The sequence below is a fragment of the Argiope bruennichi genome, chromosome 10 (genome assembly GCF_947563725.1).
Source record: "Argiope bruennichi chromosome 10, qqArgBrue1.1, whole genome shotgun sequence".
NCBI lineage: Eukaryota > Metazoa > Arthropoda > Arachnida > Araneae > Araneidae > Argiope > Argiope bruennichi.
The window spans coordinates 68,877,000-69,021,178 of NC_079160.1; the positions used below are offsets into that span (position 1 = coordinate 68,877,000).

The 144,179-nt window shown below is 29.2% G+C and overlaps 2 protein-coding genes across 3 annotated transcripts in view; both read left to right on the forward strand.

Moving 5' to 3' along the window:
* The first annotated feature begins 2,054 nt into the window (after nucleotides 1-2,054).
* Nucleotides 2,055-105,124, forward strand: LOC129988606 (patched domain-containing protein 3-like). The gene is made up of 3 exons (XM_056096866.1): nucleotides 2,055-3,426; nucleotides 71,603-71,935; nucleotides 102,719-105,124. Exons 1-3 carry the CDS (start codon nucleotides 2,421-2,423, stop codon nucleotides 104,764-104,766), a joined length of 3,387 nt encoding a protein of 1,128 aa, XP_055952841.1. The 5' UTR covers nucleotides 2,055-2,420; the 3' UTR covers nucleotides 104,767-105,124.
* A 29,712-nt stretch (nucleotides 105,125-134,836) lies between these two features.
* Nucleotides 134,837-144,179, forward strand: part of LOC129988079 (TGF-beta receptor type-1-like) — a 23,570-nt gene continuing 14,227 nt past the window's right edge. Inside the window, exons 1-4 of one of the 2 annotated variants that reach the window (XM_056096199.1) lie at nucleotides 134,837-135,132; nucleotides 137,381-137,498; nucleotides 140,884-141,047; nucleotides 141,791-142,033. In XM_056096199.1, the coding sequence (XP_055952174.1) occupies nucleotides 135,072-135,132; nucleotides 137,381-137,498; nucleotides 140,884-141,047; nucleotides 141,791-142,033 (586 nt within the window). In that variant the 5' untranslated portion in view covers nucleotides 134,837-135,071. Of the gene's footprint in view, nucleotides 135,133-137,380; nucleotides 137,499-140,883; nucleotides 141,048-141,790; nucleotides 142,040-144,179 lie in introns of both variants that reach the window. The other variant, XM_056096198.1, reaches the window with a different exon arrangement.

A 144,179-nucleotide genomic window follows, 5' to 3' on the forward strand; every position in this document is an offset into this window, starting at 1 on the left:
CATGCATGACTACCAGTAAACGTTTCAGAATATTACTTTGCTCATTTATGTATCTTACTCAAGCAATTACCGATTTACCTATAGTACACAATTATAGTCTAATGATAATAGAATTAAACATTTCAACCTTCGAAAAAATACTTCGCAGTTTTTTAATGATAAAGGGACTAATTTTTTCAAGATCTCAAGGAGGTTTGTGATGTTGAAAGAGTAAGACAATTTTGCGTTATCGTGTTGAAAATAATGTGAAGAACGGAACAGATTTTATTATACTAAACACATCTCTTGCACAAAACCTATTGTGGATCAATAAATAAAGAGTTCAGTATACTTTATAATTCCATTTACTGTTAAATGAATATAAGTAAAACACAGAATACGATTGATCACTAAGTGTTAGTGATTGCTATTATGTAACTAGTCTTAGTGCCTCACTTATTATGGCCTCTAAATAAACATAAATATTTTTTTACTTATGTTTCAATATTGAATATTCTTTTCAATCACAATTATAAAAACTAATGAGATACTTGTGAGCAATTTGATTTTAGAATTGATTGAAACTCTTAAATTCAAAATGCTCATTTTATTTATTTGAATAAATTCTACTTTAATATTCATGAATAAAAAAATTGGCGATTATCAACCAACTGAAAGCTTATAAAACCTATTAAAAAATCCGAAATGATGAGAGTATTAAAAAATTAATTCCTCTATGCTTTTAAATTCGGAAGAGATTCGGATGTGAATCTCTTTCTAATTTAGTTTGTATTATTCTCAGATTTTCCAATCCCATTTCGGTATTAATTTTAATCTTGGATATCAATGCTATGATTTCTTACATGGAATTCCATTTCAGCTTTTAATGAGAAAGGAGAATTTTTTAACTTTATCAGATACTGAGAAAGAAATATTTATCAACGCTTCAAGCTACGTCAGTTTAAGAACGTTCTTTATGAGAGTTAGGATTTAGAGTGAAAATCTTTTTCAGGAATGGGCTTGAATCCTTTAATTTTTAAAGATAATTGTCGTTTAGGTTTCAAATACCTTCTCACTTCCATTAGATAAAATATTAATTGAATATTTTCTAAAATGGATAATAAAAATGATTTAGTTGTTAAGAAATATCAACGCGATTTGGAATTTTGAAGAAGAACCCGACAAAATTATATCCCAGCTTCCTTTAAACCTTCAAACAGTATTTTTTTTCTACACTGAGGAATTTCAATTACCATAACTGTTGGTTCATTCTCCATGAATTTCAATTTTTCACATAAATTAGAAATAATAATAATGTGAAATTTAATTATATATACAATTGCAGTCAAAATGATACAAGCCTTTGAATTATATAGAACCGTTTTTAAAGGCTTAATTTTAAATATTAAAATGATTTAATGCTTGGCGATGGTTTGAAATTTTAAATATCAAAATGGTTTAATGCTTGGCGTTTGTTTGAAATTTTAAGTATTTCCTACATAACCAAAAAAGCTTTAACAATTATTGGACAAAAGCTATAGTTGGACTTCTGGTTTAATAAGCGAATATTTTTTCAAATATTTCTTTTTATAGAAGAAATCGAAAATTTATGAGAATTTTTATTTGAGAATAAAAAAAATAACAGTTTATCGTTTCATAATATAATATTTAAAACTGACTTTATCGTTTCACATTATAACATTTAAAACTGAACATTTAAATGACATATTTTAGATTGAACTTTACAGAATATATTGAATTCGAAAGTGATTACCCTCAATAAAACACAATAAAATTTCGAATAAACTACTAGTGATTCCCTCTCCCTCCGTCTTTTTTTTTCCAACTCATCGCCTCCAATAACCCCCGTTGTGGATAGTAAATAATTACCTTAACGACGTTGTCGAAACAAATTCGCGCAACCGGAACACGGAGGGAAAAGAATCAAATGCAGAAAAAAAGAGCGAAAACTCCAGTGGCCTGCTAACTCATTGGTCGTTTTTCAAGATGACGTCACCCTTCTCACCTGCGGCAGACGATCCGAAAATGCTTGAGATCATTCAGTGTTTCTCTGTGGTTGTGGGCTGAGCTTTTGCACTAACCTCCGTTGACACGATGGATATATGGATTACAAGAGAATGACGTTAATATCGAAATAACAACTCAACGTCTCTTTTTTATGGTCTTTTATAAGTATACTACATTGTTAATAGTTTGTTTCATGAAAGTGGCTTTTGGATACGGTGTTAGTGCGTGTTTGAAGAATTAGGTTGTAGATATTGTTTTTATTCTGCTTGCAATTTGAAATAGGAAAAGAAAAAAAGATGGTGCAGTGAATTGACTCCGAGAAATATTTAACTTTGATATCTGTTTGAATTTGTTTGTGAGTAACTGGAGTTGTTAATTTGGGAAAAAAGGATTGTGAAAAGTGTTTAATCAAAATGGTTGCTTGCAACGTTGTGGACAGATTGGTATCCACTCTTTTTAGAAAATTAGGACGTGAAATAGCAGACAAACCGGGGTACTTTGTAATCGTTCCCATACTTGTTGCAGCTCTATTCGGGTCTGGTTGGCAAAGAATAAGATACGAAGATGACCCGGAGTACTTGTTTACACCAACGAATGGACGTTCGAAGGTAGAACGAAGGATTGTAGAGACCCTGTTTCCCATGAATTCATCGCAAAATTTTGACTTGGGACGTATAACACGGCCTGGCCACTTCGGTCGTGTTATTGTAGTTCCACGTGATGGAGAAACAGTCCTTAGAGGGGAGATTTTCGACGAAATAGACGAACTTAACATGATAGTCCAGAACCTTACCATCGACTACGAAGATAGGCTGTGGCGTTATGAAGATATATGTGCCAGGAAATTAGGAGGGCATTGTTTCCAAAATGATGTCTTAGACTTCAAGTCCCGAATTCGAAGAATGGAATACGATCCAAATGTGACCATGACCTTTCCCTTGATGGAGACCCCAAACAGAGTCTACTTCTTGGGTGGTGCATTAGGTGGTGTGGTGACTGACGAAAACGGTGTAATCGTCAATTGTAGTGCAGCAAATCTTATGTATTACCTTGACTGGAGTACACCCAGGGCGAAGAAAATGGCGCGAATTTGGGAAGCTCTGTTCTTGGAGACAGTGGAAGCTTTGAACGACCAATTTGATACAATCTCTCTGGCTATGTTTGTTTCAAACACCTTGACAAAGGAATTGCAGAAAAACACACAAAGTGTTGTACCTTTTCTTAGCCTAACTTTATTCATCATGTTGGCCTTCTCGATTGTTACCTGTATGATGGCCGACTGGGTGACCAGCAAACCATGGTTGGGTGTTATAGGATGCATTTCTTCTATCATGGGTGTAGGAGCGGCCTTTGGTCTTATAATGTACTTTAACTTGGAATTCATCGGAATAAACCTAGCAGCACCATTTCTCATGCTGGGTAAGTTTCTTTTTCTCATTACTATACTTAAAACTTGCTATAAAATGAAGAATTGGAAAAATAAGTTACAGATTTTCCCAGAAAATTTCTATATTATTTAGACTTTGATTCTATAACTGAGAAATATTTTAACTTTTAAAAATACATTTAAGTAGCTAAAATCGTAAAAAAAAAACCCTAAAGAAAATTTATTCACTCTGGATATTGTGTACCTTGTTACCAAAAATAACAAAACTAGTTTAAAAAAAACTTGAATGAATTAATCAAAATAACTATTAAATAACATCCGAAATATCTTGGAGTGTTGAATTGCAAATACTTCGATACCGATATTCAATTTTGATTTCTTCTCTACTAAGGAAACTTTTCCTCCGAGTTGCATCGATAAGAACAATTTTGATTTCTGCACTATTTTGCCACTCGTATCAAAAGAATTTTCAGGAAATTAACTATGAAAGAATCTCAATTGTAAGAATTAATTGAATGTTCCTATCATATAAAACTAGATTCCTTTTTAATAAATTTTGAGTTTTCGAAAAAATTATTATTTTGAGTTCTAAAATCGTTGATGTAGCAATTAAAAACGCTTGTTAAATTCCTAATTTTTATCGAGTAGAATAATTTTAAAGTGTGCAAGCGTAATCAATTGCACGTTAAATAAACTTTTTTTCTCTTGTATGTAATGCAATTAATTCTGCGAAAGGAATAAAATTTCATAAAAACAAATACAAGAATTTTTAATGATTGAAATAATATGCAAATGTTCCTTTTTTCAATCAAGCTTCGATTTCGCATATTTTATGTTATTATTATCAAAACGAATGTTTCAAGAGTGATGTAGAATTTTTTTCTCTTGTAAAAATAGCTTTTATCCTTGGATGTTTGACTTACTTCTTGTTTTTTTTTTCATAACAAAATAAATTTTGTAATCTAACTAAACTTTTACGCCTGGTTTGATGGCTCATTTTTTCTTGTTCAATATGTCGATGAATATGTTTACTAATAGCAAACGAACGAATGAATGAATTACACATTTTAGAAATTTATTTTTTTCACATGCGTTAGAAGTTACTTTCAATATTGAAGTTAGTGTCTTAACTTTTACCCCCATTTTAAGCATAAATTGACTCACAATAGGAAAACTAATGTAAAAGGAACCATGTACTATTTTGTGAAGTTGAAAGTAATATATAAAAATTTCTATCATAAAATAAGGTTTCACTTTTATTCAAAAACTGAAGTTAAAAAATTAGAAATAGCCTTTTATTTAGATGTATTTATTTTCTACTTTTTAAAGACGTTTAAATGTTGGATATTTTAAAATGTTTATTTCAATCGATGAGCTTTTCAGTATAAAGTCACTCTACGAAAAATAATTTAAAATTTTCAATAATTAATAAAAACTAAAACATACGTTGAACATGATATTTTCTTTCAATCAGTTTCAAATTCACAAAATATACAACATTAATCCATGTTTTTAAAGTAAATGCTACAGTTTTAGGCATAAACGTTTTAAAATTTTGAAAATATATATATTTATTTATTGATCACTTTAAATCATTTAAGGATTGATCTATAGCCTAGTAAGATTTATAATCAAGCATTTCGTGTTTTAATTTACTATTTATTCCGATCAGAATTGATTTGTTTTTTTATTTATCGACTTTGATTTGCATCTTATTAAGTAGTATTAAAAGCCGAATTTATTCCCAATATGGACTCTTCTTGTATTTTACATCCTTCTTGCAGATATCTATTATAAAACGATCTTGTTCAAAACTAAATTTTTAAATTTTCTCTAAAAAGTAGTATTAAAATATTTTTAATCTATCTAAATCGACTGGTATTTAAGGGATTTGAAATTTATTTCGTTTAATTTTCTGAGCAATTTGAAACTGTTTTTGACAATTCATGGTGGTTAGAGATTTAGAAGGGGAAATGAAATTAGAAAATGCGTTATGCCAAACGAGGCGACTTCCTTTTACACATTCAAATCACGTTTTATGATTCTGCAAATTTAGTTACTTCAGATGAATGACCTTAGAATAAGGTCTATGTGTTGTCGCAAATAAGGCTGGGAATATTTGAAAGAATTATTTTTGATTAAAAGATGGAATATTTTCCAAAAGAATCCTTGGACGATGTTCAAAACTATTGTTGCAAATGCTTTTGTAAAATCAAATGAATTTTTTTTATTTGTACTTTCATTGCAAAACTGTTATTCCGTTTGTGTTTATTACCCCCCTTTGAATGATTATGGCAAAATTTTAGGTTTATTGTTTTAAGCCATTATTTTAGCTGTTAGATTGTGGCAACTGTAAGATATTATTCTAAATGGATATTTTTACTTTGCAACAAATGTTTTATTGCATAAATTCAAATATTTTCAGTTTAATATTTTAGTTTTCAATTTATTTATTCATCTTAATGTTTTCAAATATTTATAAAACTTTCATGCTGAGTTCCTTTTTGTTATCGTATTATATGTGACCCTTCAACAATGGAAGTTATACTGTAATAAATTCGTCCCCACTTGATAAGTCACATGAATATGTGACAGTTTTGAAATCCGTAACACAAAGCATTAAGATAGTGTGCGATTTATGCAAGATGACGGGTATTTACATCTGGTTTGTGCAATTACCTGAACTGAGTTCCTTGTTGTTACCATATTATATGCGAATTACGGGTGTGTAGTATGCAATATACGTGGCATGGTGGTTTTGCATATCTGACTGCAAAAGGATAGGGAATCGAATTGTTGCTTTTTTTATTTATGAAAACATCCCATGCGGAAGTAAAGGCTGGACGAATATGCAGAAATTCGATTTCTACTCGACAGTGAAATAAACAATCCGTTAGGTTGTTAGGTCAATGCCTGAGGACTAAGAAAAAAGAAATATCCACCCAGTCGTGTCGTCGAGCTAGTTCCTACTGGTTCCAAAATATTTTTTTCTTTGAAAATTTAATCAAGATTCTGGTAAATGTAAAAATGATAGAAAAAGAAGAAAAAAGAAAAGGTGCCCTTAAAAAAACACTTTACCTCGATTCATGCTAAGTGATTGTTAGCATTAGGAGTCCAGATAAATTTTATTAGTGTTTCAAATAAAAATAATTCACAATAAGTGGATTACTGGAATTTACATAAGAAAAGCCATTATTTAAAATACGAGTTTGTTATATTTGTATAAAGTTGACTATTTTAAAATGGAAGCAAAAGGGAAACAGTTTAAAACAATCAATCATTGGATTTTTTTTTATTAAACATTACAATTTTAGTTTGCCTGTACAAACGAAAAGTAGAAATCAATTTGAAAGATTATGAATTTTCTTCATGTGGTAAAGGAATGTCTCGAAATTCCTTAGCAATAGGATTTGGTATTGCTGAATAAATGGGAAAATTCTGTTTCATCAAATATTCATCTTAATCGCTTAAATCTCATTCTCAATTATTTGTAATTTCAAAATATGTCAATTTTTAAAAATGTATTAATTTTGGCTAAAGTAAGTTATTTTTAGCATTAAAAACATTTGAAACTTCTTAAAATCTTATCAAAATTAAGGAAAAAAATTACAAGGAAATAAAATGTATATCTCCTGAAAGCGTTTTAAAAAGATTAATATGTTATATGTTGTAATGTACTTTTATGTAATGACATGCTTAAAAAATAGTAAAAACAAGTTAATATTTTAATTAATATTAAAAATTCTATTCAATTTTAAAAATTCTATTCAATTTTAAAAATTCTTCTTTATTGAACTATTATTATCTAAGAAAACAAATTACCACTTGATCCTACACGTGACCTTGGAGAATTTTGAATGATTTCTCCATATGCACCCTACATCATGTCAGTTATAGATATTGTGCCTTTTTGTATTCTTTTTTAAAGAAAGTTTCTTTAAACTTGTTAAAGTAAGTTAGAAAGTTAAGAAGAAAGTTAAAGAAAGTTAGTTGAAACTTGTTTCTTTTTTAAAGAAACCTTGTTTTAAAAAATCTATTTTAATTAGTGCTTTAAAATCTTGATGAACTTCTCAATATTATTTTAATTTTCTCTTCTTATTAACAGACGATTCAATAAAAATTGCTATACTCTAAAATATTTTCAAAATTCATTTAAAGTATGTTCCAATTAAAAAAAAAAGAAATAGCAACTATTTAAAAATGAGCCTTTTGAGTCATACTGGACGCTGCTCTTTCATAATAAGTTAGATAACATATGCATAAGAGAAACGAATTTTGTATTCAAACAAAACATAAAGGTCTTTTAGAAAAACCTATAAACATTTCACTAAATTCTTCCTCACCGTGTCATCTGGTGAACATGTATCTAAATCCTGCTTCACAACTTGGACAAAGGGAATATAATTCAAATCCCTAGCCGCTTTGTATTCCCGCACTCTTAATAAGTTCCTCTGAAGGTAACGAAGAGGAGGTATTATCAAACCTATTTTAGAGAAAAATGACAGCAAAAACAATACTATCACGTTTTACGCGAAATTTTCTTTATTTCTTGTGTAAAGCTACTGTTTACGGAAACATTAAACAACGGAAGATAAAGCAGAGGATCTCTTGGATTGGAGGACAAATCATCTCCCTTCATGTTGCCATAGCTACCAAACAATTTACTTTCCGACGTTTGTATTCTTAGCATATGAATGACCACTGGCGATTCGGACAATACAGAGAGCTACAATTACGCGTAACTTGTAATAATACAAAGTGGATTGCACATATATTTTTTTTCTGCAGAGTTGGAAAAATTATTGAAAGCATTGTTGAGGTAGAAAAAGTATTTTTTTGATGAAAACTGGGCTTTAAATGACCTTATAATTTTCTTAATGAAAATTTAAAATGGTGATACTCTGTATGATACTATTCTTAAAAACATTTTAAATTTTCAAGTAATTAAGTTACGACAGTGGCCAATTTGAATTGCGCTGATATATTTTACCGATTTTTTTATTCACTTATTTTTCAATGAGTGAAATATGTTAAAGGAAAATTCGTGTATTCATATGTAATTAATCTTTTTTTTCCCAACTCGTATTTGAGAAAAGTATTAAATTATGCAATCCGATGTAATTTGATCTAAAAAAATGTGAAATGAGAAACTTAGATTGTGAGATACTTAAATCAGATTCTCTGTCAATAATTTGGCCATTGTGTTTTCAATATAATGCATTTTTCATTTTTCTTTTAAAATAGAATTGAAATCTATTTTCAGTGAACATATTATAGTTGGCATACGCGTTGCTACAAATATCACTTAACATTTATAATCAGTTGCCTTTGTTCTCCGATACTGGGCGCGAGTTCCGAAATATGTGTAGAAGTACATTTGAAGTGCATCACTTAGCATAAAATGATTTTAGTAAAATTTCTTTATCGTGAATTATAAAAGCCGCCATCAACTATTTGCCCACATTATTAATGATATTTAGTCGTGCCAACTAATTTTTATGAACTACATTTTTTCGTAATTACCATTTTAAATTATAAATGCGTAATCGATATAGATTCATTCTATTTTATCTATTGTACATGCAAAGTGGTGAATAAAATTGGCAAAATAGTTGGAGGTTTAATTTTGAGGCTTGGTTCAATATCGGGATCGTATAAGATCTCTGGAAAATGAAGGATGGAATGTAGCAAGCGATCGTTGATTTCTTATCTAACGTTATATATTTTCAAATAAAATGAAAATTGACGAAATAAATACACTGCTTAGAGTTGGGGATACCTTGTCATAGGTTTTGTTTTCCGCGAGGATTTTGCAGAATCAAAAGTTTTCTATGAACTTTTCATGAAAATGGGAGGTGAATGAATGCAAGAAGGCTCTCACTTATAATAACCTGCATATGAAATTGAACAGTGACTGAGGATGGAGAACAGGTTCTTAAGTAACCCTAATTTTTAATATAAATATACGTGACATTCTTTTAACTTGGCGGAAAATTTCAATTTTTCTGAAACAATATTCTTGTCGAAATGCTTGCAGTTACAGCAAGTAATTTCTTTCCATTCCTTATACACTGGCATTGAAAATTAGACTTTTTATACACAATCTAGTTATATGCTTCATAAATAATCTATCCATTATAAAACATATTTAAACATAATAAAACAAACTATTATCAAAATTAATAAGATTTCAAGCTGATCAATTCCTTGACATTAATAGAGCCATCACATGTGTCATCATTCGCATTGTATAAACGCATTGAAATAGACGTCTTGTCTTTGCCATGACCTTCTATAAGATAGCAATAAATTCCAAATTTAAACTAGAGCGGCACACCTTAGATCCTTTGTGAGCATGATTTATTGCTGATCATCAAGTGTGGTCCATAAATAACAAACTCAAAATAAATGGTCTCAAAAATCATCTTGACGAAATCTTTGTTCAGTTAGGAAATTTCCAGTTCCAGTTGAAATTCTCATTCTTCCGGTAACTGCCATTTCTTTTGTTTAAAACCAACATTAAGTTGCCTACTGTTTCACGAGATATTGACCTGAAAATATCGACTTTTCATTTCCCTCCTATAAGCCGGCGCAAAAAGTTGCGTGAGAATGGTAAATTGGAGCGAATACACACGTGTTCAATAGCGTAAATATCGGTGCGCACACCTGGAACCACAACAGGAGGATTTCATTCTATCGCGCATTCATTCATCCATTAAGCATGATTCGAGTTGTTTAGCAACGGTTCTTTCATGCAAAGTGGAGTGATATCGATTGAACCGGAATTGCAATTACATTAATTGAGCACTCCTACAGGGTTTTCCTCTTCAAAGAATCGCCAATAGCTTTTAAAGTTTTCATCTAAAATGATCATGGTTCAAATTTTTTTTGGTTGGAACTTGAATATCAAAATTCATCGCAGAATTGAAACGAGTATCTATTGCATTTCTTGTAAATGGAATTGAATAAAATGCACAGCAGGATTTTCCATCCTTTCTACTTTCTTGTATACGAAGTGCACCAAGAGAAAGCTTTGTCATTATCAAAAAATTCGAATTCGAGATTTTAATAAATCTCTACGTTTCAAACCTAAATGAATCCGAAGCACAACTTTTCGGAATTACCTTTTGGTCTGTTTGTGAAAACATTTACACAAAAACTGGAAAGAAAAAAAAGCAATGAAATGGGATATATAGTCTATCTCAAATTTGTACATTTCTATCAAATTTTGAGCAAAATCTGTTCAAATGAAGTCTGACTGTCTGAATAAAAAGTGAACACGGTATCTACAAAATGTAAAGAGCTAGGTAAATAAAATTTGTCGACTAAAGTTTAGCGTCTGAAGTGTAGTATGTATCAAATTTGAAAGTAAATCCGTCAAAGGGTTGATTATCAGTCTGTGTTTTCGCAAGCATGCAAATGCGACAGCTCTAAAATGCAATGACTTTAAATATGTGAAATATGTAATTTTGTGATTGCAGTTGTAGTGTGTATAAAATTTTGATTTGTAATCGATCGGGGAAAAAAAACAAGTTTTCTAGGTTTTGTGTCTTTTTAGCAATTAATCACCAAAGATTAAGCAATTAATCGCTCTAATAGGCTCTTGTGTAACAGTATTGCCCTTACTAATTCAATAATACTTTTTAATACCGTATTATAAAGTACGCAAAGTTTAGGAAGGACCACTTCAGCAGGTTAAATTTTGTATTATATAAATTAGAATCAAAAGAATATACCATCGAGAAACTATTTTCTAATGAAGCATTAATGAATCCCAAATAAAGTGTTTATAATTTAAAAAATCTTAAAATTATCTTATTCGATTCGATTCTATTCCAAAAGAGAACTTCTACGGTATAAAGTAGTGTACTAAATAATTGAAAATATTACATAATTGCTCTTTCGATTTATTTTTGGAGGAAATATTCGACAACTGAACCCGTTTCGTTGTAATCAGTTTCGATACGTCGGCTATATTGTTCATTTACTTTGAACATTAGTGCAAATTGCAGCTGTGTTATTGAAAATCCAGTTCGTAAAGATTTTTAGAAAGGCATCAAGAGTTTTATTATTTTATCAAAAATATATTCATATCTTTATCCCTAGTTACTTCTATTTATAACCCAGGCAGGCACTGAAGCTATAGCCGCCTTCAGAGAAAAATTTGATTAAACGTAATGCAATACATGACTTTAATAATGCTTTTCTTAATAATACATATATTACATTTTAAAATGCAATAGAAAAAGAATTCAAATTACACAAGTTGAATTTTTGATCATTTTAACCTTAATGGCAATTCTCTATTCCTTTATTACTGTGTTTATAACCTTAAATAAGTGCAAATAGTATTACAAATCTTGCTAGAAATGTCTCAAATTTGCATTTAATTGATTTTCTTTCATATTTTTAGAATTTAATTATTTTTTAGTTAATTTTGGGAATTTTCAAATTCTCGATTAACGTTAATATAAATTTCTCATAAATACTCAAATTGTTGTGCCTTTCTTTTTTTTTTTTTTTTTTTTTTTTTGCTTAGAAACTGAAAAATGCACTGAAAGAAACTATCATGTTTACATGTGAAAATGTTTCTTTGAGGTCATGTCATGATATTTTTTTTCCCAACTTTAAGTGAGAGTTTAAAACTTTCTTTCAAAAATACTGTAGTATATACAAAAAGTTCAGAAAAATAGATTCTCCGAAATACATTATAATGACATGTCAAACACGTGCACTGAATTATTAAATTTTCAGTATTTAAATTTGGTGAAAGTATGTCATTTAAAATGCTAAAATCACTTAATGAAGCCTCAGTATCTCAAATGTCCTTTATATTGTTATATGAAGGAGACTCACAATTCTCAAATAGAGGATGTGTCATCCAATTAGAAGATTAAACAAATTAGTAGACGAAGAGCTTAAGCAGATAAAACTATATTGCACTTTTTACCTCCAAAAATTATTGAAATAAGAAAATATTTCTGCATTTTTAATCAACATGTAGCTCTTTTGACCTTCAAAACTTTTATCTAATCTTTAAAAATTTCTATTGTTTATGTCATGATTTTATACTTTGAGCGTAATAGAAATTTCATTGTATCAGAAAATTTTAACAGCATAAGAGAGGTACGCAACTTAGACGTAAGTTCTGTCCTTTTGAATGGAATCTAAAGGCTTTCCTCAAGGTCTTTGCTATGGACAACGATATAATACCTAACAGCCAATGCAACTAATTATCATTTATAGTTGCCACAAGTCCTGGATAACAATTTTATTGTTATCACGAGTCCACCAATATGTGACATTGACGTTTTTATGTCCTTGGAAAATTCAAATATTGGATGGTCAGCTTCCGTCTTTTAGGAAGAAACTTACTTGCATTTTTCTAGGTAAAGTTTGAAGAGCCGGAAATGAAAGAATGAATCATTAAAAAAATATGCAATTCATAATACAATGAGAAATGACGTCTGAAACTTTCTTTAATTATTAATGAAGGTTGAAAACTAAAACGTGATGTAATTTATTAGTATATACAATAAATGTAGTCGGAACAGTAAGTTCAATGTGAATATTTTATTAAAAATGATTTTTAGGAAAATAATTAAATGCATTTTTATTTTGTGCGAAAAAAGTAAATGAAGTAGAGTTTTTCTTAAATAGTTTATTCCTTGAATAAGTATTTTTTTAATTTAGCTTACAATGTTTGTTGTATCGTAACATGCATAAAATCGTGTAATTAAATACGCTTGTTTTGTCTCAATTTAAGTATGGATTAAATGATAACCATACTTTTAATAGCTTACACTTTTGAGCCATTAATCCTCTGCAATCTGAAAAGTAATGAGAAGCATTACTATGCATTTGCGAGTGTAAGTATTCCTTTTAATGCTAGATATCTAATAGTTGTATGATTATAATTCTTTAAAATTTATATGAAAATTATTATAATAATCATTGTCTAATACGAATATAAACACGATGCATCCAGAAACAATGCCCAATTAGAATGGACATAGGCGTACGAAGGGTTAATCCATTTTCGCGAACAAATTGTGATAAAGCGATAGCAATGCATTTTTTTTTTTTTTTACATATATAGTTATAAAATATTTTTAATTTTTAAAATTTATGTTTCGAAGATTTCAAATCTTACTTCCTCTATTCTTATTCTATCCATGTATAATCTTGCGATAAACTTTTCTATCCGTTACGATATCTATGCATAAAAATTCTATCATAATCTATATTATTTATCTGCTAACGAGCGATAAAGAGTATATGCGCAAATACATTAATGGTTAATTTCAAAAAGGAAAGATTTTCATGAAAGAAACATTTTAAGAATGTCGGAGACCTATTTTGGCTGTAATATTAAAAAAAGCAATAAATACTAATTAACTTATCAGCTCATAAGTTGCAAATATGACAGATGTATACTGGAATTCTCATTGCATTATTAAAATGCCAATATCCCAAATTTTAAAGTTTTTAATTGTTGGCTTTTTAAAAAAAACTGTATTTGATATACAGATGTATATAAATGAGAGGTAATCGATTCTCGATTTACCACCTTCATGTGGCATTTAATTGCCTTTTTATATTTGATAGAAGCAAATTTATTCTATGAATGGAATCAAGTTAGCAAGTTGCATTCTTCAAAAAGTAAATATTAATTCATTTTTTTATTGACATAAAACAAATTTGTCACAAGACTGGTTGTCGTGACGTCAAAGCCGCATAACTATTGCTATTATTCATCTAATTTGTGATATTGCCTGCCGGGGACTCACCTGAGATTCACTTTAATTTGAACCAATCTAATTAGATGATTCCTCCCATTACATTTAAGAGATAATTAAGAAGACGCAATCTGATTAGATAAATGATCTTAATCACAAACATAATCAATTGCAACGAACATGCTGTAGTCTTCAGCTGCGCTGTGATATTTTATACAGCTAGATATCCAACGAATGTCAAGCTTGTCTTGTTTTTTAAGTTAGCATTCATCGATTCCATTAATCGAATCGCTTAAAATGTGTATCCAAATGGCAGGACATATTTCAATTAACTCATTTGATACAAGTGAAGTGTATTTTTTAATAGGATGCTATGGAAGGCTCTAATATTGTCTGTAAATTGCGATATGCACAATTGGAAAATCATTCAAAATGTTTTATATGAGGAATCCTTGGACCTGAAACTACCAAATTTGGTTCATAATTTTTTTTTTTTTGTATTAGGTGTTTGTTAAAAATGTTTAATTATTTAGATTTTTTTTTTTAATGAAATTTTTATGAAACTTAGTTTTTTCTTATAAAAACGAAATTTTAAAGGATAATAATCAATAACTTCAATAACCTCGAAACGTCTAACTGCCCAAAAAAGTCTTTAACACTTAAAATTGGCAATTTTTAATTTATTTCCGTACGATTTCTTTATATAACTTTCATAAGTTTTTAGAAATATTTTAAGCATACTGTACAAAAGTTTTTGTTTTAATTACTGAATTTATACTCTCGTTGCTATTAAAAATATTTTTTGAATGTGATATACCGCTGCTATATAATTAAGAATAAATATTTTTTTAAAAATAAACTAATCAAGCCTAAAATATCCTGTTACGATATTTCGAATAAAGTTTTTCTCATTAAATGTTTCAAAAAATTATTGAAATGCTTCGAATTTTTTATTTCATTTGGGAATGGAATTTTATGAAAGCTGATCCGTCAAGTCTGACGCATGTTACTGAAATGGAACAACTCTACGGGAGGAATACACATGGTTGATTGATTCTGAAACCACCTACTTTAATGTGTGCCGGAACTCGAATATCGGAATCAATCGGCTTTTTTTCTGCTATTTAACTGCAGTTGTAAGGAGTTTCTTGTACTGATTCAAAGGTATGCGAGTCGCCATTCTTTTGATTACGAACTTTTATATCATGGACGAATGGCCTCGAAGACAATTTTCATCGATTGCAGATTTTAGTTCCTTTTAAATAATAGGTTTTCGCAAGCAGAAAACCTAAATGAAATTAATTCATTTGCAATTTGTCTTACAGTTGTAAATCGTTATTCTAGAATAATCGCATTTCGTTGCTGTTTCATAGAGGTCTGCAACCCTAAATTGCTTCAACGATTTTTGTCGATACATTGTACCTGTTAAAATTGGTTTAAGCTCTTTATTAACAAATTTTTAAATAAAAATCAGTGATTTTTTTAAAGAAATTATTTATGTATTTTGTAGTGTTAGCAATAGGACAAGCCAGAAAAACCGAATTACTAAGTTTGATTTTTTTTTTTTTAATTTCATTAAAATTTGTTAAAGAGAAAATGTACACTTACTTGCCCCTGAAGAGATTGAATTTTTCTAATTCCTATCAATGGATTTATTGCATTGTTTCATATCTTCCACTTTTTTCGTAATACAATAGGTTTTAGCAAGAAAATATATATTTTTAATTTTTTTAAATTAAATTTAGGTCGTTTGATTGTAAAGGCAATCTTCATGTCATTGATTATCATGAAATTAAATTTTGGTAATCTTTTTCATATTGAATTCTCAACTCTTGATTATATGCGATAAATAACCAGTTGGAAAAAAAAAACTTTTGACTTCAGCTAGAAAAAATTCGAGATTTGAGATGTCATCCATATTTAACAGAATTTGAGAACAGATCTAGTACTGTAATTCTTCATAATTTTGCATGTGTGCCATTTGCGAATTTGTGTTTACAGTGGTTTCGAATTCATTCTTAGTATTGTTTATGGATTTTACAAGCTGATTGTTGGCAAATGAGCTAAAAAAAATTAATTCCTAAGATATTTTAACAATAGAAGGGACAAGGCGAATTAGAAAAACAATTGTTTTGGAAACTTGAAAACAAAAAATATCAATTGTTTAGTATCTATAACCCTTATATATGGCTCTTATAATTAATAAAAAAAGTCAACCCATAAATTTAATCTTAAATGCCTTGAAACGGGCTGACTTCTCAGAAGAAAATAACAATAAAATCACTGAAGTGCTATTGTAAACGGAATTGAACCTGTAGAATTGTCAAGTCAATCTTGTGAGGAATGTTTACATTCCACTTCCTCCGTGAGAGTTAACTTTCCTGCCCGTTATTGCTGTGCAATCTGCCGTCGCTGGGTCATTCAGGCGATTTTTACCCGCCGGCGGGTCACGGGATTTTTTTTTTTTTTTTTTTTTCCTTTCCAAACTAGTTTCTTAACCTACTGTCTGTCCACGACAAGAATACTGCTAGACATTCGTCTATGTTTACGGCGGGCGTTATAGAAACAGGTTACTGTAGGAAGAGTTCATTTCGCAGAGGTAGAAATTCATTCAAGTTTCTTACATTGGCACGTTAAGCGCCAAAGTGGCGATATTTGGTATTATTGCATTTAATTCTTGAAAACAAATTTAAAAAAATAATTCACTCAGCTGAAAATCATTTGCATACTCGGAATATTGAAAATATCCGGCATTCCTGTCATATGTATACAAAGAACAAAACAAATCAAATAGAAAAACTGAATAAATATTTGTATGTCTAACGACTACACAAGAAGAAAAAAAAAAAAAAAATTAAGAAGTAAAATCATGCATGACAAAACATTAATCGTCTTCATTTCATTTGCTCTAAATTTATATAAGTTATTAATATCAAATTCTCCGCAGCAAACGCGAGGTAATCTAATTTAACATAATTAATCGTACTTATTTCATAAATTTTATAAAAGTGCTTTTATTTTGTTTTAAAGTAAAATGCTCATTGTTAAATAGGTTTGAAACCTTTCCAAATTTATATTTATTTTTCTGATGTATATACTATTTCCCGAAACACAAAATTAACGATTACCACACTATCAATTTTCAGATTTTTAAAAATCAAACTGTGATTTGTAACTTATTTTCAATATGCACAAGCTTTTTACAGCATAATTAATTTCGCAAAGTTTATATGTAAAAGTATTCTGAATTTGAAGATAATTCAAGTGTTCATTCATGCACGTGCCAGATGTCCCAGATTTAAAGGAACCCAACTAAATAAGCCCAATATCGCTTTACATTATTCTACGAAAAACGCGGTAAAAGTTTGTTTTTGTATTCCAGATTACCATTTATTCATTTCCCCCGGCTTGAAAAAGAAATACAATTATTTCAAAGAAAAAATTTTCTCACGAGCTGTCAATTCAAGTAAGAGTGATAAATGAGCTTTTCCTTTCAATGTATCCTCGAAGCAATAAAGGATCCAAATTCCTGCATGCATTTTATCATTTCGGGGTTGAAAATTCTTCACTCCTAATGTTCTTCACATTTCTATTCAAAGCCTATCAATACCGTTTGAGAATACATATCTGCTACCGTTTTACTATCACAATCAGTGCACCTGAGTAGAAAGGAATCTCGTTAAATACTTTAATCCTTCTAACTCACATTAACGTGCATACAATTTTTAGATTCTTGGAATCCTAGTTAAGAAGGAAAGCTATTGAAACTACAGAGGCGAGACAACAAGTCTCAATAAATGACTATTTTTCTTTATTTTATTGAAAAAAAAGTAATGCGCTACCTATAATATAATATTTTTTCATACCATTATATAGTTGAATAATATTTAGCGATAAAAATTTAATAGAATTACTTCTTAATAATTGCATATACTCATTCAATTCCAGAAAAGAAATTAAATCGTTTTAATCTCTAAATATTTTCATATAGCATAATAGAATCACTATTTTGAATTTCAAAGTAATTCTTTTTTTTTAAACTATAAATACTCTCTCATAATTATTATTTAACACTAAGAGCAAAAGGTTAAAACAACGGGTTTTTTTTCCCCTCCTCATTTTTTTTTTATCTTGACAATGATTGTGATAGTAGATAACTAAATTAATTATACCTGTAGATTTAAGGAAATTACTCAATAATTTCGATGAAAATAAAATACTGAATTATGAAATATACTTGTTTAAAAAATAATGGAATTCAAAGTTCCCTGCAAGAACTTTTTTTTAATAAATTTTCAATACACTTTTCAAATAAAAAATTCAAAATGAATGATCAATTAATTTTACTTATACAAACAGCTGAGTATAATTTGCTTTAAAAGTTTGAACTGTGCATTTTTTTTATAAATATAATCTGAAATGGATTTCTATATTTTCCGTGCTTGTGATTTTAAAGTCTCTCCTTTCTTAAATCGAAAAGGCATTTTAAAGGATGTCAAAATTTACGAGACAAAGAAAATATTAAATAATAAAATGCAGTTAATATTAACCAAAGAAAAGATTAATAAAATATAAAAGAAATAAGTTAAGCGAATATAAAGATACGTGCAACTGCGATTAAAGCGAGAAGACGAATGAGCAATAGATTTTCTGTTATCGCTTCACATTGACGCCAAGAAAAAGAATACCCCCCCCCCCAGACTTCTTTCCGATTCCACCCATTGAAAATGGATCATCCCTACCGCAACCTGTTTCTATAGCGCCCGCCGTAAACATAGACGAATGTCTAGCAGTATTCTTGTCGTGGACAGACAGTAATGCTGTCTTTACCTTTACAGTCTTATCGGCAGAAGTTTTTGTTTCCTTTTTGTTTGGATGCCGATCACGTCTATACTCACCGGTCTGTTAGTGAGCTTTGGGCTGTGGCTGCGTTTAGCGAAGCGATATTCCACTATGCTCAACAGAAATAATATCCAGGTCGTACAATTTTCCCGATTCGAATGTATGTAAATTATGAGCAGTTTTTAATTTCGGCTGGTCTCTGCTTGGCCATTTGTCATAAAACCGGTGCATTATTGAGCGACACGAAAAACAGAGCAACACATGTTTATTAATTGCTGGGATATTGGTTCTTAAGGGCATGGAAATTGGGAAAAAAATATGTTGCTTATCTGCACTTCATAAACAGTTTTTTTTCTACTTATCAGAAATCTAAGAATAAAAATTAATGTAAGCTGTTCTTATCTGATATCAGATGAACGCTTTTCTGTTTTATTCACTGCATTTTTATTTTTATTTTTTAACGTTCACAACTGCTATGGAACTCTATGGTGTGGCTCGAAGAAATAAAATGATAAATTAGCTTAAAAGACTAATATTCTAAGGTGGCAGAATGTTTAGGTTTTAAATTTCTATTTTAATAGCAAATTGCGAATTTTTTAAAGAAGTCTTTCCTTTTATTAATCCGAAGAAAAAGATATTTAAGGTGTAAGAGGTTTATGGAAAATTCTCATCCTTGATTTCTTATATCAAATAGAAATGTTAATTGTTTCGAATGTAAAAATGAAGATCCAAGAGATGCATTTATTTTTCAAGTTGTACCTCAGTTATAAAATTCAGAATTAAATTTGGTCCAACTTAAATAGTGTTTCTTATCGTGGGTATGCCAAGTTGAAACATAAAAGGCAGCCGTGAATTTTCATCTTGTTTCATATAAATTTATTCTAAAAAGTATTAGATTATTAAAAATAAAAAGATATTGCTATATTTTCTCAGATGGGAGGGGGGGGGGGAGGTTCTTGAAATATACTTGGCATAGTCCTAATAGCCTAAAACTAGTCGTGAGATATGAATTTCATAGATTTGTTAAACATGATAGATTAGCCAAACCTCAAGTGCTTTCCCGATTGTAAGTGTTTAGCGTAAATTTTAAACGTGGTTCAATGTTTTATAAACGCACTTACTCTTTTGTGTAAATCTATATATTATTATTTTTAAAATGATTTCGCGCTTCAAAGAAAGCAGTAATGATTCATCAAAACAATATTTTAGCTCACCCATTTCAAATCATCAATATTTTTTTAGAATTTTGTTTTACTAAATCAATTATTTTAAAGATTGAGAATCGCTTAAAAGTTTGAAATGAAATCGTAAATCTTTTTTTTATAGAACTAATTTCTGATCTCTCAGAGTGATATGGACAAAGAAATTTAAATAGTGTAAATTTTATTATTTTTGAAAAATATAAATTTCATTCAAACGGTTCATAATTTCATAAAACAATGATAAATCGCAGCAAAAAAAGTACTTGATACTTGCAAACCGTTTTTCGAATATTATGTATTTTAACCAAGTAAATGGCAACAGAAAATCTATCTTAAAAACATTCTTAGATGAACGTTTCTAAATGGCATAGTTTTCCCAACATCATTCTTAATTCCATGTGTACAGAAAAGTTCACTTCAAAACTACATCTGTAAAATATAGTCCGTATTTGTTAATAGCGGCTCTTACTTGGCGTCCTAAAAACCCTTTGTTCTCACTCCTTAAAACGATAGCACAGATGTGTTCCCAATGTTCAAGAAAGGTTCTTTTTCTTAAAGCAAAAAACAAGGATCTTCCATGTCCTTTTATTATTTTTTATATCTTCAAACCTGTGCTTTTAGTTTTCACGTCTGGCTTCTCAACAGCGATGGTTGCGATTCTCTTTTTAACCGGAAGCGCAAGGCTCTTCATGCTTCAATGCATGCGCGAACGTTGAATGCTTCCATAACACCCTTGGATTCTTCGTGTTCCATATATCCAGGGAAATGTGGGACACTGTTTTTAATTTCAACTTTAGGAAGAATTTCATTCACTTCTTTTATGCGCAGTCGGTGCTGTATTAGATTGTTTGTCGGAATGTTTATCTATATAGAAAGATTTGCTTATCTTATGACTGGTCTTTAAAATTAGGAAATGAATGTTTGGAAAAGAAGTCGTCTTAAATAATGCCTGCTATAAGAAACAAATTCATTAGAATTTTTAATGTCATGTAAAAAAAAATGTAGAACAAAATAATGCATATCTCAAATGAATTTGAAAGCTATCGTAGATTATTTTTTTTTTTTTTAAAAACTAATTTTGAGTGGAATATGATTTCGAGAAAAAGTGAAATTCTGAAAACAGACGAAGCAAATTTCTGCCTTGCCACTGAAAGTAAGGATTTTAGACTATTCTCCTTCGGCTATCAGTCGCATCCCAGGATATTAATAGCATTTAGTCATGTTAACTGGCTCTGATTATCTACATATTATCGTATCAAGTGAAAAAAAAACTATCTTAAATTATATTTGCACAATAAACGTGGAACATTCTGATTAGTTTTCTATGTACTCAAAATGAAAAATTGAAAAAAAATTCATCTAGTTGTTGAGGTTGGAGGCTTCATCAGTATTTTTATTTTATCATTTCTCGAAACAGGAAAGTTCAGGGAACATTGATCACATGCCATGGAGTTTCTAATTTTCATTAAAAAATTATCGAAATCCAGACTTAGTTTGGACTCAGGAATTGGTTCTTCGTTAGCGTAGTTGGTTGTAATATAATAAATGTGCAAATTATATCGCTTTTTCCTATTCCGTAACTTGCATTCTAACCTTTGCTTACAATCCGGTCCTTAGCACTTTCGCGTCGTTTAGAACATTTTTTTTATAAGTTACATTAAATTTTAAATTTGACGAACCGGCTAATCCCCAAAGGCAACTAATTATTAACTATTATTAGCATGGACTACAATATGAATTTAAGATGGAATTGAATTATTATATTTTAATGGAAAATGTAACCTTGCATCCTCGTCATAGAAAGAAATCGTGTTGGAAACGCATTAACAGATCTTATTAACTCGGACAAGAGGATTCCTCTAATTTTTGTTCATGCCGAGGCTACATAATATATCGTACTACGCGAGTGAAATGATTCGTCACTGCAGAACCAAGTATTTCTGCTACACAGTATGGTAAATGCTTGATCCGACGTTTTATGATTTACGTGGCCCAGTTGATGGTGGAAGAGGTTGTATATATTTCTGCCACGATGGTGGCGTCGTGTGTTATTCCAGTTTAATTGTTTTAAAAACGGGAGTAAATATAACACTGGGATTATTTTGAGTGGACCTCTTAATTTTGAATCGCGGTCAGATGACGAGGACGACACCTGAGGTAGCAACTCCTCTCTAAACTTTAGCACTACACCGAGAAGACACGCGCTAGACCCTTTTATGCAGTGGTTCTTAGTTGGGAGCTATCTGGAGTCTGGAACCATCCAGTCACCAACCAGAGACCTTATTATTAGTCCATCTCAGCTGCGCTTCCAATTTATTAGTTTCAAAATGAACTGTAAAGAACATTTATCCAATTGACGGTAGCCGAATTAAGCGTGCTGAGTATTCGTATATCCTCACAGACGAATGGTTTCTACAATCGAAACTTTCTTCGACTCTGATATAAAAAAAAGGCGGGGTGGTGGAGGTCAGCAAACGAAAAAATACTACATAATGCCCATCGTTGAGTGGCGTTCACGACAATTTTATCTTTAATTTCTAATAGTTTTATATCGGCAATTTTATGGGACTGATAAATTTTATGTATCTCTAGGTAATGAAAACTGATCATCAGAAATTAAAGTCGATTCGTAAATAGAAGTAGATTTGTTGAAGTAGCTTTTTAATGAAGCAAAAATTATGAGAATGAATTTAGTTTAAAGAGGAAAAATTGTATTTGTTATATATATGTCAAAATTATTTATTTTGCACACCTCTTCTAGATTTAAATGAATGCATGTCCATATGGCACTAAAAATTAAATAGTTTTATAGTGACATACGGTCATGTATTTCATGCAAAGTATTAAAGTATCCACAAGAATCATTTCAGAAGTTCTTTGAAAGTGCTATAATATTTTGAAAGGGAATTCTTTTATTCATATACCAGTTAAATTTTCTATGCACTTATTCCACCCTGCAATCAAAATAATCTTAAATTTCACTATTAACACAATTCAACGAGTTTTGAATTGAAACTAAAATCGGGAGAACTAGGTTGGGTTGGAAAATCCATTTCTGTTTGAACTGATTTTTCCTCTTGTTTTTGTAAGTTTGCTTATCGCTTATCGTTAAGGACTCATTTTGACGAATGAAAAATAAGGACTCCATGCTTTTTATTTTATAGAAGATTTTTTAACTAAATGTGTATTTAATTAATATCTTGAGTGACTTAGCACAGTTTTAATTTGCTTAGTAGCTTATTGTTTGAAACTGGAACTAAACATTTTCTACATGTTGATTGTTATTCCTAATCTTTTGCTCTTTTCTATTATTTGATAAACAATGCACTTATATTCCATTATCATATATAGAAGTAGACTGATAACAAGTAAACTTTTATATTTAATCTTGACATCTGTTTATTAATACTGTACTTGTTTATGCACCAATAATTATCTAGTTAAATTACTGCTATACATGCATAATTCTTTAGTTTGTCTATTTTCCATTTTAATTTCATGAAATCCAATAATCTTATCATCCGTTGCTTTTTATAGTTCATTGATTATTTGTTAAATAATTGGATGGACAGTTGAGAGAGATATGTTATCACTGCTATTCATGATTCATCTCCTTGTTATTTTGAAATTTTTTATATTTTCATAAAAATAAAAAAAATGGCTTTTTTTTTTTTTTTTTTTTGTAAAAATGTCAAGCATTAATATAATAAATGAAACAGTTTTTACTTTCCGGTATAGAGAAAATATTCCAATCGTTAAAAAAAATGTCGTACTTGAAATTTTGACGAATCCGAAGTTCGAGTTTGAAAAGCACATTCTTGGCTTGACAATAAAACTTGATACATGGATTTCATACCACATTTGTTGATTTCTGTCAAATTTTAAACGTAATACATTCATAAATTTGAGTAGATGGCTATTCGAATACAAGTGAACTCAATAACTACAAAATATAAAAAGTTAAATAAGTAAAATTGGGTATACAAGCTTAACATTTAAAATACAGATTCTCACTGAGTTTTGAATCGAATCTGCCTGAAGATTGACCATTTATCGGTCTGAACTTTCACGTGCATGTAAACACAATGGCTGAAATCATTGAAATTCGTCGTATCTTATGATTCAAACTGAAAATATGTGTCAAATTTTGATTTTAAACCCGGTAAGAATACAAGTGACCAAAATACTTGTTCACGCGATAGATTCAATAAAAATGCTAGATTCTCGTTAAAGATCTATATTTCGTACTATTGTTCACCACTGACATGCAAGGAATTCAGCGTTTTAACCAAGAAGTAGAATTTTGTGCGAAGGGAGAGGAATAAGACCTTAATCGGAGATAATGCAAGACATTTTCGGGAAGAACCCTCTTGCTGTTTTGTTTTTAGTGCTTCTCATTAAGAACAAAAACACAAAAGGGCTTGGCTAAAGATAGCCAAAGATAATAATTTTGGATTTAATAACCACACTTTATTCGAATAGTTTAACATTCAAATTACATTAGAGAAAGCTGATGTTTTTTGCCGGATGATAAAATTTAATACGAGCTCCATTATTTTGACTTTCCTCATTACAAATGATAATCAAGCTCGTGCCGAGACTTGAACAACATTTGCAGTAATATTAAATCTGTAATAGAGGCAAACTGTTTTGAACGGAACGCACATTTTAATGAAAAGCAGCCAGAAAATAAAAACTCATCGAATTCGAAGATTTAGGAGACCAGGCAATAATATTCAAATCCCATTTGCCAACGGCGTGTGATTGCTACGAAAAGAAGTTAAAACATTTGCTGATATTGAACATGTGCGAATCTAGTAATTTCTGATTTAATGTTTTAACAAAAGTTCTTATTGACAGTTCAGTCCTTTCCCCCCCCCCTCTTCTGTTTGAACCTTTATTTCTGAGCACTTTTGATCTGGCTATCTAGTACTTTAAAGAAAAATTCAAACGTTTAATCTCCATCTTGGTTCTTAATAAAATATTTTATTAAGAATATTAATCACTATTTTTTTCATTCGTTTAATGCTTATAACACTAATTATGGGCAATTATAGGTAAAGCAAAAAGAGAATGTAATGCAACTTTTAAAATTAAAAAGATAATCAAACGAATCCGTTAATCAAAAGCTGAAAGGAAATTCAGTTGAACTTTAAAATAAAGCCTTCGGTCTAATAACCTGACAACATTAAAGTCCTCCGGATATATTTAATACTAAATTGTAATTAATGGAAGTGCAAGACTATCATTCTTCAAATCTCTGAATTTTAACGATGCGAAATCTTTAGAAGGCCCAGACGCATAGTTAGACGCAAAATCACCCTTCCGATCTGGATCGATTGTTTTGGCACTTGCTGCTGCTACTCATGTTCAAGCAGCGCGTCGTCACTTGGACACCTACGTCAATAGGAAGTGTTGCCGCCTGACCTTGAATTCCAGTCTCTGCAGGTCAACACTCGCCATGCACGCAGGTATTTTCTCAGGGGGAACACCTTTCACCCACTTCCGACGCTGCCAAGGTCGTTGCTGTCGAACGGTGAACTTTGGTGGGAGGGGATGGGCAGAGGTGCTTCATAATAAGGTTACCGGGATTCAAATCTTGAGAGGCACGATTTCATGCAAATATATAGGAAACATAATGTAATAAAGTGAGACCAGAAGGGAAGTTGACTTTTAAACTAGAAGCACTTTGTCAAGTTATTTTACATTATACAGTACAATCGATTACTGGGATCATTTCAAATCTGTAAATTGGACTCGAAAACAGTTCGCTAATGAAAACAATTTTTTGCATTAGAAAAGTAATTAACCACATAATTATGCATGCATGAGTGAACTCTTCTGTTTAGTGCTTCCGGAAGTAAGACATTTTTGATTATTCAATACAACTTCTTTGCTAGTTTTTGCTATGCTATTGGAATGTTTTAATCACCCCTTTAAAAACGATATCGAAACTATATATCTTATGGAATTTCTTATTAATCTGCATAGTGACCTAAGAATTCAATAATGTTTTAGGTAATTACTGGAGAGTTCTTATATTATTCTTATTTTCTTATATTCTTATATTATGCAATTACAACATGCTTTTTGTAGCTACCAAAATTCATTTGGTTGGAGCTCTTTTTGAAATTCTGTAAACTATAAAGTTAAAATTTTTGATTATGATCGCATAAGTTTGTTGAATTCCTATTTCCATGAACGAAAACCTTAAAAATTATATTCTTTACTGAAATACTTGTACAGCTACTTTATATTACCAATTCATTTATAGTAAATTCACGATTATTTTCTCATTTTAATAATGGCTCATTTTAGAATACATTTGATTGAATATATGTCAAATTGAGAATGTTTTTGTGCTGTTTTAAGGGTTAGTTTCACAATAAAGATTTCGAATTCTAAGTTGTATTTTTTATTTAGAACTTCCTCAATATAGAATGAATATCGATATCTATATTGTCCGTCTTAATCGGTATTCGGTAAAACAGTTTGATTCTCCCCAGTGATAATCGGATACAAGATAGCTATCGCACACAGAGGTCCGACTCCATCTCGGTTTTCGCATTCAATTTATCTCTGCTCCCAAAAGTACCGCGCAAGCCGCCTGGGCTCGTTACCCTCACGTCAGCCATCTATTGGCATGAAAAAATGTAGCCAAATTCAGCACTACCGATTCACTTAATGTGCATTCCTGAAATATTAAAGCTTTCTTCCTTATTGAATACATTTTGTATTTAAAAGCATTTCTTCTCTAAATATTATTTTTTTCACTGATTTGAAATTTTTGAGAATTGAGAAACAAAAAACCCATAAAGTTTAAAATTCTTACCATAAAATTCTATTTTAAAACTCAGCATTGAAAACTGTAGTCTGAATAAAGCTATATATAATATAAGACAAGCTTTTGTTTTATAATATAGAAATGGTATAAGGTAAAAACCAATAACCTAAATATAAAATGTATCTAAAAATATAAATAATTTAAATCGATATATCTGATAAAACGTTTCTCAAAAAATAATGTAGGACATATTATGAGAATGAAATTAGATATTAGTTTTCATCTTAAAAATCTTAACTGTTTTGCAATAAAAAAAAATTTTGCAAAGAAATCAGAATGGAAAAAATAAACTGTTTGAATTAATATGGACTTAATTCATATGATTAAATCTTCAACAAATTTTAAAAATAGTAATATTTTTTGTATTTTGTTTTCTTAAAGTTCCTCTATCGAGAGAAAGTTTTGCATATTGAATTCACATTGTGATTATTTTAAATAATCAAGATAAAATATCTGGAATTTTTCTTAACATTCATAACTCCTTTAATATAATTCCTACATATGTGTATGAATAATTTAAAATAATATTCCATAAAGAGACTGCATCCATATGGTTGAAAATCTTGAGGATTTTACTTTTGTTTGAAAAATTCAGAACATACATTTGATATTCAGAATAAACCTTTCATTTGTATTTCGCATCTGAACAGGGCACTCTTAATTGTTGCTTCATTAATAAATATACAAGGTGCTTTTGATTTTAATAAATTTCAGTGTTCATGAAATTCTAAGATTTTTTAAAAGATCTTGGAATTGTTTACTGAAGATTAATTTTTTCGAATAAAATCGTTTGGAAATAATTTATTCCCAAGCGTATTAAAATAAGCCATTATCCTTGATTAGATAAATACTTTAATAAGTGTGGAGATTTTTAAAATTATTATTTTAACTTCAGAACTGCTAATATTGATTAAAAATAAAAGAACCAAATTGAACTGCAATTCGAGCTGTGAAAATATTTCATATACAGAGGCAATATACGTTGTTTTGTTGTAATATTAATGTCGATGATAGTAAAAAGCTTTTTAGAAAAATTTCTGTAAGGGTAAAACCTAAGCATTCGTTCTTTTAAGATTTAAAAGCAATTCTAAGAATAATGTGAGGTATTAGAAAATCGAAGAATTATTGAAATTCCTTAATGTTATTTAGAATATTTTTAGTAATAAATGAAAAATCAAAAATCCAATAAAACTTTTAACAAGTTTTTTTTAAATACTTTGTATTGCATAATTTGGAACTATTTTAGATTTACAGAAGCTTAGAATGGTGGTTGCAGTTTTGGTGTAATCATCCTCGTCTAACCACAAATGAAATTTTGAGTTTAATCTGTAAAACAGCGCTTCTTTTGTTTCAAAAATAGAACACTGCATACACAAAATTATACTTAATCATTGCTAAATTTCCAAATATATTGAGTATCTTTAATTTTTTAAATAAATTTAAAATATTCTTTTAACTGAAAGTTGAAACTTTGTTACAATTTGACATGTCATAAGATAATACAGGAAGATTATCACATTGCGTTTAAAGCAGGTAATGAAATTTAGATTGACAAACAATTTCTCTATGAATTTTAAAAAAATAATTTCTCATATACACAAAATTTTCTGACTTTAATTTTGAAGTTCTTTCCATTGCCTTTGTTTTATTAATTTTTCTAATGAAACTAAGAGGTTTAAGAGCCTTTTATCCTGATATGTATTTACGTTATTGGTTACAAATGGAAACAAAACAATTTTAATTCTTCTCTGGTTATTGTAGAAGTCGCATTTCAATTATTCAAAGTAATTTGTCAAATTATATCACGCTATTCCAACATTTCATATAATTGCAGCTCTCTTAGCTTCTGACGTATTTGAACTAATTCGTATGTATTGCATATAAATGATTAAATGAAAACCTAACAGGAAAAAGTAGAGTTCATTCTGAATTTACAAGGTGAATAACTTTTCAATTAGAGAGGAAAATAAACATTGCAGGTCAGCATGGTTAACAGAAATTTCATTAGTAATGAGGATCTTCAGTACTTCCGCTTTCAAATATGTATGCTAACATTAAAATTTCATCTAGTAACTGAAATCCCATTAGCTAAACGAAATTCGTTTTAAAAGAAATAGTTCACTCGTCAAATAAGACTCGCATAAAAAATATTTTCAAGTCATGAATATTATGTTTAGTTTTTGCTGATTCTTTATTTTTCAATTTTGTTACTTATAAATATCTTAAGTAACTACAATCTTTAAACACGGTTCTTTGAAACAGAACTCGTAGAACTTCTATTTTGAGTTCGAAATGGAGTTTTGAGCATATTAAAATACAAAAGCGGTGTTAATTTTATAAAAATCGTTCAGACTTTTAACTTTAAAAGAAAATAAGCATCGTTTTGTAAAAGAAAGTTTAAGACTTTTTTTTAATTACCAAATGAGCTATTTAGAAAAATGAGAAAAAAAAAGGAAAAAAAAGAATTCAAACGGCTTCTTTTTTGATGAAATATTTTGGACAAAAATATGCCATTCTCAACTAAATTACTGATTATTTAATTGAATTATGCAGGACCTGAACCTCGTGCATGTCGCAAATTCTCCAGTCTGTTCCACTTTGTGACTGACAGACATATTTTTTCTTCATTAAATACTCAATGTCCAATAACGATTTGCTTCACTGCCTTATCATTGTAATGATTGTTACAAGTTAACTCTTTTAGCCATTCAGAAGAGATGAAATAATTAAAAAATGGAAGTTAGTTTTCAATCATTAAACATAGTTATGTTACGCTTATTTTAATATGTAACTTCATTTTGTTGACAAAAGGAATTTTATTGTTTCTTCAACGCTAATGAGAAAATTGTTTCTCTTTGGGTTTCGAGCTTGTCAAAGCATAACTAACAATTAAGTGAATTTAAATGGAAAAAAAGGAAATCTAATTGGAATGAATCGTTTCATTCGTTAAAAATATCTTGTAGTGTGTCTTTTATCGATTAAAAAATACATTTAAGAAAATACAAAATGCGATTGCAACTCCGTGTGATTATAATTATTTTATTAATTTTACTATATTTCTTTAGAACTTTTATCCTGAAAACAGGAAATAAAAAATATATTGCTTCTCATGACTAAACATGCCAATAAATGAAACAACTTTTAAATGTAAAGCAATTTGTAATGTAAAATGTTATACATAATTTAAATGATTTTCTATATTCAAATGATTTTTCTTAATATATTTTTATTTTATAATACAAACTGATGATAATCATATCTCAATATTGTAAGCCGTTAAAGTTTTACGCTAGAAAGCCGGGGATTTATTTTATTATTTTGTAAACAGTCTTTGTAGAATATTTTTATGGATATACAGGGATTTATATTTAGGTTTATGTAAGAATTCATAAGTCAGATATACGGAGTGTCCCCTTTTATCATTGCGCAGTAGTTAATTCCTAAACCATTAGAAATAAGCTTACAGTTTTAGTTTGAAAATTGATTTAAATAATAGGAAGAATTATATTTTACATTAATTCAATAAACGAATTTCTGAAAAAGTTAAATTCTTTTTATACGGTCTCCCAGTCCTATCGATCATATTTAAGAAAAACTTGTCAGTACTCTAAAAAATGTGATGACTAAAAATGACTTTTTATGACTAAAAATTAATCGAATTCATAAATGCTCAACCTAAATGAGATTCGCGTACAGATTTTCCGAAACAATTTGAAAAGTACATAATTTCAATTTGCAAACAACCCCTTTAGGTCTCTACCACAAATTGTACAGTAAATCTAAAATAGTTTTTTTAAATGTTTCTTAATTCGATCAGGTAATTGCAGTAATATAACTAATATATATTTTAAACGTTGCCGTGCCAAGAATATTTTACTAGAAAAGATAGGATTGAGGGATTATATGGATTGTATAACTTTTTGAGAAATACACTAACTCAAACAGGATTTAAAGGATTTTAGGATTTAAAGGATTTTCCAATTGGAATTAGGTATATATTTAGCAATTCAGAATTTAATTGGCAAGGCCAAGATAATTCTGTATTTTACATTTCATAAAACCTCGATTAATAACCAGAACAGGGAGAAAATTTGCATTCCTCTTTAAATCCAACTGCCACATATATATAAATCAAACATTTTTCGGAGCATTGGAATTTCATTGGGAAAGAGTTTGTGTATTTCGAGTGAAATTTTCATTTATCAAATAAAAATTTTGCTTCAAATATTATGTAATTAATATAAAATTTATGAATTTCTTTCACAAGAAAGTATATAAATTTAATGAATCTGTTTCTGCAATTTTTACTATAATAGAAATCTACAAATGGTAGGAAAATTGTTCATGATAAAACATTTAGCACTTGCTAATGAAACTTAAACATTCTCATCTTATGTTCAATGAATCCTAATCTGAAAAGGCATTTTAAATTCCGGGTAGTTCTAGATTTATTAGGGAGCGTATCCTTAAACAGATAATATTTAAAAGTAAAATAAACTCATCTTATATTTCACATTTATTTTTACGACTTTTATATGTTCAAAAATAAAAATATATTATTTTATATATAAGAAAAAAATAGACAATTTTTTAGTGTATTGTAAGCAAATTTCTAAATTATTTGCATATTGGTACATTTTTCAAAATTTCTTTAATTTTTAGTCTTTTATAATACTAAAAATATTAACTATGAATGGTTGTCTTTAGTAAGAAGATTATTATGCATTTCTATATCTAATATTTACATATCGAATTTTTCTCAAGTATTTTAAATTGGGGTTTGTTAAAGTTCAACTGCATTAATTTTGTAAGACTTTCCAGGATTATTATTCTTACATGGAAAATGCCAATTCTGGTATTATCTCGCCACATCTAACCACAGATTAAAATTAAAAGGCCTGCCCCCATAAAAATGTGTATTCCTTACTTAAAAATGGGACGTAAATATGTTTTTAATATTCTTAATTCGGTCGAATTAATTTACAACAAAATTGTTTTTCCCATTTATTTTAAAATTTAAATTCAAATTTGTATATTTTAAGGAAAATAATATTTAAAGAATAAATGTAACTCTCATGAAGAGATGAAATGCGACTTTCATTAAAATTGGAAATCGCATTTCTTGAGGTTTTTCCCTCTTTACCTATTAAAAAAAAACCCTCATGAAAATTCTAAGTGAAAATAATCGCATATTTCTTTAATTGTAGCATTTATGTAATTAAGTTTTTCAGTGTGTCAGAAAAAATGAAGCTAAAGATTAACAGGCCTTAATTACATTATTTCCCTCTTAATATTTAGATTATGGATTTTTTTTTTTTTGCTATTTGTTAAATACCTGTTTTAAATTGTTTCTTAAGAAGAATCCAATCAATTTATTTCATCAATTCGCTGCCTGAGGAAATCCAATAAAAACTCAAACTAATCGTAGCAATTGAAAAAAAAATGAGATTAATGAAATGCGCTTTTTATTTCCTTGAAAATCGAATTAAAGTTTTAATCTAAAAACCTGAATCAGATTATATGGTATTTTCATTACATATACTAATACGCAAGTTTATTGTTAATTTTAGCATATTTCACAATGCCTTATAATCATTCATAAGCAATGAAAACTGCTTTTAAATAGTTATTCACTCGTAAAAAAAGTATTAAAATTTTTAGATCAATTTAAAGGAATATTATTAAATTTGCCTAGTGCAAATTGTATTTTGTTTTACCTGATCCAATTACCAGCGGATTTGCACTTCATGTAAATGATGTCAATTTACTTTAGTGTTCATTTTTTCACTTTTTGGTAAAATTAAAGAATTTATTGCTACAAGTCAAGGAATTAAAATGGAAAATAAAAATATTTTTCAGGAAATATTTTAGTGTTTAGAGTAAATTTTGTTGTATAAGCAGAATGAAATTCAACATATTTCGTATCTGATATTTTATATCTAACATGCATTTACATTTAACTTTTCAAAGTTAAAACGAAATATTTTTCTAAAAATTTAATTTCTGAAAATTATTTTGGTCGAGTACAATTAAACTCATTATTTTTTGGGGTTTTTTTTCAATTTATACACAATTTCTTTGCTTGTAAGAATCATCATCGAAATAGATTATTGTAAAACGATCGACATGCTTCCTTTTACACGAAGTTTTGAAGACTTCAGTAAATCATTTGTGAGGTGGTTAAGCTGTCATCATAATGCCGTTCAGAAGATACAGTAAGAAGTCTATAAAGAAATAACTACACTGTATTTCGCATAGAAACTTTGAATGCAGGCAGAGATCACAGCCTAATTATTCACAAATGAAATAATTGCAGATATCAGCAACACACTAGTAGAGAGAAATTCGCTAATTAAATAGGAGTGCAACACAACAGCACTTAGGTTAAAATAATTGGAGAACTCGCTTCTTTATCTGCATTCCAAAGACAGTATTAATTACAGACTCGTCTTAGTTTCTCCAATTTATATAGTCTCCGGAAGAAATTGTGAATTCTCAAAGAGTATCCTGGACCTTAATTCCTAATAGAGAATATCTCAGGATATCTATACCTTCTATTATATATTCTATAACCCTTATTTTTATCGTTCGGGTCACAAAATTCATCACTAAGACACTAAATGGTCAGCAAGTTTGCCCTCAAAAGCTGGATTATTCACTTGTTCTTTATTAAGCATCCTTTTCATCATCTGAAAAAAACCTATTTGTATTGTTACCAGCTGTACATTTTTTTTACAAGCAAGGAAATAAAATTTTAATGAAAGTTTGTTGTAACCAATTAAGCAGTTAATTTTTTTAAAGAACATGAAAATAATTTCATTCCGAGCAGAGCTGAATATATTAGACAGTACTTCGAATAAAACACAAGTTTGTCTCCAATTTTTAAGAATTGAGATATTACTTGGGAAAGTATTATTTTATAAGAAATTTTTCTTTATTTCAAAAAATAAATACGAGATTTTAATTAGTCTTAAATTATTTCAAGAGTAATTAAATATCCTAACCAAATGAAATTTAACTAGCTTTATTTCCTTTTAAGTCTATAGGGAAAATTATTCAGGACTTAGTTGAAATATGGTTTTTCCACTTCCAATTAGAAAAATGGCATATCGTGAAGTTTGCTGAGCGTGTATTAAATTGTTTTGTTGAAAACACATTCTGTAAAATTTGATTATATTCTGATATAAATCTCATAGAAAATGCGTTTAATTTTTAATCAACTTTTAGAAATTCTACTTAGAAAAGCGTCAAAACGTTCATCATTAAATACTTAACAGCAAAATGAAAACTTAACCCTGAAGGTCACCATAACTACTGCATATTCAAATATTTGTCGGCGGGTCAAAATGACAGAACAATGTCACAAAATGCCTTCCACTTGTGTCCTACATAACTCTGGATCGGGACACCTGAAAACATTTACGATTGTTCCGTTTTTCTAGAAACCGCATGTCGCAATGTGCTTGTGTTGCAATCAACGCTGCAACTAAAAAAAGAAGACACCTTTATTGTTGCTTTTACTGACGCATTTAGTGATCCAGAAGTGGAATATCGCGAAACTAAGCACCCATTGAAAAGTGGTTTTGTTTTCTAACGTTCCGATTTTTTAGGATTTAGAATTCTGGAATTCTTATTCAAGCAAAGAATATGCAGAGGCAATTGTTCGCAGACGTACGACAAATTTTGCTTCTGTTTTAGGATTGTTTCAACATTTTTATAAACCAATAGCTGCAATTAACTGCTAATATAAAGTGAAGAACACTCAAACTATAAATAAGATTGCATTAAAAACATAAAGCGAAATTTCTTATGAATTCGAAATGCTATCCAGTCAGCAAATCAGTATGAATTGGACAGTATATAAAAAAATTGCTAGTGTGAGATTCGCTATTTCTTCTCGTTTTTTTTTTCTATTAATAATGAGATTCGCTAGAAAATTGCGGATTTCAGATTAAAAAAATAACCTTTTATGATTTTTTTCAAATTTTTATTTATCTCAAAGCAAAAGAAGGATACAAGCTGGAATCATAACGCTGTTTTAGTTCATACTCCTTTTTTTTTTACTTTTAAATACCGTAACACAATAAGGATCGTTTTGTAATGATGGTCTCGTATGCATTTTTGGTGTATTTATTTCGCCAGACTGAAGCTAAAATGTGACATGGGTCTTGTTTAGTTTAGTTAGAAGAATGCCCAGTTTTAAAGCAACAACCGCGGATCGATGTCGGGTAATTCCTCAATGTTTTCAGAATCGGATTTCGAGGTACTTGGCAGTAGGCGTATGTTGTTGTATGTATTTTGAATTTTACTTTTGTATCCAATTTCTCCAGACAAGTCAGAATCCGAAGACAATTGCATATCATCGCAGTTCATATTCGTCGTCCATTTGTCCATGGATTGAGGCAAAATTTGTAGATAATTATATCGGATTATGTAAAATAATCTCTGCACAAAACGCGTGTGCTGTTGGGGCGTCGAAAACAAACGACTTAATCGACATTATTAGGCAGTTACTGATAACAAATTGTGGTATCCTCGCAAATAGATGGTGGTAATTTATCATTGTTTTGGTTTATTAGTTTTTTTCATTTAATTCTTTATTTTCGTTTTTCATACAAAAAATACAAATAAAACAAATAGTTACCCCCATGAAAAGAATCTAGAACAAGTGAATGAACACCGCAGTACAGAAGAACGGAATAAAACAATTACCTATAAAAACATTTTAGAAACCTACTTCTGGGTAGGATATGTCACAAATGAACGGCGCCAAAACGCGCTGTTCGTTCGAAGAGAGCAACTCTGCCTGAGCGCTTAAAGGTGCTGTTCGCCGCGAAAGAGTTAAAATTGTTTTGTTTCTTTGTATATAAAACTTACAAAGAGAAAATATTATAATCAGAGAAGAAAACTTCGCTTTGGGATTTCGATAAATTTCAACGCTTAAGAATTATCGGATTTCGTAAAGCCCAATTTTGTTAAGTTTACTTATTGCCAGGATAAAACTTGAGGAGCCTACTTTGCACAGAAATTTTAGATCTTTTGGAATCCGAATTCGTTGAAAGAGTTTGTGACATAAGGTATATTCGAGTAAGGTATATTCTTTTTAGTGCGTGAAGCTCAAGAGAACGTTTGTCGTATGAGCGAGTGGAGGCGTTAAACTCTCGGTTTTTTTGCATCTTTTATTTTAAAAAGAAAATAAACAAAAAATAGAAGAAATTATAATTCAATTATAATTAATACAATTATAATTCCCTTTTACTTAAAATAAAAAATAAAATTAATTTTTAAGAAATTGCGTTGAATATTAATGTTTGGTATTGATGGCAAATAGGGGACACTTTCTTACATTATAAAATACAGGATGGTTATAATTAAAGTTCCATTTTGAAATGGTCATAAAAGGGAAAACTACTGGACCAAAAGTTATCAAACTTGGTAATGGTTTAAAAAAAGTCATAGAAATTTCTCTTCCGCCACAAAAAAAAAAGTTCAAAAACTCACCATTAGGGAAGAAATGGTGCTGTATGCAATATTGTTAAACAAAATAGGACATGAAGACGTCTGTTTAAAATGTGTTGAATCGTTTCTGAAACGTGTTATAAAGCATGTTCCAATGTGGCGTCCACCATTTTCTGAAAGCAAGCTAAATTGAATTACTGCATTCTCAACAGTAGCTCTTAGCATATCAGGAGGAATATTACGCACGTCGATGTAGTACATTTTAAGTTTCGCCAAATTGTTTAGATTATCACCATAAACGGTGCTTTTGAGATAACACAAATTGGACATGCTTTGTAACACGTTTCAGAAGCGATTAAACACATTTTAAACAGACATCTTCATGTCCTATTTTGCTTAACAATATTGCATACAGCGGCATTTCTCCCCTAATAGCAAGTTTTTGAACTCTTTTGGCGGAAAAGAAATTTCCACGACCTTCTTTCAATTATTACCAAGTTTGATAACACTTGGTTGAGTAGTTTTCCTTTTATGACCATTTTAAAATATAACCACCCTATACATCACTGCAATTTCAAAAAATGGAATTCAATACATATTTCATCCTTTTTATTTATTTATTTTTGCTTTTAAAACTATACAACGAAGCAAAGTTTAATCGTGTTTAATAATAGAGAAAAACGTGTAAGCTTATCTGGGTTTCTAGTTTAGTTGTGCACAGATGGGAAAAAGTTTTAGGGATTTAAATTTGGAATTAGGCATTGATAAAAAAATACTAAGATGATTAAGATCTGAACAAATATTCCACAATCACATTAAACTCATTTACATTAGTACAGAAAACTGAGTCGTATTTAATGTAATAAAAAGGATTTATTATATTCAGGTCTTTGCGACATCTTCCAAATGATTTATACAAAGTGATATGAAAATAATCCTTTAATGCCTTTAACGGTGTTCACTCTAGAGAATCGACTTAGCTGAATAAAATTCAACTAAGTACGCAAAGCATTTAATGTTTTCGATTCGACTGGTAAGTTTTTGAACAGTAGAACTTCAACTATCCGTACTTCAGTTATCCGTATCGCATTAAGGGGTATAAAATTATAAGTGCTAATAAAATCGTCCCGAGTGAGGGCAGCGAAATAATTGACCGATAATTCAAGAAATGATATTTTAATATTGCATATGCTTATACAAATATTTAAAAAAAATGGTGCAGTTATTAAATCAATGCAATATATGTTAGATTATCTCCAGCTGTTAGTAATTAAATGTTAAAAAAAATAAACAATCCAAATAAAATGTTTTAACACTAAAAAGCAATAAACAAAATACGGTTTATTTTTTATAAATTATTTGTAAACTTCTAAAAAGAAATATTATTAAAACATTAAGTCCTATATAGATTTTCTACAGACAGCCTTGGTGGCCTGGAAGGTCCCTTCTTCGGAACCTGAGGGTTTCAGGTTGGAGACCCGATTCCACTGAAGAACCGTCGTGTAAGCGGATCTGGTCCACGTTAAATCCACCGGGGCCAAACGTCTTCCTGATGGTGTGGTGTGGTGTGGTGTGGAAGTTCAGGTGTCGTCCTCGTCATCTGACCGCGGTTCAAAATTACGAGATCCGTCTCAAATTAGCCCAAATGTTGCTTTAAAACGGGAAGTTAATATAACTGAACTGAACAGTAAATTTCCTACTATACATAAAAATCATTAAAAAGCATTTTCGTCGAATTTGTGTTCTTTTTCAAATTATCCATAGAATTTGCTTATTCGCTGTTGCTGCGCCATTTACTACCGCGGATAGCCTTGAATTTTATTAATTTTTTTTTCAGTTAATGAATTACACCGATATTCGATTATCCGAATCTGTTTTTTACCGGATACCTTGCACATCGAGTTTTAATGGATTGTTTTACGGAATAATTGGCGTACTGCTACACTACCATTTTATTAATACCTTTTGATTGGTGAAATATTTTATAGCGCATTTATTAATGAAATACTGAAATGATTGCACTAGATCCAGTGTATTTCATGCACTAACAGAAATCTCAAAAACCAATAATTCATAAGGAATGTATAAAAATATTACATGGGAAAGATAGAATCTGCACTCAATTTTTTTTTTTTTTTTATACATAGCATAGTTTACAATTTAAATCACCAGTGTAATCTGCATTTGAAAAACCAATATGTTGCATTAGGATAATGATTGATAGCTTGCATATATTCAACGAGTCCTCCTTTCAAAAGCATAGATATCAGGCGGGAAAAAAAATCGCGGCCTAGAAGCAGCAAGCATCATTTTTGGCGGTATGATCGATCATTACCTGCGTAAATGTTGCTTAATGTTGTGAAAATGTCGGACAGCTGAGTTATAAAATGAAAAACGACACGCTGAACGTTTGTTAGGAATCATAATGTCCATTTTTGTATCGGAATGGTGTGTTAAATAGGATAGCTGCAGCCATCTATCTGATATCTTATTTAATCTTAAACTGTGCTACAAATAGATTCTGGTTTCGTAGTTTAAGAAACTGTTTTTTCTTTTTTTTTCTTTTCGGTGCAAGCGGTTATATTTATTTGCAACTTTTTTTAAAGTTTTTTCCTACTAACCTCTAAAATTACCTGTGCATTGCATTTTTGTTCATGAATGAGGGGGGGGGGCTTTAAAGGTCAAACAATTAACTTTATGAAACTTTTTGTTTCTCGAATTTGCTAGCTGCTAACAGCCCTTATATTTTTAAAACTGTTTTTTCCCCTACTTTCTCTAATATGAAGTATAGAAAGAGAAAAATATTGTTATCATAAATTTCGAATTTGAAATTTTGACGAATCTCCGTATTTTACACCTTCCCTAGAATGAAAAACAACTTTTTTTAAAAATATCTGTTTGTCTGTAAATATGATTACTCAAAATCTCTTTGAACTAGATGGATGAAAATATATAATCTGTATACCAGATTTCGAAATTCTTATCAGCTTTTGAATGAAAGTCATTTTGAGGAATATGGTCTGTCCGGCTGTCCCAACACTACCTAACACGATAGTTACAAAAAAAAGAGTTAACTAAATAATATTTAATATACATATTTAACATCTAAAATGTACATCGGTATCAAATTTGGAATTGAAATCCCTCAAAAAGTGAATCGTCTATTGGGTCATACGTTCGCAAGCATGTAAACGTAAAAGTTAAATAAAAGAAATTGGCATGCCAGTTTGCGTTTACCAGTACTTCCGATAAGAAAAAAAATACTTCGGGTTTTACCTTTTGTATTGATTGTTTTAATAGACCTTTTCACAACTATTGTTCACCAGTGGCAAAAATGAACAAGTATTGGTTTCCTGTATTATTTTTAAAATAAATACCGAAATAATAACGAAAAAATAAACACACCTGAATACTCTAGATAAAAAAAATGATATCGCTTGAAAATAAAGATCACTCATGTGCACCCAAGGGCGATAATTTGTTGCAAGGATTGATAAGGGATAACACCTTTATTAGAGAATATGCAAGAAAGTTTCGGAGACACTACTCTCCTTGTTTTAACAAGTACATATCAAAAATGTTAGTGTCATATATTATAACTGAAAATGAGAAATAATCGAAATAACTTTTTTTAATGAATTCTCTTGACTTTATCTCGCTCGTCAACATGTGATCGTCTTCAGTGATTATTCCAATATTGTATGAATAATTATGATGTATATTAATAATGTGTGAATAATTATGATGTGGAGGTTTTATTCCAGTAACTATTTGTGATAATTTCAGAGTAACAGAAAAATATTTATAAAAGTGGATACTACATAAAATTACTAATTAACGCGTTAATTATTTTGACGCCTGCTGGAAACTACTCATTTCGAAAGCAAATATCACTCAAACTAAATAATATTTAAAAAAATTTGTTTGCGTGTTGTGAAATAAATTTTCAACTTTAATAAAAGTATATCGCTTTTTGTTTTATTTTGATATTGGTCCCTTTCGACGACCGGTTGGATCGTTTGGGGATATTGGTTGTATTTAAATTCAGTTATGATTCGGATTTAATTTCTTGTCCGCGATTCAAATTGCACGATATTAAAGAGCTCTGTTATTTTAATTGTTTTACATATTTTCTGTTTATCGTGTGCATGACTCCTTCAAATGAAACATTCTCTTCATAACATAATGCTATTAAAAACTATTTTGCGATTTAAATACCATTTTAAATTTCGCGGAATTGCAAATTATTTTTTAATTCGTTTTTAAATTATTCATTTTCAATGGAATCATTTTTTTTTAGATTTCAATAATGGAAAAAAAACAGCGCCATTTAAAAATTTGAAATAATTAAAATATATTGAATATTAGGACAATATAGTCTAATTTTGTAAATTATTCAAAAACAATTTTTAAAAATTTCCAAAATTTAAAAGAAAATTGCACGAATATTAACATATTGTCATTGAAAAGATAAATTTTAAGATGGCGTAAAAATAACTTTTGAGCCATATATTCAAAAAATATGGTGGTAAAACTCAAATTCCTTTAATTAGAATTTTAATTAATTACAAATTAGAATTTCTAAAAATTGAAATAGTCTACAATTATTTTTGTGTACTAATGTTTTCGGATTTTAGGATTTTATTGCGGAAAAAACGTTCCAATTCGTGTAATTTTTATTTAAAATTCTATAAATTTTTTTATTAATCTCTGGTATGCGCATTTCCAGTCTCTAAATTACATATATATCAAGTTTGCTTACACTGTCCTCCTTGAAGAGCACCCACACTCAAACACTGGAAAAAAGATTCATTTTTCCGAATTCATAAAAACATGTTTACTAATAAATTGCAAAAATTCTTACTCGCAGAATGTACCGTCTGATAGAATGAAGTCTAAAATAATATTGTGTCGCAATATTTGGTATTTTAGAAAAGAATTTATTTTTCTTTAACATATAAAAAGGAAAATGGCATTCTTTAAATTCAGCACTGCAACAAACTCGCTTCAAGTTCAAATAATTTTTTTGAAGCTTTTTATGATTATTTTCGGGAGTTAAAACGTACGTTTTAGTTTTAAAAAAACCTCAAATCGACAAACGAGTTTCAAAGCTCATAAAACAAGTTACAATCGAAGAATGTATTTAGGTTTCCACTATTTTTTTTTTTTTCTTTTTTTAGAGAAAAGAGTAGCATTTTCTTCAAATTCTTTCTCGGGATTAATTATCAATAAATATCTATTTTAATTATTAATTATATGCACATGAAAGCAGTTATCCGAAACTTTCAAAACTTCTAAAAAATCTTGAGTAATGTCACAAGACTGTTCCTTATTGCCCCAACCGTTACCCCGGCATATTAAGAAATTAAAATTTTATATAAAAATTTATTATAATTTACTTCTATGTTTGCAGAGTTTTAACATGATTTTGCTTATAGATTACTATGTTATCCGCAAATCTTGACATGTTTTCTATAAAAATCGTATGAAACGCTCTACAGAGCAGACCGTTCGACCTATATTTACCATATTCTGATACGATCACTGAAGATCTTGTCAACGACAAGGGATGCCAATAAGAAAGATGGCTGATAATGTAAACAAACTACATGCCTTATGAGCTTAGAATTACTGTGAATTTCACCTGCATTACGAATTATTGATTGAATTGTCAGTTGAAAGAGTGGAGAGGAGCAAATAAATAAAAAGAAAGTAATTATAATTCTAGAATATAGTGTAATATTATTAAAGAAAATGTTTATTTAAAATCTTTAATAAAATAATCATCAAATAAACATCGAAATTTATCAAACTGATAAAAACTGATTTATCCATGGATTATAATCCGACTATCATATGGCACTGTTCAATCGGATTTTCACAAAAGAATTTGGTCTGTAATTCTCTTGATATATTTTTAATTAAATATCAAAAATTGAAAAGCTGTTCTTTATACAATAACTCTTTAAGAGAAGTATTAAATTATATGTGAAATAGGAACAGTTCAATGGTTGTTTTGACCAAATGTTTATTTATCAAGACTAATTTGCTTTAATTAAGCAAACATTTTAAGTTTAACGAGGCACATATTTCCATTTTAATTCTAGGACTTCTTGTATTTCTTCTGAAATTAGAAAATATTATTTTACTTAATACGGCTAATAACAGCCAAATTGTGATTAGCTTAAAAGCTTTTAAAAATATTTAACTCTTTCACTCACCAGACATTTTTTATTGCTTAAAATCAATTTTAACTTCCCGCTATAAAAATGAATTAATAATTTACATATAGTTTACTCAAGTATCCATAATAATCTAGTGAGATTAAAAAATATTTTGAAATAGTGAGAATGTAAAATAAGTTAATACTAAAAAATTTCTTTAAAGTATAATAAGAAAAATTATATCCTACCTATTTTGAATTTTTAATTACCCGATTTCTTAATACCTCATTATATTGAATATTGTTTAAATTGTTAAATTTTTTCTAACAAAATTACTTTTAGCTAATTATTAAATTTTAGTAACGAAATATTGAAATGTAGCAAATATTAAATTATATTTCATGGTCATTTTTTTTATCCCTTAAAGATCAAATTCTAAATTTCAAATTCCTGGTTTTCTTAAAGGTTTAATTAACCCCTTTAATAAGAAGATCATTTTAAAGATATCCATTTTAATGTGTGTGATGAAACTAAAACGAGAGAAAAAAAAAATGCTTGAACTTTCGCGTCAATTGAAATCTTGTTTCTCTTAGCCTGTCGCCCGTCCTTGACCATACTCCTCTAAGTTCACTTCGATTACAATTACGATTCTTATGAAATGTGTTACATGATCCTTAAATCATCGCGACCTCGGTCAAGGTAGAAGTCGCAGTGTTTGTGATCGGTTTTGTAATGGAATACGTAAGGATTAAGTAAGAGTTTAACTTGTTTCGAGTACGATTTCGCATGCATAGTAATGCTGTAATTTTAAGTAGGCTATAAGTTAAACTTCTCATACATGAGCATAAGTAATCAGCTAAGAGCTCGCAAACATTATCACGTTTTGAACTTTCAAATGTACTTGACATGGTTTTTATCCTCGACGTTTTAAATTTGGTGTTACACTTTGAAGTAAACAAAAATGATTAACATGTCGATATAATATACAGCATTGTAGATATAATATACAGCATTCTTTAAAAGAACATTTGACTTAAAGCTCTAATGATTGCAACATTAGTAAATAAGAAATCTGTGGGGAGTTAATTTTGTTTAGAACAATTTACATCTTTAAAACTAGATTTTCAAAATTTGAATTGGTATCTTTTAATACATCTAAAATTATAAAGTAAAGAAAAAATATATCTATTTACTTTCGTGTTAAATGTATACATTTTTGCTGTTATGTTTTTATTTTAAATTGAGAAACTAAGAGCAAGAAAATTTTCAAAATGTAAATTCTCTTTGCATAAATTTAACCCTTTGCAATCGGAGGGTGTATTTATTTTTAATTGTTCAAAATACCTATAGAGCGGTAATACGATGTAGAATAATTTTTCGGTTTAACTGAATTTAAAGAATTATAAATATGTTTATTTTTCGGAGCAATAAACAAGTCCTTGTATTAGATGAATAATTATGCAATTAATTACTTTTCCGAGTGCAAAGGGTTAAAAAATTTATAATTGAGTAGTATTTTAAAATATATTGCATGAGGCATACAAATAAATCTTCGGTTATCAAATCGAACCTCAGATTGCTTTTACAAGTGCATATCAGTTGTTGTTTCACATGACATGACATTTTTATGATTCGCATGTGATGAAGAATTGCTTAATACTTCCGTATATTATCACTAAACGGGAAAAAAAAAAAAAAACAGGGATAAGTAGTCTCTCAAATTTTTTGCATACTCTCTGGTACAGGTGTTTATACTGCCATCATTCCTGCATATAATTGTGGACCTTTGGAGAAAAGTCATGAAAACCGTAAATCCTCAGATATTTATTTTCAGTTCCGCGCATGAGTGTTTTATACTTCGTAGCAGAGAAAAGGTAAATCGATATTCGTGTATTAAGCGCATTCCATTGGCGAACAATAGTTACGAAAGCACCTATTAGCCTGCGATCTTTGCCGATATATTTTGTGATTAAACGCTGATTAATGCTTATGTAACAGAAAATCAAATTTGCACTTTGGAACCCTTTTTTTGGTCCGATTGAAACTAATATTTGACACCAAACTACAAATATAGTTGCAAGAACACATACTAAATTTCATTAAGTCATTGTGTTTTTATGTTATCACGTTTAAATATATGTAAAATTGCAGACCTAGACTATAGTTCAACGCCCTGATGAATTTAATTTGTATGCGATATCGATCTACCATTTAGAGGCTAAATTTGTTTACTAAATTTTATCTTTCTAGATCTTTTTAGTTCTCTAGCTATTATATTAACTTGCATTTTCTCTGAACGGATTTCGGTTGAAATTTGATAGAAATCTACATATTTTGTGTGTAGGTCATATACCAAATTCCATTCACCGAGCTCGGGATTTTTGAATAATCTTGTTTATGGATGGACAGGAAGGCAGACGTAACTCAAAAATGTTATTTTCTTAATTTAATGTTATTTTGTTTCGATTTCCAATTTAAGATGTTTGTGGAATGAGTTTTCAAGAACTTTCTTTTTTAGGCATGAATTAACATTTAAGAAAATTTTAAGTAACAAAAGAAAAGATAAAAAAAAATTTATTACAGATTATTTTAATTCTTCAAAACACGATGAAATGCATATATTAGATCGTATAATTTATTTTATTAATATGAATAGAATATTTTGAACGTCGCTCATATTTTATTTCAGCGTTTAGAATAATTTTTTGAACTTTGATTTTTTCCCCCTTTTGTTCTATAGAAAAGTATATAATTAACAGTAACAGTAATAGTTTAATTAACAGTAACAGTATTGAACCGATAATCGGTAAGTGATTACTCATTTCATTACATAGAATAGTTAATAATTAGCCGCCTTTGAAGACAAGTTCGTTCACCCAGATTGTTTGCTGAGATTTTAAATTAAATATTGTATGTACGTTTGTCGCTAAATAGTTTCTTCAGAAAAATATATTCAAGCTTCAAATTTTGAGCCATGTAACTCTAATTTTCTGTCAGCTCATATAAAATTTGAATTTTAAATTAAAGCAGGAGTGATTTAAATTTCAGTAAAAGCAAAAACAATTTTTGCGAAAACCAAGCATGTTTTTTTTTTTTAAATATGAATACATAAAACAGAATCAATCGGCATTGAAATCCTGTCTGTACTACGGAATAATCTTCATAGTTTGTGCAATCTATCTTGCAATCTATTCATCTATCATCTAGATTCGTGATATATTGTAACTTAATGTTTTTTGCATTTCTTAAATTGTACTGATATTTTATAAAAACCTTATTCTTTATTTTTTAAGAGGTGGGAGGGGGACATTCGATCGCATGTAGTTTATGAAACAATGAAAAAGGGGTTTGAACTTCAACTATGCAATTCATTGCTGGAAATTCGCCAAAAAAGAATTTAAAAATTGGAAAATTTAGCAGATTCTCTCGACTAATAAATTAGTATAAAAAAGCGGCAAAATTCAATTCAATTCAATTAAATTTTTAATTAGTAAAAAATTCTACTTAAAGTTTTAAAATCTCTCCGAGATGCGCATTCTTGATCTCCAAGGTATGCACTCATCAAATGTGGTAGCTGTAAGTCAAACAGCTTGGCCTGGAGCGCCACACACACACACACACACACACACACACACACACACACACACACACACACACACACACACACACACACACACTAATCTTTATTACTAGTGTAGATAACATCTCTTATTATTAATAGGCGGTTAATTATATCGATTGTAAAATAATATTTTTGTATCGTGTACGCATATAAAATTTAAGTACCAACTTTGTAATTTGGGAAGCTGTTCTGAATTCACTGTTGATAAAGATGAATCAATTATGATATAAAGTTATAAGATACATTTAATATAAATAAAGGACACAGCCTTGTTTTAATCATTGTAACTATGATATGTTTTTAAATTTATTCGGTGTCAAATGAAAATATGCATAGCATTAAAGAGACTGAAATTTTCAGAGGCTGTTCAGCTTGTTTAATCCATCTCTAAAAACAGTAGATAACAAATCTAATACAAAAGAAAGTATACAGCTTTACATGTTTTGTCACCTGTACCTGTACATGATTCGATAGGTAATCGAAACCTTATTTTAGTACAATCATATCATCACATCCGAGATGCGCCCTTTTAGCTACTGTCTGATGACAATGACACCCAGGCCATCCTTCACGCCTCCACCTGACAGGCGTGAAGCGTAAACCATTTTGATGACAGCGGCCTTTTAGTGCCAAGGCCACTGGATCCTACTTCTATTGTTTGGGCACCCGAATGAATGAGGAAGGCATCGGAAAAATTGCAGTTTTTGGAAATGGACGCCAAAGAAAAGGGATAGCGTGTGCTCTCCCAATTGGAAGAGGATGTCTCGTCGGAAATTGGAACTCGTTCCACATTTCTAGAAAACACTTTCGGTTTTGCTGGAGGATACAGTGTTTGCTCAACGTGTGCCGGATGTTGAATATTAAGAACGTTTAAAGGCTGCCATTTGTTCCTTTCTACTAAGTTTCTTTTTTTTTTATGTGGGACGAGAAAGAAAAAAAAAAACAGAAAATAAATCTGGAAACAAATCCCTTTTCAGTTTATTTACAAACATTTTATGTATGAATTGTAATATTTTATTGATAATAATAAACGACAACATTCTATTCATAGCAATAATTCAATAGAAATGTATTTTTAATGTTGTTTTAAGCAAACAAGCTATAATTGAAAAGGAAAGACATAAATCAAATCTAATTTGGTAAATTATCTGGTTTAGTTCTTATAGAACCTAACCAATATCTTCAGTCATTTGAAATATGTTACTAATTTGCAGTTATTTCGCAGAAAATCTTTAAAGGATAGCACAAATTAAATTTTTTGAAACTACTCTATTTGACTGATTTTAATTAAAAGAAATATTAAAAAAAACAGAAAGATAAATTAGATTTCTATGGGTGAAGAAATTAACAAATTTTGAGTAGTAATATGTAATTTATCAATCCGAGTATACAAGGTAGTCATAAAATAAAATTCTTTGTTTGGAGGCTCTTGCAACTATAACTATTGGGCAGATTTAAACCAAATTTCATATACAGATTGTAACAGACACTGGGAGATGAATTTCTAGATAAAAAATTACAAATTACAAAATTACGTTGTAATATCTTATCAGGGAATCCAGCACACTGAAAATATTGAATGTGGTCAAGGGACTCTCATGTAAACTAATAAAAAAAAATCTTATTTATCTTTAATTCCTCTATACTATATAACATTTCTTTCTGTGTAAGTGATTAATTTATCATTCGACTATCAATGAAATTTTGCATAATCTTTATTCCATATGATCACTCGTAATTATTGACTCGTTTTCGGTCTTGACAAAGTCAAAAATGTCTTGTCGGCAACTTTTGTTATTAATTTTTTATCGATACTTATCTCCCCTATTTTATGGTCAACGTGTATCTTCAAAATAAGATTTTACAAATTTTTTTTCTCTTGTGAATTCTTTCCCTATTCTTAAACATTAATTATTGTTCAGAAATTAATTTATGTTCAGCAGAAAGAAATTAAAATGATAGCTCAGCAAAGTTTAATGTGTCCATTGATATTTTTTTTCTGTCGGCTATTGTTGATGAATCTTGTTAAGCACTTTTTCATTTCCGTTAATATGCACGCTCCTAATTATGAATCTTGTTGCAATAATGTTAAATAAGATTCTTTTAACTTAAGATCCAAAAGCAAATAGTCGCCGATTACAATTCGCACATTATTAAACCAGCAGGAGAGGTCTCTTCTTTCCCGTATACTTTCCAATAAAGGTGTTATTGCCCCAGAGAACGCCTTGCATGGTAATGGCATATAATAGTTACGAAATATTAACTTTTGCCATGAATTTGGCATTTTTACTGAATCTCTCATCTAAGAGTCTCCTGAGAGAGATGTTTAGTAGTAGTTAATCCCTGGTATATAGTTCAAACAGTGGTGTTTAAAATCGAATTTGTGTTTTAGAATAATTTTTCCCAACCAATTGAAACAAAAATTTACCGCAGAACTACAATTATAATAGCAAAATCGCATAATAAATTTGATATTTAAATCACTGTTTTTTTATGTTAACATGTATACATGTTTCTGAAAGTACAGACCGACATATGATCAATCCCTCTTTGAACATTACTCAAAATTGAATAGGTGTCTACACTATAGATACGAAATATGTATGTCGTAGCTGGTTCGTGAGTGCTTTGAAAAAATTAGGCAAATAGAAAACTTAACAAATGTATTGCAGATTCGTTCGAGTTACTCTGTTCAGTAACTCCTTCTCCTCCAAGAGCAAACACTCGAATGACATCACTCTTTTAATTACACTCGCGCTAGTGGTCTAGCGCCATCTATGAACGTTTATTTCCTAACGCTTCAAAATCCAATCACTACAATGTATACCAAATTTTATCCATTTAGCTGTCATCTTTTTTTTGTAGTTATCGTGTTAGCTTATATTCGTACAACCGGATAGACTGACTTTCTCTGAACGGATTTTGCTTAAAATTTGATATAAAGATACAAATTTGATGTAAAGATCGTATGCCAAATTTCATCTATCTAGCTTAAAGAGTTTCTGAATTATCTCTGTCATAGACAGACATTTTTCGAACTCAAGGAAGTACAAAAAAATAGATTCATCAATCTCGAGTTCCAATTTCTTGACTATTATAGTATTTTCTCTATACTTGCGAACTAAAAATGAATAGCATTTGTTGTGTTTTACTTACAACTTTTTATCAATGTGTGTGTCAGATATTTTGGCTGTTTGGAATACATAGGTATAAAATGTTTCAATTTTATGCGTTTTTTTTTTTTTTTTTTTTTTTTTTTGTACAAAATTCGGAATCAAGTTCATTGAAAACGTATTACTTTAATTGATTTACTGACTGATTAAAGCAATATGCGTGATTCATTGGCTTATGTTTTTATAGTATTGAAATGTTTACTGTAATATCAACGAATTTCTTCTCTTTTTGAAATTTGTTTTTGGGTTTCATAATAATTGTCTAATTTTTTACTTTGAGGAATAGTTTAATTAAAATAATTAATATTAATTATACTTTATATATTTACTATATGTATTTTTTATAATTATTTTGTTATTTTAAGATAACAATAGTCCAATTCTGCGTATTTAATACGTCAATTCAAATTTTGTATTCATTTCACATCTCACAATTGCTCCTCTTCAAAGCATAGAACACTTGTTTTGCTTTTTCAAAAATTTTATTGCATTTTTTTTTATAAGTCAAAATTTAAATTTTTATGTTTTATTAGTTTTAAAATTTCAAAATTTATTTATATTTTTAAAATGAATAATGGAGGAAGAGGGCATCACTTCCGTAAACAATTCTAAGTTAATATTCCATGTGGATGTTTAGAAATATACTAACGAAAAACGGATGTAACCAATGGCCTTGCTTCACTGTACATTTAAATTCATTAATTTAAAAAATACAAATAAAACTGTTATATAATAATCTAAAACTTTAAAGATCACTTGTTATTCTAAGCTGGTGATTTATATTTTTTTTAAATTGGGTTGTTTGGCCAAAATTACTGAAATTATTATCGCCACAATGTTTATTTTGGAGCTCAAAATATTATCTATTTCATGTTTAAATTCGTTTTTACTGATTATCCCATAATAATATATACAATAAAAGTGCTATGATTGTGTTGTGCATAATTCCAATGATTGGACATACCTCATACCTTGCATGGGCCAGCGACATCCGGTTTGTAGCTGATTACAGTAACCGTACTATGTCAGTGATCTAGATGCCAAGTTTGTAGGGCTCTAGGTTTGAAACAAGATTCCACGAAGATACTGTCGTATGGGTGGAGCTGTTTTATGTTAAATTCATCCGAGATCGACTTTTCACCCTCTCTTGTGGCATGATTGTTGACCCTCTCTTTCACCTTTTCTTGTGGCATGAAGGAATCAACAGATGCTACTCTCGTAATTTTATCACTGTTCGGAATTGCGATTAAAATAGCTGTTGGGTTGCTTCATAACTGGGTACAAGTGTAACATTTCTGAATCAAGATAAGGTCGAAGTTTATGTGTATCAGCTGAAATAACAAAATTGCAGTGGGAAGTCTTTTCTTGAAGGGAAAATGAAATATGAAATTTATTCATTGTGCCGAATTTTTTATTTTAACAGGAACAATAAAATATTTTTGGATCATTCGTTTGTAGCTGTTCCAAAGCTTTAATGCAATTTAAGCTCAGTTTTAAATCTCGAAAAACCTTTCTGAACTATTTTTATGGGAGAATATGAATACTTCAAACTAGTTATAATCAAGTCTAATTATTCTTGTTGTTATAAAGTTAACTGATGTTGATAATTGTGGCCCCATTTAAAAATTCTGAATCATTATTGTAGAGAAAATGCTCGACATAATTTTTACTAATTTTCTGTTTTCATAATTCTGTTAATTTTAATTTAAAAATAGTGAGATATCCTTTTAAAGCTTACCCATATAGGAACAGCTTAAACTCCTTCGCTAATTACAAACTTATTGAAGTTTACAAAATTGTTCTACTTTGATCCAAGTTTTTTTTTTTTTTTTTTTTTTGTATATTATAAATACCGTAATAGAATTTATAAAAAGACCAAATGTTATATTAAGTCAATACAATCACCCTCTTCAGTATATCAAGGCGATGTTCTAGTTCTAGTCATGTTTTTAACATTTATTGGGGGACAGCATTTATCTTTAATTTAACCTTAGATTACGGATCTTTAATGGACGGATTTAAATCTATTATAGGTTCAAAATACGAGAGGAATATACGAGACGCCTTAATAGACAAAGAATTAAATATTTTAAAATCGCATCATCGTGTTGCAAAATCCTGTTTCTGATTTAACCGTAAAAAGAGGAATATCGAGATAATCTATAGTTCACGATGTAGTTTACTCCTTTCAATTCATCTGCCAAGCATTTTTTTTTCTAGAAGCTGACGAATGTAATTTTATTTTGACAATATTGAAGCCTTTTCCGATGTTTTTCCTTATTGTTGATATATTTTATTATTTTTTTCACTTAATACCAAGACATATTTCGTTTAAGATTATTTTTTTATTCACTGCATACATTTATAGAATAGTTTACCATCTTTTTGAAGATAAAAAAATGTTACATTGGAAGTAAGATGGTGTAATAAGAAAATTTACAACTTTACTTTCAAAAATTATTTCGTGCTATCGTCTTCTAATGAGTGAAACTTTTGTGCTGCCTTTATATATTCAAACAATTTTTATTGGCAAGAGAAAAAGAATATTTTAAAATATCCATAACAAAAGTCATGATTTATAAGATTGCATAAGGATATCTGCTTAGATTTTTTCATATATAAAGTCATTGCTAGATTTATTTGATAGCTTGGAGAGGATAGCTTAATTTCTAGGAATTACTTCATTTATTCCTTTTTTTCCTTTATTATTTTCTAATAGTTTAGAAATGCCATCAAGACCATGCAAAATATAAAATGACTTTTTATTCTATCGTTCAAGTGTTTGCATATTAGCAGATGTTGTGAAAAAGAAAACAGCAAAATGTTTCGTAGAATTTGAAAAAACTTAATAAACTGCTCAGCTGTTCTCTAATTCTTTACCAATTGAATTTCAAGAATTTTCAGTCTCAAAAATGACATGCAGCCTACTTAATAGCGGTAATTAATATCTTGTTTAGAAAAATAACACATTAATATTACATTCTGTGATATTAACATATTAGGTAATGAATCATTGGAGTAATTTTGAAACAAAATTTGGGAAAGTGATTTGATTTACTTATTTCAAAATCTTAAAATTCCGTATTTGAGAAAATCGTAACAAAAAAAATTTCTCTTTTATTCAAACATCAATCACTCCGAAGAGGAATGAAATAAATATTTAATAATTTTAATATTGAATATGAAGTATTCAGTAGTAATCATCAAAATATCTGATATCGATATTTTAAGAAATCTCCACGTTCCCTTAAATTTGAAAAAAAAGTGACTTTTGGTCTGTGAACACTTTCCAAAATCTGAATAAAGTGAGCTTGTTGTGTGATCTTAACTTCCAAATAATAAACTTTTATCAAATTTTGATCAAAATTTACTGAAACTATCATTTTAAAATGTAATACAAAATTGCAACGTGCAGGACGAATAAAATTGCAAGCACATAGTTATATAATTAGAATGGCAGATTTTTATCAAATTTCAGATCAAATCCATCAACATTTTGCCTTTATTTCAAGCCGAAAGTGAATGCAAGGATTCAAATTCCCGGAGCTTTATAAAATATTTTTAAGATATTTTCATTATAATTATTGACGTGTGCAAAATTTTCGATCTAATTGGTCAAAGAAAAGTGCAAACTCCATACTTCAATCGCTACTCTATGCAAGTTGAAAGAAAACTCGCTTTAGTTTCATAAATAATCTCTTGAGTAGAGGGATAAGTTTTGGTACTTCTGCCATAAAAAAAAATCTACATATTCTGGAACTTTTTAAATAGTTTGCAGATATTTTCTAAAGCTACTTGTGTTCAATAGGAAAACAATTCCAAAGAAATTATTTTTCAAAGTATAAATAAATTTAATGTTTCTTTCATTGATGATGGATTAATATTTTCAAACATAATATGAAACCGAATAAACAGTTGGCCTAATATTTGTTCTAAGCAGACAATTCAAGATTTTAAATGGAGATTGAGGACGAACTTTCCACAAAAACATTTAAGCCATTTGAGTGTTTTCCGTTGGGTCTCCGACTACTGAATGGATACGAGATCTATAAAAAGGATTTGAATGAGATTGTTTTTTTATATTACATTTTTTAATATTTGTTGATCAACTTTGTTATTTAGTTAAGTCAATTTTTATAGATTTGCAATGTATATTTACAGAAGTAAAATTTCATGATAGAAGTAAAAATATTAATTTCTCACTCCTAAAGATCGATATTTTTTAAATTTTCATGAACGGAAATTGTAAGGTATTTATTTTTTATAATGTGCATGATTCTGTGACAAAAGCATTTCGACGTACTTAGCACTTCTTTCCACGTGATTTAAATTATTTAAAATGTTATTGGGAAACAAGCTTTTCCAATAACATTTTAAAGATTTTTTTCCCAATCCATGTTTCTTTAATTTAAATTCCTTTCATGGAAAATGAAACCATCAAAGTTTTTATTGCTAAAGAGTTTCTTATAGGTCAATGCTTTTCTGATTATATTTTTAAAAAACGGATTTTTAAAAATTGCCATGAAATTTTCCAATAAATTCCAGCTGAAAATTTAATTAAATATAACTATTTTTTAATCCTTGAAATTGAAGGTGCTTTTTTCATTTTTTTTATGACTAATCGGAATCCCATTTTTAGTTAAGTACTTAGTGCATTTATCATTCCAAGGAATTGACGAAATAATCAAGCAATTTGATTCTTTCAAACTTCTCCACTGTTTTTAATTCTCCTATGTGCGAGTGAATTCTAAAATAAAATTCCTTTATGTAATTAAATTAAATAATTTATATTAGATTTTGACAGTATACCCAATTTATTAAATTTAAATATTTGATTCAAAGGCATTTCAAATAATTGTGTAGACATGCTTCATATTTATTTTAAAATACCAGAAAGGTCTAAAGTTTCAAATATTTATGTCTCTTGCGTTTAACATTGTTGTCGCTTATTAATTTCAGCAATTATTACATCATTAACGAATCACTGAATACAGAAGTAATTTGAACTGCATGCGAAACTAAGCGATGCAAGGGAAACTTCATAAAGAAGCTAAGTTAGCACAGATAATAAGTTAAAAAAGAAAACACAAATTTGTTTGTAAAACTGAGTTTCAGCGATGCATGGCAAAAAAATGTATACTAATTTAGAATAGATTGCAAATAAAGTTTTTGTTCGTGCATCATGTGCTTGCTCTCAACGGTTCAAAAGACTCGCATAGCTCTCTTGCAGCATTTCATTGTTTTTTACAGATGAAAGGGAATCTTGAAGGAAGTTATTTGCTGCTACAGTTCATACCATGTCTATTTGTATTATATGAATATAGAAATTACTTCTCGCCATAGGGCATTTATTCCGTTCAAATTGCAATTCCGTTCTTTCTTTCCGTTCCACATATAGCATGCTTCTAGACGTGAAAAGCATTCCCACACTGTAATGAATTCAAATTGCTTATGCGGAATTGGCAGTCATCCGTTCTTCAGTTGGTCTTTGGTTACATTAAATTCTTGAAATAATTTCAGCCCAAATCCGGACGTCGTTATTTTCTTTATTTCATTATAATATTTGTGCAATTATTTGAATGTATCCTCGTTCTATTAATAACTCTTTGCTAATCATTCGAACTCAGCCTTCACTTTAACATCTGAATCGCGTGGACTTTGATTTTCTCACGCTGGCACTCCCAGTGCTGAAACCAAAAATGCTTTATCTACCAAATTCCATTCTAAAGTTATAAAAGTTCAAAACACATTTTCTCACTGGCGGGTTTTTTTCCTTCTGTGTTTTACCTTTTGATTCAGATCACATCAGTACTAGATAATGGTTCTAGTGCAGAACTTTTCATCTTAAAAATTGCAAACTTTCATTACTTACGAAGAATAAAAGATGTCGTTTCTAATAAACCATAATTATCTCCATTCCAAGAAACAATTTGATATAAAACCCCGATTCACATGAAGTTTCTATGTTTTCCGTATTGGTGATCTAAAGGCAAAGTTTCAATTTTGGCTATTGAAAAATTACAACTTCCAATGTTCTGCGAGTCGTGCTTGCAAATTTATAGAAATCTAATTTTTTTTTATCCTTAAAGTCACTTGAGCTTTTTTCCCTCCAAAGCCTCTCCGTATATTAGGTGTGGTAAATGATAAATCCGTCAGCATGCGAAGAAAGACAGGAAAATGTCAGTGTGGTCTAGATATCAGCTTATTGTGACTTACTGTAAAACAAACCCTTAAACATTTTTAACTTGAGTAAAGGCCGCGGTGGCCTGGTGGTAAGGTCTCGGCTTCGGAATCGGAGGGCTTCAAGTTCGAGACTCGATTCCGCCGAAGAATCTTCGTGTAAGCAGGTCTAGTGCACGCTAAATCTCCATCGGGGCCATCCTCTGGTGTGGTGTGGACGTTTCGAGAGGGAGGTGACAGCTCACGTGTCGTCCTCGTCATATGACAGCATTTTAAAATTACGAGGTTCGTCCCAAAATAACCATAGTGTTGCTGCAAAACGGGACGATTACCCTCTGGCTGCGTAATTCTTTAAAATCACTATTTAGATGCGATGTTTGCAAATAAATTTCAGCAAATAATTTTCAAAGAAATTAAACTGATACTATGTTACTCGATAATAATATTATAAAATTCTGTCATAGTAAAAATAAACATTCTAAACTGTGAAAAAAGTGGGATGCAACAGAAAAGGAACTGATTGCCAATCCGCGGAAATCACGGGATACGCAGCTGGAGGGTTAATATAACTAAACTAAAAAAAATTTAATTTGAGTAGTTTCAGAATGAGTCCTTAACCCCATGTGTACAAATTTGTTGGAAAAAGTTTCTTGTATTTGGAAAGGATTTAATTTGCAGATACGCGGAATAGTACATAAAAGCTGTAGATTCTACATGAGAATTCATTTATTTAAGTGATGTGGTTATTAATTAGATTTGGGAAAAAAACTTCCTCTTGCAACTGATGCCAATCATTCTTGCCATTTTATTTTCTTCTAGTTTGAATGACGCTTTCTGACTACCTAGCGTATCACTAGGTAGTCAGAGAGCGTCCATAATCTAAATTTTAATATTCTACAGCATGTCATAAATTTTAACCTCTAAACTGTTCTTGGTCATTTCTTTTGTATCATTGTACATTAAATTCTGAATTGAGGGGAGAAATGTCGAGTGATTGCTCAATTGTTGCTATAGCTTGCTGGCTTTAGACTTTTATCAAATTTCATTTGTGCAGTGTATTATTTTCTTTGTTTCAATTAAAGAATTTATTTTAAAATATTATTTTTCCAAAAGGAATACTTAGTCAAATGAGATAGATGGTGTTCATTGAATTCTTCAAATAGACATTTTGATGCATGTTTCATTTGACCAATGAAGCCAATTGTGAAGGATTTTAGTCATGTATTCACGAATTGGAAAAATATTTACTACCTTTGATTGATAATGTCATCAATTTTCGCATGCATTACTCAAGAAATCGTATGCGCCAATTGAAGTGCCATCCTGGTCATCTAAAATTAAGAGGATCGTTTTAAAATGGCTCTATTTTCAAGCAAAATGTTAATATATTTAGAATAGTTTTTAAAGATTGAATTTAAATCTATTTTAGGCAAAAACTCGCATATTTCTGGATAATCACACATTATGTTTAAAAGTCTAGATAAAATGTGCGAAATCTGGACAATTTAGAATTCCAATTGATTTGTTTCCTTCAAATGTATCGGTAGACCTCCTACACCTCACCAAAAAAATTAATAAACTTGATTAGTGAGAATATTTAAAAAAATAATTTCCGATTTGATTTCCATGTGCAGATAATAATATGCATTTTTATAAGCCTCCATCGTTGAAATAGATTTATAACATAGGTGGTCATTTTAAAAGCCATGAAGATACTAATTTTACTGTCAATGATTAGCTTCACTATCTAAGCAAAGTTTAAAGATATAAATTTTAAAAATTGCCATAGGAAAATAACATGTGTTGGGCTAGTTCATTTGTAATCTTTACAAAATCGGCTGGTGGTAGAACCTCGGTGTACCGTTTCGATTCCACCAAATATACTCCACATAAGCAGGTCTGGTACTTGTTAAATCTAATGTTGTCAAAAAGAAAATAACGTAAGGATGCTATTCTGACCAGAGCTCAAATACAAGTTCGTTCTTAAAATGAAATTCTTTAAGAATGTAAATGACGCGTAATTAATGAAATCAACAAAGTTATTTAATTTATTGCCTGTCTATGAATATTCATGCCCTTTCGCATTAGAAATCTTTATTTCACATAACTAATTGAAAAAATAAAAGAGCGTGGCATTAAAAAAAGAAATATTTTGTTTAAATCGCAAACTTATGTCCTACTTCCAGCACCTGGACTTCTAATGAAGCATGACGTGCTGAAACAATTATGACAGTAAACGCTAAAGTGAAAACATTTTATAACTCTACACGTGAAAGCAAAAGGAGTTAATTGCGAGTTTATTGTAATAAAGTACATTCTTATTTATACTACATAAGCATTAACAGCTTCTTGAGTGCTTTTCTGTTCTTATAAAAAAAGTAATCTTCGCTTAATGAACAAATGTATGACTTTAAGTTTTTAATGTTGATATTTATTGTGTGGCGATTTTTTTTCATTATGTATAAAATGTTTTGTTCGGTCTCATTGCTCAAAAATTGGTTTTATTTCGTATAATAAATGGATTATTTGCTTCCTCTATTATGATTAGGGATTGCAGTACCGGACCAAAATTTCAATACCGGTATTCGGTATTTTTTAAATCTTAATACCGGGATACCGGTTTTAATACCGGTATTAGAAATTTTGTAAAAAGAAAGAAAACACGGGTGTTTCTTTTTTTTTATTTGCCAGTTTTGTTAGAGAGTGTAAATATCACAAAAAATAATTTGTAACTTATAAATTATAACAGTATATAATCACAAAAAAGTAAAGAAACATCTTATTTATTTAAATCACAAAAAAAGTGTAAATATCACTATTCAGTTTGTGGTACTATTACAAATTTTTGAAATGTGATCTTAAAAAACGTAAGGCATCCATTGTACTGTCATTAAGCCTGAAAAGTAATTTTGTGTAAAAATTACCAGCTGTCGAAAACGCTCTTTCGGCATCTACGCTAGTTGGTGGTACTGTTAGCAATGCGCGATATATTTTTTCCAAGTATTTACCTCTAAATCCCTCATCTTCAAATAAATCCATTTCTCGTCGGATGGTTTTGGATATAGCTGATTTCTGTATTGTATTTTGGTTCGTTGAAATTTTTTTATTTATCGCTAATTCTAATTTTTGTTCAAGAGACAATTCCTTTTCACTATCGACAGTAGTGACATCATAATCTTCGATAATTGAACCGAATTCTGAATGTGGATAGGTTTGTGGGAAAAAATTTTTTAGAAACTTTACTCTAACTTAATCAGATTTGAATTGGTTATTTTCTTTTCTTCTTTTCATTTTCAATTTTAAAATCATTAGAATTATGTAAATATTATAAGGCATTTTCTATTTCGGTATGCCTTTTTTCTGTGCGATTTTTCAATTTAATATAGTTGGAATCCGAAGTTTCTATATCCACAGTATTTGGATTCTTCTGTTCTTTATATTTTTGGTATAATACATCTATTACTCCTAATTGAATTCCATGTGCGTAGCACAACTGCTGATTTGCACCAATCAACTTTCCAACTTTTTCATAATTGTTGTCCCATCAGTCGTTATGGATACAATATTTTCTTTCAGGGATAATCTATGTTTCGCTAATTTAGATTTAAGCAATTAATTAAGCCATTAATTAGCTAATTAATTTCGCCCGTTAGGGAGATATAAAAACAAAAACGTATACTATAATGCTATGTTCGCGATACCTGAACATATAGTGGAGACAATTTTAAAAATTTCTAGTAAATACCGAAAAACCGGCATTTAAACTTGTGAATACCGGTATTACAAAATTGTACAAATGGCTCAAAATACCGGTATTCGGTATCCCGGAATACCGGTATTGCAATCCCTAATTATGATTAACAAAATTTTCTTTTTATTAAAATACAAGAACAGTAAATAAGTAATCATCGCTCTTTGGCTTTTTTTATTTGACCCACAATTCACATAGTTGATCCTTGCGGTTAAATAGCCCACATAACCATTCCATTTTACCTATCTGCACACAAAAAGCACGAATAGTATATATTGTTTATCAAAAGCTCCTTACATTAGTATGTGGATACATTTGTTGCTATTATGTGCCTCTGTTAAGCATTTCAACATGAAATGTATGTCAGTAAAAAGATTTCTCGGATTATAAAAATTTATTGCGCAAAAAACCAACAGGCCTTTATTTTTTTAAATTGTTAATTTCGTGACTGAAATCTTAGCATTGTCTTTGTATGCCTCCTTTCTAGCTTAGAGAATTGTGTCCATTATTTTTCATGGAGTACTAAACGCAGCTTCTGCTATTCTATATTTCGTTATTTCTCTATCGCTAATTTCTGTATGGTATTGAAAGAGGCAAAGACACTTTCTTTGATATAACATCAAAAAGAAAAAAAGAATTGAGTAATGCCACAAGCTGAGAAGCTGTGGCGTATGACATAATTCATCCCATCCTACCCTTTCATCCCCCCTCTTTTTTTTTTTTTTTTTTTTTGTCTTTCCGAATTACAGAATCAACACTTTTGTTTTGATAATTAAAGGTTTCCGCCAATAGCAAAATACCTCTTTCTACAGAAATGATCTTTATTGCATTCTTAGTCCTTTTGTCATCACTGCGGTGTTTGATGTTTCCGTTTTCAAGCATGCACAATGCGGAGATGAACAAGGAGCCAAGTAACTACCTGGCTCATCCAGCAATTTCGTAGCAATAGTGGTAAACCGCAGATCTTAAACAAGTCGGCTTCATAATCTTTTATATTTGATAATTTAACTTGAAATTTTTACTCCAAATAAAACAACTGCCATAAATTTTTGTTTCAATAAAATGTAAATTACTGTGACAAACGTACATGATAAATATTTTTAATAATAACACTTTTCTTAAACTTTTCATGTTAACAAAATACCTCAAAACTGAAAATTGGATCGAATTTCGAAATGGTAATAATTTATCATTATAAAAACGAGAATAGCATAATTAAAGAAAGATCAGAAAGGCAGAAAGCATGCCACTTGTTTTATTCTTTGTTTATTAAAACTTGATCAATGGTTATCTTCGTAAACGGACTTAAAAAATCATCGCCATGTAAAATTTTTTTAATGGCTTAATAAGAAGACAAAAATAATGTTGAAGTATTCATTCAATACAATATAATTTCTTTCAGCCGTTCTTTTAAGATAAAGGTCAAAACAAATTTGCTTGTACATTCATTCAGAAACAACCAAAACGCTTTTTTTTTCAATGTACTATTCTTGCTATTGGTCAATTGTTCTCAGTGATATCGTACTGTCATAAAAGCTTTAAATGCTGCTTTTAAAATGCTAAAAGAGAATGAATCGCGTAAATATCGCGGATTCAAACAATCATAACTCAACAAGAAATGAACCAAATACAATTATTTATATATCAAAATAATCTGTATGATGTAGCGGATGTTTTGTGCCTCAATCAAAGTTATATTTATATAAATAAATTTTTAATATCTATTTAAAATTACAGAAAAATTCTCGCTTTTTCTATTTATCATTGATGAAAAAATTGTTAAAAAAAACTATATATAACTTGATTGAGGCAGACAACATGAAGACTAATATTAGGCTTAATTTCCAACTAGAATTGTGTGTCTGTACAAATTAGAATTTAAGATGTCATGTTTTAAAAAATAGGCTAATTAGCTCATTAAATATTCTTAAATTAATAATTAGTGTAATATGGTTTTTTCTCACTGAAATGAGTTTAAACATATATTAATGACCTACTGTGAAAAAACTGCATTTTTAAAGTTAAAATTAAAAAAAAAAAATCTTCTAGTGTGTAAGTACACATTAATTTGGATTATTTCATAAAAATTAAACCAATAGGATTAATTATTAAATAAACAATTTTGACTTGAAATAAGCAACTGAATCGTCTATGCTTCTGTGCAGTTGAAAAATTTGGCTAGATCTTGTTATAATTTTTCGTGTTAGAAGATGGACACATTATATCTCAAAAAAAGTAAATTGCTAATAATAAGGGCATATGTGTCTGTAGGTACACAATAGAAGCATCTTTATTGACAAATCTTAAAGATATGTTTGGGATCATTATCCTGCTGCTAAGCAATTGTAGATCTAAAAGTTTTTTGCACTGGTCTTAATCTATTTGGAGGAAATAATTTTTAAGAGTCAATAAATTTGAATCATTAGCGAAAGCATATTAAACATGAAATATGTAAACGGAATAAAAATGGCTTTGAAAAACGATCAAATTGACAAAACTCCAATAGACAAAAAAAAAAGCTAAGAAATATTTCAATATTTTTGTGTTTGATGGACAAATTTTTGATGTACTTTAAAAAAGACAAGTAAATTTCGGAAAGCTGAAATAAATGAAATATTTTTAATATTTAATGCCATATATTTAAATGAATTTTTCACCAGTTATTCACATGATTCGGTTATTAATTGATTCCTGCATTCAAGTTGTCGAGTTAATTTTGTTATATAAAAGAATTATCAATTTAGAAGTAGTTATATATTTTATTAGGCAACATATAGATAAATACAGCTTTTTACTTTGAATACAGAATTTTGAGAACTCATTTAAACTCTCAATAATGTTATTATACATTTTAACAAAAAAAAATTAAAACTATTATAATAGAATTTATTTCAAAAACTGATTTTTATTCTGACAATTTCAAAATCGCAAACCCTTACACACATACTTCAAATTTTCTATTCTAACATAAAAATTTAGTAATCTAAAACATTTTAACTTGCAAAACCCTTCATTTAAAAAAGGGGGGTTGGGGGGGAGGAGAAACCCTCGAAACATTCAAACTTGTAGTCAAACTGGACTAGAGGTAACTTTTTTTCCCCTTAAGGTCATAAACGAGTTTGCTTCATAAAAACATTTTTTGATCTGATATGTGCAGCCGACTCATGCGTAGAAGTAATCTAGGCCACAAATTTCCGAAATTTAATCGTCTGCAGATTTCTTCTTGGTTGCAACAGATACCTAAATTTATTTCCTTTGCATTTTAAAATATATATTGTAAAGTTTATATTGTTTTACATTGTTAAGTGTAAAATCAAATGAAATAAAGATATTGATAAATATAAGATGAATTAAATACAAATATTTATAAAATTTAATCGACATTCTGAATTTGAACACTTAAAAAAGGCGTTTGGATTAGTGACGCTGTCCCTATGCTTTACTCTGTCTACTCTAATATTAAATCTACATCTCTTGCCACTCTGATATTAAAGAAGTATTCTATAGTTTTCCAAAATTTTTCAAACTTACCTATCTGTAAATAATGAGCAATTAAAAATTTAATTTTTAAGAAATTACGATTTAACATTTTACACTTTCTTGAGTTCAGTATCCCCCCCCCCCCTTTTACTTATTAAATATCTATTTCTAATACACACAATAAAAGTTAAATATGAATAAAATTTTATGAAGGAGAATATTTAAAGTGTTTATTTTAATTGCCAAAACATAAACATATATAATTGATATTAACTAAATATTCTTAATTTTGATTTAATTTCCCCTTAATACACAAAGATATGCAGAAAAGAGTTTCCAGTCCGCTAGCAGGAACCGTGCTAAATTTTATTTGACGACTAATGTTTTCAAAAAAAATTCATCAAGTTGGAAATGTTAAGTGACTAACATTTTGTGGGTTTTCTATAGAAATTTAATTAGAAAAGAAAGAGTTGTTTTTTGGTACCTTTTTTATTTAATTTATTTCATAATTACAAAATAAAATGTTGCAACAGATTATTTATAAAGTCTAGAAATTTTGTATGTTTATGTGTTATAAATGATAAAACTTTATTATTTTTATAACTTGGCTATCAGTGAATGGATTGGTGCACAAAATTTGAATTTCATACGAGGGGTGGACACTACCGGCGAATTTGACAGGAAAAATCGTATAAAGAATCCATAATATTTATAATGAAGCATAAATTAAAGAATAAAAAATAGAAAATGATCAAAATAAATTCTACTTTCTTGTTCATTAATAAGTATTTTCAAGCTTTTTAAAATTAAATTTCTCCAAGTTAATTAAATTTCTCCAAATTAAATTTCTCGTCTCCATCCGTTAAGACTTGATTATGTTCAGTAGGCATATTCAGAACCGAATTGTTTCCGAATTTGCTTGGTAAAAACGAGCTTTTGTTTTACCGATATCATTTTTTTTTTCGGTATGAGGGATTAATAGCATGTCTGAGGAAAATAAATCCCGTCGCATTTCACTATCATTCAACTGTTATTGGAGCATGTCGACGAAAGATTTTCCATTCAGCAAGCTTTATCACACCCGCAGGGACGGTGTCATCAGATTTTCCGAATCAAACCATTTTTGTTTCGCCTAACTGTGAATAGTTGTGTGGCTAAATTGCTTAAATCTCCCCGTCTTTTTCGATTGCTGCTATACGTGGTTGAACGAACTACCGAGTAATGACCCTCAGAAGTGCTGCCATCGCCAAGGCAACCCAGCAGACTGCTTGGCGAATCTCAGATGGGTAATCTTTCAAAATTAGCCTTTATATCTGCGATGTTACTTCCGTGTTTGGCTTTATGGGTATTTTAATTGTGGGAAGAAAAAGAAAAGAACTCGCTCTATAAACTTTTGTTTACCTTGCTTCCTCAGAAGTGGGACGGGTTGTGGTCTGGAGTTGCTCGCAACAAGAATGGATTATTCGAATATTTTTTATAAGTTCTTTTGATAAGATATTAAAAAACGAATGTTTTTGAATATTTGGAGATCCAGGAAGTTTTTTAGTCATTGAAACAAAGATTGCAAATGTTTTTTTTTAAGTGATTCTTTTTTTAAATTTATGACTTGCTTCTTTGGAATGTGTTTTCGGGTTAAGTAATAGTATTGAAATTCTTTTATGATTGGGGTGCTATAGATATGAAAGTGTTCTGCATAAACGTACTTGACCAAAAAAATTGTTTTTGTGCAATGCCATTTTTTAAATGAAAATGTTGATATGGCGTAATTCCTCTTTTAAACTTCTAGTTTTCAATTCTTAAGTTGACAAATAGATTGTTCATAAGCTGAAGTCCAATTAATTTTATTTGAAATATTTTTCTAAATTTTTATTTTAATATTCTTTTTTTATTGTACCTTAAAACTTCCCCTTACGTCCTTTCAATAAAAGCATTTAAAAAATTTATTTCCTTCTAAATTCTGAATACTAAATAAGAAAAGGTATTTTATTTTCAGATAGCTAGATTTCAAATAGGGAATCTATTCAAATCCGTGATCCAATTTCGGAGAAATTTCTGTGCAATTTCAATGATCATGAACCCTAGATTCCAAAATTGCATCTGGTTAGAAAAAGTATACATATATTACCTTTTGTTGATGTTTTCTTTCGGGACATTACAACTAGAATGGTCTGAGTTGTATTTAAGTCGATTAAAGATATATACTAAGGAGAGTGAGATTCTGAGTTTGCGTATAAAATTTCGACTTTCATATGAAATTTTTCGAATGCTGTAATTTTTTTTAAGTGGCCTTCAGGGTTTTAAAAATGGTTTTTCATTTCATAACTTCGACTGCTTTTCAACTTTATTATGACACCTATTGAAAAAACATCAATTAGAGATGAAAAAGGCGGAGGGTGACGAATATTTTTTTTTTTCTTTGAGCAAAAAAAATTGACTTTTGCCGACAGAAAATTTTGTTTTTAGTTGCAATTTAGATTTTATTCCACTTTTCTTCGTAATATAATGGGCTAGTAGCCAATATTCTTCTATTGAAGCCATTTAATTTTATAACCCCTATAATAACACCTAAACTTTCTATACAAGTTTGGACTGGTGTTATTGGTACTAAAAATTACCGTTTACTGCTGAATTTCTATTTGTTATTTATCTTCTAATAAGATTCTGTATTTTGCAGCATAGTATTTTCCCTTTATTATTTTTCGAGTGAAATGCAAAAGATAAAAAAAAAACTATTTCCTCTCTAACTTTCAATCATTGAAGAAAATAAAGCGATTAAACATTAGCTGAAACAATAAAGAGTTAATTTCATTGCAACACTAAAATTTATTGTTGAAAATTGCGTAATTTTTTTTTTCAATTTCCCGAAATTCTGGAAAATTTATACAATTAAATTGTTTTTAGATAGTTAAAAATCGATTTTTTGCAATGTTTCCGAAATTTTTTTCGAGGAAACATTAAAATATCGCTTAAACTTTAATTAAAATTCTTCAAAAACCGAAGTGCCAATTCTCTTTCCAAAACTCATTTTTGCCAGATTTCTAGACCAAACTATTTGATTTGTAGAACTCCAAAACAAATATATTTTCCTCTATTATTAATTGAGAAATGTTATCAAAAATGACTGATCCAAATTTAGACAGGAGAATCGATCTTGACTCTGAAAATTCTTTCATTTGCCTATAGTAAACAAGTTGCGTGTTAATATTAATATATTTTGCAGAATTTCATCTTTTTTGAAACGTTATTTTTCCAAATTTTAACCGAAAATATCCTCGTCTGACAGTGCATCTTCAATCGAGCATTTGGGATTAATGCACATAAGTGATTTTCTAGGATCCAAAATCAATTTGGGATATTTGGATAACTGCAAAATTTTACATTTCGGTTTCGTTTAATTTTAAATCCTTTAAGTAACGTAATAATGTGAATTTGAATTTTGTAATAAATTTTTCACTCGCTTCCCACCGTGCTATTTCAATGACATTGCACAATTTTAATATTTTATATAACTTAATAATATGTTAATAGATTATTTTAAATATTTGTTACATACCAGTAGCATCGTTTTTTAGTGAATTCGATTGAAAAAATCTGATTTTAATTTACCATATATTTGCAACATTAAAATTTCAACAACCAAGTAGAAAACAATCAAAATTAAATGTATTTTTTGTACATTTAAAGTTTTAAAAATTTTGCTGCATATCTTATTCTAATCGAATGATGCTTTCAAACAGCATTCATCGAATGATATTAATTTAAATTAAAATACCTTAAATGATATGAAATTAATAATTATTAAGCAACTTGCATTAAAAAAAAACTATTTAAATAATGATACATTTTTATAGTAAATATTTTTTACGCAGTAAAAGGTTTTAATGATGCTTTTTTAAGTAACTAGAATTCTTATATTTTGAAATTTCAGTATAACATTTATAATGAGTTGGCTTAAAAATATTTAATCGAAAAGTAATATAGATACAAATTATAAAAGATAAATAAAAGATAAATTAAGTATAAATTTCGCAATAAGTCAATGAAAATTAAAATACATATTTTAAAATTTGTAACAAATAGTAACAAGAAAACGTTTTACGCAGCAACACAAAATAAATTTTTAAAAAAAATCAATAAACGAGGATTCTCAGTGTATTGTAATAAATTGCAATGTAATGCTTCTACAAGTTCGTTTTACTGCAGCGTGTCTGCATAGGATGTGGCGCATACTTTTTAGATATATGTTTAAAGGAAATTAAAATTATAAAATGGATTCATTTTTAATTGGGAGTATTTTTGGTACAATCCTACGCCCTGTCATAGTATCGGAAGTAATTGAATGACGATCTTTATAACAGTATCGGAGGGGGGGGAGGACTATTGTTCAATGGCATCGCTGACTACCATTTAACCCTTTTCATAGGCCACGGTGGCCTGGTGGCAAGGTCTCGGCTTGTGAAACGTAAGGTTTCAGGTTCGAGACCCAATTCCACCATAGAACCGCCGTGTGAGGAGGTCTGTTGCACGTTAAATCCGTCATGCCAAACGTCCGCCCGCTGGTGTGGTGTGTGGAGAAGGGGGTGCCAGCTCGGGTGTCGTCCTCGTCATCTGACCGCGGTTCAAAATTACAAGGGCCGTCCCAAAATAGCCCTAGTGTTGCGTTACAACGAGACGTTAATATAACTAAACTAAAACTAAACAACCCTTTTCATAGAATGAATAATTCATTATCAGAGTGTAAGCAGTTCGCCCCTATACAATATTTTACTCGCCTGAGAAACGAGAACCAGCTACCAGATCAAAAGCTTCTCATCCCTAGATTTTGGGATGCTCCTTCCGGTTGGCTTTTCAAAATTTGCTTTATTTTTAATGTATTTTCTGCAGTATGCAAATTAATTTAAACTTAAAAAATATAGCGATACTGTGGTAGCAACAATATAAACCATGTTTTGTTGTAACAACTAATAAAAATACAATCCTATGTCTAAATGTTTGGAAATCAAATTCTAACAAATTGCCTACCATTCATATTTCACAGTAAAAGTGGATTAATCCATTTCCAGACTACTAGACATTAAATTTTAAAATAATCGAAAAAAATAACGACAAAACAATCATTAGCTTTATTTTACTTCGTAGACTTGTTAACGAATCAAAATCGGAATTATTCTTTTAGGCAGATGAATATTCTTTTAAAAAAGAAATTTTATGTGAATTTCCATTTAATAATATGTTTATTTTTAGTTATTTATAAATTATCAAATTTTTAAAAAATAGACGTGCTAGGGAAATTTATCGCTTTATTTTAGTTTCTTACCCTCTTAATTATTTTTATTAATATCCACATGCGTGAGATTCGAAAATTTATCCAAATGGACATTTCCTGTTGCATTATTTGGGAAACAAATATTAATATGCAATTAAATGTTTTTAAAGAAAACACTGTTGTATTAGGATATTGTGGCGCCCCGATTTTAAAGTATTGTTTTCAATATCCGATTGTATCAAATTCCATTCTCAAGCGCATTATGCAGAGTAAATCTTTCGGTCATGAAACCCTTCTGCTACTACAATAAATGCATTTGAAGTAAGAGATATCAGGTGCTCAGTTGTCCTGTTCATAGTACCAAGATTCATAATTATGAGATTTTTAACCAAAATGTTTTTTCTATTAGCATTCTAATTTATCTTGGATCCTGTTGTTATCGCTGTGTACCCAATTTTTGATATTCATAAGAAAATAAGAATGCATTTTTTTATACATTTTCATTTCATCTCAGTTTTCCATTCAATATGAAGTAAATTCTACTTAGGAATTAAATTCATTGGGGATTTTCTTATACACGCAGTTTTAATAATTAAAAAATTTTATTATTTCATCAGTGTTATAATTATGGCTTCCAAAAAATTTGTTCCAGCTTTCGAAGCTAATATTTAACATTATTTGCCGCCATCATATTTTAATTAGCAATACTATAAGCAAACAATACACAAACTGAATTCGGCTGGGTAGTACAAAATTGCACTTCCTAGTAACCGTCGTCATGAAACATGATACAGCGTAGACAAGGAAGACAAAACTGTAATGTTTTTTTTTGTTTAAAAAATCAATCATTTAGTAGATTACCATTTTTTAGTGTCGTCAACCTCCATTCAACATGTAATTCCGTCGTGAAAGGGAATAAACATCATTCGCTTTTCAAAGTAATTCTTTTTGAAAGCATCGAAACAAGATTGGAAACGTAATTGCATTTTAATTTGCCGAATGGAATAAATTTACTAAATTGAGGATATAATTTACAGGCAGATTAACACTTGATGAACAAAATGAATAACTTCACCATAAATTATTTTCATTGAAAAAATACTACATTCTTTATTTAAATTGTCAAAACAGCATATTAATAAATGGAATTCAAGAACGCACTTTAATTTGTGTATCAATTCATCAAAGCCGGATTAAGTACTCTAACGGCCCTTAAATAATGCAAGCCTCAGCGGGGAAAGGGGTCCTTTTTTACAGTCTCTAACAATCTACATTTGACACTTTCTATTATTCTTGATTATTTTTGTAAAGGTTTATCTGACAAAACATTTAATAATGAGGTAATATCGAGAGAAATGATTTCAGTATTGCTAGTAGGGATTGCAATACCGGTATTACCGGGATACCGAATACCGGTATTTTGAGCCATTTGTACAGTTTTGTAATACCGGTATTCACAAGTTTAAATGCCGGTTTTTTGGTATTTACTAGAAATTTTTAAAATTGTCTCCACTATATGTTCAGGGATCGCCAACATAGCAAAATAGCATACGTTTTTGTTTTTATGTCTCCCTAACGGGCGAAATCAATTAGCTAATTAATGGCTTAATTAATTGCTTAAATCGAAATTAGCGAAACATAGATTATCCCTGAAAGAAAATATTGTATCCATAACGACTGATGGAGCAACAATTATGAAAAAAGTTGGAAAGTTGATTGGTGCAAATCAGCAGTTGTGCTATGCACATGGAATTCAATTAGAAGTAATAAATGTATTATACCAAAAAAATAAAGTACAGAAGAATCCAAATACTGTGGATATAGAAACTTCGGATTCCAACTTTGAAGAGAGTAAGAGTGAAAGTGATATTGACAATGAAGATAATGATAATGTAATTGTTGAAGGATATATTGCTAATGAGGATGAAATATTATCCTATCAAGAATTGCTTCCTATAATTTATAAAGTTCGAAAAATTGTTAAGGTATTTAAACGTTCCCCTACAAAAAGGATATATTACTAAAATATATACTAACTGAAAATAAAACAGAATATATGTTAATAATAGATTCTAAATCATGTTGGAACAGTTTACTCCTAATGATGAAACGATTTTTGAAACTGAGAAATCCAATTCAAAAAGCAATAATCGACTGAAACCTGTAAATTAATTTTTCAGATAGTGAATTCGACTTAATATCCAGAACTATATCAGCTCTACTTCCAATAAAACAGACTATTGAGGCATTATGTCGGAGAGATTCTAATTTATTACCAGCTCATGCAACAATAAATTTCATGTTGCAGTCACTGAAAGAACAGCACACATCACTATCTGAAGAATTATATATTACATTGAAAAATCGCACAGAAGAATAGCGTACCGAAATAGAAAATGTCTTATGGTATTTACCTAATTATAATGATTTTAAAAATGAAAATGAAAATGAAAAAGAAGAAAAGAAAATAACCGATTCAAATGCGATTAAATTCAGAGTAAATTTTCTTAAAATTTTTTACCTACAGACCTATCCACATTCAGAAGAATTCGGTTCAATTATCGAAGTTTATGATGTCACTACTGTCGATAGTGCAAAGGAATTGTCTCTTGAACAAAAATTAGAATTAGCGATAAATAAAAAAAATTTCAACCAACCAAAATACAATACAGAAATCAACTATATCCATAACCATCCGACGAGAAATGGATTTATTTGAAGATGAGGGATTTAGAGGTAAATACTTAGAAAAAGTATATCGCGCATTGCTAACTGTACCACCAACTAACATAGATGCCGAAAGAGCGTTTTCGACAGCTGGTCATTTTTACACAAAATTATTTTTCAGGCTTAATGACAGTACAATTGATGATGTTTTTTAAGATCACATTTCAAAATTTGTAATAGTACCACAGACTGAATAGTAATATTTACACTTTTTTTGTGATTTAAATAAATAAGATGTTTCTTTACTTTTTTGTCATTATATACTGTTATAATTTATAAGTTACAAAATATTTTGTGTGATATTTACCCTCTGTAACAAAACTGGCAATTAAAACAAAGAAACATCTGCGTTTTCTTTCTTTTTCTAAAATTTTTAATACCGGTATTAAAACCGGTATCCCGGTATTAAGATTTAAAAAATACCGAATACCGGTATTGTAATTTTGGTCCGGTATTGCAATCCCTAATTGCTAGTATAGAATAAATAACGGCTCAAATTTTACTCTTTTGGCCCTAATGAGGATATATATAGTATATATGTCGGAAATCAGCAGACTTCATTCCCTATTGGGTAAATAAATGGGATTTTTATATGGGACATAAAATGTTAATTATGCAAAAATTGGTAAAGGTTAAAATGGTTTCAAATAAAATTATAAACAAATTAGCATTTGAATAAACTCATAGGATGACTGTTGAGAAATATTCAGTGATAAGGTCTTATAAAAACTAATTCAGTTATTTTTATTCTTGTTTCAGGTATCGGAATGGACGATTCGTTTGTTCTTTTAGCAGCGTGGAGGCGGACAGATGCAAAACTCAGCGTCAAAGAACGTCTTGGGGAGACTTACTCAGAAGCTGCTGTATCAGTCACCATTACCTCTCTCACCAACTTCATCAGCTTCTGGATTGGTGCCATAACTCCTTTCCCGTCTGTCAGAATTTTCTGCATCTACACTGCCACAGCCGTCCTCTTCACCTATATCTACCAAGTAACGTTCTTCGGAGGGTGTATGGCCATCTCTGGACATTGCGAAAAGAAGCGACTACATGCCATGTTCTGCGTTCCGACCATGCCAAAATCCTTAGCTGGTAAGAAAACTCTTTTAAGGGCTTATTGTTGCAATCATATTCTGATTTCTCATAAGCTAGGTATTTCAGGAGGCTCGGCTCCACAAAAATAAGTTGATGCAGCATAATCAACGATGACTTTTACACTATAAAAAAACCATTAATCTACCAACTATTAGATTCGATAATATTTGAATTTCATATCATATGCCTAACCTTTTTGTTGTCTGAAAGGTGTTGAAACCAACTTTTAGTGAAACAAAATACAGCAGATATTTCATCTAGGGAAATATTTAATAATACAGTCAAATTATATATTCTCACTAATAGTCCCGAACGTATCTAAAGTACAAGCCTAGAAGAAATTTCGCGACTGCGTACCAGTGAGTTCAATGAATTACGTCTATTATGGATTGAAAATGGAACAATTTTCGCTCTTTCTCATCTCATTACCTCATTCATCAAGTAAATATACATCTGCTTTAGTTCCAGATAATGCCAGTCATACTTGCATCGTTTAGCATCGAGCATCTTTATCAGTCCTTCAAAGCAAACCACCTAATAATTATTATACCAATACAGCACCAAAGGAAATGCATATTTATTTCTTTAGTGACCAATAATATATTTTCTAACGAGAATTAAAAAGTCCGTTGTCAAATCAATATTGCATGTGCTGCTTATGTTGATCTCAAACTAAAACCTTCATTTTCCTTAATCTCAACAGAATCTTTCTTTATTGTGTATAATTTAGAACAGTACTTTCATTTCTATGAAATGTAGCTCATCAAAGTTGGTTGATCTTGCTAAATTAATGCAAATATAGAAAGCGAATGTCATGTCCCCGATGGCGACTAGTCCTTTATTTCTTATGATAACGAATTATTTTTATTTCTCTCTACCGATGATGGCGTTTGCATTTATTATACAGGGTAATTCAAAATATTGCGATTACAAACGGCTATAACTATTTAAAGAAAAACAATTTATGGGTTATCTTATCGATAAATACTTTTTCGTAATAATAACACATAATGTAGACGGAACTTCAAATTTATATACATACGTCATAAATGTTCTATGCGACTTCCCGTGGTCACACGGACAATATCTAAGCGGTAGTCCAATTCACGCCATACATTCTGAAGCATGTCTGCAGTCACCGATGCAAGCGTATTGCAAATGCGTACTTTGAGTTCTTCAATTGTTTCGGGCATGGGAAGCATTTGAGGAGCACATGCATGTGTATGTGCGCCCTTGGGAAATATGCGAAGCAAAGTACGATTTGTAATTCACTTGCATCGGTGACTGCAGACATGCTTCAGAATGTATGGCGTGAATTGGACTACCGCTTAGATATTGTCCGTGTGACCTAGGGAAGTCGCTCAGAATATCTACGACGTATATATGCAAAATTTTGAAGTTCCGTCTACATTATGTGTTATCTTATAGGTAAATTCTTTTTCATTAATTAGTTAGTCATTTGTAATCGCTTATTCATTTTGTACAAGGTAATTTGGAAATCCTTCCACTATCATGGGTAGTTTAAGTATGTGAATTATATATTTTGGTATCAAAAAATCATGGATTCCCTATCCAATTTCACCGAAAATTTGACGTTTGTATAAGTCTGGTGCACGCTATATTTGCAATATCGTGTCAAAATATACTCAAGTTGGAGAAAAGTTTGTAAAAGATGAGCCACCACCGCAGATATAGTCCTTTTCAAAGCTACAACGATTCGAAATTTCAAGGCCTTTTCCAAATTTGCTAAAACGCTAGATATTACCTATTTCACTATTTCAATGAAATAATGCTTGAAAGATAGCATGTCGTTCCGAATATGAAATATTATTCTTATTTCAAAATTTATACGGCAAGTATATATATATTTAACAGTTCAAAATCAATAAAGACAGTGTAGTTTCTGTAATAAAAAGCATGATTAAGAAAATAAAACTTAAAGGAAACGAAATCTATAAATTGCCAAGTGATACTTCACAAAAATTGTCTTTTCAGTCATTAATGGAGTACAGGGAGAAAATATAAGCATATCCGCAAAACAATCTCTATTGTAAGATTCAGAAGATTCTCTTAGAGGAATTTTTAATTTTATACATCGTTAGAAACGCTGTTGTGCTCAATTTCTATTATGATATTATCGATTTCGCATTTAATGATATATGACATCGAATAATCTTTATAAATCAACGTAGCAATTAATTCTAAAAGGGGGAAAAAAACTACTTGAACAAATTTAAGTATCTGCTCTGTTCATTAAGTCTCTTATATGGGTTGAAATAATAGTAAATGCCCCAGATAGGATGTTCTTTAATTAAGAGGTTAAATAACATCATAGGTTAAGAGGTTAAAAGGTTTAGATTTCCAAGAAACTTTTTCCCTTTATTGGATTGTTCTACTTAAGAAATCAATGAAATTTAATGAGATCAAACTTAATCCTACAATCGTTTTGAAATCTTAATGACTTGTAAGGCTCCTAAGAATGCCTTTTTGTTGATTTGGAAAAGTGTTGTCATTCACATGTTTACGTGTTTTTTATCTTTTAAGTGGTCATTCATGTTAGTCCAAAATACACACCAAAATTCAGAATGCAGTCTGAATGAAATGCAGACTGTTGTTTGCGATTCTAATTTTTGCTTATAAAAAAAATTGCAGTTTACAAATCCTTTATCGTAAGTTCTTTTGCGCGTCTACAGTATAGTATCTTATGCGATTTAAGCGCAGAGTTTCTTTAAGAATTTACTAGCAAAAATAGTAATTATATGTGCACATTTTATATTTTTACAAATATGCTAGACATAAGATTAAAAAAATATTTACAGATATTGATAATGATGATAATTTCAAATCGCTTGTGTTGGATTCAATTGTGAAGATATTTCAGACAATGGATATAATAGACTTGTTATTATAAATAAATTTAGGCTCAATCCACAATAGTTTAGAATTTTGAAATAACTAATTACATAATAATAACTTAAAACAATTCTTTGCGTTTTTTTTTCAATTATTTTAAAACATAAGTAGACTCCTTTCATCTGGAGCCTAATTGGATACAATATCCTTCGTTGGACGTTTGCCATTAGATATTTGGGAAATCATTGATATTAAAAAACGTATTATGAGAGCTAATACTCTAAAAGAATTCTTTCTTCATTCAAGCCCACAGCGACAGATTTGTATTCTCTTATTATATTTAGAGGAAATTTTGATTCTGCGTTATTTTCTTATAAATGCTGCTGACCATGTTAGTTTTTTCACTTTGGTATGGTGTATATGGTTGAAAAATGAAGCATACCCTAATAATCAATCTCGGCAGGGTTGGCACGTGAAAAGCAAGGATTTGTTCAAATTTAACTTGTGACCCTCAAATAAATTTCGTGCTGCAATATAATGATGAATAAGCCACTGAATTATTACATTGGACAAATTATTCTTCAAATACGGAGGGTGGCCGGCGACTTGGCCTTAGGCTTCCCCATAATCGAATCGTCCTGGGTTCGATTCCTGGTTCGCCATGGTTGTTCTCTACCTTGTGTTCTATCTGTGAGATATGTGAATGAGCCCCCTGTGAAAAGGGGTTGTGCAAGTGAATGTGTGTGTTACCATCTGTGAGTGAGTGAATGTATGTATGAATGAAGTCCGTCCCGTAAAAGGGTTGTGATGCATGAGTAGTTAAATCGCACACTTGGCCCTAGATGGTGCTACTAAAACAAGAGACGCTCTGTCGGTTTAAAATCGCCGACTTAGTCAGTGGTCTTGTCTATGACAAGTGCCATAAGAAACGACAACAAAATACGAAGCGTATAAAGAGTTTATTTTAGAAATTATATTTTAATTCCTTACGCGTCTCTGTCGATGGGTTCAAAATGCCACATGCAAAAATAAAATGTAAATTTGACATAAAAAACTATGCATGGTGAAAATTTTTGTGCAATGTTTTAAATGGGATATACAATATGGCGGTTGATTTAAATTATCTGATTATAATTATTTTAAAATGGAAATAATATAAAAAGCTTTCGTTTATTTCAAAAATGAAACGAACCAAAGTAAAGGTCTTTCGAATCGGAATTTCAATGAGCAAAAGGCATGCATCATCACAATGCATTTAATGAATGACGAAAGATAGTTTTAAAATGCATGTTAGCAAATGCAAGTGCGGATAAAGCGGAATTTTATTACGTTGCTAAATACCAGCCTGAGTAAAGAGTAATTTTATGCTTTACTCAGTCAAACCGTTCAGGCTTACCTTTTGAACAATGGGCAAATAGTTCAGGTGAGCAATTCATTGAATAGATGAATCACACGTGCTCAAATTAGAGAAAGAAAACGTTCTAGATCCTTCCAACTCTCTGATTATCCAAACAAGCTGCATTATTTTCGGGCTGCTTTATTGCGCATATTTTTAAATCGTAAAAATATTTCTAGATGTTGCAGCTGCACCCAGAAATGCTTGTCATGTAAAAGGAATTTCGCGAAATTGCAATGTAGTTTAGAAATTTAAACATCAAATTTGAATTCCACAAGTTTGAACTTATGACATGATATTTACAATACCACAGCTTAAAACTGTCAACAAAAAGATCATTGGAAGGGGGCGGACATGGATTAAGTTTGTAATGATCATTTTCAGTATTGCTTTGGCTGATTAGGAGATGTGAAAATATCAACTCACTAAATTCCTAAAGATGAAGAGTTTTATTTAGAAATGCCGATTCAGTATTGATTTTCGTGTATTAAAAAAAAATGTGTTGAAAATCAAATTTATACTCTTTCGTATAATATGTATATGTATGTGTAATATAACATAACATAGACGAAATGTAATCGTATATACATATATCGATCGTATATATCAATCGATATCTTGCAACTCAATATGACATAAATTATGCTTTCAATGATTATATACTTTTCGAGCGATCGAAATGGGCATTAATGCTTTTCTCGTAGCTTTTATTATTAGAAATGGGGATTTTCATGGTAAACATGAAGAATCGATAAGCGAATCAATTTCAATTAAATACAATTTCTATTAAGAATCGATTTCAACTAACTTGGCGATTATAAAATAACTTTATTGATATGCTGCCATACAAAGGAGATTAATCCTTTTAGTCTAGCCTGAGCGTTTCTTTGCCTCATCCATCAGGTTTCAGAGAAAGCAACTGGATAACTCCATAATTATTTTTCACTACTAAAAGATATCGATTTACTGTCTTGATTTATAAATTTGAATTGTTTAGAAAAGATTCAGAATGTTCTGTCTAGAATTTCGAACACGTAAGTTTTCTAAAGGAGCTAGTATAGATGACTTTGCAGTAACATGACAAACATAAAATTACCGAATTTTTATTACATAAAGTTATTACATTTTTAGCATTTTTATTTCTGCTGTATTTAATATTTTAGAATTATGAAGCAAAATATGAAAAATGTAAACAGTTTTAAAATATACTTTGTTTCGTTATTGGATGTGTTTCTAACTAATGAAAGCAGCAGTCTAATTTTTAATGAAATTTATTATAATATGCCTGCAACAGGACTTTTTAGGTGAGTCACTGAATTATGTAATGATTTATTCTTAACACTATGATAATAATGGCAGTTTAGTACTAATATCAAATAAACCCTCTTCCTTCTCAGTTGTCTATCTTAAAGCATTTTATAATGTCAGTTCGAAGGAACATTCTTATAGAATGTCTTCTGGCAACTTTAAGGGAAACCATTGTTCAATAACTGGTATACCATTATAAGTTTAAGAACGAATTTCTGATTGCACTCAGGCTGTCTACAAGAGAATTTTCTGGTTTCCCTCAAACCAAACCACAAATATAAAGTACTTCCCTCTGAGAATCGTCCAAAAAGACAACATGCCATGAGCTTCTACCAAGACGCTCCAATAATAATTTGAACAACATAAAATAAATACGATTTCTGGGTTATCGGTCTTAAACTTCGCTAGTCGAAGTAGGATTAGGATAATAATTTTGATTTTAGTGGGTTTTTTGGCGGCAATTGAAAATAAAATGCTTGCAAAAAAATTGCACCTTATTTATTACATAATCAAGCATTTCCTATTAAGACAATTTATATATGCATACATAATTATTTGCTTTATTGCGCTGATAATTATCTGCCTTTCCCTCCAAGACATTTTATATTTTCAATTATTTTTAAATACGGTTACGTTATGATCCGGAAGCAGAGCGTAAGATCAGTTATGATGCTCAATTCCATCAACGATTAGCCAAGCGCAGACGTCTGGCGCTCTCAATCTCTCGGGGTTAAACAGTTGGTTAACTTCTGACCATTTGCAAATTTTCAAGTCTTAAATAATAATATCTACTAAGAATGCAAGAATGTTCAGTTGGAAGGGAATTCAAAATGGAAGGGGGGGGGAGGTGATTCACCCATAGCTTTAAAAATATATTCTTAGCAGCTTGTTTGGAGAATATCTGCATTGAAATTCTTTAGAAATGATTCAGAAAAATTCAAATTTAAACTTTGGAATAAGAATTTTAAGTGATGACGCATTCTTAATTTCTAAAATAGTTGCACATTTGAATTACGTGTTAACACTTGTTCATTTGCGAAGATCAAAGAATTGTCTAAAATTTCATAAGTTACATGACACTCCTTGATCCTTTACCACAACAGTGTATGATGATTTTCAAGTAAATTTTTGATATATAAATATATACATTTGGGAGAGTAATTACTTGTTTTTTTAGCAAAAAGAACAATATATTTCGAGCGCATGATCCGAATGAAATGCGTCGAGAACATCTATTCCTCTTGTAGAACTTTCATTTATGCATTAATTATAATCATTAGCACATTGCAGTTTATAATATACACTACGTAATAATACATTTCTGCATTACATAAATTAATATCTACTTAAATTTTGATTTTTTTAAATTGATTTTAAATAATTTAATGATTTTATTTGTCAATAAAAAAAATATCTACATCAGACTGAAATTTTAATTACGTTTTAAATATATAAATTTTAAAGCTAAATTTTTAATAAATAAATTGTTGATTAAAATTTTAATGTATTTTAAATGTTTTGAATTATTTTTGCTGCATTCTTCATTTTTGTTTATAGTAATTTGAGCAATTGAGCTTGAAAAATTAAAATAGCATGACGTATATTGTCAAATATACAAGTAGCGAAATTATTTCCGCATTTGCTTACAAGAAAATTTATAATTCAATATTTCTAATTCTTATTTATCTGTAATTTTCCTTTTTTTATTAAATTCAAATTTTAGATTTGAAAATCTTCCGTCATATTTAAAAAAATAAAGTATTTCTCCATTTCCCATGAAAATTAAAAACATTTTAAAGCAAATTGTATTATATTTATCCAATTTTAAAGCAACTATATTATATTACCTATAAATTTAAATATTAATCCCTTCATCGCCATTCCCATATGTTATGCGGTTACTGAGTTATTGGTTCTCATCTTTATAAGTTATAATTATCCCACCGAAAGGCACCTCAGATTTGAGGCTGAGGATCCTTCGGCATGGTGCTTAATTCTTTCCACCCAGATGGGTACAGAAATGTGTAAGGTCGATTACCCCTTACCGATGAAATGCTTCCTACGGGAAGGGTTGTATCATAACCGGTGATAGCCCTTAGGACTCAACCACAGTTCTCGCCAATGCTGTCGCTGTGGCCCAGTCATTATGCTTGTGCCTCAAGGTGGGTCCGAGTAGTCAGTGTGTGATTATAAGCTGAAATTAATTAGACGGTATAATTCGATAAAGTTTACACAATGTAAGCGCAAAGTATTCTTGTGGGTTGCTAAATGAATGAGTTAGACAGCACATTCCTGGAACAATAGGTGTCGTCTAATTAGTTAAGGAAAAAAATAAAGCAGATTAGGGTAAATAGCAAAATAAAATTTCAAATTTTGATTAAATTTTGTGGTAAAAAGGGAGGAATCTATAATTTCATAATGCAAATAAATTCAGTATCAAGTGTTTGTCAAAACTAAAAATTAAAAAAATTGAATTTAATAAGACTAAATTTTAAAAAAAAATATTACTTGGTAAATCTAAACCTATCATGATTGAAGTATTACCTTCATTGCTTCTGATGCATCTAAGATGAAGAAATCAAGCCAATTTTTGTAAAGCTAATTTGAATCAAGATCTACAAGTCATGGAGTTCCGCTTATAGAAATTTAAATGATGAAATATTTTTGTTTCATCTTGTTTATTAAAATTTATAAATTCTTATTTTTGCAACATAATGAAACCTTTTTATATTCGTTTTATGCTATGATATTCTAATTATTTATTTTCGTTTTTAAAAACTTTCATCTTTTTTTTTAAAAAGTAAAAATTCGTTAATTTCTAGTTTTTAACTTCATCTTTTTAAAAATAAGTTAATTATGTTTATATTTGCTTATTGCTGTTTTTCTATATCCAGTTCTCATCCACTCTAATAAATATAGGTTTCATAATGGTGTTTTCATAATGCTTAATTACTGCTTTTCTCGAGTAACTATTTATTAGTAATCATTTCTGTGCTCTACATTCAGTAAAAAATTATTGTAGATATAATGATATTAAAATGAATTGTTTGTCAACACTCTGTTCTGTTCAAATGAGACGTCAATAATTTGGTGAGCTTCTAAAACCTCCTTTTTTTAAAATTCTAATAGTAGTAATTATTTTAATAACCAGAACTATCAAAATATTAGGCTTGTGACTTTGAAGAATACAGAAGTAATGTTTTGAATGGATTATAGAACTCATTAACTTGTTTGCGCAAATAACTGCTTGAACTACTACAGAAGACTACTACAATAGACTAATGGCGCGACAGGGCGAGGTAGTCGGGGCACTTGCCTTAAGCGCTATTACGAGAGGTCGCAAAATCAGTTTCATTAGTGTGTGTGCCCTAAACCTTCCTTGATTCGATTTTAACCAAATTTAGAAAAGTTATTAGTTACAAACTCATTAAAACTGAGAGGGTTCCTCACATAACCACTGCGGGAAAGTAAGAATCTGTAATCGCAAGTTGCTCAGAGATTCTATTTTCGAACACAACTGCATTTTAGAAATATACAGAGCTTCTAAGAAGTTTTTAGAACACTTTGAAGAATTTTAGATAATTTTCGATTCTGTTCGGAATAGTCTAGAATATATACATACATGTATAATATACATTTTCGGAAATTTCAGGTCACTCTGCATGTTTAGGAATATTTTAAGCTTTCCTTTAGAAAATTCTTACAGGTTTGATGATAATCTAGAACATTTTCGAATGCTACTGCACTTTAGATTTTTCCGTATTTTAATTAGAATTATGCTGTTGTAAATCACGAAAAAAGGTGAATTAGAAAGATTAAAATCAAGGAGTAGAAAGAAGGTTTATGTTGAATATAGGAAGGTTGCGGAAGTTTTTGTAAAATCAAATGGATGAGGCATAAGAAGGTATCACACCGAATATATAAGAAAAGAAAAGGGAAAAGATATACAATTCATTGAAGGAAAAAATTTATATTGGAAAGATAGGAATTATTTTTCCTATCTATGTGAAAAATACAAGGCGACAAAATCAATTATATGGAATTTTTTGATAGAAATATATCATTTCTTTACAGAAAGCAAAACTTTAATCACATAACGAAAACAACAAAGAAGGTGAGATGTAAGGAAATAAGTCAGTAATCGTTATACTGCTTGGATCAGCAGAATATTCAATGGCAATTTTTTTTTCAAACCTGTCAAAAATGGATAATGCAAGTTTATTGTATTTTTTGCACTAATTTAAGTCACTTCGTACGACATTCATATCGTGCAAGTGACTGAAAGACCTAAAGGGACTTCGAAGACTTCGAAGACTTCGAATGATAAAATTTTAAGAAAAACCAATAGTTGAAATAAAAATATAAAAATAAAATGTCATCCATAAAAATAAAATAGTAGAAAAGTTATTTTGATACCAGTTTCTGATATTAAAACTGAACATAATCTGAAAACTGAATAAAATAACTACATATTTTTTTTTTACGAAAGAGGGACTATGGAATATGATATACAAAAAAACAAGAAAATGTGATATTTTTTCTTGAATTATAGTATCAAAATATTAATAACATTTAAAATTTGGCATTTAAAAAAATCACCACCATAAACCAATTATTGCCTTCTTTGATAAACTTCAAATGAAAAGGTTACTATTTATCGAATAAACATTAAAATATTTATAAAAAAATATAAAAAATTATTTTTAAAAATTTTCTATAAATTTTAAAATACAATGAAATAAAATGCTATTTAAATCGCAAGAATTATCATTGAATTTCAAGAGAAAGACTTAAATCTTACTTTCCTTAAACCCATCTCATACAAGTTGTGTCCTCGAAGAATTACTTTTAATAACAGAATGAAAAAAATATTTTCCCTTGATAATCAAGTATTACTCTAGCATAACTCGCTCAAAATGCGAGTAGCGCATTTTAGAAAATCTGTTTTGATGAAGTTGTTCTAGCATTCATCCTGTGCGTTACTTAGTTTTGCCTCCAAAATTAACGCATGCTGTTACAATAGCCTTTCAAACCTTCATTCCCACAACGAAATATTTCAAATATTAGCAAACTAAGTACTAAAATGTTAAAAAAAATATTTTAATACATAATGTATGTTTACCTATTATTTCAGTCGGTTAATTTTTATTCAAACAGATATATAAAAGAATAAAACAAATTGGAAAGGAAAAGCCGAAGGTAAAAACAATTTCTATAAAAGTGTACGATATATTGGCAATATATCATTAGAACATTGGTTCTTGAAGTGCCAGAGTGTTTATTAGGTTCGAATCAAAAAATATAGTTCAAAAGAATTAGTGCAAAATACAGTAAAAAAAAAAGATGAATGTGGCAATCACTTAAGCAATGCAATTTAAGTACTTTTAAATTGAAGAGATACATTTATTTATAAAATATGATGATTTCATGTACACAATCAAAATGATAAAGATTTTCACAAACCCGCAATTACTACATACGTCAAAAGTAAGTAAAAATGGGTCAATTTAGCAGAAATTTATTCTAATTTATTATTCAAAGAAACGCGATCCTATTTTAAATAGTATATCATATCCTGAATTTTGAGTCATTAAACCCAATGAGCATAACTTAACCACAAAGTAAAGAAGTTATTGAAAGTTGAGTATCGAATTGCTTATTGAAACAAACTCTTATCTTATTTATACCAAAGCAAAAAGAAAATGTCTGCAATCAAATTCAAAATAATAGGAATTGATTCTAATGGAAAAAGAAAAAATGTAAGTAGGGTCATACAAGAAATAAAAAAATAAATAAATAAATTAAGACCACTGTGACGATAGAAGTGCAAAAAAAAAAAACTATTTTTGCAATTATAGTATTCAAATTGTTTTGGGAAAGATCATTTATGCGTTATTGATTCACTTAAATTCTTTAAATATTTGATTAAAAATATTCTCCTTTTAAGCCATTTTTCCCATTCTCCCCATTTTCCATAGTTTTCCATATTTCAATTTCCAAAAAATTCTTCCATAATTTTTAAATTTTAACACTTAACTTTTGCTGTTTTGCAACATTAAGTTGAATGAGCTCTTAAACAATAAATTTTTTAAAAAAATTGTATTATATGTGTTTTAAACAATACACACTGACAATTGCCGAGATCGTAATTACCAATTGTAGTTGCTAATCAAAAACCTCTCGATTTTTACATTGATGAACGATGTCATTAGACATAAAGTTCAACATAATAATTTTTTATAGTCCTGCTTCATTGTTTTCCACAATGTTCTATATGCAAAATGTCATGCATGAAAACAAATTCATGAAGCATTAGTAAAAACATTTTTTTTTCTTTTTGCTTGCGCCTAAGTGTGTGTCGTTTATTGTCCATTGTTTGCTGAGTTACAAGTACCAATCTAGCGCCATTCCTCCCTTATATTTGATAATTAAATAGAAAATGCATAAAAGTGGGTTATATATTTAAATATATTTTATTTTTATTAAGTATATTTAAATTAGGTAATTTTTTAAATATATTTTGATTTTACAAATTCTCGACACTGTAATCGTAACTGCAAGGCTTGATTCTTTCTGTATGTATTGGTGAGCGTATATTTCGAAATATTTGCAACTCAAATTTCATTAACATTTATTAATTATTGTAATCACTAGACGCCTGTATAATGTCAGTGTAATTTTGACACTTTGAACAAAAATCCGGGCCGTTGTTGTTTTATGAAAACTAGTTTAAGGTATGTATCAAAAATAGTGTGTTTTTTTTACAAATGAAATGTTTGTAGATCTTTTCTTTATAATTCTATAGAACAATGTGTGTCAAGTAGCGCTGAAAATAGTCAGTTATTGTAATTTTAACCATCAAAATTTGCTGTTTCACAGTTATTATGGCAAATATTTCGGTATTTTAAGTTGTGAATGAATAAAATGAGATATCTTCATCGGTTTTAGATTTCCAATATTCTTCTTAAATTTGGCAGCAATTTGATTGAACGCAGTTTTTTTTTTTTTTTTTTTTTTTTTTTGCCTCTCTGTTATATGCACATCTGAACTGATTCATCGCTATCACTCATTAAAATTAAAAATCACATAATTAAAGACATTATAAATGAGTTCAAGAAACAATATGGGAAAATCATTTTATTCATTTTATTTTGTATTTGTTACTTACGAATGTCGTTTGAATCTCAATTTAAAAATAAAGGTATGATTTTGATATGATTAATATCAAATGATAACTTTTTGCATATAAATTTCTTGATCATTTTTAAAACTCTTTGCCTTATTATCTAACCGAAATATAAAATGGCATCCTTTGTACGAATTTGTTGAATAAACTGTGTCAAAAATAATGTGTGAAATAATTTTTGAGAAATTACTAATTCCATTTAAAATAAGTATTCTGAATTGTATCCTAATAAAGGTATTTAAAAAAAATAAAATGGATGTATTTAAGAAATACCTCATTTAGGTTCAAATTTTGAGAATTCATGAGACAATTGGTATAAAGGCGTTAAATAAACGAAAAAGATCAAATTTTTCCTCCTACGATTGTAATTAGGTGATTTATGATTTAATTTCTACGGCTATTATTGTTTATCCTTATAAATTCCATTTTTTTTTTTTTTTCGAAATAGAATAATCAAGAAATGCTTCATTTTGAAGAATAAAATTAGAAGCAAAAGCTCAGCAAAATGAAATAATTTTAATGAAATTATTATATTGTTTTAGTTTATTTTGCTACCAATTTTATTTATCTACTTAGGAATTAAATTTTTTATCATGTTCTGTAAATTATAATTGAATTTTGATAAAACTTTTGAATATTTTTTTATCATTGAAGCAAGAAAATTCTTCTGTTTCAAGCATTAAAACGATAAAAGCTATTCAATAAACTTAAAATACATTTTGAACTTCTGCATTTCAAAATATGTTTAAATTAACACCAAATACGTGTAAATTATATTATATTCATTGTTCCGTTTGAGGCACTGAAGCATAAAATCAGTAGAAGTTTTGCCAAATTTATTCATCCTCAAATTTCTTTTTTTTTTTCAAACAATTGAATATTGATTTATTAATGATTCGAATTATTTCCATTTATCATTTTATATATCAAATAATTATAATTCAGCAAAAGAAATTTGAATTTTTGATATGATTTAAATCCAATAGTGTTGCTACATGTTACGAATTTGTTAATACAGAAAAAAGTTAGGCTGCGAGTCTGGAAATGATCCGAGTTTAAAACGATTGCTACGCCATCTGTTGGAAAGAAGAATGATTAATTCGTAGAGCTTGAATTTCACTGATAGTGGCTATACAAAAAATTTTTGCTTGAATTAATTTTTATGAAATTTATTTGGTAAGCACGTGGATTTCTAATTTGTTATTGTGCGTGGATACCGTTATGCTTGGCTTACTACTGCTAAGTACTAATTACATCTGAAGTTCCGTGGGCAATCTTCAATTAACAACTCATAAATGGAAAAAAAATTCTTCATTTCTTATTTCTGTTGTGAAAATACTAAATAATGCAATAAGCTCTAGAAAAATGCTGTTAAGGGAACTGTGGACTTTGAAGTAAACAAAAATGGACAGGAAATTTTATTTCTATCGTTCCTCACCAAAATATGTTTATATTCAACTAAAATGAATATAAACATATTCAACAAAATAAATATTTCAAAGGCTCAAAGAAAAAAGCACATTTTAATTACATTCCTCAAGGTATATTGTAATTAGATTTAAATATCTTTTTAATGTTCCAAATTCTTAATTTTTAAGAAGTTAAATAGAATTAATAATAAAGATGTCGGTTAAATATTAAAAGGAAACAGAGTATGCTTTTATTTTACTTTGAGTTTTTTTTAGATAGTTAAGTCAATTTTAGTGCCGAAAAACATAAAATTCTTATAAAAACTCAGTAATTATGCATACAAATATTTCATAAAAATTAGCATTTAATTAAAATTACAAAATTACGCACAACTTTATTCCAAATAAATTTATATTGGGTTATAAGGAAAAAATAATAGAAAAAATTAAAAATTCAGTCGTTTGGAATATTTTGAAAATTAAAAAATAATTATGTATCTTTTAATTGTCATATTGTAAGATTTTCGTTAATGCATATTTTTAATCATGATATTTGGTAATCCTTTGCATTTATTTTAGCATACACATAGCATAGATTTATCTCTTGCTTGTTGAAGAGTTGACCATTCTGAGATACTGTGTTTTTCCTTTGAAATCAAATGAGATAAAAGTTCCCTGTAAAGTTAATGTGGTTTGGATGGTGCTACATTAAAAAATTTATATTCTGCAGTTTTGCGTGGTATGCTGTTTTTGTGGGATAAATTAAATCTAACTTTTAAGAAACTTCAAATTAAAGTTTATTTTAAATAGTCTATTTGAACCAATGCCTTTGATTCTGAGATTTATTTTTCCAAAAAGCAAACCGAATTCATGAGTAACTCATAGAATTTATTTTTGAATTTTTCATCAAGGACAAAATATTATTATGAAGGATATATTGTCCCTATGTATTATTAAGCTGTTCATCCAACTGGTTAGATAATTCAGTTTTATAAGCACCCGGGGTTCAGGATGCCGTTATGTTATGTATTATTAGATTTTAGATGTGAGAGAGAGGAATGCCTGAATTATTGATACATATAATAAATCAAACAACAAACCATCTTAGAGTGATAAAGAAAATTCTTGGAGATCCCGAGTGCTTTAATACATATTTTTCTGTACAAAAGACAATACAGAAATCATTGCTACAACCTTGAATGGTAAGTTTTATAAACCTATGTTCAATGAAGCGCTCAAACATTCACACACGTTCGCTCATTCAGCTTTTGCAAAACGTCTATTAAACATCTTAAGAAAAAAGGTTTTCCAATCTCGTTTAGTCTAGGAAACTTCTTACAACATTTAAACAATGGCCTCGGGCATTTAGAAAATGGCGACAACAACAAGCAATAACTTTCTCTTCTTCCTACGCCCATTATGCGTCCATCTGACATTTCCTGTTCCTTTTGTCATCAACGAAGGCGACAACTTTGGAAAAAATTTTATATTGAACCCTAAATGCTTGTCGTCAGTATCAATGGCAGATATGTCACTTACATAATCCGAGTCTGGAAAAGAATCTTAAATACACTAATAAAATAATAAAGAGAATATTGTTAAAAAGTTCCAGCAGAATCTTCAGGAAGGAAAAGTGTTTTCTTGCCGCCTTAAGAATTGTTCCACTTTGAAGAAATAAGGTTCCTTTCTGGGTCATGAGGTCGACCAGAGAAAGTAGAACCGTTTTTCCAATCGGGACACAGTTGTCCGTTCTGCCGTAGGCGTGACTCCCCACCTGCTAATCGCACTCTCACCCCCTTCCTCTTTATTCTCCTCTCTTAAACACTTCCTTAAAATCCAGTTCAGAAAATGATGAATCCTCCGGTATGGCTACTCGTGGGAAGTTTCGAATTGTCTGGCAATTTCCGTAATTCTTTAGGAGGGGAAAAGAAAAGGAAACCAGAATTATCTCGGATTTCCTGCTTGTATAGTTTAGCTTCATTTTAATTTTATGAGTCTAAAAATAAACTGTAGAGAAAGTTCTGGATAATATTCATATCATGCAGAGTGAATTAAGTTAAAAATATCCTACTAAATATGCATCATGGATGTATTGTTATGCGAGATTTTTAATACTGCTTAATAACAGGTCAAGCTGAAAAAGAATAAAACACATTTCGAATTAGATTTGTGATCTCGTTCTTTTCAAATTTTTGAACTTCCTCTTGATAATGCTAAAATTTGTCTTTTAAAACAATTTATGAATTCGATGGCAACTTCCAGATTTTCATTTTCCTTGAAGGCTCCTAAAATTTATTTAGGTGTAACAGAATTTTTTATTTTTTATTTTACAGCTTTAGAAATGTTGTTCTACTTTGTAAGACGCTCAAACAATTCAATTGATTGGGATTAAAACTACGTGTTGGATTTTGCTGAATTAATTGGATTGTAAAGTATCAGATTGATATATCTGAAATGCAGTGTTTCATACAGATATCTTGAAAGCTCTTGAGTGATATATAATTGATCTGTCTAAAATAATATGAATGCTATAATTATCAATTCAAAGTAATAACGAAACAATCAATCATCCAGACTCAAAACTGGCCCAATTTTGCCAAATTTCTTTTCATGTGAAAGCCCGTAACTTCTAGATATGTCCTAAACGGTCGTCTTCCCTCCTCCAAGTTCTGTTTTTAAGAAAAATAAAAAGATTCAATATACATTATAGGGAAGTACTGTGGCAGTTTCCTCGCCATAATCATTGCATTGATTTCATTACGAAATTAAACCTAATTGAAAATACAACAAAAATTTAATTTTTTTTAAAGCATAAGCTATACTGAAGCCGACCAAACATATAAAAATAAGCTGAATTTTCATATTCAACATATATTCAACAATAACAGGAGAAAAGGCCAAAATGAATTATTAGAAGCAATACTGAAAACATTGCAAGTTTCACTTCAATGCTGAAATATATTATAGAAATATGCAATTAAAATATCTTTCAAAAATTGACCTACAATTGAAAAAATCACGAAGTAAAAAAATTGAAATCATAGAAAAAATTTTGAAATTTAAGAGATGATGCAAAAATAATGTGTGCTGTTATTTTCGGCTGTTGTAATAGAAAGTGGCCAAAATTTTGCTTAACTTTAAATTGATTTTTTTTAAAAATCGTCCTTAGATGCTCATTCCCATCCTCCATAACAGATGTGTGCCAAATTTGATATCCCTAGACTAAATAGTCTGGTTTGTAGAGTGCCAATTTAGAAATTTGAGTTCGTCTTCTGAACCACCAGAAGTCTCGGCAAAATATTTTTTTCTCAGAAAAATGGAAGCATTACTTTTTTTTAACTCTACCTAACTAAGACAACTTCGCAACATTTTTTTCTTTTCTTTAAATGCTTTGTACTAATATATTTGAAACCCATCATAAACCATTCGCCTCGATCTCTAATTTTACATTCTAAAAGGACATGACAGTTTACGTAAACACTGATATATTAAAATAATGAAAAAATAGCTTTGATAAAAACTGAGAAAAAAAGGCAACTTTTTGAACTGTTAAAATCAATCGGAAAATCCCGAAAAATTTACGAAAAATGGTCTATAAATTACGAAAATTCTTTATACATTAATATTGAATCTAAAAAAAAAATTCCAAAGTATTGCAATTATAGATAATAGAATGCTTGAAATTCATAAAATTTATAGTTAAAAAATTACCATGTTCTTTTCTTAAAAGTAAGGCCAACTACTAACGCAGTATTTTGTACATTCAATAAAGTCTCATCATTTATTTTGGGAAGCAAAAAGTTTTCATTAGTCATTCGTATAAAGATACATCTCAACTAAAACCTCGATACAACTGAGTGAATTTATCAGCGAAATGTTTGACGCTCTTTCCCTCACCCCCCCCCCACGCAAGAATACCGCAATAAATCTTCCAAACTTAAGTTTCGTAAAAATAGTCACTTTAATAATATTGCTCCTCAACGTTATATGTTCGTTTGATAAAATTATTTTTGTATATTTTTCTTCATGACACTATTTATCTCTGCTGTTTTGGCCATCCCTCTAATTGTCCTTCCGCTTACGAAATCTCTATCTCCAATATGATTTGCTATAGAGAAGATTGGTCTTTTTCCACCATTTTCAAAATTGTGAAATCTGCATCCCCTAAGAACCCAAGAAATCTTTCACGATGAGCCACAGTCGAAGAGCATCAAAAGGCACAACCTAAATAGCTCAAGTAACGACTCGTTAGATCTCGCCTTCCTCAACGCTGCTAAATAAAATCTGGCATCTTGTTTTTCTCGACTGCGGAATATTAAATTTTATTCTCACGGATTTTTAGAAGAAATACTGCTTCTGGTCATTTCCTTATTAAATACAGTAGAGATAACAAATGAAACAAAATAGTGTCAAAATTTTGATACCTTTGACTTTTTAACTTGGCCTAATCTATGTATCAAAAATGCTTAAAGTAAATGTAGGAAACATTCCATTTGCAAAAAGTATACAAGAATTTGAGAAAAAGATAATTTTAGATGGGTGAAGTTGTCTTATTTGTACGTATATTTTTGATACAACCTCACGTATTTATATTATTAAACTGAAATGTAACATAAAAATTAAATCTAAAAGTAATTCTGAAATGAAGTTGTGCTCTGATGATTTAAACATAACGAGTAGTTTTTTTAATTTTATTTACTGCTGAATAATTTTTTGTATCACTGATGCTGATTGCCGAGAAATATTTGTTCAACAAACTAAGCGCAAGTGTTTATTAGAATTTTTTAACGAATGGCAAGCGTTAAAAGGAGCAAAGGGCTGTCGATAAGTATTTTCTCTGTGCGATGAAATTTTTAATATTTTTTACTACTTCACTCAGAAACTTTTTTTTCCTTCTAAGGTTGGCACAGTTATCCCAGTTTAGGGTAGTTGATCAGCTTTACAATTCTGATAAAATCGAGTTCATGTGAGGGTGTTTAACTAGCTATATTTTGCTCTGCATGTTCATTCTGTGTGATTTTCATCACCAGTAGTGTTTTAACATCATAATCATATCTCACTCGGGGTCAAATTCTTATTGTTAAATGTCCAGGAAACCGTTTTGTTTTCAAATATCCAATAGTTTCCTCATTGCATAGAAATGAAACAAGTCCTGATCCAATATTTTTAGTTGTGTAAATAACTGGTATTGTGTCTAAAACTACCTTCGTTGCATTTTCGCTAGAATTTTTGAAAATTAATTATTGGCAATTATGTATTTCTTGTTCGGTTGATGGTATTTCTTGACTCTTGTTTGTATATGATCTTGAAAGTTCGCAAGAGCAATTATATTTTTCAAGGTAAAAGGCGGTGTTAATAAATGTACGTTTTGCTGTTTCAAGCAATGAATCGCCATTTTTGATTTGAGTGATGCCTGAACACAATACGATTTTGCATTTGACTTCCCTACTGGCTTACTATGGGCCTTATATCAAACTGTATAAGAAGGTCCTATGTGGATGTTAAAGAAAATAAAATACTAATCCAACAAAAATTGGCACCAAGTGCTTTCTTTTGTTTTCTTTATCCCAAAACCGTATGAATCAAATTTTACTGTTATTTTAAAATCAAGACTCAATAGCTTGGGATTGGAATTGAATTGAGCGAGTTGTCATTCTAATTATTCACCACAATTTAAAATTACGAGTTATATCCTCATCAGTCTTCTTAGATGTTTATTACTGATTGCTAATTGAAAAAAAAAACAAAATTAAATACCTTATCTTCAATTTTCCAACAGATGGATATTATTCAACAGAATCAAAATCGTTGAAATAAGATGGAAATTACTGCATCTGTTAAGATAATCTCCTGAAAGTTCTAGAATTTCCTGTGTCTACATCATTGTTTATGTCGTCAGTTCAGCATTTCAATGTGTTTAGTATTTTGTTAATTCATTCAACATAGGACTAAATATATTTGGAAAGTAACTATTTAGCATCTGTATAATGGTTAAAAAAAGTTATAAAATTTAATGGTTAATACTTGTTAACCGATAAGGTTAAAAGATTTAGTTCACTGCAATGATAAAAAAAATGTATAAAAAGTGCGTGATTATTCTCTTGATATAACGTCATACTTATCTAGAATATGAAATCTGAATCTAATTTAATCTGAAATCTAACTTAACGCATTCATCACTAAGGATGAATTAGATAAAAACTCCATGAAAAGACAAATATAAATTCTTCCGGATGTTGACCTTTTTTGATATTAAATTGAAATTTGATTATTTAATTAAATTGAATTTTGAATTGAAATTTCAGTCCACAGAAATCTGCAATTGGAAATATCTGAAATACGAGATATCTCATCGGTAGCGTTGAAAGTGTTAAGATGTCCTTTCACTTCATAACGGACGCCAACAGTGCCAAATCGTCGATTAAGAGGGCTGATCTTGTAAGCAATAATATAAAACAGTTATTATCAGCCATCTTGATTTTTGAGTTTGGCGACTTGGCATTTTTTAGCATTGTTGGCATCTTTGGGGACATGAAAGAGATAAATTTTAAAACAATTTAGGAGCCCTAAGTAAACATAAGCAGTCATGGATATTTTAACCAAAAAATGTTTTCTTTATTAAATGCAATTCCTTTTCCAGTTCTTTCTAAGTTTTGAAGTTTTATTATCAAATAATCATTCTTTATTTTACCCTTAAATTGAACTTGTGAAAGAAAAATTTCATGGCAAAATGGTGCAGTTATTTCATAAAATGTTAATGTGAAATTATAAAGACATTGTCTGAAAAAGAAAGACACGGAATCTTCGAACCAAGTATAATAGTCGAGATTTCCAAACATTTCACAGTAATTTTATATGTGAACAATGTTTACAAATATTTTTTAACATTTCAATATCATAAGTTGAATTAATGATCGACCATTAGGAAAACGTGCTGTGGAAACTCTACCCTTTCCAAGTCTACACGTCTCAAGACAAATAATCCAGATGCGCAGAAATCCATTTGAATTCTCTACTTCATTCAACAGTGTCCTTAAACTATTGGCGGGAAAATCTTTCACTTGCTGTATTTTTTGCTGTGTTGCTTTCTATAAAGCTGCTTAGAAGCAAATTCCAATAGTTTTTTTACTTCTGATTGTATGTTAATGTATTGAAAAACATGTTATTCGGTTCGCTATAATCAAACAGAATAACAATATATTTGCAAAATAAGCAAATGAGTATTCATCGTTTGGCATTAAGCAATTTCGGCAAATTTAGGTTTGTTAGGATATTTTGATATGAATTTGATACTTGTTTCTTGTTGCAAGGTCTGTTTTTACAAATGACAATCATTGGAAACCAAACAAATCTTCAACATTAAATATTTGTGTATTAATAGATCACTTAAAATATGTGCATTATTTATATAAATTAAGTGAAAACATGATTTACTACAAACAAACTAATGCTTTTCGCATGTAATTCAAAAGCATTTCTTTCAATATTCAAAATTAACAGTATGCAAATTGATATTTTTATCGCAACTTGTTAATTCATTTTTTTTAATTTTATTAAAACCCCGTTACTGTTTTCAGTAATATTTCGATTCAATCAATATTTATTTAAGAAAAATCTGACATATGCTTTTCGGGTATTTTTTAAATTCAGTTCATCAAATAATTTCTTTTCAAAATATTATTTTTATTCCATTTTTTTAATAATAAATGTGGTGTATTCTGTATAGTTCCCGTTTGGGAATATTGAAATATCAGAGCAGGATATAAAAGTTGCCATGTAAGTTTAGAATTCTTGTTCATCTAATATGAGTTAAAACTGTGTATTAAAAAGGGGGAACCAAATTATCCTGAGATGGGTGAGCTCGCAGTATGAGAAACAGGAAGTTTTACAAGAGGACATACAGTTCAGTGTTTGAAATATATGCTAACTATTTTGTTTTCTTACGTAATCCTTTTAGATACAAGTGCCTGCATGTTTTTCGATTTGTAAGAAGTTAATACATGGTTGTTCGATTCCTTATAGTGTTTGGGTTTGTGACGAAAATTCGATTTTGCGTCCAAAGCTTTAGTATAGAGAGAAGTTATATATTGCCCTGTCGAACTTTATGGGTACTGAAATTTAAAATGCATGATTACCCTTCAATATTTAATTTTTTTATCAGCTGTTCAAACTTTAATCTTAGTTTGTTGCAGTATAATTCTTCTGGAATTTGTTTTTCGGAAACATGATTTGATTATTTTCCACTGTGAGTATTGTCTGCAGTTGCAGCTGACGCAATTTTCCTGGTTAATTAATGTATTTTCTTGTTATTTTCGTTATTTAAAGAATATCTTCTAAGAATTAATTCAATGAAACGGATGTCTACATAATTAAAAAAAATAACTTTCAAGTGCGAGTTTTACAAAACGGATAGCTTGTCTTAATACTGCCAAATTCAGTACGTATATATATACTCAGGAAGGTGATTGTTTTAGATTATGATAATTATTTTTATTGCTATTTTATGATAATTATTTTGTACCTACAGAAAATTTTTAACTCTTAAAGTAAGAAATAATTAAACACTAATAATCTTTTCTGTAATTTAATAGGATTAAAGAAAAAGTATATTTCCTTAAGTTTGAAACTTACTATCTTGTTGTAATGTACTTTCTTTTTTTTTTCTCTTTTTTTTATTGATTCTGAGAATTTTATTGATTAATTTTGAGATATTACATATATTACAAAATATATTCTATAGTACGTATGAATCTTCAATGCTGAATAATTCTTGTATACCTTCAGCAAGAATTCAGTTATTGCAACAGTTTTGGCAAGAATATTGGTTTAGTGAGATTTAGTAACTTCTCATTTTAAATTTAAGTTTAAAATTTAGGGTGAATAAGATAAACTGAATAAGAGCAAGCAGTACAATGAAAATAATTGTGCGAGGCCTTCAAACAGTTGCTTTTTTTAAAATCAAAATCTTAAATTTAAAAAATATTTTATTCAAACATGTTCCGTATAGAAGATTTAACTGAAAATTTTAGCAACCTTTAATCACAGTCAATAAGATGGTAGTCAAAGATGGTTAGTGTGAAATAATTTTAAACAAAGATATGCCAGTTAAGGATACAACTCTTTTCCATATATATTGCTTTAAATTGTGTATGTTTTTATATAATTTATTTAATATACTCATAAGATGTAACAATACACTATAACTCTAAGCGAGATAAACGAAAAGGAATAAGACTCAACTTTTTGTAGTAGTAATTATTGAAATATTGAATAGCATAAAGACATTTAAATACAAGCATGACTAATTTTAACTGTTTTTTCAAAAGAATAAAGGTTTTGCGGAGAAATAGAAAAATGCGTCTCTCTCTTAAGTCATTTCAAAACAAAATTTCTTCCTTTTCAAAAGCATGTAAAATTATATCTTGCAAATAAAATTATTCCTTTTCCCCCCGAGAGAATGTAAATCTATAAACTAAATAGACACTAAATTTTTCCTCGTTAATAAATTCATGATTATTATTTTATATTGAAATTATGAAGAGAAGAGAAAAAAATATTAGGTTTTAAAAACTTGTGTTAATTGTGAAAAAACTTGTGAAAAAATTATTTTCCTTTTGCTATTTAGCTCCTTTTTTGGTTTATAGTTTCTTTTTCTTCGTAATTCATCATTGTAAACATTAAGCGAACTTGTCACCTATTTTTTTTTTCTCATTAATTCCCAGTAACGCCTATCGTGCGGAATCAAAATTTTAAAGATAATGGATTGACTTGTAGAGCATAAAAATATTTACGTATTGTATTTTCTTCCATAACATTCAGCAATAAAATGATGCAAAACTTCAGGGGGTGAATGAGAAAATTTAATTATAATTTTCGTCGCTTCAAACACAAAACAAGAGGAGTTAAGGAAAAAAATTGAAGTTAATAAAAAAACGAGTAAAAATTGAAGTGATCAGTTTTAATAACTTCTGTTAATTTCAGTATAGAGATACAGTGGTTTGGTAGTAAAATCTCATTTTCTTGAATTATATGGATTCGATTCTTCCACAAAAATGTCGTGTCTATTGAGATGCTGGTTGCACTTTAAATCCTTTGCGATTAAACTTTCTTGTCAAAGTGGTTGAAAGTTTGGAAGTAGAAATGTCGACTTAGTTACCGACCTCTTCGTCTGGTAAAAATAATCATTCAAAATTACGAACTTTGATTTTTAAAAAAATGGCTTTCACGTCAGAATAAAGCTGCATTTTTTATCCTTTAAATAGTATCCTTTACGATTGACTTTTTTATTCTGCTTACACTAGAAGATGTACATACGATCTAGGCGGTTGTTGTCCTATAAATATCGGGGATAAGATTATCACAGATTAATAAAGAAAAGCTGGTGTAGAAAATCTTATGCGCACTGGCAGAATGCTAAAAAAATATTTAAAAAATACATTTTAGATGTAAATGCTTAGTAACATTAAAAGTTTTTATTCCCATACAGTGCGACCTTCTCTCTCTATTACGTTCAATACCACTCCAATTAAAATTACTAAAATCTAATTGAAACAAATAATAAATCCAGTAATAAAAAAAAAACTGTAACCTCCAACTGAAATGAGAATATTATGAATCTGTATACATTATCTTTACTAATAATAAAAATGAAAGTGTGTGTGTGTGTGTGTGTGTGTGTGTGTGTGTGTGTGTGTGTGTGTGTGTGTGTGTGTGTGTGTGTGTGTGTGTGTGTGTGTGTGTGTGTGTGTGTGTGTGTTATGAAATTTTACGTCCATCTTATTTTGACACATAGTAATGCTAATAATAAAAATGAACCAACCCCTTCTTATAAAAAATAATTCAACCCCTTTATGATCATATTGCTTTTGAAAGCAAGCTCATCAATACAAATTAAATATGAAAAAAATGGAAGAAAGAACCAGCAAATAACGACTTGCATAACAAAAACTTGTAAGCAATTATAGGCACAATTATAAATTTACTTGAACGAATCATCAATAGATAGACAAATTTTCGACATATGAAACTATGAATTAAACCACTTTTTAAAAAAAGTGTAGGAGTTACCAATCTATGGGAATCGATACTAAATCTTAAATAGTCCAGGGTACAAATAAGTTTTTGTGCTCCTGAAAAAAATAAAAGAAATGAATAAAAATAATGCACTATTTAATTCATTATTTTATCTTTCTCAAGAATAATGGAGCAACATCAAATAAGAAAACGGTCAATTGTCATAAGAAAAACGAAAGAAAGTAAATAATTTCAAGAACTTAAAAAGTGACTTTTTAAAGTGTCATTCTGCAAGATTTGTACGAAAGATTAGTCCTTGTAGAAAGATTGGTATTAAAGCTATTCCAATATTATTAGCAACAATTCTCAGGGGAAAAGTTAACTATGCGCAAAATTTCTCTGCAAAAAATGCTTTTTGTGACCCACTGATTGTATATTAAGTATCTTCGTATAAAGTATGTAATCATTTTGCATACAAAATAGCAGGAATTTAAAGATTTTGTAGAATAACTTTTTAAATATCATAAGGAGTAATATCGCGCAAATTTTTCTTTGGCATTTTTTTTTAAGTGAGTCAGTTGAACGAAAACGCTTTACGTTTAATAGCTGAACTTAACGAAGACTAAGTTGTTTGATGCAAAATCGTTACTAAATTTAAAGTTGCAATATTCATTTAGATGCATGGAATTCAAACTCTCTCTCCGTCTTTCTAATTATACTGAAAGATGTCCACTATATTTCGGAGGCTGACTAATATATTTTCAACATAAATTGATAAATATTTTCAGCATGTTTTAAAGAATTTTTGCTCAGTGAAAACTTCAATTAATGTATAATTATTTAATAAAAATAACCATCAAAGGATACAGATAATTTTTTTTTTGTAAGACATTCATTTCATATGAAAGCGTTCGATATGGATTTTTAAATTTAGGTTTTTTGCAAAATTTTTATGATAAATTTGGGACTTATTTTTAAATATACTGATTATATTCACATATAAATTTTTAATATGCAATGCACCTATTTTCTTAGTTTATTTTATTGAAACGCGTTTCGAAGGTTATCATTGGATATAAATAAAATTAATAAAGAATTCTCGAATAACGATTCTCATATCTATCAAATTCGAAATTGTTTAAAATAACGTATCTCCATTCAGAACTCTACAGAGAATAGAAATAATATTTCTAAGTCTCAATGGTATACATTTCAAGGCAAGAGAAAATAAATGGTGAAAAAAATATTAAGGAGAAAAATATAATAAAAATAAACTTTTTTGCATTCAAATTTATTTTATCTGGGTTCATTTGCAAATCTAAGTAGGAATATTAATTGAATAATTGCTTAAATCTTTTCTGATTATATTTTTGATAATTGTTACAATTTATCGGCATTACTATTAGTTATTAACGTTGAAGATTAAATTTTTTTTACTTGACTGAATTATAGTATATGATAGCAGTATGATTATATTAACGATTACCTACCTATCGTTCTTTATTCGTTTTTCTTATTGTTATTTGTTTTGATATTTTCTGATATTTTGAGATGCATACAAACTTTATCTGACGTTTTCAGACCGTTAATCACTTTCATCTATATCTATACTTATAATAAAGCTCAATGTGTGTGTGTGTGTGTGTGTGTGTGTGTTGGCGCTCTACAGACCAGGTCATTTGACATACAGCTACCAAATTTGGTACATGTATACCTTAGAGGTCGGGAATGTGCAACTGGGGTCCCTTTTTTTGAAATTTTAATTAGAATTTTAATTATTAATTAAAAACTAACTTTCCCGCCAAAAAAAATTCCTATTTTCCCCACCGCCAACTTTTCCGCCAAAAAAAATCTTCCATTTTCCCCACCGCCATATGAGTAAGGCTTCAATTTTTTTTTTCTCCCAAAAGTAATGAGGCTAGGGTTAACATTTTTCGGCGGATTATTTCAAACGATTCTGTTTATTTTCTTAATGCTTTATGCATTTAAAATTAAACATTGTTAATGAATCCATGTTTCAGATTCATTCTGAAGTACTTTTGAATTAAAAAACCACAGAATAAAGGAAATTAAAAATGTATAATCTGCATAGCGTTTACCCCAACTGGCGTAGAAAAATTCACGCATTTGCGTTACCGGAGCTGGCGAAGAAAATTCACGCATGCGCATTCTGATTGTTGCCATGACAACCGTTATCAACGGATGATTTAAATTATTTTTAGGTTAGTTGCATGCTTTTGTAATTAAATTGTATTTATGTTAGTTATATATTTTTTTGTATATGCTTATAGTTTTAAGTACATCGTTTTTTAAGTAGTTTTTTAAAACTGTTTTCGACCGATTATTTTAAACGATTCATTTTATTTTCTTAAAGTTTGATGCATTTAAAATGAAACATTGTTAATGAATCGATCTGTTCATGATGAATCTGAGAAAATTTTGTTGACAAATTCTTGAGATATTACATAAATTAAGAAAGATATTCTTTAGTGCCCATAAAGTTTAAACGCTCAGTGACTCTATTATCAGTAATCATATTATTAAAAAAATGCTTTGTTTCAGTAAAAAATATTATATTAATTGCAGTTTAGTCATTTCCATTTTAATTTTAAGCATAAATTCTACCGGAACTAACAGAAAATTAGAGAGATACATATTATGTTATGGTTGAAGGACTTTATATTATTATGAGTGAATTACAAGGGCTATCAAAATTTGAAGCTTTAAAATATTTGATGAAGAAGCTATTAAAGTAGGAATTACATAAAATATTTAATGATTAAAATTTTAACGAGCATTAAGATTGGCGAACCGGCTGGTCGCCAAAGGCGGCTAGTGTTAAATATACAAAGAAAACCAATTCTGTCATCATAAAAAAAATATTTTAATCTCATGGTTTTGGGGAATATCCATACTTTTAATCTCTGAATTCTAAAAACATTTTTCAATGTATTTGTATGTATTTACAAACATAAATATATACGGAAATATACATATTCCCATTTAATTGCACAATATTAGCGCAATAAGCGCCAAACTTGTTTTGGCGTCTAGCCAGTGATTATTTTCGTCTAGCCAGCGAAATCCGATTTATTTGATATGCTCACGATCAGATATCCATAATAAGTTGTGATAAAGTCGCATGCATTTAGGTGGATTTATTTTTGATCAAGAGATTAAAATTTACTAAGAAAATATAAATTTTAAATGTATATCGTCAATCAAATATAAATAATGCAGCTCGAACGAAGATTATATGTCAGTCAACAGTAACTGATGTAACCTGAACATAAAGTACGAAGTTTATTTGAGGTACTGGCGGTTGACTAGGTACGAAATAAAAGTGTGTCAGTCACCGTGACTGACATGGCGGTAAAGGCGTTAAGGATCGTAGTTGCAAAGCTATGGTCAAAGCATCTTGCTGGTCTTTCTTTATGCCTATATGATTATTTGATTATGTGATATAATGATGTAGGGTGATATGTCGCCTTAAGAACAAAACTGTATACCGGTAATCAAAGTGTAACTGTAAACTTAACCGATTTAGTATAAAATCTGTCCACGGAAAGATCTAATCATGTTCCTGAAATACCTTTATCCAGAAATGGAAATTAGAGCCTAGGCGAGTTAAATTTAACATGCAGTATTTATACCAAAATTGTAAATTTGAATGAAATTTGGATTGAAAGGTTTACACGAAGAGATGTTTTTACAAAATAACATAATTCTCTTCCTAAAATGAAACTAAATTTGCAATGCAGCAAATCATGTAAATTTACGAGAACGTGAAAAGGGGGAACATTTAGATTCTTTATTTTTTCTTTGATATCTAAACTATCTCTTATTCACATTAGCTTAATCTTAAATAATCAGTAATAAAAGACTTTAGGTTATTGTGAATTTTTAATACAGTCTTGCTATCTCAGCTACGAGACCGGAGAGTTCAAAGTTTGTGAGAATCAACTACCCTGAAAGCCAAGTATATCACCCAATTGTACATGAAACTCGACGAAGGTCTAACATCCTCGGCTAATGGAGTGTTTAAAGAAGAAATTACCAACTCTGATTGTGACTTAATATCTATTCCAAAATACCCCACATTTATTCTAAATTGCATGTTAATACCAAGGAAATGAAAACAAAGGAACATGAATAGGCATCTTTCAAACAATTATGAATTCCATCGGGAATCACTTGGCTTCAAAGTGTTGCTGTAATGGGTGTTAGTTTAGTATTCTTTACGAAAACCTCCATTGATAATTTCCTAGAACTAGTTTTCTTCATTTCACCCTATAACTACCATCGTGGTGCTTAAAATTTACAACATTTGGACATCCAAAGTTCTGCAAATTTATTATCTGCTATATGAAAATTAGACTGTATCGATTCTCTGAAATATGTGTATTTTAGACTACGAAAATTGGATTTACTTAGTATGAAAAAATTATATTGAGGCTTTAGTAATAATTAAGATAAAATGGGAACAGGTTAATAATTATACATTAACATGAATATCAAATGGACCCATACTTCTCACTCAATTATTTCCTAGTTGTAAAACAAGTAGAATTTTTTTTTTTAATTTAGCTTAATAAACTGAAATTGTGTATTTTAAATACAGAAGTAACAACTGTTATAAAATGTTTTGATGAATGCGTGCAATAAATTTATTCTACGAGTCATGCTTATGTATGATTAAATTCCTCGTACTTGAATTTGGATGTCATTAGAAATAATAAATTTAATACAATTGAGACGCTGAGAATCACTTTGATCCAAACAATTTTTACCAAACTGAGAACAACAACTTTGTTAAATGTCGAATGCATTCTCAAGCATTTTTTCCAAGTATAAAACAGCTAGCACTTTTAATACACACTTATTTAACAAAAGTAAGCAGAAAATGGGGGGATGATCCTTTTTGATTCTCGACGTTTCCTAAAAAACAAATTGAGAATATATTAAAGCCTTAATCCTATAGTTTATAAAATTCCTGTTAAAAACTGCAGAAATATTTTTTACTATAACATTTTCTCTTTAAAGTATGGTATAAATCATCAATATAAATGTTTCAAGAAAGAGATTTTAAAATTTGGAGTCTGCGTTCTTTAATCTTCAAGTTATTTTATTTCATTGCATCTGATCCGTTGTGCAGTAATCACGAGTCTACACTTTAATGATAGTATTGTAATTCATCGAAGGCCTCGGTAGCCTGGTCGTAAGATTTCGGCTTCAGACAGATTCGAGAAACGACTCTATCGACGAATCGCCGTTTCAGCGGGTCTGGTGCATATTAAATCCATCAGGGCTAAGATGTAGTACGGAAGAGAGGGGATTCCATCTCGGATGTCATCATTCTCATACGAACGCAATTCAGAATTACGAGTTCCGTTCTAAGTAATCCTAGTATTGCTTCAAAACGGGACGTTAATTCAAACTCAATTAATCGAAATTCAGAATTATGGTTTCTACCAATTCAAACTCAATTACTTTCTCTGATTTCATACTGTATTCATTTCTTCACTAAATCAAAAATGATAAAAGATTATATATTAAAAATTTTGTATTTTTTTTAATATTTGTGCATATTCTGATGACTTTTTTTCTTGTTTCAGTGAACAAAAGTTTCTGTTACCGCATTTTCTGCACTGGTGGAAAAAATGAAGCAGATCCGGACAATCCTTTGGATAACCAGGAACACACTCTCATGGTTTTCTTCCGAGATTACATGGGCGTTTTTCTCAGTAAAATATGGGTCAAGACCATGGTGATTATCTGCTTCATGGCTTACCTGGCAGTTGGCATTTGGGGTTGCCTGCAAGTGCGAGAAGGCTTAGAACGTCATAAATTATCTCGAAGTGATTCTTATTCGGTCACGTTCTACGAAAGAGAAGACATGTATTTTCGAAAATATGCATACAGAATACAAGTAGTAGTTAACGCGACGCTTGACTATTCAGATCCCAAGGTTCAGGAACAGATTGAGAATATGTTAAAGCAATTCGAGGCCAGTCCTTATGTTTCAGACAGTTCTTTGACGGAATCTTGGTTAAGAGCCTTCAACAAATTCACATCCGATAGCCGGAGTTCTTTTCTACTCCAGTCTTATAATAAGACAAATCCCAGAGATTTTCTGCAAATTTTGGATGTTTTCTTTAATTATCCATTGCTACACGTTTTCAGGCAGGATGTGCGTTTTAATGAAGATAAAACTGCCATAACCGGAACTCGGTATGTCATTCAAGCCCATAACATAACAGATGCAAACAAAGAGAAAGACATGGTCCTGGAACTTCGAAAAATAGCTGATAACCAACCTTTCCCTGTTACAGTTTTCCAGCAATATTTCATCTATTTCGATCAATTTATACTTGTGCGGGATACATCTATGCAGTCCATTTGCGTAGCTGTAGCTGTGATGATTGTCATTTCCTTAGTCTTCATTCCTAGCTTACAATGCGCAGTCTTCGTGGCTTTCTCTATCATCTCAATTGAAGTAGGAGTAATTGGATATATGACATTGTGGGGCGTGAATTTAGATTCTATCTCTATGATAAACTTGATCATGTGTATTGGGTTTTCCGTGGACTATTCTGCCCATATTTCTTACGCTTACTTCTCGGCGGATAAGAAAACTCCTGAAGATGGGATTAAAGCTGCTTTGCATTCTCTGGGAGTTCCAATCTTTCAAGGCAGTGTTTCTACCATTTTAGGTGTTATTGCATTGATATTCGCTCCATCTTATATATTCCTCACTTTCTTCAAGACAGTTTTTCTGGTAATTCTTTTTGGTGCATTGCATGGAATACTGCTATTGCCAGTATTGCTTTCTTTATCCGATTCCTGTTTCAACTCGAGATTATGCAAAACTTGCCGCCGTTTCAAATCTAGTTGCATCTGCCCCTCGATGCAAACTCCAGAGAAACCACCTTTGGCTGTTCTGCAAGTACCAGAAATCATGTCTTATGGGTCTGGACAAATTCCTCGTCTCACCCATCCGAATGGAAACTTCCCACCTGAGATTCGATTCTTGGCTCCACCAATTAAGGTTACTGACATAGACGAAAACAGCAGCAAGGGCTCAAAGAATGGAGATCTGTGGGCAGAAAATGGAGACAAGGATCTTGGTCTTGGTACTAGTGGAGAAAGTAGTGACGGTAGTTGGAAATGTCCTCATGAAGAAAAAGATAGATCATCTCTGCCTTCTACTCGTAATCTCACAGGAGTTCTTGCCTATCCTAGTGAGTACATGTACAGATCTGAAGAACACGATAATCCTGCATACACTCCAGATGACGATGCACGATCACCAGTTGTTCGCCAACCAAGGTCTCAAACCAGACAGCCAAGCAGATCCAGGAGTTCGTCATGTTCTCAACCACGAGATCGAATGAGCAGTTACATTGATGATCTAACTTTAAGGACGGCAGTTCCATGCCGAGCTCATGATCACCCTGTATCCGTAGGTCCTTCAGGGGCTGCGAGGGGAAATAATGGTTATTTTCTAAACCCCAATAGACGGCCTGTTAGTAGTGGAGCTCCAACAAGAGTTGGAGAATGGGCTAATAGACCTCCAAGCCCAAGAGATAGACAAAGGCGGCCTCGAGAGAGAACACCAAGAAGAGAAAATGATCAAGATCGAGTATTTACTGTGAGGTTATGACAATCGGAGCCGATGAATAGGAACACATTGACCAGCCACAAATAAAGGAACACTGAATCCAAAATGTTCTGATTTCCAGAGCCAGTGGGGATCAAAAAAGGCCAAAACAGCCAGCAATCTCAGCGAACTGGTTCACCAATTTTACCGCTGCCAACGATCCGTGTAGGCACAAACACTTCCGTTTAAATGTCTACATGGTGAAAGCTTAGACACATTGTTTCTTGCAATACTAATTAGTCTACCTCGAACTATTCATTGAGGACTGCTCAAGTTTTCTTCGAAGTTTGTGTTGAAGTGTTGGGAACATCAGAGATATTGGATCTCTGGAAAAAAAATTGTTGAAACGACGTCTCCAAAAGTATATATATGTATTTTATTCATGGGTGCTAATTAACTTTTCTGGTGGTGTGTCAGGTATGCTTCAATAGTATCTTGAAATAGGAGAAAAGGCAATACTTTACTATTAATTAAAATGAGAATGGATTACTCAGTATAGCGCATTTTACAAATAGATTTTTTCAAGCCTGCTCAAAGAGAACTCTTAATATCTTAGCCTTCAAGCAACCGAATGTAAATTTAAGCAATGCCATATAGAAATTGTGCATAATAATAGTAATTTTATTAAGGCGTTTTCATCTTTTGTTTTATACTCATTTCACTGCGAAGCGGAATGGATTAATGTAAAAATATTTAATGTAGGGGGGCATGTCGATTAAAAGGGAAGAACTCATGTGTAAATAGTGCAATTATATATAATCCGCACGCACACACATTTCATTTCATTGTTCGATGAGTTCTTTCCGAATGACGTCGATCTTATTTATGTGTGCAACAGCGAAATGTCATTCGAACCAATTTGGTGCTGGCTGCTCACGAGATACTTGTATTATTTTAGATACATTGTTTGTAATTTTTGAATTAATAAATGTTTTTAATGACTTGTATTTAATATTTACTTAATTGTCTGATTTATATTTTTTATCACGATTCTGCTTTTTTATAAAATGTTAGTATGGTGCATTTCATTTTCGTAGAACATTTTTTAAAAGTTGGCTCTATAAAATTTTATCAAATTTTTTGTACGATATATCGATGCATTTTGGACTGTTTTAATTAACATAGTATAACTTAATGCACACAGTAATATTTTACATACCATAATATGTAATATAAAAGAACAAATCTCTTCATATACTTTTCATTCTATATCGGTGCCAAATATACCTTTTTGCAAGTATCTGATATTGAGTAATTTCGCTGGGAAAATTATATAGATTTAATTAATAAATAACTAAGAGCATTTCTTTTAAGAAAATATCGTTACCACCAAAATACCATTGATACCATTCATGAATATATGATACCAAAGACAAGTCGAACTACCTCAGTGAATGAACGATTATCATATATACATTCCCTTTCATGAAACTATATAGTTTTGGGTGATTTATGAAAAATAATTGGCCAACATAGTATGGAATTCCATTCAGTAACTTTGAGCTAACTGCTATGATTCTGCTTTTAATGTAATGTAGAATGTAATTTTTCACAGATGAATAAATCTTTCATTCTCAATATAACTATTACAATCAATTCTTTAGAGGATCAGCATTCAATATGTCTGATACATTTTTTTATATCAGTAACGATAGATAATCAGTGTGGAACATCGGTACAAACGTTCATCGGACGGAAGATAGATTGTTTTTCTTATACTAATCATTCGGAAACCGATAAATATTGGACGCCTATTTGTTTTCCAAGAAAATTCATTTAGATTTGAAAGAAAGCAAATATTTCATTCATTTTAAGGAAGCTATTTTCGTTTCCTTTGTTCCGATTTCCTATAAATACTGAATTAGATTAAGATCTCTCATAAAATCGAATTAGCGTATCTATAAAAAAGATTTATGTAAATTGTTCCTTTACAAATTGTCTCCTCTGCGCATTATTCTAGATGATACGTCCTTTTAATGTTTTTTTTTACTTTAATAATTTTTTAAAAAATTCGAGGAACTGTAGAAAAAGTTTTTAGAAAAAAAATCAACATATACAATTATATTAACTTCTTGAAGTAATAGAAAGATTAAAAAATATCTTCACTTTTAGCGAATAATTATGTACTTAATTATGTCAACGAATGTAAAGTGTTAATTATATCATCTTACTTTTTAAATACTATATTAATATATTATTATGCCTTGCTTTTTAATGCTTTAATTTTTGTAGGCTGGTATATCTGTAAATTTCATCGAGCGATATGTGAATCGCAAAGCGTTTGAATGATATTTCAAAATGTTTTGAAGAGCATTATTTATTATTAGTACATTGCAGTTATCAAATTTGACATATAGTTTCTTCTTGGACAATAAATGTGCATCAAGAAATGTTTTTAATTAGATTCTTGATTAAAATCAATTTTAACATTTTTCCTCGATAATTGGGAGTCTATTATACATAGAAACAATTTTAACCCATTAAAAGGCCGTTTTTTCTAGTCATGGTACATTAAAATATTTTTAAGATTAAGATAAGCTAAACGAATTATTTTTATTAAGCAAATTAGATCAATTTAATTTGATTAATTGTAATTAATTCCACATTAATAATAACAAATCAAGACGAATCATTTTGTGTGAGATAAGAAACTGAAGCATCTAAGATTTTGTTTTAGTGAAAAACTTATGCAACCTGCATAATTTCATTCAAAGATTGATTCATTTGGTGGTAAACATACTTCTCATGGCCCTAGAAAGGATTAATTCTATTTTTAAAATTAAAAAACAAGCCTTTCAGTGATGTCAGTTTTATTTCAGGACTATTTTTCCCTCATTTTAATAGATTTTTTTCAAAATAATTTTTACTTCTGTATTTTCACCCGCGGTCGTTATGATGATATCACATTTGGTTTATGTGTTACGTGTGCATGATTCATTGTTGTCATACAACGATGAATCGTGTTAAAGAAGTTTTTTTTTAAAAAAAATAAACAAATAGAGCCTGAAATAATATCGTGCAGCATTATTTATAATTTTGAAGAGGATTGAATCCAAGGTTTTCAGAAAATCTTTTGATTACAATTAGATTTTCTTGCCAAATCCATTGTTACGACATCACTTGAAGAGAAAGATCATTGTTATTAGGCATCTATCTGTTGCATCTTTGATTTCACTAATATTTTCTAGTACGATCTCATCTTCATCGGCTTCATTATATAATCTTTTGTTATAACTTCTTTATTTGCAAATGATATCAACTGCACTCAAATGAATGGCTATCTCCATCAAGAATTCAATCGAAAAAGTTTCAGTATGGATTCTTTTTAAGTGTTTTCAATTTTCAACATGTTTATGAACTATATTCTCAATAAAGCCACGCAGTCTCTTTTCCCTTTCTCCAGCTGGGAGGAAATGGCAGAATAGGTCAGAAAAAGATAGGTTCATCAAACTTTCCGCAGCTTCAGGCTATGGAGAAAAAAAATTCAACGACTGTTGTCCACGTGCTTGAGAGAGATAATGACGTTCTGTAGTGTTCCTGTTTGGTAAAGTTCACTCTGACTTTGGGCCATTTATGCCATTTCCTCAATATTTAATAACTACAAGCACTCTTTTATACCTTTTTAAAATCTATTTAAAAAGAAAAACGTATCAGTATACAGGTATTTCTGGAACAAATCTTTTTCCTTCGTGGGAAAGTTTTACTTCTGAAATCCATTTAATTAAAAAATTTTGGTTTTAATTTATTTTAGGAAAATAGTATGAAATATATCAAGTTAAATGTGAATAAAATTATTTATACTTATGTATCTAATTAAATAAGTTATACTGCCATCACGCTTTGAACCAACAAGAGGGCTATTTTGAAACGAATATTAAAATTTGTGTCCAAATAGCCTTGTTGGTGAGGCAACAAGGCATTGCTACATCACTGCATTGGCAGGACTTTTATCCCATTATATCAAATTTAACTTCAATTACGAACATTACGTGGTAGATTTATAGAGTATTCGGGTCTCGCCTCTGGAACTCACTAGCATTGAAGCGAAGACCTTATCGAAAGTCACTGCAATCCAGCTTTTCAGCAAAACAACAAAGAATATATCCAAAGAAAATATCAAACATTTTTCAAAAAAATGGCGGAGTGGGCTTTTAGAAACTTTTTCGTATACTCTTTTGATAAATGCATCTATTTATTACAAACTCCATGCCATTTCCGACCAGTAATTGAGAAAAAGTCTATTAGTACACAATCTTTAACAATTAATCACTAGGACGAGGTTATTACAAAATCGCCAATATATCGAATGTATATTTTGGACACCTTTTTTTCAGATTAAATAAAACTAAAATTGGACACAAGACTACAGTTGCAGACATAAAATCAGATTTCAAATTACATATAATTAAGACATTGATTTTTTTTAATTATCGCGTTTACATACTTATGAAAGTACAGACAATAAATTATGACGGGTTTGACTTCAAATTTGATAGACATATATACTGTGGAAGTTAAATAGATAATCTTTAATCTTCTTTTAAATAGATTTTGTTAAAAATTTGATAGAAACCTAAAAATTTGGAATAAAAACCATATGCCATTTTTTTTTCTGTCTTATCCGAAGCGTGTTTTGAATTATGTTCACAGAGAGGCATAATTCCAAAACTGTTTTGGATTCATGAATCTGAAAAATGTAAATTCGTTCAACTATCGAGTTCAAATTGTTTGGCGATTACAATTTCTTGTATACATTCTGTATGAGAAAATAAAAAAAAGGCCCCAAACATTTTGATCTAAGTCAACAATACGCAGCTAGAATAAATTGAAAGTTATGCACTTTTAAAATAATCTTGACTTTTTTTTATATATTAGCCAAGTTTACATCTCATTAATTCACCATCATTGTTAAATATTTCGTTTCTTATTGATTATTTTGAAATATAAAATACGGTCTGTAATGAAAAGTAGTGAAACTTGTTATCCTAATTGCCGATTATTCAATCTTCAGTTATTAGGATATTATTGTGTGTTGCATATTTGTTGGGATGGTATGGGAATCCGCACACACACAATAAAAAGAAAAAAACTCCCCGTTTAAAGGCAGCAAAACATTTGATCTTGACCAATATCTTCTAGAATTTATGCTGTAATATAATTGCAACCGTCTTCCGGGACCAACTATTCGTCTGGAAACTATGAATTTTCCTTAATTTTTCAATATCAAATAATTGATATTAAGTCTCAAGCACTGGCCCAGTATTGTTAGTTTTTATATGAAATTTCATGGTCCCTATTTATATCACCAATAATCACCTGCCCTTTTCATATGTAAGAGATATTAGAAAAAAAAAAGGTTAGGTTAAATTGCAAAATAAAACTTTGATCGAGCAAAAAAGCTCAATAATTGTATTTTCATCAATTAATTGCTCCACTTTGCAACTGTTGCTAATGAAAATGCTCTACCGTTTTGATGCAAATTTAATTCAAAACAATAGTTTCTTTTGTTTTGACTGATAAAATTCATCAAAATTGGTCAATTTGATTATGTTATTAGAGTAAACAGCTGGTCGGCGATGGGAGCTATTATTAAGAAGATTAATTTAGTCATGCATATCAACTTCGGCGAATATCCCATCTTATCACAAAAAAGGAATTGTGCTATTGTTTATATTTCAGCAAATTTTGTAATTTAATTTAAATTATACAATATTTACATTATAATTCTATAATGTCTCTTATTGATTAGCGTTGTCTGCGAAATGGCGAAATCCGTACAATTTTTGAGGTTGAGTGCTTTGTCATATTGCAATTTCTCTCGAAAAAGGAGTTGACAGAAGTTCATCAATAATGTATTTTGGAGTTTGTCTTTTAAATGAAATTTTAAAAAGGGCGAAATCGGTGCAGTGGTGGTGACTGGAGAAATCTGTCAAGGTTTTCTTCATAGAGAATGTATAATGAGGTAGTATTTTTATTTATATCAAAAGTGGTGAACAGGGAAAGGAGCCTTGATTTACTATTTATTTTAAATATATGGATGTTAGTATACAAAAAATAACCAACATTGTTTTTGTGATCATTATTTTTTTTTTTTTTAATATTTGCAAATTTCATTTTTTGAGAAATCTTTTTCTTCCTTCGATAATCGAATTGACTGGATATTCCGTTGTTGTAAATTGGTCTAATTCCATCTAATTCGGATTTTTGTAATTCTACTTTGCTGAAGATTTTATGATTGTGACCTCTCATAACAAACGTAAATGTGAATATAATCTAAACATGTGATAATACATTATTCTGCATGACATTATGAGAATGCACTGTTCTATTATTTACATCTCAGTAAATTTTGTAATTTGGATTAATAATAATTCATTTATAATTCGATTTCAACTTTTAATAATTATAAAATAAGAGAAAAAGATTGTTGGTATTGAAAATATTTGATTTCCTTAATCATCTTGAGATATCACAAGCTTAAATTGCAAATTTTCAAAAAAAACTTTTAAGATTACATCTACCTTTTTGGCATAAAAGTTTTTTCAAACGCACTGCTTGTTATATATATTAACTATAAAAGCCTTTTTTTATCTACTACATAATCTACTTAAAAGGATCTAATTATTCTATAAATTCAAAAAAGTTAAAGCCTAATTGAGATAAGATTTACTCTAATAATGCTAAGTAGTGTAAATGATTCTAAATAAAAAAAAGTCATCATTAAATAAGCTGTTTCATTAAATGAAAAAAATATTGAAGTTTTAATTAAGTTCTTATATAAGAGTTGAAATTATATTATGTAGGAAAAAAAATATTTTTTCCAAAAAATAAATGTTTTATTCTTGATATTTCTCTCAAAAAATAATTAATACGCTAAGGTTTCCAGATGTAAATAAAAAGAGCTTCACGTAAATTTTTACTTAAATTTAATTCAAAAATGCATTTACTTTCTTTATTTACAATTAATACAACTAAAAGGAATTTTGAAATAGTTCTTTGAATTTCCATTTAAACTAACAGATCATGTTACAAAATATTTAATATTTACAGAGGCTCAAAAAATTGGGAGAACACCTTACTTTAACTTGATAAATCCGATTTTCAATATAAATAATACATTACCGGGAAGTGCAAACATGTATATATTTTTACGCATAACAAATGGTTTAATTTAGAGCAAAAATAAAGAAAAATCAACGAAAAACTTCGAAATTGAAAAGTTTCAGAAGCATTTTAAATAAACATACGCAGAATTTTGCATCGAAAATTGAGAATACATCAATGAAATTCTTGTAATATCTCACATAGAAAGAACGTGTCAGTATTTAGTTGCATGTCTTTTGGCTTTTATAATGGCCTGGAAACGTCATGGTGCCGATTCGACCCATTTTTGGTGGTACCTGAAGATATTTTACCCCATTCTTCTTGAGCCACTTGTTTTAAATGGGTTTTGTTTCTAATTGTGTGTTTTTGGACCACTGCTTCGAGTGTGGCCCACAGATATTCAATTGTATTGATGTCTGGGTACTGTGGTAGTGTGTGTAACTGCTGTTTACAATGAAAAAGACACCATATTTTGACGTTACGTGCATTCTGTTTGGGGTCATTGTCCTACTGGAAAATGAAATTTCCATCTAAACCAAAATTTTTAGCACATTACTTTAGATTGCTGCAAAATATATCCAAGTAAACCATATCGTTTATAATGCCATTTATAGAAATTAAATTTCCTACCCCGGATGAAGCCATGCAACCTCAAATCATCACGGAGTCACCATCATGTTTAACTGTAGGATGTAAATTTTTTGTATCCAAGGCAGCATTTGGCTTTCTCCATACAGTACGATGGCTGCCACTGCCAAAAATGTTGAGTTTTCTTTCATCACTTAATATAACCTTCTTCCGGGTATTGAAGAAGGTCTCATCAGAATCAATTGAATCAGAATCAGAATCAGAAAACTCATCAATTGAAGTTATTGGTCTTCAATTGATGAGTTATTGCAAACTTCAAATGCTTTTTTCTGAATTTTCAAGCTGATGAACGGCTTGTTTCTAACAATACGACTTTTATATCCAGCTTGTCTAATGGCATCTCGCACAGCTTCAGCAGTTACACTTCTGCCTATGATTTGAAAAGTTTCTGCAACAAGTTGGATGGACCATATGGTCGCAGCAATCTAAACGAAGATGCTAAAAATTTGGGTTTCGATGGAAATTCCATTTTCCAGCAGGACAACGGCCCCAAACAGAATGCACGTAATGTCAAAACATGGTGTCTTTTTCATTGTAAACAGCAGTTGCACACACTACCACAGTACCCAGACATCAATGCCATTGAATATTCGTGGACCATATTTGAAAAAGTGGTTCAAAAACACAAAATTAGAAACAAACCCATTTAAAGCAAGTGTTGCAAGAAGAATTGGGTAAAATATATTCAGATACCACCAAAAAATGGTCGAATCGGTACCATGACGAATGGAGGCAATTATAAGAGCCAAAAGACATGCAACTTAATAGTGACATTTTTTTTCTATTCGTGATATTGCAAAAATTTTATTGGTACAATCTCAATTTTTTGAGACAAAATTCTGCTTATGTTTATTTAAAATGCTTCTGAAACTTTTCAATTTAGAAGTTGTTTTTTTGTTGTTGTTGTTGATTTTTCTTTATTTTTACTCTAAATTAAACTATTTGTTATTTGTAAAAATAAAAACATGTTTGCACTTCCTGAAAATGTGTTATTTATATTGTAAGTCGGATTTATCAAGTAAAAGTAAGGTGTACTCACAATTTTTTAGCAATTGTATATATATATACATCTCTTGAGTTTCCCAATTGATATTAAGCCATGGAATTAATTTTTCTTCTTAAAAAAAGGGGTCATTCTTTTCTTCAAAATTTATATACCAAAATTTCCAAACTTTTGCAAACAGAATAACATACTTTTATAAAAAGAGCAAAATCTAATCTTTTCAAATATAGCTTCTTTTTAGAGCTCTTTTAAACAGAAAAGAATTGCAGACGGTTTTTCTCTCTTGAAATATTATATATGTTGCCAAAGGATTTCTTATTTCTTCTATAATTCTGTTATTTTTTTTAAACAAAACATTAAAAAATTTATTAAACATATAAATATCTTTTGCAATTCTGACAATTTTATCAACAAAACTAAACTTTTCTAATAAATTGTACTGATTTATTTATTTATACAGAGTTATATTTTTGTTACAAGTAAAATCTTGGCATTTATTGTCAAGTATTCAGATATAATTTTTAAATTTATTCTATAAACTTGAGTTTATGAACTGAAAATTACAGTCTTTTTGTGTATTAAGAACAAATATAAATGAATTAAAGAAAAATACTTAAGTTCAATTGCTTTTGCATGTCAACAATAAATTATTATTATTATTATTTGTAAAATGCTTTGCTGAATTTCAACTGTTTTTCTTTTGCTAAATACAATTTTTTGCCATTTTGTACTAAAAAAACAACAAATAAAATATCCCTTTTAATATTGATCAGTCATTAAAAATATACATATAGGTTATTGTATATGGATTATTTTAATCGGCTAGAAACTGTTTTTAATCAATAATTCTAAAAGATTCTGTCGACTTTTCTCTGACTGAGAAAAAAATTGGAAAAAGAACACGACTATTTTGCATCTGAAACAACTGCTTCGGATTGATTCGTTTAAAATTTAGAATTATTAATTTATGAAATTTGAAATGAAAATTTAAAAAGCTCCTTTTTAATCTCAACTACTAATATAATGGAAAGCCAGTTCATGTGATTTCACAGTTGACCGGCCCATTCATCTGTACATATACAGCACAAGACTTATTTATTGAGATGATGACATGGTACATCAGCATGTCAGTTTATCTCTCTCACTATGTCACTATGCCTGCATTTTTGGAAAATTTTACAGTATATATATTTTTGTTTTCTTGATAAATCTGAAGAAGATTTTTTTATAAAAATGTTTTTCGAATTTCCACTTAAAATTCCTGAGATTTGTTACAAGTGTCAATCAAAAATTCGATGGGAAATATACAATGTGTTCTTTTAGGCTAGCTTGCCAATAATCATTCTCAAAGATAAATTTTTTTTAAACAAATTTATAAAAGTAAAACATTTGCAATCTTTAAATTAATATGTATTTAATACTAGTTAAGTCAAAGTTTATATTATAAACTATATGTTGGATTATTAAATGCAAACAAAATATAATATTAAATAAATCATACAAAGCTAAAAAATTAACAAACGTCAAAACATATCGGAAATTCTAATACAATAACTAGGATTGTACAACGAACTTACTAAACGAGAGAAAGAACAAAGAAAAAAGAAAAAATAATTTAGCCATCAAAAGAATTATTCTTAAGTTTATTGGCAACACTCTCATAACGTAGAATGCTTTTCAGATTTTAATTCGTCGAGGACATTTTAATTTCATTAAGTAAGCATGAATTGATTACATTAAATCTGTTAAGATTTTTCTTATAATCGAAAATAAAATTAGTTTGATGACTATAAATCAATTTTAACAAATGAAAAATATTAATCCCTAAAATATAACTAAGTATAAAAAAAATTAAAGTAATAAATATTACTCTTCCTCTTGCAGGCAGATTTCCAACAAAATGATGCATATAATTCTTGAATGAATAAAATGTCTGGTACTTTTTCCACCATTAAAATAATTTGATATACTACTTTATGAAGTGTATAACATTTAATAAAATAAAAAAAATAATGGATTTCTAAGTGTTTCATTTCATAATAAAAATACTTTATAAATGATATCTTGGTAAATTCTGAGTTTCGATGTCAAAAGATCGTGATCTGAAGGATTAATACCACCAATGACCCTTTGTTTATGTAAAAGTGGTACTCTCTAAATTTGACCTTCTGAATCAAACACTTCCATTGTGATATGGTGTTTCAAGAGTTTCTGGATATCTGTAGGTATGTTTAGAAGTCATGTTGTCTTTCCAAGGATAAAGTGTGGAGTGAAATTATTCTATTAATAATGGTAAACAGAGGGATCTAAGTGTTAGAAAAGGTATATATATATATATATATATATATATATATATATATATATATATATATATATATATATATATATATATATATATATATAATTCTGGTATATGCGAGTAGGTCTTCCTGGAAAAAGCTTCAGTTGAAGAAAAATATCCAACAAGCAATTTGATATTAAATTGCACAAGAATTTACAAAACTTACTTCTTACAAAACTTAAATCTATTAAAAAAATGTCATATAGTTCCTCCTCCAGTGATTATGGTCACTAGAGTTCTGATTAACGGGGAGGTAAGTATTGATACGGACTTTGTCATTGTGGTGAAAGCTAATAAGCCAGTTAACAGCTACGCTACACGAGCAATTGCTTTCGTATTGTGGTCATGTTACTGGGCTGCGAATCACAATGTCCCAGGTTCTATCCTCACTCAATTCAATCCGGCACATCATCTGTTTGGCAATAGTTAAATAGGGTCCTGTGCCGTAATACTCTTCTTGTCATTTCAAAATGGAAAATGAATACTTTCAATTAAATAAGGTTTTCGATTGGTCGCAGTTATCTTATAGCAAAATCTGCTTTATATCTCTGATTCCATAATCATGCACGCACTGGTGGAATTGAGCCAAATCTGAGACTCAAGTTAAATTTAAAGTGCTCTGGTATAATGTTGAAACTTTAAACATAAGGTTGCTTGGATTATGCAAACACTTTTACATTCTTGCTTTTAATCAGAGGAAATGTTCTCGCTTCGCTTCGCTTCTCTTTATAATAATATTCATTCTCTGAATATATAAATGGGGGAGGGGGACGAAGCTCACCATCCATTTCGCAAGTAGGAGTATCTACCTCCACGAATTCCATGTGTAGCGATACAAACTAGCACGTTTATCCTTAGTAGTATAAGGAATAAAAGAAAATAGGAATTTGGAATATCTCTGTTTCTGCTGATTGAGTCCAAATTTTAATTGCTCATGCTCAATACGAATTTCTCATGAAATTTCATTTATCTGAGTCCTTCCGTTTTTGAGTTAACATGCTCATATATATAAGCGAATATACAGATGGATAAATAGTCACCCCTTTGACAAATACTTTTCCAAAATTTGGTCTATATTTCCAATGGTAAAACTATGCGCCGAATCTCATCCACATATCTCTTTACGTTTTTGTGTTAATGAATTCGCATGTATATATAAAGACAAAGAATCCTTTGGTGTATTTTGCCTAAAATTGGATGGAGATCTACAAATTTGCTGACAGGACCATGCATCATATTTCTTCTATCTAACTTTTTAAATCATCGTTTTCCCAGATGGAAGACAAAACATAATTCCAGATTTATGTTTTCGAATTCGGAAGGGCCTGAAACGCGGAGATTCATCAAAATGTCGAATTCTAATCTTATGAGATTACAATATTCCGTCTTTATATATTTTGTATACAAATTGCGGCGGATTTAGTTAGTATTTGGCGTCCCTTCGCAAAGCGCATTATGGCCCCCAATTTTTTTTTTTTAATAAATTGAACAAATTGGTTAAAGATTGCTAACTTAATCAATATTACGTTAATGATTTATTTTAGGTTATTTTATTTACAAATTGCTTATGACTCATATTTGTGTTACTCAATTATAATCAACTAGACGCTTGATGTTTATTGAATACTGTAATAATTAAATGAGCATTATAAAACAATTAAGGAACCTGGTGAATTATACTTGGCAATTTTAATATTATCCTGATATCTTATAATTCAGAGAATTTGTATTTTTTTTTTGTTCTGATTTATTTATTTGAAAACTAATTAAATAACATCTTTTTATCAACATGCTTGCAACTCCCTTCAGTCAAGTGGCCCTAAGCAACTGTCTAATCTACCTAGTCGGAAATCCGACTAGGTAAAAAACGCGTATTTGAATTGCTTCACTTCATGCCTTTTGAGATAATGGGATTTCGCTTTCTGATTCAAAAAATTTCAAGATTTTTGAATCGTGAACCGCTTTCTGATACAAAAAATTCCTAGAATCTTGAATCGTAAATCGCTTTCTGATTCAAAAAATTTCTAGAATTTTGAATCGTGTATCGCTTTCTGATTCAAAAAATTTCTAGAATTTTGAATCATGAATCGCTTTCTGATTCACGATGCAAAAAATTAACAGTATGTTTCTTTCTTAGTTTTCAGAGTTATGATAAAAAAAAATCGTGCGATTAAATATAACTATGATGAAACTGTGAAAATGGTTTGAATCTCATTGCAATAATGAAAGTTATTTTTGAAAATTATGCAACAAATAGTTTCAAAAAAAACTGCCAAAGTTCTGAATAAAATTACACAACAATTTAACGTTTTTTTAAATACAAAATAATGAAATATTCAATTTATTACAATACTGTTTTCGGAAATAATCACGGAAAAGTGTCAAGGTTTAAATTAATTTTTCATTAATCAATTAATTCTAATTAAAGTTTTTTTAAAAGTCACTCAGAGATACATTTTTCCAATTTCCAAAGTATATACGTGCCAAATTTAATTCCTCTTGGTGAACTGTTATGTTCCATAGGACAAAGAACACATATACACTACATCCTTCTTTATCATTGGCATAGATTACCATTCATACCAGATTATCATTGGCAGAGATTACCATCTCTTCATTACCATAAAGAGATATAAAAATATCTTAATTAATTCTCAAATACCTGCTGTTTTTTTTTCTGTAATTTTACTGCTGATTCAGATTCTTAGTATTCTTTTCTATTGTTTAAAACATTACTAAGCATTTGCAATCGTATAATGTTTATAAATAAATGTCAAGCTAGTCTGATACATAGATTACCATTACTCTCATTTTCTTTTCTTTTGCTATCACTCGACATTTCTAATTGCTATCCAAATCACTAATATATCTATCAGAATTATTAATATAAATATTTTTAAAGCAATCGCTATCACTTTTTATATCAAAGTCAGTATTCAACGAGTCAAAGTCAAATTCGTCATCGCTATCTTTGACTAGAAGATGCATTTCTTTCGATCACTTTCTTTTTGAAGTTTAGGGTATTATTTTTTTTTTAATATATTAAGAAATAAAACTGCATACTCATGCATAAACGCAAATTTTAAATTATTATTTCTAATCTCCAAATCTTGCCTACATAATATAATATAACATTCTTTGTCGTAGTGGCTGAGAGTAGGCATATGAATACAAAAGTTTAAAATAGCGTTACTAAGCATTATGCTTAGTAAAGCTATTTTTTTACGACTTTCGTTAGACTGAACAAATAAATAAAAAAACGATGAATGAATAAAAAGATGTGAAATCAAGGGCGGATTTCCCAATGGACAACTACCTATTGCCGCTAAGTCAGAAGGGACCACAAGCAAGTTTGATTAAAATGTTTTTCCTAATTTCCAAACAAATAAGTTCGCAAAAAAGACATATTCTATGAATGATAAAATATTAGAATAATACTATATCATTATCAAACATAATTGGCTAGGTTCCAATATGTTTCATTATCTTTACTTAGTTTTTAGAATAGTAACGAAACTAAACATCTGCTTCAATGACATTGCGTATTGTGTACAAAATAGATGCCGGGCAGTATGAAGCCCGGCATCTATTAGGAATGGCGAAATAAAATCACTAACCACTAACTTCACTTAACTATAATGAAATTAAAGGATTTAGAACGTCTGTTTTATATATATTCACATTAAAAATAGTTCCCATAAGATGAGTCAATACTATCGAATCGATGCCTTTTTCTTCCAAAAAATTGGTATGAATGAAAACAAACATTAAAAAAAATTTCATGAAATTAATAAAATAAAAAAATATTAACCTAAATCAATGGCCTATTAAAAATATGTTAATTATAAATCTAAATTGAAGGCTATTCAAAAGGACCGCAAAATACCTATAGCCGATACTATGTATAATCCAATATTTAATAAACAACTGTGAATACCACAAATTTAATGGTATTAATGTAAATTCGTACAATCAAATGTTTCTTTTTTTTATAAGTATGGTCCAACTCAAAGGAATATTTAATGCATTATATTATGCTAAAATCTTTATTTCTTTGAAGCGGAATATTTAATTTAGTTGTTAATGCTTGTTCCTAATTCTAAAAAAATGTCAAAAAAAAATTAGGAATGGCGAAATAAAATCACTAACCACTAACTTCACTTAACTATAATGAAATTAAAGGATTTAGAACGTCTGTTTTATATATATTCACATTAAAAATAGTTCCCATAAGATGAGTCAATACTATCGAATCGATGCCTTTTTCTTCCAAAAAATTGGTACTCGAAAAGCAGGTTGCTTAATTAATAAATTTTGAAGAAAGTTCAATGTTTCTATAAAATTGAACAAGTAAATTAAATGCATTTTTAACAAAGTTATTTAATTCTTCAAACATGAATTAAAAATTAAAATACATGACAATCACGATTTATTAAAAATTATAAAAAGGCTTAAATGCTTTTTCGCAAGTAAAAATTCGCATTTCGCATTCGATTCATGTAAGCATCTTCATTTTATAAATAATCTCGATAATATTTTCATATAATTTTATATCATAGTCTGTTCTACTATCATTCTTTTTAAATCTAATTTCTTAGAAAGTTTCTAAACTTGAAATAATAACTCATTCAGATAAAATTTCCTTTTCATGTTTATTTACATTATTTTCCAATAGATGGCAGCACAAACTTCATAGAACTTGGTATTTTGATGCAAGATTTTTAGTCGTAATTTATCTACAGCTTATCTTTACGAAAATCAATTTTTTATGAAGTGTATGTTAATGAAAAAATAGAAGAGAGAAAACTTCTCTTCGATTCAATAAATTTATTCAAATGTCATAAGACGGTATTATTATAAATATGGAAGTTCTCTTCTGCTACAAACCGAATTTCGATCCGACTATCAAATCGTCTGTCTTGTTTATATTTTTTTTCAACCCTATCTTCATTCAAACGTGTATGTGTGTGTGTAAATCTCTATGAATTTTAACGCGTTTTTGAAAATGAGAGAAATTCAATGCCGAACTCAAGTCCAGCACCACTGTAAGCACTCTCATCCAAAGCAGCCTAGTCCAAAACTAAATTAAAATATTAAATATCAATTAATTAAAAATTAAACAAGTTTCTTGGCTTTTTCCCTTTAATACTTCTAAAAATATTATCTCATAATTATAGTTTTTGCACCCTCTTAAAATTCAAAGAATTACCTGTTCATTTATACCAGGAATAATTGAAAAGGTATATCCCCTTAATCTTGTATCGTTCGTATATTTCTCTTAATCTTAATAAAGATTTTAAAAAATGATACAAATTATTGTTGTAATTAAAATAATAATAATTAATTATTAATATTATCTTATTTACAATATTACTTTAATTGTTATAAAGAAAATATATTAATTTTATTGTTTCAACAAATATTTTAATTATGTTATCGCGAATTTAATGTTTCTTTATGTGAATCTATGCTTTTTATAAAATTTTATCAGATATTTTGAAAACTCCAAGAAATAATAGCTGATAATAAAATATTTGTCATAATGAAAATTTAGCAAATAAAATCTGAAAAATTACTAAATGAGAGATTTATTAAATATATACATTGAACAATTTTTCCCCTTTTAGTTCTTGACTATATAAAGAAGCTATTCAATACAAGAACTAATTCACACCATTTTTTCATGCATAAGGGCTTTTATTCTATACAGATATCAAATCCAAACAAACAAGTGATTAGCAAAAAATCAGCCCTGAAATTCACATCTTGATAGTAAAAATATTGCAAGAAAATTATTAATACGAATTCCTTTATTTCTGAATATAAAACGTAATTAAAACTGCGAAGGTCGTCTCCCGAAACTTTCTCAAATAAGCTCTAAGTTATCTCCCCCCCCCCCCGCGCCGCATAAACATGCGAAACTTGTGCAAGTCCGTGAACCCTACGAGTATACAAATTTTGATTTCCCCGCACACGAATATTTTGTATTTTGAAGTAAAGAAAACCGAATACGTATTATGGGTGTCTTTTTGTGGACCGATTTAAATCAAAATTCGACAAAGAAAAATTTTAGTAAGAAGAACGCATAGCAAATTTCATTTCTTTAAGTCATTGCGTTTTGTTAGGTTGTCGCGTTTTCGTGCATGCGAAACTACAGATCGATAGGCGGTCACCCCTCCTCCTCTCTTAACGGATTTGGTTCAAACTTTGATGTATATACAAACTCTATGCACGAAATTTATTCATCTAAAGTTTTGTAATTATAGCATTCATTTGTACTCCGACAGCAAAGATGGGAAGATATTTTGTGAATTAATTCCTTTCAAAATTTAGTAGAAATTGTGGTGAAAGCTTATAAGCCAGTTAACAACTACACTGCACGAGCAATTGCTTTTGTATCGGGGTCATGTTACTGGGGTGCGAACCACAAAGTCCCAAGTTCTATCCTCGCTCATACCAATTCGCCATATTGGTGACCTCGGACGATGAACCTTCAACCTTCGTACAGCTGTTGTGGTGCCATCTACCCACAGCAACTCAAAGTCGTCAGACTCACTTGACGCAGCAACAACATCAGCAACCACTCAGCTACACACGCTCGCCATAACGCTTGTCGCTACTCAAATGGGTACAGGCGCATTAGAATCAACAGCTAATACATCACCACTCAAATGCCATATCGTTCGTCTCATCTCCGACTCACTGGAGGGAGAGTCTGTAGTGAAAGCTTAAAAGCCAGTTAACAGCTACGCTACCAGATCAATTGCTTTTGTATCGTGGTCATGTTACTGGGCTGCGAACCACATGGTCCCAGGTTCTATCTTTGCGTATCACAACCCAATCCGCCACAAAGTCTTCGAATTTGGTGCAAACACTACATACAACGGTTCTTTTGCTTTTCTTGCAAAAGAACTATTGTATGTAGCTTTGCGTTTTTGCAAAAACGTTTTTGGGTTATTAGGTTCTCAGACAGACAGTATATTTTTCCCGGACTCAGGTAAGTCTAAAGCGTTGAGATTCATCAAAATCTCAAAATCGAAATGTTTGACCTTGCAATGCTTCTTCTTTGTATATTTCGTATACGAAAAAATAACTGGAGCAAACAGGGTCAATAAATGCAATATATATATATATATATATATATATATATATATATATATATATATATATATATATATATAAATGATGTATAACTACGACATGCAAAAAAGAAAGTATTACCTTTGTTTGAAAAGATGTAATTTTATGAAAGACGGTGAGCTGATATTCTCCAGAGAAAGATTCTTCAACGGGCTTCATTAATTGTACCTTAAAGTTTCAAGAATTACATATGCTAACACACATTTTAGAGCCGATTTTTTATTTATTTTTTGCTAATTTTATGTATATTTCATGTGTGTTAACCATTTAAAGGACCATTTTTTTCTAGTCATATTATGTTAAATTATTTTTAGGCTTGAAATTAGAATAAGAAAAGGGATTCATTTAGCTTATTAGATAAATTTAATTTGATTAATTAATTAATTTGGTTAATTAATAATTACGTAACAAATCAAGACACTTCATTTTGCGTAAGATAAAGAACTAAAGCATCTAAATTTCTGTCTTTGTAAAAAAAATTGTCAGAACTTATGCCAACCTACATAATTTCATACAAAGACTGATAAATTTGGTGGGAAGCAACTTCCCAAGGCCCTAGAAAGGGTTAAGTAAATAAAACATAAATGTTTGGCCTGCAAGTTTTATTATATGGCATTAGAATGCTGTTATTTTAGCTAGCACATTAAATTATGCATATGCTAACATATGCTATAAATGTTAAATTGATACCGTTATCCTGAATCCATTAAATCAATTATGCATTGATTAAAGAAAACGCAGTAACCTTATTAACATAAGATATTATACGATATTTCCATGACGTTATCCGACATTCTGAATATTGACCAACATCGTGTAGATATCGTATCAAGGTTTTGGTATTTTTTGTTAATAAAGAACCCACTTGCAAATGTATAACATTATGATTAAATATTTTCTATTAGCATAAAATGCCTAGTAATAGTGTTACAATCTCTCTCTCTCTCATGGAATTAGAGTACAATATTTTGTGCCAATGTTGTTAGAAATGAAAAAAAAAATCGGATAAAGAAAAAGTTGTTTTGCACCATTTCGAAAGCTTCTTTTGCCTGATATTATTCAGTGAACTTTGCTTAAAAAGTCTCTTTGCAGTTACAATTAAGTAAAAAAGATTCGTTAATTCCTCCTATAGAAATATACAAAGGAAAAATATTGGCATCTTCAAAATTTTTAATAATCCAAGATTGTAAAATCTTTGTGATTCAGAACTTCTTGAGTACTAAAACAAACATTTTTTTAATTATGTCTGTCTCTCTGTCTAATTGTGATTTCGTTTATTTGAAAGGACTTTGAGCTCGAAGAAGGAAAATTGTCATATGGACACCAAATTTGTAGATTTCTATCAAATTTTGAACGCAAACCATTCATAGGAGGTCTGTCTGTCTGTATGCTTGGAAACAAGTCAATAAAATAACCACAACAAATTAAGAGCAAGATAAATTGAATTTTTGAACAGGTTAAGCATCTAAAAGGTAACCCTATATCAAATTCTTCCGTAAGTTTACTGTCCCACGGCCTATACATTTGCATTACTGTAAGAACATAAACAAAAAAATGAACGATTTAATGTAGAAATTTGGATGTGATATTAAAATTATATTAATTATCAAAAATTATCAAAAATTATCAAAATTAATTATCAAAAATTTTGGTTTAAATCGGTTGAGAAAAAGAACCCCAAAATGCACATACAGTTTTTTTCATTCTACTAAAAAGTATAAAATGCTCTTGTGGGAGACTAAAATTAAGAATCTTAAGGTTTTTACGGCTTTCCCAAGGTTCACAGTTTTATGCAGTGGGAAAATGAAGGGTATGATACCTTTAGTAGGGAATATATAAAAATATTTAGGGAAGATCACACCCACTGGTTAATAATAGTTTTATCCTCTTCATCTTTAATTTTAAATAAGCAACATTTTACAATTTTTATATTTGCAATATTATTCAATATACGCATTTTAATATGGAAATAAAATGAAATTTGAAATAAATGGGGCGAAACTGTAACGAAAAATTGAGATAATTCTGAACTTCAGGTCAAAAGTAGTTCAAATCTACGCTAAAAACGATATTTAAATAACTAAGACTACTGAAAGCAAGACTAATAAAAGGAAAAAAAGTTTAAAACACGCATCTGTATGTTTACAGTAAAACAGGAAAAAATTTTATGAAAATTCTAAAGGTCAGAACAAAAATCATAAATCTCGGAGATTCTTGTACAAATCTTCTTCTAAATTAGAATTTTAATCATTCCAATCTTTGAAGATTATCATTCATTTTTAATCTCTTTCAATTTTTAATGAACGTTTGAGAATCGTCTGCTTAACGATATTCATTGTATCTTTATTTCTTGATTGCATTGTTTGTAGAGTCTCCAGTCTTTATGCAATTTTTGTTTTCAATTCTAAAATTTTGCTAAAAAAATTTTCCACATTTTTAGTACATTAATAATACCTTGCTTTGAAATTAAATTCTTATTATTAAAAATAATGCAGAAAATAGCGTGGGATATTTTCCGTCTTGCAAATAAATAATAAATCTGAATGTAAACAGTCTGTATTTTTAAGTAAAGGAAATAATAATATTTATGAAAAAACAAAGATATGTGTAAGAATTTGACAATAAGCCGAAAAATTAATTTTTGTTAATTACCCAGAAAGTGTTTAAAGTTTTTTCAGAGGATTTATAACAAATAAATTATCAATATAAAAATAGAGATTGGACGAAAAAATGAAAAAAAAAAAAAAAATGATTTTGAGCAAGAATGAAAAAAGCAAATAAATATTAAATACAGACATGCACTGGTAAAAATTGGGCTAATTCACACAAATATATAAATCTAATTATAAAAAATATTCTAAACATAAAAAAATATTATTTATTTTTTTATTTGCAAATGAAGAGCAATTTTAATACAAATAATAGAATCGCGAAAATCAGTGCTATTCCACAAGAAAAAAAAGCCCTATTTTTTCCATTTTTAAAAATATAAATCTACTTAAATGCATCCACTTGCATTTAAGTAGAAAGTAATCAAGAATATAAAAAATTTCATACAAATCTAATTTTATTAAGAACTAATTACTAAAATAAACTCATAAAACATCATTATGCTATTTGTTTTGTTTCTTTTATATGTTTGCGGAACAATAAATATTTATTTAAGATTAAACTTGTTCATCACGAAATATTTAATAAATAAAATTAAAGCCCGTTTTATGAATGTTTTGAGTTAATTTCTTTCTAAGGAGCACAGGGAATTGAAAAATTTATCTGTAAGCTACCTTAAACAAAAATTCTTTAAACACATTATAAATTTTTAGTTGCTTTTCATTTATATATATTTTTTTTTACAAATCTGTAACATTATTTCTCTCCGCAACTAGTCTCATAGTAGGAAAGAAATATTTGCTGATAATTTATTGTACGCTGAATGGATGCTAAATCAGTAACTTAGAGATAAATTTGGCGTCTTGGCGTTAAATTTAGAAACTTTCTTGAAAAAAAAACGGGGGGATCCGAAAAATGAAGAATTAGGATGGTGCCACGATTAGGAAGCGAGATCTAAAATCTTTCGGGAAAATTTGTACCTCGATGGAAAGCTATAAAATACAAATCACACACACGGGAATTCAATTGTGTTTCCACAATTGATCGTGACGTGAGCTCTCTGTCTGTCCCATTTGAACGTTATTAATGTTTCCAAATCAACCATTTCTATCTACTTTTGTTGCTAATTTTTGCAGTTGATTTTCTTGTGAACTCCTCGACTCTATTTTGCTGCATGCGCTTTGTGCTTTCTCGTGGGAATAAACAGTCGTTTTCCATTATCTACATGTTGGACATACACCGATTGGATGGATTTTTTTAACAATACAAAGCATTAATATTAACCTGCAAACGGATTTGTTATGAGTTCAAGTAAGTGAAATTTTATTTTTGCTAATGAATTATCATATATCAATTTTGTAAGATAATATCAATAAAAATATCATTTAATATGATATTGTTTATATATTGACATATTATCTATCTTGTTCCCATTCGGTTTGTTTTCTAACAAGGATGATCGGACCGCGGAGATATATTCGCATTTCTGGAGGTGCTCACACTGAACTTAAACTTTCAATTGTTATTTGCTATTTCCGATGAACAAACACTTTATTTTCTTTTCTTTTAACAGACCTGCATAGTTGGGATATTCGTTTATATTCGTGTGTGTGTGTGCGTGTGTGTGTGTGTGTGTGTGTGTGTGTGTGTGTGTGTGTGTGTGTGTGTGTGTGTGTGTGTGTGCGTGCGTGCGTGTGTGTAAGCATAATTTTTGAAAGCAGAAGGCAGTTTCGATGACAGTGAAGGCACTTTGCATTTTTAAATTCTCTTTAATCCATCCCCGGAGGCATATTTATTTACAAGAGGTGCGGACAAGGCACGTCCGCTCACAACACAGCATAACAGCGAAAAGGCAAGAAATGGAGAAATAAATTATCCCTGTCTTATATAACATGAAATATTGATAGGGAAAATATATGCTTATATACTATTAAGATTCTGATAGGGATTTCTCACACATGTTGATTCTGATCAGGGAAACACAGGGGTCTTTTAGAAGAATTTGTTTAGATCAGCAAATTCTAGTCCCTTCATTCAAAGTGTGGGAACCGCAGGCGAAAGCATTTTTACAAAGCTTCTTTTGAATTAATTAAACAGAAAAAGTTGAATGGGATCAGAAAATAAGAGAATATTTTAGAATGACTTTGATATGGGCTGAATTAAGCTAAAAAAATTAGGAAGTTAATTAAGTTTAAATTACATTTTAAAATATCATTACATGTATATATATAACACTAACATACTAGGCACAGAAATCGATATTCTTACTTATTGCTAAATGGCAACAGTCAAATATAAACAAATCACTGTACGAATGTTTCTGACTATTTCAATGGGAGTTTTCGCAGACGTACTTATTTCGACGTTTCGCTTAGCTTAACATCGACGTAACTAAAATTGGGTAGGAGTGCAAACACCTTGATCACCGTTTTAAGAGGAAGTAAAATTGATGAAAAAATTACTTGCATTTAACTAAAAGCTATTTTTCATTTATTTATATTTTTCCAATTCACCAGATTCCTAAAATTTAAACTTAATATTTTAATATTTCTATATATTCAGTTAATCTCCAAATTTCCAAAACATTAATAATTATTTGTTTCTTGCTCAGACACCATCGCTGATGCTGATAATCGAGTTACAAACGTTTGAATACATTTTTTGATTAAAAAGCAGAGACCTATATATCTGAACATCATATAAACGAACCATGCGAGTAGTATTTAATAAAATTAGGCATTCTAACCTACTTTTTACTTTCTCGTATACGTAGTATAGAGAAAGTATCGTAATCGTCAAAAAATTCGAAGTTGAGATTTTAACGAATTTTTACGTTTCAGATCGCCCTGGGTTCAATAAAATACATTTTTGGAAAATGTCCGTTTGTCTGTGCCAAATATAACTTAAAAATGACTTGAACTAGATGACTGAAATTTGGTATACAGTTTTTACATCAAATTTACCGGGCAGTAAAATTTTGAGTGAAATCTAATCGTAGGAAGTCTATATGCCCGGCTGCTCGAATATAAATTAAAATGATGGTAATAAAACGAAGAGAGCTAGATATTTAAAATTCGGTACTCGGATTTAACGTCTAAAATGTAGATACCTATCAAATTTTGAGCCAAATTCAATTATGGGTTGACTGTCTGTCGGTCTGTACTTTCAAAAATAAATAAACGAGATAATTCAGAAACGCTATGAATTAAATATATCAAATTTGTTATGAGATTTTGCGACTACAAGTGCAGTTTTGTGTCGAATGATTTTTCTGTCAGTTGAAAAAAACGTGTCTAAAACGCAAATTCGATTTTTGGATACTATTAACACTTTCAAGAGATTATTCACCAAATAACTTTAACTTTTGTAATTATTATTTTTCTTTTTTTCATTATGGAATTCTGTATAAATAAAATTTCCAAGGTTCAGACATTAAGTTCAAACAAAATACAAAGGTTAAATAATAATAAAAAATCCATAATTACAGAAGTTAAGCGGCAATAATTATAGAGATTCATTATATACTGATGATCATAGTATGTTATCAATACTTAATAAGGTAGCCTTTATTTTTATTGCAGCTTCACATCGATTTTTCATTGAGCTGACGAGAGTTTTAATTTTTTTTCTTTGTTATTACATAATGCCAGGACACGATTATAGTCTTAATTAATTCCCTTTTACTTTATGGGCATCTCATTCGTACAAAAGTTTTCAAACGGTTCAACAAGTTTTCAATAGAATTGAAATCAGGACTTGCCCATGACAACAATTGAATGCTCTTTGTACTAAACCAGTCATTCGATATTTTTGATGTATGACAAAGAGCAGAATCCCGCTGAAAAACAAATGAAGCATTGCTGGTAAAGAGAACACTGATGGAAGGTATAAGTTTTGGCTCTAAAATAGTGTCAGTGTATTTTCTTGCATTCAGTGTCCCATCGATTACACGAAGACATTCAATACTCTCTAATGACATGCATGACCAAATCATAACACTAAATGGGTTCTTCACAGTTGCCAGAATGCAGTCAGGATGTAACTCTTCGACTATTCTACGTCTTACATATTTTCGCGCATCACTACCGACTAACAATGATTTTATCACTCAATATACCTTGTGACTACTGATCATCTGTTTAATTAGTGTGTTCCTTTACCCACTGCAGTCTCTTTTTGCTCTGCTGTCAATTAGGATAAGATATTTTTTGTGGATTTCTACCTCTTAATCCAACATCTGATAATCTTCTCTTGATTGTTCTTGAATTGACAGAAACACCAGCATCATTCGGTTCACTTCTGATAACCGCTGATGGCATTCTTCTACGTTGAAGATATATTCTTTTTATTTTTCTATTATCAACAAATGTGGTGCACCTTTTTTGGGGGGGAGGGCCTTTTCCTGCTTTGTTTTTTATTGAATTTGTCTCCTGATATCATAAACAAAAATTTCGTGTTCCAGATGTTGTCACTGAACCACCTACATGTTTTTCAGCATAAGGAAAATTATATTCTTTTAACACAATAATCTTAGTTGTCTTTCTAGGTATCTACTCTTTTATTGATATCATTGTTTCTTGATTAAATATTAAAAATATTTACAAAAATTCCTGCTAAATATTAAAAAGTTTTTAAAAAGTTCCTACTTGTAATTTGATTACATAAAAAAACAGTCTTCCTTCTTATAGAGCAAATACAATAACGACTTGTCCCAACTTTAAACATGGTATCAACTTCAGCTAGCATTTACTAAGATTTGATTGGTTCTCAGAACAAGAAAAATGATTGAACAGGAAAGTTGAAAATACAACCCATCTCTGTGTTTATTTTTCAGATTAAAGTAAGTATAACTTTTCTGTATTGCAAATGTTTGAATTTCATTTTTTTGTATTATTGAAATCAGTATTAAATTCTCTTTAAAATGTTACATATGAGTTTGCATTTTGTGAAACGTAACATTTTCTATAAGCATACAAAAAAATAAAAAAATTATATAAAAATGCCCAAATATGGCCACAATTTTAGACACTACTGTAAATACGCCGCCTGAAATTTCCAAATTTGATTTCTCGAAATAGTCTGCAAAGAATCCTCACAAATTACAACTGTTGAAGTCTAAATCATGACGTACGTACGCGAAAAAAAAAAAATCCACCAAACAGGTGAAAGAAAATGTAGATATATCTCCCTAGTTAGACAGAAGAGCCACTCGAGAAGGGATTGGAAAAATTATTCCTAGTTAAAGCTCAGAATTTTCCGAAAAAAGGTTAATATATATACTGATATGACACAGAAATAATGGGAATCAGTATTTATGGATTTACAGAACTAAATAACTTTAACTAATCAAGGAGAAGTTCAAATATTAATATTTTTCCCCTTTCTCCCTTTTAGTGTTTTCCCATTTTTTTTCCCCATTTTCTTTACTCTCTCATTTTGTAATTTAGCTTTAAATCTTGAGGAGAAACAGCCGATTTTAATTTTATTCCTAAGAACTAAATTAATTCCCCTACATGTGCGTGTATTTTTAAAGAAAAAGAATTAATGTTGCCATCTATTGTTTTTATTTTTTTATTCGAAACTGCATTCTACCAATAGATCATCTTATGATCACCGAGTACTTAAGAAAAGAATTCTAGAAGAAATGGTTCTTCAGAAACCTTGGATTCTGAAAAAGGAACCTCCGATTTAATATTCATAGTTTAAATCCCTTATTATTATAGTCAGTATTGTTAAGAGTCTGTAATGTTGCTTCCCAGCATAGTTAGTTTCAGCACTGGAAAGTCTTACAGACAGCTCTATTTGAGACTGATCGGATGCTGGATCAATAACCCTGGGCTTGGTGACGAATCTTTACCTCAGAAAAAGTTAGGAAACTCATTGCTTTACAAATGAATGAATCTCGAAGATTCAGAATTGTTTTAATATAAAAGTCGAGATTATCTGTTGAATATGTTGCAACTTATTTTGAAATTATAACAACAGTATAGTTTTGATCCTTTGTGTAAATAGGATATCTTATTATTCTGGGAATTCTTTAATAGATCTTTCGCAATCCAAATATCTTCATTTGAATCATTTTGATTGAAATCAAAAACATACCATGAGGATTCAAAAATGAGGTGTGTTACATCATCAATGATAAAACCATTAATCAGTCTCAATGTGATAATTTTGCAAACCAAAAAGGGACTGAGAGCCCTATTTACTTTTAAATAAAGCAGCTTATCCTTATATTCGAAATGTCTCATAATGGGGTGAACATATTGTAAGTATAACGTTATTAAATTACTATAGCATAGTGTTAATTATCAAGTAGAAAATGGCTCTATGGGATCATATTCATTATAATCGATCGATCACAGATTAAATGTTTTGATTGAACCTTTTTCAGATAATGAAGCTATAATTTTTACTATAAATGAAGCTATAATTTTTACAAAACAAAATTTTGTCCTTTATTTTTTCTCCATTTCTAAGTTAATTAGAAATGAAATGAAAGACATTTTAATAGATTTTAGTAGCTGAAAACGGTACTGTAAAAATTATTAGCATAAGCGGTTATTATTATTTCTATATTGCCGCCAAGCCTGGGGGTCAATGACTCGGCATCCGATTAGCATCTAAGAGAGCTTATCGTAAAACGGTCTTCCCTACGATGGAATTAACTGTGCTGGGAAGCAATATTACAGATTCCTACATTATTTTAGGATATTTCCAATTTCAATTTCTTTCTGACGGCACAGTAGAAATTTAAACAATTACGAATCGTTGAAAAAGTGCAATTTTTTATTCCTGCAGTTATTTTTGACGATAAACAAATGGGACGTAATTAAATGATAAAAAGTATTAATTAATAATAATCATTTAAAAAGTTCCTTAAATTAGTTAGCATGTATTTGCAAATCTAATGTCAGAAGAAATATCGAGAAACTACATCTTCATCTGTATAATAGATCACATTAGAGTGGATAAAACAACAAAGAAAAAAAATTAATGACATTTTTTTTTTAAAAAAAAAGTGAGAAATAGCTTATAAATTCAGGAATTTTGAAGAGAATCCTTTTTCCGTCTCAGTGGAAATATAAAACAAATTTTAAATTCACTGTCCCTAAAATGAATTTTTTAAATTACTTTATTAAAGTACAATTAAATATTTGTCTGAAATTTAACATACTTTTTATTTCAAATACTGTCTATCGATTGAACTAAAATATAAGTGCAATGATGGATCATAGTAAAGTTTAACAGCTTTATAACAAAACCAAGGTTTTAAAAGAATCAATAGTTGCACAGTAAAATTTTTGTGTTTTGCAAGAATTTTGAGTTATTGGTAGACGTTTACTTCAGTTCCTAACCAATATGTCAATGAATGTATATATGGAAGGACATACCAATTGGAATCACTTGTTTTTGATCATGAGAATTAGAGAAAAGCCTAATTTAGCTCGAAAAATTCTGCGTTTTCTTAACTATTTAAAAAAATTTAATTTACAATTTTTTGCTCTATTATATATTAAAGTTTTTGTATAAATATATTCTGAAAATGGAAAAAAAAAAAAAAGAAGAAATCTTTATTTTTTTTATAATCAAATATCATTATTTAAAATGCCTCCGAACGTAATCAGATATTTTGATACTACTTATCCGAAAATATAGCATGCTCTACAATATTTCTTCGATATCTTGGTTAATATAGAGTGACTTCGAGACATTGAACACCATTCGGAATTTCGAACAATATAAAGTAGAAATATCAGACGACAATATTTATAAGAACTTGATTACAACTGCTATCCGCAGTAATAATGATTCTTAAGCTGCTGTGAACAGAAACAAAATAGAAATATTCTAATAAAAAGAAACTAATCTATTTCAAAATTAGAATTTTAATTTGGATTTTGATTGTAATTCGATAATTCAATTTCAGATATAGAGTTTCTTATTCTTATTTCTATTAAATAAGACAGTAGTTTATAATGTTATAATCTTTTTATCCTCTTTCCCCAAAGTATTAAATAAATAATAGATTTTTCGATGAATCTTTATTGTGAACGATTAAGTAAAAACCCACACTGCAGAAAAGATCAGAAGACTTTACGACGAAAATAACGGCGTTTTATTGTAGATTGAATCCTTGCAAAATAATAAAAACTGTTTACAGATTCGTAGCGTATAACGTTTTGCTATATATTTAAGTCATTCAAAATTAATCGTAACGTTATTATGTCTATGTGAATTAATTCAAAATAAGCGATATAATTGTCGCACTGGAGCTAATTAATATAAATAGAAAGACGTGAAAAAGCTTATCGATATTCAGACCCAGATCTATTAAAATAGGGAAAACATTATCTTATTATGATATATTGTTGTGAACACTTTATTGGACTGTTGATATTTATTCTTGGGCCAATTAAGAAATAAAATGCTTTGTGACAACAGCAACAAAAATTTTTTAACCTCTTATTGCTATTTTGAATCTTTTCCAGCAAAATATTTTGAGAAATTCTAATATAATAGTAATTGATTGATTAAATATTATCTATGGTGAATCAAATTATGTTTGTACTTGTAAACTTATATGCTAATTCGAGGACATTAGATAAACCACAGAGAAAGACCACTCTTTCTCTATGAGATATATTTTTTCTATTTTCTTCCAAGAAGAAGTCATAACTATGATGTTTCAGATTAGAGATAAATTTATTTAATTTAAAAAATGGTAAATATTGTTCGACATAGAATTCAAGGGCTTGTTAACTATGGCATTAAATTAACTTTTCAATACGCAGGAATATAATTATGCATGAGAACACTAAGAAGACTTCATAAAATATTAACTTTGCTAGCAGATTAGTGCTGAGAAAAAATTTTAATCTTCGTAATATTAAAAATCTCTGAAGTGAGGTGGAATTAAAGCCGAGGCTATCGTATTGACTGTCGCCAAAATATAGGGTTGCTGTTAAATTCTCTGCTTGTGATCGATTTCTTTACAATAAAAACGTATTAAATATTTAAAAAAACATGAACTACATTGAAAACAAAAAAAGTATTTCTTTTTCATCGAAATTGATTGATATATCAGAAATAAAGAATTCATTGCTGAATAGTGCCTGAGGTTACGAATCTGTGGTATTTCGCCAAAAATGCATTGTCGCCAGAAGCAATGTCAATTAACCGTCCCTTTATGAACTAAAAATGATAAGCGCATGCGCAGAGTTCCCGGCCTGCTGTTCCTGACCAACACAGCATTTCTATATATGCGCTATTTAGACATAACCACTGTGTATGTGTGTGTTCTTATTGTAGACACAGATAAAATTTATAATTTGGCTTGCGATTGTTCGATAAGAGGTTTAAATGTAAAATTTTTCTGGAATAAATGATTGCTTTTGTCAAATGTGCAGTTTTCATCTATCTACGATATCGCGTAGATTTCTTTAGCCATAATTTATTATAATGATATATTTTGTCATTAGTATTCTTACCTTGGTCTTATGGAAAAGTAACGGAACTGATGGTGAATATAACACTTTTTTTTTCCTTATAATTTTTACTGAAAGTTTAATTGTAAAATGCATAATGCAATAAGTGCATAAGTTTCTTTGAAGTAAAATGCATTGTAGATTTTGAAATAATGAGATGGTTATGCATGTATACTGTTTATATATTTAATGCGTTTTTGAGTTTCAATTTATATTTGTTTTTGTATTTCCGTAAATAATGAATGTTTCATAGATTTTTTTTATTGTATTGCAGATAAAATTGCCTTTATTTTCTGGAATTTCCTTCCTTTAATTTTAGTAAGCAATTAAAAAATGAATAGATATCAGTTAATTTCTAATTTGACAGCAACAACAAAAAAGTTCAATATTTATGTTGGTCTACTAGAATGTATTCAACAGTGATCGCTTATAAATTTTTATAATAATTAGACTTTAAAGTTTAAAAAAAGTGATTTATAATAAGATAGATTTACATCAGCCAGAATATCTATCAATTTTATATATTTAAGAATTGTTTATTAAGTGTAGGTCAATTATTTGGCTTGTATTTTTATGGAAATTTATGCATATTTTCGTTTGCATTTTGGAAGACTAACTTCTTCAACATTTTAGAAAGATCAGATATTTTATTTGTATTATATAAAAAGGTACATATTATATCAAATGTTACTATTAATCAAAATGGTAGAACAACTATTGATGAAGAAATTGTTTTTTTGTAAAGATTATGTTTTGAAATGAGCATTTTGATAATATTTACTTCTAATTTGGCTGGTGGGAATATTAAAAATCGATGATACTTTATAATTTTTTAAACTAAAATTTTGATATTTTTATTTATTTTCTAAATCTGTTCTGTGAAGTTTTTATTTAATTATTGTTTATAACAGCCACATTAAAATTTTTCTATATTTTGAAAATAACAAATATAAAATTTTTTCAGTATTTTAAGTGCTTGGCAGAATCAAGATTAAAAGGAACTAACAGTTTTTACTAATATAACAATGAAGTTTCTACTTAAGATTTGAAATTGAATTTTAAGGTGTAAAATTATGTGCTTTTTATGTTTCCATATGCCTGGTAAACATTTAGGGAAAAGAAAGAAACAACTTAAGATAATTTATAATTATTTATTTATTTATTGCATGCTTGAAAATAAAATTAAAGAAAGACATTCTTAAATATTTTATTGATATTGTCTTAATTAACATTTTTATCGCTAAGGTAAAAATAAATGAGAGGATATTTTTAAAAGCTTTTCTTTATAATTATGAATAAACATACATTTAACTGTACCTCTATTGATATTTTTTTTAAATCATGAATTTACACAGATAATAATAATGCATAAATTTTGATATGGTATACTTTTCCATTGATTTTGTAGTAAATATTCAATTTTTATTTATGAGCTTAGAAAATAATACGCTTTATCTGACTATCACATTTCCTCTTTGAACTTATTCACAATTAAGGTTAAATAAATGTAAAAAATTTTGAATATTGAAATTGTATTAAAAATAAAGTGGTAAAAATTATAATGGAATATATTTTTAATTTTGGTCATTAGTTTGTAAGATATTAGTATTATAAAATGTATCATTAATAATGTCTTATTATATCATAGTTTAGTAAGAAAAAAATAATAGTATCTAAGATTTAAAAAAAAAAATATTTTGGCACTTGCCAGCTGAAATGAACAATGGCAGTGGAATGTTTTTTAAGAGGTTTTTATACTGAATTAAATGAGTATCTGAATATCTATATGCATATTTGTCAGCTTCAGATTATTTCTGTATGATGTTTAAAACAAATACAAAATAATTATGAGAATTATTATATTTCTAATGAATTATACTGATTCATTTTATAAATGCATTAAGAATTATTATAATTATTAATAAATTTATACTTCTTATCAAAAACTAAGTGACAAATTGATTATTTTGACATTAAATGTAATTAAGATGATGATGTAATGATTAGTAGATATAATTAATTTTTACTTTTAATAGTCCTGTAATTAAAACTATTACAAGAGCTTTCTTAAAGTATTTTAGGGGAGGGGGGGGAGCTTAAAATTAAAGCATGTAGGAAAAAAAATTTTAACAAAAGGTCGTTAAAATTCAGAAACAGATTTTATTGCAATAATCTATACTGAAATTTGTTTATAATAATTGATACTATTTTTGATTCATTTTTAGCTTGTGATGATTATTAATTTCACTATCTTTCCTAATATACTTCTATTTTATTTAATAGCTTTAAAATGTTACTGCGATATATGTGGAAAAGCTGCTAATCATACATGTGAAACAGATGGACTCTGTTTCACGTCCACTTCCAAGGAGGATAATGGAGTCATTACACATTCTTACAGGTATTTTTAGTAATTTAATATATTATATGAAGAGATATAGATTACAGATAAATAAGCTTCTTAATCATTTTATATTTGTAAACCACTCTCAGTTTGAAATAAATAAATAACATTATGTGCTCTTTAAATATATATATTGTACATAACGAAAAGGAACAAATCCAGCCTTAATGTAGTCTCAAGAAAATTTTCTTTTTGGTACAGTTGTTTCATAAGTTTCCTAATCAATTTTCATGTCTTGTGAAAAATAAATTTTATGCTTGGTTAGGGACTTATAGATAAAGGTTATATCATAGATTAAAAGAAGTAAAAAAAGGTCAAATTTGTAGTATAAATTTTTCTTTTAATTGGCCATATTTAATTTGTATTATAACAAATCAAAATAGATTCATTGAAAAATATTTATTTTAATCAAACTTTTTAAAATATTCTATTGTTATCTTTCATAAATTCTGATAAATACTTATTGATGTGTGATATTCTTTTTGAGATTTAAGAAATTTGAATCCATACATCTTTTGTAATTGGATACTATTTATTATGCTAACAGTTCTACTTTTAAGATTGTTTGATCTTTTTTTTAGTTATTGTGGTTGCTTTTAATACATAAATTTCCTTTGTCACATAAATTTAAACATTACAGTAATTGTCTCTAGGATTGCTTAATATAGTTTAAATTGTAGCTTAATTTAATTAGTATATCTAATGGCTATAATTGGTAGAATTTTTTTCTAATGTTATCTGAGTATATAGCTTGCTGCTAGTATAATTAATCCTAAATTTGTAGAGACTTGCTATTCATGTATGGTAATTTCACTAATTAGAAATCAAACCATGATAATACATTCGTTTAAAAAAAATTTGAAAATTTAGTTTTTAATTTTTACTGTGTACAATTATACATTCATATTTTTGCCATGAAATTATAATAATAGTGTTAAACAAAGCTTATTTGTGAGAAATAAGAAATTCCTCAGCATTAATTTTATTTCAAATAATATAGAATACTAAACTAAACTTATATTTCATCAAATATCCTCACTCAGTTGTAAATTATTTAAGCAGATTAATTATTTAAATGAAAGTAGACTGAAATAACATTCACATATAGCAGAATAATAGGGTATGGAAGACTTTGCGTCATATTGATTATTGTGGCAGTATTTCAGTTATGTTCATTCACAAATATATATATATATAACTATGAAGATCATAATAGCCCCATAAATGTTTCATTTAGATTTATATTGGAGAACCATTTTAAATAGACTTGTGATAAATATTCTCAGGATAAGTAAACATGTGTTTTCATATCCTTTTATAAATTATTTAATTTTGGAGGGGGGGGAATAGGGTTGCAAAAACTTATTTACCCTGAATAAAGTCTGTAAATAAATAAATAATGCATTTTAAGAAACCTTGACCTGAGGGATAAAGAAGAAAATAAACTTCGAACTTCATATGATCTTGTGTATATTAAAATGTGTGGTAATTTTGACATATATTTTTTTAAATACACAATATTACTTAAAGCATGAAAGTAGGCTGGAATAAAACGCAAATATAGCAGAATAATTGGGTTGTGGAAAAATTTGTAGCATCTTGATTATTGTAACAGAATTTCAGGGTTTTTTTTTTTTTTTTTTTTTTGCTATTCAATATTTGAGAAGGAACATGACTAAAAAATATCGTAGTGATTTTATAAATGTTTCATCAAGATTTATTGAAGGACTATTTTATACATATGTATTAAACATATGTTTAATATTTTAAACATATTCTTTTCCTGTATAAAAGTTATCACAAAGAAAACTCTTTTAAGAACCTTGGCTTGAAGAGAAAAAAAAGAAAACTTGGAGCTTCATATGATTTCTGTTTTATTTATATTAAAATGTATAGAAATTTAGATGGATATATTTTAAAGCACATAATATATTATTGGAACTTGATTAATTACTCTAATGTCCATATTTAATACTAGGCAATGCATTTTATTTATGATAATATTCTCTCGCATTATAAAATGACTTTATATTTGGAATTTTCACAAAGTAATGAAGAACTGCTAATATGTTTGATTACTCACTTTTTAGCCTATACATAAAGGCATAGGAATACAACAAAAATTCCTTTGTCTTTGTCTATATATGAGACTAGTCTATCTAATCAAAACACATTGTGTATGATAATACTGTTCTCTAATTTATGTGTGATTTTTAAGCTGAATTTTTTCTTTTCTTTATAAAAATAAATATTTGAGGACCTCATAATTGTTTTTTCAAGCTATCATAGATTTATAAGTATAAAGCTCTTACAGTTTTGTAATAATGCATAAAATAAAGTTAATAATTTTTATTTAAAATTTGTATAGAAATTGTGTACCAAATATAAATAATTCTTTTTTAATACCTATATTCATTGCATTCTAAATGAATTATTATAATTCCTGAATAAATATGTTCATGAATTAAATATTGCTTGGAGAATATAATAATAAAAAGAAGTTGCGATTCAAATGGATGTTTTATTTGTTTTTGTTTGTTGATGACTTTTCTAAACTTATTCTTTTGTTTAATTTTGTTTATTAAAAGGAATATCTAGATTCAGTATATTAAAATACTAATTATTTTTAAATCATAAATAATCATTTATATAGATATGAGATTTGAGGTATTGGATAAGTTTCTAAAAAATAATTGCAGTTTTGTCATAATAAAATTTGCCATTAGGAATCATTTAGATGAAATTGTTTATAATGTATAATTCACATCTGATATTAAAAATAAAGCAAATTTTTTGCTGATTTTTGTGTTATTTTTCTACAGTGGCCATACTTTCTATATATTAGTAAACTAATAATAATTCTGTTTCTAGCTCTTTTCTTTCCTTGAATTAGCAAAATTGCTGAATATTATATTCTTAAATTCTGTGCGAAGATTCAAGTAATTATCAAAATGATAATTTGAACAGTTTCTATGAATGATTATCTGCTTTTATTAATTGTGAAATACTTTGTTTATTAACAAATTATTTATATGCGTATAATTTTTGGTGCTTTCCAATTTACATGAAGTAGTCAAAATATGTTCCAAATATATTCATAATGTAGCAACTTCAGAAAGTTATGTGTGGAAGTTTCCATCATCGCAGCATATGTTGCATTTAGGGTTTTTTTTTTCTTCCCCCTAACAGTTTGACTACTGCTTTGCTAGTAGAAATGTAAAACTCTTCTGCTTGGTAATATTTGCTGGAGTGGTATTACAAAAGTACCTAATTCATTTACTTTCAATTCTCTGCAGTATATATTTAAATGCAAGCACTTATAATAGTTTTATTTGACATATTTTTAATATTTAGTGTAATAATTTCAATTTGATTTTTGTAGATGTTTCACGAAAAAAGACCTCCAGCCTCCTGAACACCCTCTGTTTTGTCATTACTCGGAGAATATGAAATCCAAAACTTTATTTGTTATAAAATGTTGTCATGGCTATGATTATTGCAATCTTGATTTGACACCTACCTTGGCTCCTCCAACTTCAGTGATGGGTAATGAAAATTACTTTGTTTTTATTTCGATAATTATTATTTCTTTTGAATTATATTTTATCTCTATTTTATACTATTAAAGACTGGAAAATATTTGATCTTACACTGCAAATTAAAACTGTACTTTTTAAAAATTATTTATGATGAAATTTACACAATATATAATAAATTATCAATTTAAATTTTTAGAAGTGGCCAACATATGTTATAAAATATATGTAATATTTCTCTGCTTTATTTTATTATCAGATAAATGACAATACAGCAAGTCAAATCATAATTATCTTTGCTTTATATAATTTGATAGAGGATTTTTTTTCTTATGTTAAATAGCTTTGTTTTTATATATAATATACAAGAATTTTGCAAAAAAATATTGTAAAAATGCTTAATCAAAGTGTGGGATTTATTTTAAGTTGTGCATATTTTCACCAACACATTGTCATAAAATTTGTATTGCATTCATAAAGAAATGGACTAAAGATAAAACATATCAAAACTTTGTTTATCGAGGAGTGTATTGTACCTGTACTTCATAGCAATATGACTTGAAATATAAAGCAAAAAAAAAAAAAAGTCAATCACTAAGGAGTGGATATGTTTTTTGTTGTTGTTTTTTAAACTTGAAAAGTGGCTACATTTTTTTTAATGCAACGCCTTATTGTAAATTGTTAATTAGCTAGTATTCTTCAAGTATTTAAAAAATATTACTTTATAATTTATAAAAATTGTTTTGATTGCAGGGAGCGATATGATGGACAAAGATACTAGACTAGGTACTCTCGAACTAGCATTTGTTGTAGCTGCTCCTATTTGTGCTCTCTGTATTGCTGGTGTAATTATGTGGGGCATTTGGCAGCTAAAACAAAAGCATCGAAGGTATCAAGTTGATAGTGAAAATTCATTAGAAAGTTGTGAACCAATGTTGCCCCCTGATCATTCCATTAAGGACATGATAGACATGACGACTTCAGGCTCGGGATCAGGTACAGGTATTTTGCATCGCTTTATATATCTTTTATTCTAATAGTTTAACATTTTCTTTTGACTGGAATAAAATTATTTGATGTTTTATTGCCTAAACTTTATTCAAAATGTACTGCAGTTGTAAAATTCTGACTGTAAGAAAACTTATGAAACTTTCCGAATCAATATTTTAAAGAGAAGCTGTTGCTACAGCTTTTATTCATTGCTTTTTAAGTGAGAATTAAATTAGTATTTATTCTCTCCATTTTTTTCTCTTAGATAATAAATTCCATTTAAAATATTAATGAATCCTTAATTTTATTGTGTATGATTTTCCTTGGCTTTTCCAATGTATTTTTCTATTACTATTGAAGTAACGTATTAAAAATGGAGTAATATTTGTATAATTAATATTTGTATATAGAGTATTTTGTATAATTTAAAGCAATGATAAGATTAGAAATAATAATATTACAATTATATATTATAATATTACAATAATATATACAATTTTGTTTTGATTATTTTGTGTGTGTTTGCTCTTAGTTTGATACATTGAATTTTGTAGTTAGTTTTTCACTTGTTTCTTGATATGTTGATTCTTTAAAATTGTGTAGACTATGGATTACTAGAAAATGTTATTTTAAGGCTTTCAATATTTTAAGTTATTGCAATTAATTCTGATTCTCTTCAAATGGTGCCTTCTAGTTGTAGATTTGAGGGAAGAGTTAGATTTTGTAATATTTATAACGGTGAATTATAAATGAAATATTAAATATGGAATTAACTCAAATGAAAAGAAATTCTTCTTTTTCTTTTTAGAACATTAATAAAAATGTGTTTTAAATTCTGTTTTCTTTAAATTTGAATTATATACGGTAGAAAAATTTACCAGAATTTCTCGAAGGGAAAAAATCTTAGCTTTTTGAGTGCCAGATGCTGCTGTCATTCTCCTCCTGTTTAATATTTCAAGCTGTCAGAAATTAGATTAATAAAGCTGAATTGATTGTACTCAAGGATTTTGATATGTTTATTTTCTTCTAATTTTCATTGAAAATAGTAAGTAACAAAAGTTTTATTTCCATAAACATGCAGTATTTGTTAGATAATATTTATTTTCTCTGAAGTGAATAGATTATATATGATAATTTTTTCCACTAAACATAATACACTCAAACTTAATTAAGTTTTATCAGAATTTATGCCCATATCCCTTCTATAATGCAGTTTATGCTTGCAATTAATTTTCTTTTGACGACTATATTTGAAAGGCATGTAAATAAAATAAGAAATAGTAGAATATTATATTGTAAAAATATTTTTGTGTTAAACATATATCTGCACTCATCAACAATATCAAAAATATTTCAAATTTATGCAATCCTTTGCAATTTCTAATAAGCATTCATACAAGAGTGCTGCTGTAAATTCACACTTAAATAATAAAACTAATATGTTGAAAACAGTGTCTTTGTATTGCTTGGCACATTTAGTAGATATGGAAATTGAAAAATTGTCCCATAATTTGTCACTTTTCAACCGGATTTTAACAAAATTCAACTGAATTTTAACAAATACAATTTTTACAATTCTATTATAATTGTAGATTTCATACTTTCTAAATTCTGATTTATTATATATAAATTTTGTTTTATATTTTATTGATACTGTTAGAAGTTTAAGATGTGGGAAGTCTAAAAGACTTTGTTGTATCTGCCAGACTAGTTTTGTATATACAAACTTTTACTCAATTGCTTAACAATTATCTGCATATTAATATGGATTTATTAGATATATACTTGAGTATAAAGCATTAATATGTAGTCTTTCTATATTAAGCCATCATTCATTTAATCTATTATTTGATTTTAATTTCAGTAAAGCAAGTTATTGCAACTTTATTATGATGAAACATGATTTCTTGTTTCAGAGTTGTCTTTGATTATCTTCTTTGAGTGTTTGGTTAATAAATTTAGTAGAAAAAATAAATTTAGTGGTTTTCTGCATTTTATTAATTTTCTTCTTTATTTGCTGATTTTATTACCTTTTCTAAGTAAGTTCCATCACAATCTTCATCTTATGACAATTCTGATGTGTTATTACACTTGCTATTTATAAAATTATGTTCAAATACACATCTGCAAGTTTTCATTTGGGCCTAGTTTA

Bases quoted from the DNA above. Each gene is read 5' to 3' on its own strand.
- LOC129988606 (XM_056096866.1), top strand. From the start codon at position 2,421: ATGGTTGCTTGCAACGTTGTGGACAGATTGGTATCCACTCTTTTTAGA. The intron at 3,427-71,602 runs GTAAGTTTCTTT...TTCTTGTTTCAG, and splicing joins AGCACCATTTCTCATGCTGG to GTATCGGAATGGACGATTCG. The intron at 71,936-102,718 runs GTAAGAAAACTC...TTCTTGTTTCAG, and splicing joins CATGCCAAAATCCTTAGCTG to TGAACAAAAGTTTCTGTTAC.